The 114,866-nt window shown below is 54.0% G+C and overlaps 3 protein-coding genes across 4 annotated transcripts; all 3 read right to left on the bottom strand.

Moving 5' to 3' along the window:
• Positions 1 to 12,519: 12,519 nt before the first annotated feature.
• NKX6-3 (NK6 homeobox 3) lies at positions 12,520 to 16,354 on the bottom strand. The gene is made up of 3 exons (XM_072950615.1): positions 15,973 to 16,354; positions 14,073 to 14,242; positions 12,520 to 12,759 (listed from the first exon to the last, which is right to left on the bottom strand). Exons 1-3 carry the CDS (start codon positions 16,352 to 16,354, stop codon positions 12,520 to 12,522), a joined length of 792 nt encoding a protein of 263 aa, XP_072806716.1.
• Positions 16,355 to 20,878: 4,524 nt separating this feature from the next.
• LOC140685334 (ankyrin-1-like) lies at positions 20,879 to 29,555 on the bottom strand. 2 transcript variants are annotated; one of them, XM_006215155.4, is made up of 5 exons: positions 29,337 to 29,555; positions 28,606 to 28,689; positions 27,608 to 27,673; positions 27,186 to 27,320; positions 20,879 to 21,314 (listed from the first exon to the last, which is right to left on the bottom strand). In XM_006215155.4, exons 1-4 carry the CDS (start codon positions 29,553 to 29,555, stop codon positions 27,222 to 27,224), a joined length of 468 nt encoding a protein of 155 aa, XP_006215217.1. In that variant the 3' UTR covers positions 20,879 to 21,314; positions 27,186 to 27,221. The 2 variants fall into 2 exon arrangements, with proteins under 2 accessions (XP_006215217.1, XP_031547416.1); XM_031691556.2 differs by lacking the exon at positions 27,186 to 27,320 and having other exon boundaries at positions 27,533 to 27,673.
• A 3,159-nt stretch (positions 29,556 to 32,714) lies between these two features.
• Positions 32,715 to 109,166, bottom strand: LOC102533706 (ankyrin-1). Its single transcript, XM_072950113.1, is given in 40 exon segments — positions 32,715 to 33,099; positions 36,004 to 36,565; positions 46,393 to 46,539; positions 47,822 to 47,953; positions 49,323 to 49,397; positions 49,691 to 49,860; positions 50,584 to 50,779; positions 50,837 to 50,956; positions 51,067 to 51,192; positions 52,243 to 52,288; positions 52,291 to 52,471; positions 52,732 to 52,828; positions 53,131 to 53,335; positions 53,803 to 54,014; positions 54,308 to 54,462; positions 55,394 to 55,618; positions 55,702 to 55,799; positions 57,750 to 57,828; positions 58,860 to 58,956; positions 60,556 to 60,628; positions 61,084 to 61,176; positions 62,186 to 62,284; positions 62,512 to 62,610; positions 64,403 to 64,501; positions 66,575 to 66,772; positions 70,730 to 70,828; positions 71,264 to 71,362; positions 71,953 to 72,150; positions 74,057 to 74,155; positions 74,638 to 74,736; positions 75,137 to 75,235; positions 76,632 to 76,829; positions 79,547 to 79,645; positions 79,922 to 80,020; positions 80,446 to 80,544; positions 81,541 to 81,726; positions 82,702 to 82,800; positions 83,349 to 83,447; positions 87,393 to 87,491; positions 108,996 to 109,166. Coding segments are annotated over 40 exon segments (5,811 nt in total).
• Positions 109,167 to 114,866: the final 5,700 nt, after the last annotated feature.

Genomic DNA, 114,866 nt, shown 5'->3' with positions numbered 1-114,866 from the left:
ATTGAAGTGGAGGTTTTCATACATCTTCCTGACGCCGAGCAGTCACCACACACTCCGGAGAAAAACAATTGCATTTTAACAGAAACAAAACAGCCGAGTTTGGAACTTGGGCCCAAGGAAACTTTATCTCCGTCAGCCTGAGGCTCACTCTGCAGGGAGCAGCCACGGGTCTGGGGTCGCCCAGTCAAGAACTCTGTGTTTGCTCCCGAGAGTGGTGAGGTGCTGGGCTGGACCCCCGCGATTGCGTGCCGGGCAGCCCAGACCCCTGAGCTGCACACAGCCCGCCGGCCAGCCCTCCTCGGCTGAGAGGTGCCCCCTGGAGTGGGCAGCCCCAACAAACAGATGTCCGGAATCCTTGAGAAAAATTGGACGGCTGGGACCTCTTAGCTTCCTTCCCGGCCAAATCACCACAGTCACATCTGGTGGCAGAAAATGCCAAGAGATGGTTCATGTTTTATGTGGAGCTTTAGCTGTATGGATGACTTTAGAAAGTGGGCCAATAGCTGAAGATTGGAATCTTTTCTGTGAGATTGTCATTGGCAGAAAATTTGCTGTAAAGGATCTGATTTGCTGTAAAGGGTTTGACAAGTTTTCCTGGAGACTAACAGGGCCCCAAACCCTCTTGTATATAGAGAGACCCAACCACTGAGTACTGAACCAGAATTCCCAGCCTGGAGGGAAGTATAAGAATCAGAAATGTTCTCATTAAAACTGGTGGCTGGACTCCATCTCCCTGACCCCACTGTGGTCCAGGCCACCGCTGGTCCCATTTTCCAGTCACACCCAGTGTGACAGGTGTTAACAGAATGGGCTTCCGAAGCGGGACTGGCTAGTTCAGCCAGAGCTTTAATGTTTTTACGTGTTATCAAATATGTAAATCGCATTTTTAAAACCTTTTTTTTTTTACTGAAGTAGAGTCAGTTTACAATGTTGTGTTAATTTCTAGTGAACAGCACAGTGATTCAGTTACATTTATTCCTTTACACATTCTTTTCATTATAGGCTATTACAAGATGTTGAATATAGTTCCCTGTGCTAGACAATGTAAATCACGTTTTTAAATGTTTCTAAAATTTAATGTTTTAAACCTGCTGCAAGTCTTCTCTGTCTTGAGTTTCTCTTCTGTCCTGGTCTTGAGGGTGGCAGCTGGGGCCTCAGGGACCCTGAAGGTAGACGGGAAAAGGGAGCGTACTAAGTACAGAGGACACTGAGTATTAAGGCGGGTCTCCAAGTGCAGGAGGGTGGCCAAGGGGCCCAGCTGCCCTCTAAGGCTTGGCGCCACCCACCCCCAGGGTGGCATGGAGGTGAGCCCAGGCAGGGAAGAGGCAAACAGCTTTCTAGAACATGAGAAACAGTAAGCATACTGTGTACTTTACACCTTCACAGTTCAAGTTCATTTTCAAGGTGAAACGGGAGACATGAGACATGCTTCCCCCTGGGTTCACCTCTAGCCTTTGTTCATTCTCCCGCACATCCCTTCCCCTGTCCTTGTTCGTCCCACTCTGCCCTTAGGACTTTGATAGGGAAACTGGAGAAGACTCAGCGGAGGTTTTTCCACATCCCTTGAATCCACTTCCGGTGACTTGAGTACATGAACTACAGGAGAGGAGTGACTCCTGCTGTGTAGCTTGGTTACAGCTTGGGGGGGGGGGCAAGTTCCGCACAAGGAGTCAGAGGGCATCAGAGGGGCATCTTGGCCAGCCCCCTGCAGGCATCCGCACCACATGGAGATACAGACATGCAGGAGGAGGCAGGGGATGGAGGACGCTGGCAGACTGTCTCCCTTGGGAGGGAGGGTGGAGCCCCGAAGCCTCCAGATGAGGGACCCGGTGATCCCAGAGAACTGTGACCCGCCCCCCCCCCGGGGGTCCCAAACTGCGCTTTCATTGCACGTGACCCTCTACCTACTGCAGACTCAGCCCGAGTGGCGGGGATGGGGTCAGGAGGTGACTGGTGCCTTCCCATCTGATGCTGCCTAAAGCCTTAGGACAATCCGCTCCCTTTTGTCCCCTCTCGCCCTGTTTCCGGGGTCTGGACGGACACTGCTCATCCCTAGCGGAGGAGCGGCTCTGCAGGAGGGCCGGGGCGCCGCGCTCTTGGGGCGCCTGGTTCAGGCGGCGGCGGCGGCCCCGCGCGGGGCTCTGGCTGGGCTGCGAGCGCTCGGATTGATCCACCCGCCGTGATCCGTCATTTCTCCGAGGCAGGCGCTGTTTTCTCTGGCTTCAGGAGCCCCTTCGACACCTGCTTTATTTTTCTTCCTGCGCTGACGTGACGGGAGACAGGTGTTAAACTACTTAATCACTTTAAAATTGTTTTAATTTTCTGTTTTGTATTGATCTCTCCAGCACCAATTAATCAGCTCACTGGACCAGGCAGTTAGTACATTAAAAATTGTCAGGGAGGCCGTGCATCTTGCAAAATGTCTAAAAAATATTCGGCGAGCAAATTTCGTTCTTCTTGGGCGTGCAACAGTCCCGGGCCCAAAGAACTCCCAGTGGCAAGGAGCCTCTGCCTCGGGGGCTTGTGTCCAGGAGTATTTCGGGTGCAGGGGGGCTTCCTGTAAGAAAAATTGAAGCAGCTGCTCTTATCATCACCAGTTGGCATCTTTCCTTCTACTTTTATTCTCGGCTTCCCACACCATATCGGGTCTCTTCTCCCCAAGAGCACTGGGAATTTTCGTGGAAGGGGCACTGACTCTGGACAGCCCTCCCGACCCGCCATGGGCAGGACTTCACCATCTGTAACCGACCAGGCATCCAGCCCGCAGCCTAACTTCCTCTTCCCGGGGACGTCAGCCCTTTTAACTTGTCCTGAAGATGCCAAAGCCACCTCTCTGGGGCAGAGGGGCTGCTAAACTTGGTCAACTCTGTCTGTTGGCAGGTGGCTGCGTGTCACATTGTCCTGTCCCTGGCACCCCCGCGAGGTGCCTGAAGTCCGTCCATGGAATGTTCTGGACAAGCCCCACCCCCACAGTCACCAGGTCCGGTGCGGCAAACTCTTGCCACTGGACTTTTATCACCTCTCTTGAAAATTATTAACTGCTTGGCTGTACTTTCTGAATTAAATACAGCACAGACAGAATAACCAGGGGCATCAATATCACTTCTTCAGGGTAGAAATTGGTTTTCCGGTATTCCTTTTTTTTTTTTTTTGCCATTTTTTCCGATCACTTTCCAAAAGCAAGCCCTTTATTTTTCTGTGGCAAGTTAGCATCAAGCAGCCCGTCTGCGTGGTCTGACTGGTCAGTTCTCTTCCACTGGGGACCACCCTCTGGAGCATCTCTCGCCCACCCTGCCCTCCTCCCCCTGCTCCCAGCTGATGAGAAGCCCTTTTTATCCCCCTCTCCCTAAGCCTTACCGTTCACATGGGTGCCCCCCGGAGACCTCAGGCACAGCCTTCTAGAACTGGGGCCCGCAGTCCCCACCTGAGAGTAGGGGGCAGGCACGGTCAGCCCCTGCCTGCTGGCCGGTGGACTTACTTCCCCCAGCCTCCAGCCCCACCCGCTCTTATTAATTGGTATATGATTGGACTCGGGCATATAATCTCATATTGATTTTCTCTCTGGACGCCTGCAGCTTTATTTGCTCACATCTGCCTCGTGTTTAATTGGTGCTTTGCTCTGGCAACGAGAGATCTTATCGGCCTGTTTGGTTTCTTTTCCTGGGGCACACAGGTACTCAAGTTAGCAGCCAGCCTGGCCTCTCCCTGACCCTCCCTCAGTCAGGCATTCCTGGGGGGGTAGGGGGGTGGAAAATGGCCCAGAAGGGCCTTCTCAGAGCCTTCCTGTCTTTACACTTGACCTCACGTGCTGTGCTTGATCCTGCCTAATACAAAAGAGTGTGTGTGAGGTTTATGGGGGACAGACTGGCTTTGGAGTCAGACCTGGGTTCAAATCCACCTGCTCCTTGTGTGTGGCCTTGGGGCCAACCTATTGCATTTTTCTGCACTGTAGTGTCTTCTTTAGCTGAGAAAAAGGCAGAATGCCTGCTTTGTGGGATTCTCAGGGAATATCTGTCCATCACCACACACAGTGGCAAGGCCCACAGTGCCAGGAACATCTCTGACCCGAGGCCCTGCTGTCACCACCTGCCTTGTCTGAGGCCAGCACCTGGGCTGCGTGGTTTGGTTTTTCTCTTCTGACCACTGGTCCGCCCTGGGCTTTTTGGAGCAAAGGGAAGATGTCAAGGCCAGAGGTAAACACGAATTTCCTATTGACACAGCATTAATTCTCTTGCTTGGACAGGTGAATGCGCTTTCACTCACTTTACCAAGATTAATGGTGTGTGTTTGCCCACTAAGAGAGGCCTAATGAGGGGATCTGAATGTGAGCCTTCCGGGTTGGCTGTGGGGCTGCTCTCCATGGTGGGGGGGGAATCCAGCCCCCTCACCAGCACTTCCAATGGCCATGCCTTCCCCCTGGAAGAAGCAGGAGGAAAGAATTAGTGGGTAAAGAACGTGCCCTGCCCCAGGGGGTGATGACTGACAAGGAGAGCTTCTCACCAGACCTGCACCCTGGGGTCCGGAGGTCAGCCCGCCCCACCCTCGCCTGTCCCTGGAAGCTCGCTTCCCATCTGTGTGAACTGGGTCTTGGCCCCACCTGCACCCAAGGCTGTCGTCCAGGCTGGGGACAGTCTGCGGTTCACTGCTCTGAAAAGTGACAGGCAGTATCGGAGGGGTCAAGCAGAGGCTTCTGTGATGGGGCAGCTGGCAGAAAAGCATCAGGATGTCTGAGGATGTCCTGTGGCCTGAGGATAGGAGGCTCCAGGGCCTGTCAGTGACTCTGTAACAAGACTGGGTCCGAGCAGCCAATGTGCTGTGATTTTGCAGGTTAAGTACGGCTTAAACAGGGCAGGAAGGGGCTGACTGCTGACTTCTTGGCAAAACAGCCCAAGACAGATGTTAGAGAAGGCTGCCCAGGTGGAGTCCGTCCTCCAAGTCCGTGGACCGTCAGGGTACCCTGAGAAGTTCCTCAGTCTTCGGGGCGGGGTGGAGAGACCAAGCCAGCTCTTTCAAGGCTGCCTGAGCTGGCAGATCTCCCCCCAATCCCACTCTCTAGGACCTGAAGTGTCGCTTGTCATGCCCCACAAGAGCCAGGCACTGCTCTCATCAGGAATTTGTCAAAGGCTAGGAACTAATAAACGAGCGAGAGGTGGAGGGGAGGTTTAATCCAGTTTAACCCAGCCCCTTGGGGTCACTATTATGGTCCATTAGTGCCGGTCCAGAGCCCAGAAAGGAGAGCTGGGGGGAAGAGTGTGGGACCAGCTCTCAGAGAAGGGAGGCTGGGACATCCGAACCCAGGGCAGCTCCTGTTCGTCCATCTGTCCCCATGTCCCCATAGTATCCCTTACAGGGCCAGCCTGTAAGCAAACAACAAGGTTCAAAGAGAAAAAAAAAGTTCTTTCTATTAGTGTTCTTTCAACTATAAATTGCAGAAACCCGACTCAACCAGAGTTCAAGACGAAAGGTTGTGTCTTGTCTCCTGAAAAGGCTCAGGGGTGGGGGAAGCAGATGAGGCTTGGCTGAACCAACGTCAACTCAATCCCGCTCTCCCCGGCTCTCGGAGCTACCTTCCCCTGGGTTGGCTCCCTTCTAGGGCGGAGGGCCCCGCGCAGCAGCCCCAGGGGGCTCCAGGTAGAGAAGGAAGGGGGCGCTCCACAGAATAACCTGGTCCTTCGCTCATTGGCTGGGAGTGAGCCGCCGGCCCATCCCTGAGCCAATCCATCACATGACCGGGGTAGTGGCATTTGCTGATTGGCTTAGGATGGTGTCACTCATCTGTGCCCGGAAATGAGGGCGGGGTCAGTCCACCTTGTTATATCAATCAAACCTGGCAGGAGGGTTGTTCCCAGTGGAAAACCAGAGTGGCCTTATCAGAGGCCGCGAGGATCAGCGCCAGGTGAGAACAAACCACAGAGGCGGGCTGCGCCTCTTCACTCCTCGCAGGGAGGAGGCTGCCATTCACTGGGCACTGCGCTGGACTCTACAGTTTCTCCGCAGCTGGGCCGCAGAGCCTTCTGCCCTGTTTCCACCGTGGCACGTAGCGGCCCCAGGCAAAGCAGTACTGGACTGCAAGCCCAGCGCCGCTGCCTCTTCCGACATTCATTAGAGCAGGATCTCTCCCAAGGGCCTGCGGAGGTTTGAGTGTGTCAGACCTCCCCACAGGTGTCACAGCCACAGGGCTGATGCCAGTGACAGCTGGAAACCCGAAGCGTCCTGCCATTTCTTTCTTTGGAAAGATGATCCAGACCCTTTGCTCCTTTGCTCCTTTGCTCGCCCCCCTTCTGCCGTCCCTGACTGTGCGAACCTTTGTCACCTGGGCAGGACAGAGAAGCAGCAGAATACAACGTAGGTCACAGTGGACAACCCCGAAGCGGGCAAGGAGAGCCCACACGTGGGTTTAAATCGAGTTGAGATCCTAAGAGACGATCTGCCAAATCTGCCCAATCACAGTGTCCCGGGCCCTTGTTAACCAGGCACATTCGAATTGGATCCCCACTCGAATATCCCCACTGAGTTGGAATATCCTGGAAGGGCCCTGGGGAGGCGAGCTTGGGGAAATCTGTCTAAATGAACATCTTCCTTGGCTGTGGAGTATCTGCTCCATCCAGGGACACTGGCCAGCAAAGATAAAGCAGCAGAAACCACACCAAGAAAAATGATGTTCGTGCGCTGCAATGTACTTGGTGAGGGGACCTCACCCAGCCCTCTCGTGTCCTCTGTCACTCTCAGGTCTTCAACACTGGAAACTGACACAGCTCTGGACTTAGAGTGAGAGGACAAGGAGTTTTCACCTTGGGTAGGTCTTCTCAGCATCCCAAGCCTCAGTTTCCCCATGTGCAAATTGGGGATAAAACCTGATGGCCAGTCTATCAAATGAAATAATGTACAAGTGCCTAGAATTCCACCATGAGTACAGTATTATTGTTGAAAATAAGGATTTGGTCACTGCTTTTCATTCAAACTATATAAATCCTGAATTTTAGGTGGGACACACCATGATTCCCGCTGCTGGGAGCTCCCTTTATTCTAGTGTCCTTACATGTTAAAGGATGGGATGCTTTTGATGACACATGTTGTGTGGTTCAATTGTGAATTGCGCCTGTGTTTTTTTGTACATTGTCATTAATTAAATTCTCTTTTATTCTTAACCACTGCCTCCCATGGGTCCCTCTGGTCCCTGTGAAGACATTCCTCATAGCACTGAGAGCATGGCCTGCCCTGTCTTTCCTGGAAGCTCGCCTCCATCTTCTAGACTGTGAGCATCAGGAACCTAGAGGGCTTGTCTGTATCCTCAGCAACCAGCATAGCCCAGGCAAAAAGCAGACTTCACTTGCTCAGTACATGGATTTTAATTAATAACACATACAATTGTAAGTTTCTCTTTAAATAGTTCGAAGCTCAGACGTAATTCTAAGGGCCTTCTCTCTTTTCCTTTCATGGTGGTTAAGAGTGGGAGCTCCAAAGTCAGTCTGTCCGGGTTAAGCTGTGTGACCTAAGGTAAGTTACTTAACTTCTCTGTGCTCCAGTTATAAAATGGGTATAATAACAGTGCTTCATTTGTGTGGGTTTGTCGCAAATTAAATGAGATAGATAGAGCCCCTGAACAGTGCAGGACACTGACTATTTCATAAACATTAGCGGGTAGTTTCAGCAGGAGTGGTGATAGACGTGATCATTGCAGGAGCAGTGAGAAGACAAAGCACAGATGCTGGAGTTGAACACTGCTCGCCATGGACCTGAGGTACGTTGTTTCATTTGCTTGCTTCAACTTCCTCATCTGGGAAATGGGGATGCTACATCTTATATGGCTGTTGGAATACAAATGCGTGAATGCGAGTAACGCATTTAAAGGAGCCCCTTTCTGAGAAGGTGCTGGTGTCTTCCCTGCACCCTGGCCTCCTGCATTATAGGGAACAAAAAAATGCCTCTTTGGCATCCTGGCCTGGTGGGCAAGGTCCCTGGGACAAGGTGACCCCAGGGCATCCCTTTGCCTTGTTCCCATGGCTTCTGCCTCCTGGATAGTGCGAATCCTTCCCACCACAGTTACAGGTTCGTATCAGATCCCTCCATAAACTCCCACCCAACCTGAACCAGGTGGCGATGACCTGACCCAATGACCAGAGCAGCGGGATTTTTATTTGGTACCATTTTGTCCGAGCATCATCCAGGAGTGAATTGTTCGAAGCCAAACAGTTCCCAATGAAAAATCCCTTAGTGATATTCTGCTCTTCTAGCCACTGTCTACAGAAGACACAGGACACAGCGCAGTCTTCTGATGGCTCTGGGACATCATTAGAAACACAAGCCACAGTGATGACCTCAAAGACCGCTGACTGCATTTTTCTCTCTCATCACCCAACTCCCACAGGGGGCTGTACTGGTGAAATTTCTCCTTCTCCTTTGCTGGAAGTCCCTGCTCTTCGTCTCAGCTCTGGGCCTCTTTGAGTCTAATCTTGCCCCTAAGGTGGCTGTGGGCCTTGCCTGGGAGAGCAAGGTGTGCAGTGAGTTTCTGGTCCTCAGAGTGGTCTCTTATTTTGCTCTAGTTGGGTGCTGGCTGTGTTTTACGTGATCTCAAATGCTATGAATCTTCCTACACCTCTCTCCAGCTAGCCAACCTTTTTTTTTTTTTGTATTGCCCACCTGATTTGGACCAGGCTCTGTGCTGGGGAACCAGCTGGGGACCTTGTTAAAATGCAGATTCTGATTCGGGAGGGCGGAGCTGGGGCCTGAGAGTGTACCTTTCTACCAAGTTCCCAGGTGAGGCCACTGCAGCCGGTGCACGGACCATGTCTTAGAGGATCAGGCCTTCAGAGCGAGACATATAGACCCAGATGCCTTCAGGGGCCGCAAAGGTGATGGCTGGTGTGGGGCTCAGGTGTGTGGAAGCTCCAGGAAGTGGTGGGGAACGGGCTTCCCCAGCCCACGGGTCAGCTGAAGTTTCTATAAAAGCACTGTTCTGCCCCTGAAGAAACACATCTGCTGAATCCAGCCTCCAGTCCCAGAGCCCAGAATCTTAAGCATTTTGCAGGGAAACAAATCTGGTGACACACAAGCCCTTCTATAATCTCCTGATGGCGGTTGATCTGCCGGGGCTTGAGTATTTCCAGAAGTGGGTAGCTGTGACTTTGGACCTGTCTGTCCCTGTCCCACTGTGAAGACCTGTTTAGAACTGGCCCTGCCCCTCCTAGCAGCATGAAAGTGAGGAAGGAAGAGAGAGAGTGAACACACGAGTGTGTAAACGCCCACACTGTTGTACACAATGTACCTGATTTCAGTTCATCTTCTACTGGAACCCTGTCCCCTCTGCCAGGCTGCAGGCAAAGACTCAGGCTGGCTGATTTCTGGACTCAACTCCTAGGGGTGACTGAGAAGCAGGAGGGGTTGCCAGAAGTGTGATTTCAGGCCCTAATCTCCTCTTTTATTGCTGCCATCAGGAAATGGCCATTCAGAACCTTCACCCCTGTCCAACTCAGGACAGGTCCGTCCAACCCTGGAAGCCACAAATGGGAGGGCTGTGTCCGCCTGTTGGAGGCTTCTGGGCTGATAGGCAGAACACCGCGGCTCTCAAGAGTCCAGGTCTTAATTTCTTTCTCCTTGCTCATCCCTGGAAAGTTTGTGATTTGATAGGGGAGGAATTGCAAGTATCATGAATAGTCCCCCCGCAAAATTATAGTTCTGTTTCTTTGTTTAACTCAGCATATACAAGAAGGCCCTTGGTGACCAGGAATAAAAAGGGGAAGGGAGGGTCTATGTCTTATGATTTCTTTACGATGGAGGAAGCGAAATAGCCTTGAGATCTCCCCACCTAAACATACACACACACACACGCACGCATGCACATACACACTCGAGCACGCATGCGCATCTGCAGAGGGCAAGACGTAACACAAATTGCCCTCAGGAATCTGGGCCATTCACCTTCAGCCCTTCTCCTCCTTCAAACCCAAATCTCGTCTTTTGACGAGGCCTGAGCAGGATTTCGGGAAGAGCGGGAGGCAGTGCCTTCTCTCGCTGGGCGCCTGTGCGCAGGCACAGGGGTGAGGCAGGGGGACGGCTGGGAAGGCTGGTGTCCTTCATCCAGAGGTCCCAGAGGCAGGTGTCCCAGAACTTTGAGATTAGAAGGGGTTCTGTTTAGCTCAGCAAATGTTTCCCAGGGGTTGAGGGGGAAACAACTTTCCCCAGGCTTGATTGATTACTGTCTCCAAACAACGTGAATCAGACGTGCAAGCAGTTAGGATATTAATACGCTTATGAAGAAAGCAAAAGAGCATGGCTTTTCGGTCCGTGGCTTCTTCCTCCAAACCTGCTTCGTGACTTTGCACTTGGATTATGTCGACAGCCTCTGCTGGCTGGCAGGCCCCCAGCTCTCCTCAAAGTGCTCAGGAAGTAAGTCCTGGGCCCTGCCTGGTTCCCAGAGCTCAGAACACCCATGTCAAGCTTGTAGCCACGGGTCTGCAGAGAAGGTGTTTGTTTATTTCCTTCCCATATTACGTGGAGAGAGACCAAGTGTGGTCCTCATCACAGGAGGAGCATCCTTCATCTCGCTGCATCACTCCATCCTCTGGGTCCAGTAGGGTTATGATGAAGGTTGATTGATGCCTCTGTTTCCAAGAGGCTCCAAGCTGGGGTCTCCCTCCCACCCTCGTTCCCACTCCAGGCTGATTCCACAGGCCAGATTCTCTCTCCCTGGGGACCTCAGGGACTGGAGAAGGACTTGCTGGGACAGCAAGGTGGGCAGGCTGCTTATGGCTGAGAGGCCTTGCTGGTATTTGCATAGATGGTTAGGGTTGGAAGGGTCCTGAAAGCACACCTCGTCCCAGCCTCTGGTTTTACAGGAAAGGCTTTGAGGGGCTGCCCCTCGGGATAGACATAAGGGTCTGGGCATCAGCTCAAGTGGCCTTGGCCCACTTTTGGGACTTGGCTTAGGTCCTTTCTGAGCCTCAGTTTTCTCTTCCATGCAATGAGGGACAATCCCTACCTCCTAGGTTTCCGGCAGTGTTACGTGAGATACTCCGGGTCTTCCATGTAGGATGAGTTGGTAGGTGTTTGGTCAATGTTAGAGCTACTTTCTCTGCCCCAGGATCTTTTCCTTAAAGATACTGCCCCCCCCCCCCCGCTGCCCAGGCTATGAACTCCTGGAAGTCAAGAACCCAGTTAAACTCCTCTTGGGTTTCTCAGCACCTATGACAATGCCTGGCGTGTACCAAGAAGACCTCAGATTGACTGATGCCAAGCAGGTTTCTTGACTCCCAGAGCCCTGAACCCTGCTGGGAGCAGAGCCGCTGCCCTCTGGGAAGGCCCCCTGCAGCTGGCATGCTCAGGACCCCAGAGCCAGTTTCACAGAAGCACATAAGCCATAGGGAGCTTTCTGGAGCTTTTATTTTTACTCTTTATTTTTTTTAAAAGCCAGTGAAGATGGGTGAAAGCTTGGTCCCCTTTGGACGATGTTCCTCTGTGGTCACCCCCTCCCGCCTCCCCCCAGCCCCAGACCCTCCCACCAGCTGGGCAGCGCCCTCCTTCCGCAGCACCAGCTTCAGGGCCAGGCCATGGGACATCGCAGGAAAGGGAGGGTCATGGGTTCCATGCAAGCCCCTCCCCCAGCCCCTCCCTCAGGGCCTCTCCCCTCCTGCATGGGTACCCCCATGGGAGGAGCAGGGGTTTCTGAGGTCCCTTCCAGCCCCAGCCAGATGCTCCCTTCTCTCCAGGGGTCCTGTCTTTGCATCAACACCCAAGGAAGCCCAGGCAGGAGGCTCTGGGGGTACAATATGGGGCTAAGAGTCTCTCCTCTTCTCTATGCCTCCAACCTTGATCTTTCCCATCCAGTGGGGGCTTCTAATCTCTTCCTGTTTGGGGGGAGGGAAGTTCCCCTCAAAGGCAGAGAGGAGGAAGGATCACAGGAGGATAGCTCCCTCCAGGGGCCTAATCCTTAAGCTGGGGTGTCGGGGTGTTTCTTCCTCCCTAGGACCCATTTCCCCTCTCTGGGGTGGGTTTCCTCCAGCCTGGGTTAGATTTTGGGCTCTGGCCCCTTAAGTGGGATCCTTCCTGGGCCAAGGTCTGAGGGGAATACCTGGACATGCCAGCTCTTCTGCAGTCCGCTGGTAGCTGACCTGGACCCCGTACCCTGGTCTCTGGACTCCTAGAGCAGAAGGAGACCCCTGCCCCTGCAGCTACCATGGTGGCGTGTCTGGGACCCCAACGGCCTGTTTCCTGGTCTGGTCGTTTTTATCTACCTGTGCACTTCGGAATCTGCAGCGCTGGCAGGGCCAGGCCTGGGACCGCAGAGATGCAAGACGGCGGAGAGAGTGCTTGGTCTCAGGAAAAGTTCAGGTCTCCCTTTTTGCCCCCTCCTCCCCTAGCTAGACCAGGCTCCTCCTCCCCCTCCTCCTCCCTCCATCTCCTCCTCGCCCCCCCCCGTCCTCCATCCTCCCCCTCCCGCGCCCCTTCCTCCTCCTCCTTCGCAGCGCCCCATTAGCGCCCTGCGGGGACCGCGAGGCCGCGGAGGCGGGCGGGCGGCCGGGGTCAGACGCCGTGCGCCCCCAGGCTGAGCACCGAGAAGGCGGCGCGGTGCTTGCGGAGCAGCAGCCGGATCTTCTCGTCGTCCGAGTCGGGATCCAGCGGCTTGTTGTACTCGTCGTCCTCGTTCTCCGAGGCCGCGCGGTCCCCGCCCGCGCCCGTGCCGCCCGGGCCCCGGGGGGTGGAGGACGAGGGCTCCAGGGCGCTCTTCTTCCGCCACTTGGTCCTCCGGTTCTGGAACCACACCTGGGAGGAGAAGGGCTCTGAGGACCGCGCGCGCCGCGCAGGCAGGGCCCCCTTGGGGAGGGTGACCCCTCTCGCTGGCGGGTACCCTCCATCCTTGTGTTTACAGTAAAATAAATGGCTCAGCAATGAACTAAGCTATCACAGTCACACCATTTTTTTTTTTGGAAGCGGGGACAATAAAATAAAAATTAATGTGAGAGCAACAGCCCTTTGGGCTTGGCTGTAACCCTGCCTGCCTGGCATCTTCCTCTCCTTTGCCATCTGGGCACTTGGGTGGAAGAGGCTAAGATGCTTTTACCTTCACAGACCCTCACTGAACTTCAAGAATAAATTTCCTCCCTACTATAAAAATAACATATGCTCATTGCTGGAGACAGAAGAGTGCAGAAAGTACCCCCAAAATCAGAATAATAGGAAGAGGCTCTTAGACTCCGTGCTTCCTCTCCAGCAGAGTTAATATTGCGGGGAGGGGCTGCTGGGGTAGGGGACTGGCTGGGGATGCAGGGCCCTGAGGGAGCCCAGGCTGGGGTCCCAACCTGCTCCTGTATTTCTCTCTCCCCTAAGCCCGTCGTCTTGTAGCAAAGTCAGGCAGCTCCATCAAGGCTCAGAGATTTCTTCTTTGATGTCCGCACGGAATGCCCCTTGGGGCCTCCGAGTTGCCAAAGTGGCCCCCAGGAGCCTGAGGGGGGAGAAGCCGGCTTCCCCACCCAGTTTGGGCCAGAGACGTGCAGTTTGAAAGGGGGAGTCCTCCCTAAGCCTTGCCCCAGGCTGGGCAGTGAGGCTCAGACATCACGGGCAGGCGTGGAGAGGAGTTACCTTCCCTTTAAAGTTTGGTGAATCAAGGTCAGCTCGTTTGGCAGGCTGACGGAATAGCCTGAAGCCAGTTCTGATCTGGCCCAGAGGCTGCCATCGGCTCTTGAAATTTCTAGTGACCGTGCGGAGGAGGGGAAGGCGTGAGGCTGGTGTCATTTAATTCAAGTTTGACTCTCTGTGCTCACTTACCAGCCAGTGATCTGGAGCAAGAGGGTTCGGCTGAGTAATGAGACCCACCTCCAGCTTGCTGTGAGGTTTAAGCGGGTTGTTACACATAAGGCTCTCAGAACAGGGCTCAGTAGATGACGGCCATTTTGATGTTATGGTAATTATGACCATCTCCACGGTTAGGTGGGCAGGTGGTACCTAAACACCAGGATGACCTCCCACTGAGCTGGGAGTGGCCAAGAGAGGGGGCTGCCTCTCTCCCAAGCAGTGGCATCCTGTCATGGCCTGCTCCTCACTGCAAGGCAGATACCTTGCTTCTCCTGCAGACTCACCTTGACCTGCGACTCGGTCATCCCCAGCGAGTATGCCAGTCGCGCCCTCTCAGGGCCAGCCAAGTACTTGGTCTGCTCAAAGGTCTTCTCCAGGGCAAAGATCTGGTGTCCCGTGAAGGTGGGCCGGGTGTGCTTTTTCTTGTGGACGCTGTCGCTCAAGGGGTCTGGGGCTGGCGAAGGAAGTGTGTGGTTAGTGGAATGAATGGGGGTGACAGCTCTGCCCTGCCTCCCCCATAGGGTGAACTCCCTACAGAAGAGCCACTGAGGTGGCCAGGGCATCGTGGCACCTCTCGCCTGAACCCTGCCATGTCTGGGTGCCCCGGGACCCCAAGAGAAGCCTGCCCCAGGTTTTAGCTTATTAGGAGCAGAGGGTGCTTTGAACCAGGTCTCATGCCTCCCTGTGTAACACTCTCACTACTCAATGATGCTGCCATCCCCCGAGGGGGCAATGGAGTTTCCTCCAGGACTCAGGGATGTCCCTTCATGTCACCAAGAAATGGATTTGGTACCTGCCACCAACAATCAAGGCCCCGGGGGCATGGGAATTCCTCCCCACTCCAATCCCTGACTCTTGGGAGCCCATTTTCAGGTTCCTGGGAAAACCAGAGCCCTAAGTTCCAAGTTACTGCTCCCCCTTGTCACCAGGCCTGAAAGTCATGTGGCTTCGACAACACTGGAGAGTCAGGACGTGGAGGCTCAAGACCCGAGCTGGCCCGGCCGGCCAGGGCAGCCGCTCGGGGAGGTGGGGGGTGGGCGGCTCGGGGGAAGCACAAGGCCCAGGTGCTGGGCCCCGTTCAGTGCAGCCCACGACCCACGGCCCGTGTCCTCCTGTTACAGGAGGTGCAGAGAGGAGAAAAGACCTCTGGCGAGGCTGTCACCTCCAGTCCCCTCCCCTCGTGTTAATTCAGCCACTGACTCTCTCTGATATTTCCCTGTGTATGTACGTGCATTCGGGGTTGAAGAGCGGGGTGTGGAGATGGGGTGTGTGTGTTGGGGGGACATGGGGGTGAGAGAGAGAGAGCTTGAGGCCCAAAGCGCCCCCAGAACCAGCTGATAAAATAGGTTTAAGAGGGGTGCCAGGGCCCGGAGCTGTGTAGCGGACGCGAGGCAGGTGTGCTTCAGGATTTCCTCGTTTGGTCCAAGCCCCTGCTGCAGTGGGGGAGCCCGGAGGTCAGACAGGCCCTGCTTGATCTGGGCACAGGGATGGCTTCTGCAGCCACTGTCAATCCTCGTGGCTCCCAGGGACGTCAATGTGCATGTCCTGCCACCTCCTCCAGCCCCTGCCTGGGATCCTGGGGGACCCCGGATCAACTCTGAAAACCACACTTCAGGGATGAGTGAGGTGAGGAGCAACCACCCTCCCCCAACAGCTAGGGCCAAATGGGACTCGGCTCAGCGGCTGCCCCTGGAGGCTGGGCGGTGTGACTGCTACTGTTGACATAAACCCCAAGGACAGAAACAGTCCCCCACAGTGGCAGTGGAACAGCGATGCAGTCAGGGTACATTCTGTGTCCCTGATGTGGCCAGCGCCCGAGGGGGCTTTTTGGGAAGGTGATGCAGTGACCAATTCTTATTGGGGACAGCATTTGTCCCCTCAGATGATGGGGTGACATGGGCTCTGGGGGAGGGGAGAAGTAAGGTGAGTGGGACCCTATAGAGGATGGGGGTGGGCTGTGAGGTCTCCCCAGACTGCAGACCCCATGTTCCCCAGGAGGGCAGCTGGGGAGGGGTGGGACAGGGGTCAAGATGCCCGTCTAAGCCAGCTGGGGTGGGACGGGGAAGGGAGAACCCAGTACTGCCCCAGGAGGAGGGAAGGACCCAGGGGTCTGCCATAGGCTGTCCGATGGTGGCTGAGGCCCCCCTGAGTGTCCCCTCCCCTCCGCCGCCTCCCTGTACTCACTGTTGCCGCACTGCCGCCCGCCTCGCCAATTCTGGCCCGTGTCCGCCCAGCAGTTCCGGGTCCGGGTGGGGTACTCACTCCCCGCCTTGGAGAAATTCCCCACCTGGGGGCCGTAGTAGACCCCTTGGGAGCCGAGTCCACCAAAGCCTGCCACGTGGGGGTAGCTGGAGAGGAGGCTGCTGTTTGGCGTGGCCACAGGCCTGCTGAGGATGTCCGTGATCCCGTGGGGGGTCCCGGCGGGCAGCTGGGGGCCCAGCCCTGGGGGGCTGAGCTTGTAGAAGGAGTTCTGCATGGAGTACTGGCACACAGGGGCCTTCAGCTCCGAGAACTGAGCCAGCGGCGCATTGTTGAGCAGGAACGGGCCCTGCAGGTTGGACTCCATGGCACCCCTGATGGGGTGAGGGGAGGCGGGAAGCCCCAATCCAGGATCCTAGAGCCTGAGACCCCAAGCTCCAGCCCAGAACCCCATGGCAGCCTCGGAGGGTCAAAGCGGCCTGAGCCCCAGGCCGTCCTCCCACCCAGGCATCCGGCCCAGCCCTTGCCGGGAGACCAGCACCACGTCAGCCCGGGAAGTCAGGTGCTCCTGGGGCGGTGAGAGCCCTCTGTCCCTACCTGGCCCGGGGGTGGGGGTGGGGAGAGGCAGCTCCCCACTCCTCAGTGCAGGCCCCTTCTCTGCTTCGGAGTCTGGGGACCCTCCATGAGAAGTTTTAAGTTCAGAGAAGCAACATTTCCCTGATAAAGATGTGGCCCATTAGAATACAGACCCAAGACTGGCTGAGCCGCCCAGAGCCGCGTCGCCATTGGTGGGAACCCTCACGGGCCTCACATCGGCTTTTCCCAGACAAATTGCACTTTGAAAGATTGACTGTAAAATCAGCCAGTGTGTGTGTGTGTGTGTGTGTGTGTGTGAGAGAGAAAGAGAGAGAGAGAGAGAGAGAGAGAGAGAGAAAACGCTCTGGAGGCTCTGTTCATTCTCAGGGGGTCCACCTGCTCCTGGTCCCCCAAGTCCAGCATGCAGGAAAAAGAGGGTAACTGGAAGGGCCATGAGGCAGCTAAAGGGCACAGTTCCTAAAGAGTTGGGCTCAGGGTTGCTGTCTGGAGATGCCCAGATGCCCAAGCCTCCGGGGGAGTGTGCAGTCGGGACACGGATGCTCCCTTGCTGGGACAGGTAAGTGGGGAGGCTGGGCTTTGGGACCTGAACGTCTGGGAGCAGGGAGCCTGCTGGGCAGACTGGGGCAGCAGATGGCAGTGGGGCATCTCTGGGAGTGCTGACTGTGAGCGCTTCCTGGTTCTGCCTCTGCCTCCGCCTCCGGGCAGCCTTCTTTGATCCCGTCTGTCCTCCCTTCCTCCTCTTCCGAGGACTCATCTGAACCACGTTCTGCCTGGCTCGGCACCTGGGTTGGAAATCTTGGGTGGCTGAGATGGCCGTTGATTTCAGCGGCGGGTGCCTGTGCGGGGCTCTTGGTTGCCCCTCAGTGAATATTTGATGGATGAGACTAGACTGAATGGCAGAGCACCTCCATGTCTTTTTTTTTTTCTTTTCCTAATGAATTGTTACAGCATCCAAGGCTCTCCTGGGGTGGGGGTGGGGTGGGGCTTGCTCTCATTTTACAAACAAGGAAATTGTGGTAAATAACTTAGGTTATTTCTGCACGGGACAGCATCCTTCCCTGCAGCTTTTTTTTTTTTTTTATGGCAATCAGCATGTCACTGGTCCAGACCGAGGGACTGCTGTCCCTCCTCTGCCTGCCAGTCCCAAAGCCCTTCCTGATCAGGACGAAGGCTCCTCGGGAGAAGCTCTCCGTGGCTGCCGGCGGGAGGCCGAGTGCCCAGGCCATGATGAGGGCTCCCCTTTTCACAGAGCATGGCTCCCCGACTCCCTGCTGTTGCTGTTCAAGGTGGAACTGGCCATGCTCCCTGTGGCTCCGATAACATTGGTTAACGCAAGAAAGACCTCACAAAGGCTTTGGAGATTGTTTTCCTTGAAGTTTAGTTTAAAAGCAAGTAAAAAGGTTCTTCTCTGAGTTGGCTGTGCTCCCAAGCCAGCAACCTAATTCTGATCCCCAGTATTGCTGCTGGGCCCAACTCGGGCAGTTGTGTTTCTGAATCTGTGCTTTTAAAAGTCCTCTGGGCAATGCTTACACAACCACAGTGGGCCCCTAGGCCTGGGTGTCTTTTTCTGCTACTGAGAGAAAGCTTCAGAGTCAGACTGAGGGCTGGGATGGCTCCGACGACCCTGCCACCATGATTTGATCACCTCCCCTGCAAAGATGGGGACTTTGATTTGATTCTTACTTAACTCCAAGCTTGGCCAAAGCATTTGTGCTCAGGAATCCCAGGATGACAAACTGAAGAGACTTTAACAATCATTTAATCCCTTCCCCCATTTAACAGATGTGGAAACTGAGGCCAGTTTGGTGACCAGCCTTGCATGAAGGGTTAGGAGCTAGTTGGGAACAGAGTGATTTTCTTGTAAGTTCTTGAACTTTAAATGGTATTTTTAAACCATTTTTTTGTTGTTGTTGAGTTATAGTCATTTTACAATGTTGTGAACTTTAAATGGTATTGAGTAGAGGGCCCAGATGCCTTTGGAGGGAGTGCTGGGGGTAGGGGTCCTCCCTTAATGCATGCCCACTGTGGGCTCAGCCATGTACCCTGGTGCTTGTAGTGACCCCTTCCACCCATCTTGGAATTGCCCCCATCTCGTGCTAGTCATTAGGTGGGACAGAAATCTGCTCCAGCATCTGGGGGCAGGGGGACCTCTTGCAAAGTGGGTGGTCCTGATTAAAGGGTTGTCCAGGTTCCCAGAACCTGGGCATCTGGCTGGGCCACAGGCTTCCCTGGGGACAGATGCCACCCCCAGCCTCTTCCCGGCCCCTACTTGGGCTTCTGCCCTGCCCCGGCCCTTCAAACCCTCCAGAGACCAGCCAGGAAGGAGATGGAGGCCTGCGCCATGAGTCGATTTCTTTATTAACTTTGACATTTGTTCAGCTGGTGTAGGGAGAATGGTCTATACATCAGAGTGGGGGGTGGGGAGGACTCCCTCCCGAGAACAGAGCAGGTGGGAGAGTCAAGAAAAGAATCATTTTCATAACAATTTAAAAAATCAAGGTAATTCCAAAACTTCTAAAAAGCGTCTAAGGTGCAGACTGCAGCATTCTCTAGGCATCGTGTGGCGACCCCAAACCCCTCCCCTAAAAGCTCCTACCAGCAGCGGGACGCAGCGTGCCGCCGAGGGCCTGGGGCCGGCGGGCCAAGCAGCCATGCCAGACAGAGCGAGGAGCCAAAGCGCAGCCGGGGCCGGGGCCGCGGCTCTACAGGGGCTACTGGGTCGGCGGAGGCGAGGACAGATCGCAGCGGGAGGCGGCCCTGCGCCTGTCTTCCTTGGTCTTCACCAAGTCCGGCCCCGCCGAGGTCCCGGGGCGGGGCGGAGGGGCCGGCCGGCGGAGCTGCTCTGCGCCCGGACCCCGCGGGGATGCTGTGCGCCCGGACCCCCGCGGAGGCGGAGCTGGGGGCCCGCGGACCGATGCGCAAGGTCGGGCTCCCTCTCCCCGCCCGGACCCACCGGAACACGTGGCGGGGGGGCCCCCAGCCGCGCCACCTGTGAGCTGGTGACGCCACGGGGCCTCGGGGGCTCTGACATCGAGGGAGCTTCTGTGCTACTTGGAAGGTTCGGATGTGTTCTGAGGACACCTCGGAAGAGCGGCGGGGAGGCAGGTGACTGGACATCCGCAAACAGTGGCCCTTGGGAGGGCGAGAAGAGCCTGCAGTCTCTCTCCTGGCCTGGAGAGCGCCGCGCGCACGGGGCGGGCACATTGTGCTGATTCGGGCCTCCCTCTGCCGGGGGCTCTGGTGTAACTTTAAGGCTCTTCCCTGATGGCACCAAGGCGAGGAACAGCCAGCCGTCTGTCTCCTTCCTGCCCTGGCGGGACCCTGGCCTAGGAGGGTCTCCTTCCTGGCAGGGGGGCCACCTGGCGGTCAGCCGTCTCTCCTGCGCTCTCCTCCCCCTGGGCACGTGGTGGTCGGCAGAGGGCCCCTCCGCCGCCTCTCCAGGTGGTGGCAGAGGGGCTTGGTCCATCCCGCGGGCTGCCTTGACTGAGAGCACCAAATTCGCTCTGGGAGACCTCGGGGTGGTGGCTGACCTAAGACCTGGCAGGAGCACTCACTAGCCACCAGCTACAGGCTGTAGCTCCTTCTCCCGCAGCCTGGAGAAGTCCTCAGGAGCTGAGCTGTTAAGTGCTTCGTACATACTGCTAGTTTCTATTGATTTGCATAGTATTTATTGGTTTTCATATACACAAGGCTGATTACTGTACAGTTTACACTTGGAACACAGACTAGGATATAAGTGCTTAAAGATATAGAAAATCTCTTCTCTATTGAACATGCTGGTGCAATCCTGGGACAGCCACCGGCCCTCCCCCAGCTGAGAGAGAAGACCCTTTCAGATGGGGCATTGGCTTCCTCTGAGCCCTACAGCTAAGCGTGGGGGTCCTGGCCTCAGATTCTTAAGTCCCTAACATGAGGAACCCCGACCTCACTCTCAAGGCAATGAGTTTCCATTGGAAGAGGATTAATACTTGAGTTGGCAGAGAGAGAGAGAGAGAGAGACAACATAAAAGAAATTCCAGTTTATCCACCGGAGATTCTAGACAGCTTCGGATGTCACAGTAAAATCTGTGTGTATACTGAGCAGAGAGGAGAGGTGTGTGCACGTGCGTGCGTGTGTGTCCGTGTCCTGAATGCCGCACAGAATGCTCTGGAAGGTGCAGTCCACTGGGGAGCATGGGGTGGAGGGCGGTCACAAATGGAGCATGGAGGTGTGTGGGTGGCGGGGAGGCTGGCTGAGGACAAGGGATTAAGGTGAACTGATTTCACACCTAGTTTTCTTTTTTTTTTTTCCTTCCCTTTCCAGGAAGCCCACATGGATTTCTTATAGATGAGGCTGAAAAAAAAAGTACCCTGTAACAAGTCGAAATTGAAATGATTTTTAAAAAATCTCATCCCAGCCACAAAAGAGCCCTTGGTTACTGTTGCATTCACTCTCCTGCGTCTGTTTTGTGTCCCTCTCTCTCTCTCTCCCCACCCTCCTCTTGCTGCTTTCTGCCCGATTCCCAGTTTCCCACAGATCCACTGTCACCAGAGGCAGGATTGAGGACTGTAGGTCATGCGTCTACAGTCAGCCGTTCATGCGAATAGGTGACTAAAGGAAGTCCCTTACAGAGGTCATGCCGTTAGCCTAGAGGGACGTGTGTGCCGCTTCCGGGGCCTCTGCTCCAGCTCTCCTCTCGTGTGCGTGGCAGAGTGTGTGGAGTTCAAGGGTTAGGTGTCGAGGTATGAGCCTGAGGGACACAGAGAGAGAAGGAGTCACTTAGAATTTCAAGGCGCAACTCCCAGCAAAAGCCCACGATCCTGAGTTTTGTGCTGGCTCCCCTGGGCAGGATTGAGTCAAGATAAGCAGCCTCCCCAAGCAAGACAGGAGCTGAAAGGCGCTGAGCTCAGGTGCCCCTGACTTCCCTGGAATCCCAGCCTTCCTCCTCCCGCTCCCTGACCCAGAGGATGCCACCATGCCCAGTGGAAGAACCTCCCATGAGATGCTCCATGCCTGCGCAGCGATCTGGGGAGAGGTCCCCATGAGCACATCCTGGTACCCAGTACCTAGGAGACGGGCCACGTGTGCCAGCCACGGCTTGTGCCAAGAAAGGGGCCAGGCTGGGCAGCGCTGCCCTGGCTTGTTCACTTCAGTTCAGCCAACATGAACTGATGTCTGCTGTGTGCCAGCCTGGGGATCCAGGGATGGAGCAGACATGGCCTTGGGAGCTCGTGGCCTCAAGGGACCTCAGTGCCTCTTTGCCCCTGGTCCACAAGCTCTTGCTGTGAGGTGCCTCTGGCTGCACCCCCTCCCCCGTCCCATGGATAGACAACCTCTGTTGGGACAAAGAGATCTTTGAACATCCGATGCCTTCTCCCCGGGATATTATGTATCTTGGGCTGAAGACAGCAGCTTTGCCTGCAAAGTGAGGTCCAAATTCTGCGCCCTGGGATTCACAGCAGGACAGCGCTCCCGCCAACCCCTAGTGCCTGCCTCATCTTCCAACCCGGAGTGGAAGACCTGCCACCCGGGATGCTGTCTGCAGGGACTTAAGCTGACAGTCTCCTGGGTGGAACGGGAAGAGACACAGAAAGGCAGAAACTCATTTGAGGCACAGCTGTCCCCAGACAGGGAGCTGTCCTGGGTCTTGCAGGTGCCAGGGGTGAGGAAGAGGCTGGAGATAGCCAAGGTGAACTCAGCCCTGAGCGGTTCTCCAGGGGTGGAGACTGGTGCTACATTCCTCTCCAGAGCCAAAAGCCAGGCTTTCCACTGCTGTGGCTTGAATGAGCCGTCACCCTGGAGGGGACTTTTCCATCACTGCCCACGTCCCTGTCAGCCAAGCCACCTCCTCTGAGTCCTCAAACCCACCTGCCCGCTGATGCCTGCCTTTGTTCTCGGCTCCCCCGTCAAGGACGCCATCCAGTCTTCTCTTCACAGTTCTGCCTACCACCCTCAAGATGCCTCCTCCATGAAGCCTTCCTGAAAACTCCAGCTCCCTCTTATCTCTCCCCTCCCATCCCTGCCTTGCCTTCAGAGCGATCACAGAGTGTAGTTAAGAGCATGAACTCTGAAGCCAAATTGCTTGAGTTCATATCCTGTCTCTGCTGGGTTCCTGCTGTGTGGCCTCAGCTGAGTTACTTACACTCTCTGTGACTCAGTTTCCTCTGCTGTCAAATGAGGGCGGCGGTAGGACGTACCCTGTTAGATTGCTGGACGTGTGAGAGCTAACGATCTATAAGGTGTGCAGGACAGTCAGCAGTAGTGGATGCAGCCGGGACTGCTGGGCTCCTGAATGCTCTGGCCTGTCTGTCCTTTCTCTCGTCTCCTTATTTCCCTGTTAGAGTAGAAACACTCTGGGGGCGAGAACTGGACCTTATCTTCCCCTGTGGTCCCCACTGGAGTGCCTACCCCAGTGCGAAGCACGCCTTAAATAACAGAACTTATCAAATCTTGAGCCTGGAGAGGACAGGCTACAATCTCCCTCCTCCTTTTCTGCCTGGACACGGAGCAGAGGAGGACATCCAAGGGTTAGAGATTATTCTAGGGTAATGGCTCCTCCTCTCTCTGGGGAAGCGGGGGCTCCTGGAGGAGCAGGGACAGGTCCGGTGGGAGTGGCCTGACAGCAGCAGGGGCCCGAACAGAGTTCGAGTCTCCGGCTGGGTCCAGTCTGCCACCATCCCACCCTCTTTACTGCTTAAAAATAGCCCCTTGGTGTTCCTGGTGGCTGCACAATTGGGGGGGGGGGTGTTTCTTTCCCTCTGCTCATCTCGCTGTGCTCTGCCACCTGTCCCCAGCCCTGCCCAGCGTCTGTGGCTCTCTGACTCTGATACACCTGCAGGGGCTGGGGAGTGAGGGCGGACTCTAACTTAAAACAAGACAGCAAAGTTAAACACGCCCCCTGGCCTCCCTGCCCCCTTCCACTGAGATAACAGATTCATTTTCAAACTTACTAAAATATTTTGCTTCGTCAGAGCTAACACAAGTTTTGCAACTGCAGTGTCCGAATGGAAAGTATCTCTTAAAAAAGAAACCAAAAAAAAAAAAAAAAGCAGCTTTCTGAGGCCCAGAAAGCAGAGCTGTCAGGTGCCCGGCAGGTCCTCTCTAACCAGGGGGACACATGGCTGCCGGCTCCAGCCTGTCTTCTGGTGGCACCGGCCCCCTAATTCTTGACCTCTACACTGGGGCCCAGGGCAGAACCCACCAGCTGCTACTGCCCTTGATCAGGCCCAGCTACACAGCAATTTTCTAGCTTCTTGAATACGACCGGAAAGCACTCCTCCACCCATCGTGCCTCATGCAAAATCCTTCCCAAGGTTGGAAGTGACTGTGGGGGCATCAGAACAGGCGACTAGGATTGGGGTGTTCTGTTCTTTGGGGTGCTCCACAGCTTTGGGCAAACTGTAACCATCACTCACTCATCTCAGCTCCCCTTCGTTTAGGGGCAAGTCTACACTCTTGCCCCGTCACCTCTGGGAGGTTTGGGAAGGAAAACTGGAACCCACCCTAACAACCCACTCTTGAGTATTCATCCAGATCGCTCAAGCTTGACGCAGAGTCCCGAGTTCCAGAGATTTAATTCAGTAGGTCTGGGGCAGGGACCAGTCACCTGCATTTTAACCAGCCTCTCGGATGCCTGGATGACATTTTGAGAATCAGTGGATTAGTACTGGACGATTTAGAAATCCCTTTCACACATGAACCCATTGGTCACTGTGGCCACACTACAAGGGAAATACCGGCATTATTGCCACTTCACAGCTAGGACCCCGAGGCTGAAAGAGGTCTAGGGACCCACCCCGGGTGAGACGTGCAGATAGCTGAGCACCAGGAAGCACCTGTTCACCTTACTCTGCACAACCGCTCTCACGGTTACCATGGTTACTTGTAAGCCTTTTGGCAGGAGTGAGACACACATTCAAAGGGACTAGTTCATCCTCCCTCAAGGAGACGGGAGCTCAGGCAGTTAAATGATGTGCAAGGGAACACAACCTGGAAACCGGGGGAGCCAGGCCTCAACCCTGGACCCCAGCCCAGCTTTCACTGTCTCCAAAGCAGTCAGTTCTATTGTTCCCGGTAGTCACGTTCAAAGAAGTCACCAGGAACCTTGAATTAGCCAACCCTGGACCATTGCTCCCAAGGGAAGCACCATACTGGGGTCCTGCCAGCCTCTGGTCACAACATTTTTGTCAACCAGTGAAGCCATAACCTTGTGTTACGTGTGTTTCTGTTCAAAGACAACGTATTTAACGTGCAGCTGACCCTTGAACAACACGGGCTTGAATTGTGCGGGTCCACTCCTACGGGGACTTTTTTCAGTACGTATAGTACCCAAATTTTCATTTTATGGGTCTTTAACTCAGGGTGGGGGAAGGTTTGTGACGGACTAGAGATCAAACACGTAGGATCAAAAGAATTGGGGTTTGAGCCCCGGATTCTGTCCCAACGGTTTTAGCTTCATTAGTTCCTTCATTTCTGAGACAGAGAGAGCAGTGCTCAGACTTTCAACTGCGTCCCAACCCTCTGTTCAAGGGTCAGCTGCCGCTTGTTGCTTTATTAATGCTGAACTCACATCCAACGGTGCCGTAACGAACCCAGGCCTGAACGAAGCTTTTCTAACACACGCATTTCCTGCATCCAGCCCGCACTTGAAGCCTCCACGCTCTTAGCAACCCTGGACGGCACTTCAGCACTAGGCTCGGGGGCTGCTTCAAAGACCAAAATCACCAACGAAATGTGCAAACATGCACAAAACACGGCACTAAGTAGACTGACAATGACGCTTGTTTAGTGCGGGAGCTGAAATGGGGGACAGAGAGGAGGTTGCCTGGTTTGACCTCAGCCAGGAACAAGCCTGCACGGCGATTCAACACTGCTCACCCCTGTGCGCATCCGGGAAGCGTGCTGAGTGCTGGTTTGGGGGTTACGATAAATTTCAGCTAGTAGGCGAATTTGCAAGTTTGCAATTATTTGGAATCCATGAACACAGAGAACTGGCCGTGCCATGCCTGTGAGTGGCAGGTGGTTAGTATGAACGATCAGTGAACGCTCAGCCCTTTCCCTGGCTTGTCTGGTTTTTGTCTTGCTCGGAGGGTAGAGGATTGCAGGCCACCCCTGGGGCTCTGCGGACCAGGGAGGAGCCTCCTCCCCACTGTCACCACTGCACACTTCCCTGGCTTCTTCCCTCCTGGCAGAGGCCCTGTGCTACAGCCCGGCCGCTCTGCTCCGTGTTCCTGACACCCACGCTGGGTGGTCTGGACCCACATCCCCTGTTGGTGGGGGGCGAGGAGGGGGGTAGGTTCAGCCACACTGCAGATCTATAGAAAAAAATTTTTTTAATTCTAGATTCTGTCCTTCCCCTCTGCTTGGCTTCTGGGCTGCCAGGAACATCAGCAGAACACAAGCCAAATAACGTGAAGCCTCTGCTGCTGCCCTAAGGAAAATAAGGCCCAAGAGTGTACTTTTCCTTGCCCTCTCTGCTTTTTCAAATTACTTGCACACCTTTGGATTATTCCCAGGACCGATCTCAGCTGATGTCCTGAACCAGCCACCCAGCGGGCCCCCAGCAGTGCGGGGGTTAAAACGGTGACCTCCTTAAGCTGCTGAGAAGTCAGGTCTAATTTTATCCTCTAACTAGATCGGCCAGACCTCTTTTTGCCCCAGTGCTGAGGGATGTCGGGAAGCCCAGAGTCAGCACTTCTGGGAGCTCGGGAGGCGGCGGCCCTGCTCTTGCCGATCACAGAAAGCGAGCCTGCTGGCCGCCGGGCCCAGAGCCAGGCCCTGGGGGTGTAAACGGCAACAACCGGGTGCGTGCGCCGCGCTGGGGCCACCTGCTTCCTGCTTCCGGCCGACTCCCACCCCGATGCGCCCGGTACTGAGCTGGCCCGAGCTGGGCACAGCAAAGGGCCTCGGGGCAGCTCAGTACAGGACCCCTCAGGGAGGACGGAGGTCCGAGCTGGCCCCGAAGCCCCCAGCACTGCTCAGCCCGCTGGAAAGCCTTCGACGCCCATTATCCCGGCCTCCCTCCCTCCCTGCACATCACACCCCGGCCCCTTAGCCGTGCCGCCCCCCAGCCTCCTGTCAACTTTGTCTCTTCCTAGAAAGCAAAGGAGCCACATGCTTCGAGAAACACCAGGGAGAATGGAAACCTTGGGCTGCCAGGACTTCCGCAACTTCAAGACACAGCGGGGCTCCAGGTGTCCCACCGTTGGGCTCTTTCTGGGCTGAAACAGCACAGCCTAGACAGATTGTCCTGCACTATCCTGGGCCCTGTCCCGCCATCCCCAGACCCCGCTTGCTGGGTTTCCAGGATGATGTTACTACTGAGATGTACGAAGTGCTTGTCACTCGCGGAAGCACTTTTTAAAAAATCTGTATTTTGCATCCCCGCGAGGGGCAGGTCAGCTGATACTGGTGACTGTTTTCTTGACGAGGAGGCGGAGCTCAGAGGCACAGTTAGTAGGCAGGGTCTAGGCTGGGGGACCAGAGCAGTGCCTGTTCCTCTGGCGGCATGCTGGGGGTGGAGGAGAGGCAGGGAGCAGTGCAAGTTGCCGGGAGGGGGCGGAAGTGAGCAGCCACTCAGAGGACCAGGCCAGGCGGAAAAGATGGAGAAGGATGGCATTACCTCCAAAGAGGCCATTTGACAGGGAGGGGCTCGAGATCACTGTTTCCCCCTTTTGAGGCTGGCCCGCTTCACTATCTGAGCCCCCTTCCTGCCCTCTATCAGGTCCGGCTGCAGGCCACTCCCTCTCAGCTCCACCTGGAGACAGCAGGACAGACAGAAGGCGGGACAGATCATACAGAGAGACAGGTGGAAACAGCAAGAGAATAGAGGGCATCCTATGGAGGCGGCAGGAGCACTGCCACCAGGGGAAGGAGGCTCTAGGGGGAGCCTGGAGAGAGGCGAGCAGGTGCAGAGGACAGCAGAGGTCACGGAGCCGGCCACTCGGAAGAGCGAGGACCTGGGAGTACCTTGGTGTGCGGCATAAAGAAATCAATATCAGCCTCCATCTCACTAGGGTCCTCCAGGGGCCCCTCAGAAATCACCTCCCCGTGCTCCTGGGTGTCATCGGCTCCGGATGGCTCTATCTGGCGGACCACTTTGCGAATGATCTGGAAAAGAGAGGGAGGGGAGAAGGGGCTGGGAAAGCCGGCAAGACAGAGCTTGAAAAGGGCAGGTCCTGGAATGAGGTTAGGGGAGAGTCAGCCTTTGTGCCCAGGAGCCCTGCCCTGTGTGGCCAAGATCAGAGATGGTCTCTCACCCCATCGCTGGGTGGGGAGTTCGTACCTCCAGCCTCAGAGGGGCTAGAATTTGCAGGGGGCCTTGGGGGCTCACTGATGATCAGGGTCTGATCCCCACGTGACTTCTCTCTCTAGCCCATAGCGTTCCATACTGCCTCCTGGCGCGATGGGAGTTTATGCCATCTGTCCTTCCCCTTACGACTATGAGCTCCTGGTGGGGAGCGCATTTCTGTCCCATCAATCCACTCATTCCCTTATTCATGCAACCAGATCTTCCAGGACTATTCGCTCTGCACCAACCAATGTGCGAAGAGCGGGAGGTGAGAGCGTAAAGATGGGGCCTCCGCCCCCACGGAGCTCCGGGTGCAGGAGGAAAGACAGGACGTGCGGGGTCCTGCTCTGACTTAGCCGTGAACAGAGGGGCCGCACAAGGTCATCCCTTCGCCCCTTTTTCTCCCGTCTCCCTTCTGCCCACACAGAGCACGATGCGCAACGCTTTTCATCTTAGGAGGCATGGTCATCGGGGGGACCCCCGTACTGCTGTCCTATGGCTGTTTGCGGGGCCAGGCATCACAGGACGAGGCTTGTGCCCGGTCCTTCTGGGACACAGTAGCAGGAGCTGTATTCAAGCTGAATCAGGCACAGTGGCTGCGGGGAATGGCATGTCCAGCCCGCGGAAGGTTCCTGGACCGTCCAGTCCAAGCTGTGTTTGCCCCTCTGTCAGAGCAGCAGCGAGAAGCTGAGTCTGCCAGCCTCTTTCAGCCCACCTGCCCCTGCCCAGCTCAGGGGGTCTCTGCACCCACCTTCTTGGTGACGACGTTGCCCTGCTCATCTGTGAAATGCTCCTCTGTCACCTGCTCTCCTGGAATATTCTGAAGCTCATTCTCCTGGAATTAGAGGAACGGAGAACATGCAGGATTGATAAGTGGGAATTAGGGGGAAGGATGGAGGAGGAGGAGGAAATAAAGCAGTAGCAGTTGCTGCCCCAGTCTGACAAGCCCCCACCGTGGCAGGGAATGCCGACTCAGCAAGTAGCGGCCGCCAAACCAAGGGCTCTCAGAGCCGGAGCACCCGGTGGGGCCCTGCACTGGAGGACAGGACGGAGCCTCGAGTGTGTAGGAAGGTGTGGGCTCGATCCCCGCCTGAGCCCCGGGAGTGGGCAAAGTCGGGGTGATGGTGCAGGTGGTACAAGGAGGTCCTGAGAGGCAGCGAGGCGCCTGATTTATAGTCCTACAGCACTTTACAGGGAAGAACACCCGTCTGCCATTGCCCCGAGGGTGACCTGCCCGCTTCACTGAGCTGGTTGGGACAGCAGCAGGAGGAGGGCCGGCCTCCTAAGTCCCAAAGGCGAGCTTTCCCTGCCATCGCGTGGGGTGGGGGGTCCGAGTGAGTGCCACACAGCTCTGGCTCCCAGCGCCTCCCACCCCCGAGGCCCACCTGGCCCTCCTCTTCCAGCGGGCGTCCCGACTGCGCATCCACGGCCCCACACACCGGGCACGGCGCACTCGCCCCGGCCCGCCCCCGCCTGGGTTACCTTCAGGAGGACCCGGCGCCGGACCACCCTGGTGGAGAAGGTCTCCTCGTCGTCACTCAGGCCCTCGCTCTCCCCCAGCTCCTTGTCCAGCTCCTGGTGGATGCGCTTCAGCACAAAGCACAAGGAGCCCCGCACGATGTGCATGACGTTCTGACAGCTGACCAGGAAGAAGCCCAGGAGCACCAGGGTGACCAGGAGCTGGGTGACGAACGTCCACATCCTCACCTCCTCACCAGCCCGGCCCTCTGGGGCCAGGGGGGGCAGGGGTCCGGCCTCTCATTCTCCTCTGGGACTCCGGAGGCCCCCCGGGACCCCTTGCATTCTCCCCCCGGGGCGGGCAGCTGCAGGGTCCCCACTGGAACTGCTGCCCGAGTGCCCTCCTGCTCAGAGCCCCGGCTCTGCCCTGGCTGAGTGACGTCAGGCTCCAGTAATTTTAGCTTGGAGACCAGCTGCTGGGCTGTCCGACGGCGCCAGAAGGAAGCCGGCAGGTGTGCGTGTCCTGGGCCCCAGAGGCGTGTGTTAAAGTCACTGTGTGACACCCGCCCCCAAGAGCTTGCAGGAGGCCTGCGCGCCCCCGTGCCAACCAGAGGCAGGAAAACTGTCTTGCTTAGGACTCAAGACAGTAAGACGCCTGGAGGACATGGCTACATGTGTGTTCCCTGGGCTGCCACCGCTATGATCAGAATAATGTCACCCGCTCGTGGGGTGGTACCGGCTAACACCCTGGAGGGTTCAGAGTTTGTTTCAAAAATAGCCCCGGGTGAGTGATTTGCTCGGGTCCAGCCAAACGAGCTCCATGGCGTCCAGCACAGGTGGTGAGACCCCTGGACGCCCGTGCAATTCCAACAGCCCCACAGCCCTCGGTCCCCCTCACCCAGCACAGCAACCTTGAACATAACCACGGCACTGGTGTGTCTAGTTAAGGTCTGTCCTTAAAGGCTCTTCTCATGCCCGGCCGTCAACGCCAGGGGCAGGAACCACGGGCATTAAACTCGCCTTTGCAGGGCTGACTCACTAATGCAGCCGCAGCCGCTGCGGCCAAAAGGAATTCCTCTGTTGGGATCAGGCTGTTCCTCTCTGGGCCGCCACCCACGTGGCAGAAAGATCGAGGATCTGGACCCGGCACGCCGACCCTGCAGCCTGCTCGCTGTGCCACTCAGGGAAGTGAGGCACCTTCTCTGGGCCTCGGTTTCTCCATTCATCAAATGGGGGTGGGTTCAGGAGCTGTCCTCCGGTTCCCGAGAGGGCTGGGAGGGTCGCAGGGCTGGTGACCCACCGTTATGGTGGTGACAGCCAATTCCTCCCAGGGGAGGCTCTGTGTGTGTTTCACACAGTTACGCCTGCAGCGACCCAGCCATTGGGTCAACTGTTTTCCCCTTTCCCACAAAGGAAACAGAGGCACAGAGAGGTTGAGACACCTGTCTATGTGAAACAGTAAGGGAGCGAGAGTCACGTTTCCAACTCTGATCACGGCGCAGTTCCACCTCTTCTCAACGAGGTAACACAGAAGCCGCTCATGCAAGGGGGGGCAGGAGAGCATCCCAGCTCAGACACGCCCCACTGGGGCCACACAGAGGGACTGGCCGCCTGGCAGGTTCGGGCCTGCCCCCCAGACCTCAGTCACAAGGCGCCCGCACTTCTCTCTCTGTGTGGTTTTTGAGACTCACTGGAAACACTAGTAAACAGGTGCTTTGCAAACTGTCACCTTAAACAGGCCTCATTATCATCCCCGGGGGGCCGACAGATGGTTAAGAAACGGCTCACCCGCCCTCCCATCCGCTCCTGGACCAGGAGGGTGCGGCGGCCCTGCACACGCACTGGGACTGGGAATCAGAGGTCCTGGACTCCCCCGGCCCTGACGTTGGCCTCCTTGGGCCTCAGTTTCCTCATCTGTAAACAAGGCAGCCAGACCGAACGACCTGCATGGTTTCTCTTGGGATCCCCTGGGGTGATCCTGCGTCCTCTCCCATCCTCCCTGGACCAGAGTTGCCCCCAGAGTCCCTGTCCTTCCCTAGGACTCGGGGCACCGGCCCTGGGGAGGGCATCTGTGTTCTGGGACAAGCGTTGGCTATTGGAATTACCAGAATTGGGTGCCACAGAGAAGCCCGCTGGCCAAGAACATATGGGGTGGCCTGGGGTTAAAAATGGACATGGTCGCCTGGCCGCCCGAGGCACATATTTGGCAGGGAACCTTTCTAAATAAAACCCTGTTTAATTCCTGGCGGCTCTTGTCAGCCAGTAGTGCAGGATCAGCCTGGTCCTGGGGTCTCAGAGGTGCCTGGAGTCTCAGGCTCAGACGGGAGCCTGGGAGGAGGAGAAGGTGGCGGCTGAGGATGAGGGGTGGGGGGAATCGGGGGTGACGGAGGAGAAGAAAGCAGGGATTCACGGAACATGTCGTTATGTCCACGTTAAACCCACCCGCGCACAGGGCAGCAACTCCAACTTTATAAAAACGCACAAATTAAAAAGATGCATTCACAAGATGCCTGGGATTAGCTTCAAGATAATGTGGGGCAGGGTATAGCTCAGTGGTAGAGTGCGTGCTTAGCACGCACGAGGTCCTGGGTTCAATCCCCAGACCCTCCCTTAAAATCAATCAATCGATCAACCTAATTGCCTCCCTCACAAAATTTAAAAAATTTCTTTTAATTCTAAAAGAAAAAAAAGATAATATGGGGAGTAACAGGGGATGGGAGGAGGCAGATGAAACCAGATGGGTGGTGAGTGGGCAGTGGTGGAGGCTGGTCTGTTTTGGTATCTATTTGTAATTTTTCATCATTAAAAAATTTCAAAAAACACATTAAAATGATGTCTATGGGAACAGAGAGTGAGGATAAAAGCGAATAAATAAAATCAGTAAAGTAGAGAGAACTGAAGGGTGGCCGGCGCCAGTGCAGGGATGTGCCCTGTACCTCAGCCTGCGGGAAGCCCCCCCACATGGGCAAGGGGTTCCCGGGCGAGCCCTGGCCAGAACCCATTATCTACCTCGTTTACAAGAGGAAGCCCAGAGGCCAAGAGGACAGTGGCCCATCCTCAGCCCCACAGACCCGGTGGGACCCGAGTGAGCCCAATGCCCAGGTCTGTGCGTTCTAAGCCCTTCTTCCTAAAACACGGTGGAGAAAGAAACAAACAAAACTACGGCTTTGGAGTCGGCCACGCCGAACGCCAAGCCCACCTCCGACCCTGTGACCTTGGACAAGCTGGAGTACCAGCTGAGGGCCGGTCGTGGGGGGTGGGTCGGGGGTGCAGCCTGGAAGTGTCTGGACTCCATCAGTGGGAGCCCCTCCCCTCCATCCGCGGGCATCAAGGAGGCAGATGAGTGGACAGAGAGAAAGAGAAGCCACGGCCACAGTTTTTAAGGATGGAAAACAAGCCCGCTCAGGGCTTGAGTGAGGCAGCGGCTGCCCCGGGCCTGGACCCCGCAGGCTGCAGCCGGCTCAGCGGGGCCTCCCTGCGGCCTCTCACCTGCGCCACGTGGGAGGAGGCGCTGTCAGCCTCCTGCAGCCGCTCTCTGGGGCTCTGTCGGCTCTGTTCCCTGCCAGCCCGGGGGCTGTCGGCCTGGGGCTGCTTCACCCGCACGTGCTCGGTTGCAGACGCCAGGTCCTCCTCGTCCTCCTGGGACCTGCTGGGCTCCAGGCCTCCGACGGCGCTGACCCTTCTCTGGAATGAGTGCGGGCCTCGCGGGACCTCCTCTGGCCAGGAGCCTTGGGTGGCCTCTTGTAGGTAGGAGACGATGGAGCCTTCGGCATCCCAGTCCTGCAGCCTGGGACGCAGGAGGGGAGAAAGGACACCAGTCATTCCCAGCCTCCGCTCTCAGAGTCCTGGCCCATCCACGATGTGGCCTCTACGGCCCACCAGAGGGACAGGAGACTGAGTGACCACACAGTGCCCTGTCCAGAGAGGCACACGTGGGCCTTCCCAGCTGTCCCGGTGAGAGAGCCACGGACACTAGTGCCACTGGTCCCGCCCTTCGAGTGGACAGCTTTGCACTCCGGGCTCCCAATGCACGTGGCTCACACTGATGGTCCAGCCATCCAGGTGCCCACACCATCGCCTCACCCACCTTCCTCCATCCCTCCAGGTCATTCCCACCCAGCAGTCTGCATCCCAGGGCTCAGCTGGGAAGATGATCACCCCGCACACACCGGGAAGCGGCTCTCCCACAGCCACCAGGACACGTCTGCCCGCTTCCCCTCCCTCTCTGGCCACTCCTCCTCAAGGTTCTTTGTGGGCTTCTCCTAATTTCCCTGGCATCTGACACTGGCTCAGTTCTCAGACCTCGTCTCTGTCTGCACCCACTTCCTACGTGAGCTCATTCAATCCAATCCATGGCTTTAACCCATCTACGTGCTCCTCACGCCCAGCTGTGGGCTCCAGCATCTCCTCCTTGAGCTGTCAAGCTCGACCCCAGCTGCATCCTCGACACCTCTACTTGGGATTTCTGATGGGCATCTCAGGGCCAGCACGGTCAAGTCCACACGCAGGGTCTTCTCCCCACACCTGATCCACCCATCTTCCCACTGTAGGACACGGCATCCTCATCAGGTCAAGGGTACCAGGGTCCCCCGGGACTCCTCCATTTCTCTCACCCTCTTATTTGTCAGCAAACCCTTTTGGTTCAACTCTCAAAGATACATCCTGGACAGGAAGGACCACATCTTGCCACCAAACTGCCACCATCTTGGTCCACATTATCATCAACTCCTGCCTCCAGCTCACCTCCCCGCCTCTCCCCCGGGCCAAGCCCGGCAGTGTCCAGATCACCCCGCTCCTCTGCTCAAAACCCTCCAGTGGCCTCTCTGCCCAACCCAGGAAATGCGGAAGTCTTCCTGGGACCCACGGCCTGACCTGTCCAGCCCCATCACCTCCCTGACCATGTCTCCCATGATCACTCTGCTCCAGGCAGAGACCTTCTCGCTGCTCCTCGAATGTGCCCGGCACACTCTGCTTCAAAGCCTTTGCAGTGGGGGGCCTCCTGTTGGCATGTCCCCGCAGGTGCTCGCATAGCCCATCGCCTGAATGCCTTTAAATCTTTCCTCCACAGCACTCTGGCAGGTGCCCCTGGCCACCCACCCCCGTATAATTTCAACCACCCCCTTCCCTGTTTTATTTTTCTATTTAGTACTTATTAATTAGCATTTCTCTTTTAGTTACTTTTAATTCCATTGGTTTTACCTGTTTAATGTCAGTTTCCCCACAAGAACATAAACTTCTCATAGTAGAGACTTGTCCATTGTGCTCAAAGCCACGTCCCCAGCACCGAGGGACCTTATACAGTGGCCTGGAACACAGCATGTGCTCAACATCCACTGCTGAGTGAATAAAATTCGTCTGTCCCCACTGGAGGGCTGACCCAGGTCCCTGAGCGAGCCTGTTCCATCCCCAGGCCCAGCACCCAGGCCTCGGGTACCCATCTAGTGACCTTGCTGTCCCAGTGGTGCAGTGGCCAGCACGCAGAAGCATCCAACCCGTGCCTGGTGCATGAACGGCCATCACAGGTGGTTGGAAGACTCTCCCAGGAAGGCCGGCACTTCACTTTCAATCCTCACAGGCTCAGTCTGCCCAGCTTCCCCTGCCCATCAAAGGGACAGGAAAGGGATCCTGGCTGTCTCGTCTCCCAAGCGACTTCCTTCTCCCTCGTGCTATGGGATTCAGGCCACACTGAGCAGAGCCTGGGGGAGGGCCGGTCTGCCCGGGGTTCTGGGAGGACGACTCGGGTGGGAAGAGGTAATGAGGACAGACTTCCCACGGCCTGGCCTGAGCTCCACGGGTGGCCACGGCCTTCTGGGAGTCCGGAAACTAACCCCTTGCTTTAGGGAACCTGAGGCAGCAAAGCCACACAGAGGAAAGAGCCTGTCATTCACTTCCTGTGCCAGTCCCAGAGGCCAAAGTGATACGTGTCACACGTCTGTCTGTCTGCCTGACCCCAAGCCCTCCTCTGCACTCACAGCGACGGGGCATGGCGGGCGTCCACTGCACGGACGTGTGTCGGGCCTGTGGCCTGGGGGCTCTGTGTCTACAGAGGGGCGTAAGGCCCTTCTGTCTCCCTGCTGCTGGCAGTCCCAGGCCCTCTCGTCCCCGGGAGCATGGGGACGAGCTAGCCGGGAAACAACCACCTTTCACAGCTGAAGTTCTGTGCTGCCCCAGATAAGCCCACCAGCCTCACTCTTGCAAAGACGTATTAGCAGAAAGGACACCCTTATCAGCTCTGTCACACGCGGGTCGTGTGACCGCTTGCCTGAGACCTGAGGCTTCCAGGTTTCCAAATTCAGTCTTCAACACTCAACACACAACAGCCACGAGGCCCAGGGCACCGGGCTCGGGTGCCCTTGAGAGACATGGTTTCCCCCGGCTTTAGAATCTCTCTCCCAAAGATGCTCTCGCCCGTCCCACGCCCTCAGCCTCTCTCCTGCTGGCCGCACCCGGGGAGGGGAGTCCAGCGGAGGGACTCGCCTTTGCAGACACAGCTCTAATCTCACAAGACAGAGGCCTGAGTGCTGGCTGGGCAGAACTACTGAATTTATTTGCTCCTAGGCATTTAGAACGCAGAGTGGACGGGGCGGGGGGCAGCAGCTCCCAGGGGGTCCCGCTGCCCTCCCACTGCCAGGCACAGTCTCACCCGGAGGCCCAGGATGCAAGGCCTCCCGCACGGCAGCCCCGCCCTTACCTGTCCTGGCTCGAGTCCGTCACCCGACTCACGGTGGGGGATTCTGTGATGCGGGCTTGTACCCTCTGCTGCCCTGAAACAAGAGACACTTCATTCTCTGAATCCTGCCCTGCACCTGTCGAGTCCTCCTGCCTCTCATGACTCGGCAGCTTCTCCTCTGACCTCTGACCTTCCTCTTGCTCAAGCAAATCGATAAGGCCATTTGTGGCATCTGAATCCACCGTGTCGTCCTCCACGAGGTCCAGAGAGCCCAGCGCGGGGCCCTGGGGTCCCTCGGAGAGCGCCCCCTCCAGCTTCCACTCGTGGCCAGTGGCGTCCGAGTCCTCGGCCTTGCTGCACTCCAGAGAGGAGTCCTCAGCAGTGACCAGGGAGGGCGTGAGGCCCGCGGACCACACCTGGATGTCAGACATCTCCAGCATGGCGTCATGCTCCGTGGCCGCCAAGGGGATGGCGTCTATGACGGCGGCCACCTCGCTCCAGTACTGGTCTGCGCGCAGCGGAGAGGGAAGCGCGTAGTGCAGGGAGGCGGGGGACAGCAGCTCGTCCTGCAGCGAGGAGTAACCTGGAGGGGCAGACAGAGGGCGACATGCTCCGGCGGCAAGTTCCATCGCACACGCGGACGTGCAGGGCCCCGCAGGCGTGGCCACGGACGGGCATGCACATTCCGGGCCAGGGGCTCCCCAAGCCTTGTGGCTGCTGCCCAGGCACCTGAGCAAGAGAACAAGGCTCTGGGGGTGGGTGGGAGGAAGGTGGGGGGCAGCCAGGGATGGGGGTAGGGAGGGTGTGCCTTGGCTGGACGCCAAGAGAAGAGGTTGGAACGCTTTCTCTTCCAGTCCAGAGCACAGATCAAGGAGCCTTGATCCGAGGGCTTGAGTTCCACCCGTCCACAACCAGGGGAGCGCCCACTGCTGGCGGCCCGGCAGAAGGCAGGCCTGCTCCTTCTTTGCTCTGACATCCCTTAGGCACAGCCCTGGCGGGCTCTGTTAGGGATACACTGCCAAGGAGGGAGCAGCCCCAGAACCGGGGTCGGTGACCAAGCCCTGGGAGGTCTGGCAAGCACACCGCGCATCCGCGGACCTCGGGGCGGCGGTCAAACGGGAAACCGCTAGGTTGCATGAATTTACTTTTCTGCAGGTGGCGTATGGGTTCCAGGAACTGTATGATCTGAAATGGCAGGAGGGAGGGCTCTCAGGGCTCCTAACAGGAGGGAGGCCAGGTCAGAGGGCACGCGAGGACCCAGGCACAACTGCTGTGGCCCATAACTCTGCCTGGACCTCCTGACCCACCGCTCACCCAGCGCCAGGTCAGCCGTGAGGCGGGCGGGGTGGGCTCAGGCCCCTAATGCACAGCCCTGTGGTGGGCACAGCCGGCCCCCACGCCTGTTCCGTGTAGGTGGGCTCGGATGCGAGTCCCTGATGGTTTCCTGGTCGGCTCTGGTGTGCAGACGGGATGAGGGAGCTAAGGGAAGGGCAGGTGTAAGTGCGCGGATCTCTGTGTTACGGGGGGTTCCTCTCCTCCAGAGGCCGGGGTGGGGAGGTGCCTTGCAACAAGGGAAGAGGGCCTCTGCCTCCCCTTCGGAGCAGGTGCCAATCTGTGGGCAGGGGAAGGCCTAGAAGGTCCTCCACTCAGCCCAGCTGCTCTGGGGATCTGGGGCAGGTGCGTGCTCACAACCTCTGAAGACCCAGCAGAGCCCACAGGGCCCCAGGCGTGGGCATGGCTGCCCCTGCAGGGTCCTGAGGGACCTTCCTGCTGTCCAGTGAGGCCCCAGCCCAGCGTCCAGACTTCACCTCTCACTGCCACCCCACCTCCTGGTCCAGACTTCACCTCTCTCCCAGCTGGGCCTCCGCTCCTGCCCTCCCACCTCCTCCACCTTCGACAGGACTCAGCTCTCCTCATGCACGCAGTTCTTCAACCACAAAGTATTCACCGAGGCCCGCTTCTGTGCCAGGTACCGTATGTGCTAAAGGGTGGGGATTACAAACACACACAAATACACACAGACACACAAACACACAAACTCACACAAAACACAAACACAGACATACACAGACACACACAAACTCACACAAACATAGACACTGACACAGACACACGCAGGACAGGTCTCTCCGTCCTTTCACGATGTTTCCCATGACTGCAGCTCGCCTGCGCTCCCCCATCTTTGAGCCTGTCCTATACCCTGAGCTGGTTCACGTGACTATAAAGTCCTAGGACCGGGGTCACGTCTGCCTTCAGGCGTGCAGGGGACACGGAGCCAGATGACCGCCCCTCTGGGTAGTAAGCCCACAGCTGCTAACGATGACCCGCCTTCAGTGTGCCAAGGCACAGGCTGCGTGCTTGACACGCATTCTCCCTCGTAATCTTCCGGGAGAGCTGTCCTCCCGGTGGGTCTCTGCAAGTCCCACAATTAGGGAAAGGAGGAAGAGACCATGGACCCCTTCAGCTCTGGCCAAAGGAGGAGGTACAAAGAGGAGGAGGGAGGGTAGGGAATTGGGTGGATCAGATCTCCGCATGACAGTCACACCAAGTCACTGCGTGTGAAACTGCCCCAACCGGGACCCAGGGCAATGGCTTTCCCACCCTCCACAGAGATCTCTCCAGGTACACGTGAGCAGAGCAGTTTAGAGACACGTAGATCTCCTTCTTTTTGCTAGTATTCTTCAAAGCTTTGGTCTCCGATTTCCATTACTAATTGAGCTCTCTTTTGTATAAAATGTATCCTGCCGGTTGTGTTTAATTGTCACAACGACGTTATTCCTACTTCATACACTAGGAAACTAGAGATTCTGCAGCTCACTCCAGGCACACAGTAAGAGTGGTTCCTTCACTAGATTTTGCCACCAATATCTTTTAAAGGCAGCTTCAGGGAGGTATAGCTGGCGAACAGTGAGTTGCATATATTGAAGGAAGATGATTCGATCAGCTCGGATACAGGTATACACCCGTGAAACCACCACCGCCGTGAAAAAAAGAAGGTCTCTCATCATCCCTGACAGGTTTCCTCACGCTGCTTTGTACTCTGTCTGTCTGACATCCTTATAACTACTCCTGCTTCCTTCTGATTGGTGTCAGCGTGATGTCTGTGTTTCCCGTCCACTTACTTCTCATCTGTATGTGTCTTCATGGTTAAAGTGGGTTTCTTGTAGACAACAGATGGTGGGGTTGTGACTTTTCCATCCACTCTGACGCTCTCTCCACTGGTGCCTTTAGACCATTGATAGAGTTGGATCCATGCCTACCATCCTTGTTACTGTTTTATATTCATTGCCCTGATGCTTTTTTTCCCCCTAAATTCATCTTCCACTCTTTTTCTGCCTTTCGCAGTTTTCACTGAGCATTTTATACGACCGGATGTTTTCTTATTTCTAAGCGTATCAGTTTTGCTTCTTCTTCTCCTTTTTTTAGTGGTTATCCTAGAATTTGCAGTGTACCTGTACAACGAACACAATTCCACTTTTAAATGATACAATGCCACTTGGCAGGTAGTATGAGACCTTATAATAACAGAACAGTCTTAGTTCTTCCCTTCTGTCCCTTCTATCATTATGGTTTGGGGTAGGGCTGGGTGGTGGCTTATATGCCTAAGAATATTTACGCACAGATCCGTAAACATCAGTAACTGAATATATTGTTACTGTTATTCTGGACAAACGCTTATCTGCTGGATCAACTACAGTAAGAAAAATGAAAGTTTTTACTTCACTTAATCCTTCTTCGACACTTCATTTCTTTCTACAGGTTTGACGCTCTGGCCTCCATTATTTTCCCTTCTCTCCGAAGAATTTCTTTCAACACTTCTTGCGAGGTAGGTCTACAAGAAACCGGTGCCCCCAGCTTTTGTTTTTCTGAGAAAGTCTTTATTTCTCCTTCACTTCTGAAGGGTAATTTCACAGGGTACAGAATTCTAGGTTGGTGGGGTTTTTTGGTTTCTTTGTTTGGCACTTTACCTCTTTCATTCCATTTTCTTCTTGCTTGCAGGGTTTCTGAAGTCAGGCATAATTCTTGTTTTTGTTTTTCTACAGGTGAAAAAGCCTCTGGCATTTTTCAGAATGTTTCTCTTTATCTTTGATTTTATGTAATTTGAAAATAATACACGTAGGTATAGGTCAGGTGTTTGTTTTTTACAGGTGTTGGGTATGTTCACTATCTTGGTTGTGGTTACAATCTTTTAAAATATATTTTTGTTGAAATTTTGTCGGTTTACAATGTTGTGTCAATTTCTGGTGTAGGTTTTGTTTGTTTTGCATTTATTCTATTTATCCTACAAGAGTCCCCTGAGTTTTCTGGATCTATGGTTTGGTGTCTGACATTAATTTGGGAGCGATTCTCAGAAGAAAATATTTCTTCTGTTCCTGTAGTTAGAGATTCTTTCCTCAGCCATGTCCAGTCTACTAATGAGTCCATCAAAGGCATTCTTCATTTCTGTCACAGTGTTTCTGATCCCTGGAATCTCTTCCTGGGTCTTAGGGTTTCCATCACTCTGCTTTCTCGCCCACCTATTCTTATATGCTGCCTACTTTATTCATTAGAGATCTCAGCATATGAATTGTTTCAAATTCCTGCTCTGATCATTCCAACATCTCTGCCATGTCTGGTTCTGATGCTTGCTCTGTCTCTTCAAATAGTGTTTTTTACCTTTTGGTGTGCGTTGTAATTTTTTCTTGATACCCAAGACACGATGACCTGGGTAAAAAGAACTGCTGTAAACAGGCCACGATGTGGCACTGAGGCATGCGGGGAGGGGATGCCTTCTGCAGTCCTTCGATCAGGTCTTGGTCTTTCAGTGAGTCTATGTCTCTAGACTGTGAATTTCACAAGTGTTTTAAATTCCCTCCTCCTCTACCTTAGATGGGAGAAGATGATTAGACCAGACTGGAGTTCCCTTCCCCAGGTCAACTGGGCTCTGATAAAACCTCCAGCATTAAGCTCTGGTTAACTAGTTTCTCCAGAGAGCAGGCCTTGGTTAAGAAGAACAGAGTGTTCCAGCACCTTTGTAAATGGTCCTTTTCCTCCTCCGCCTGCCAGAAGCACAAGGAAGTTTTACGCTGATATTTACTGTGGGAACCAGGCTGGGCTCCTGGAAGTAAAGCTCACAAACCTGTGCCCCTCCCCATGACTGGGTCCCCCTGGAACCATTAACTCTCAGATTCGTCCACACTGAGCCTCTAGAAATTTGTCAATTACACATCTGGCTTTTTTACCCCAGCACTGGTTCCTGATACGGTTTCTACGTGTGGGTCTCTGCTCCGGTAAGTTGTTATTCTCTGTATTTACCTCTCGGACTCTCTAACTTGGGGGACAACAGTTTGCCCTGTGTCCTCATTTCTCTTACAGATCCTAGAAGAGTTGTTGATTTTTCTATCTGTTGGGCTTTTTACAACCTGGAGTGGTGACATCCAAGCTCATTTCCTTGCAGAACCAGATGTTGATTTATTTGAGAATATTCAACCATCCTTGCATTCCTTGAACAAACCCCGCTTGATCATGATCCTTTTATACAGTGCTGGATTTGATTTTCTAAAATTTAACTTAGATATTTTTTGGCATAACTTCTCATGAAGGATATGCATCTGTATTTTTCCTGTAATGGCTTTTTTTTTTTTAACCAAAAAGGTAATGCTGGCTTTACAGAATGAATTGGGAAGGATCATGCCTCTAAATGAGTTACTTTTTCCCCCGATGTTCAGTACCATTCACCAGTTAAAACTTTTAGGCTTGGAGTTTTCTTGGTAGGAATGTTTTTAATGATACATTTAATTTCATTAATATATATATAGGTTTATTCAGAGTATCTACTTCTTCCTATGAGGCTGATGGCATTTGTTTTCCAAGGAATTTGTCAATTTCACCTATGCTTTCAAATTTATATGAATAAAAATGTCAGAATGTTCTCTTTAGTGATTCTGTAGATTCTGTGTTCCCTATGCCTTGTTCCTATGAATGATCAGTCTGACTGGTGGGAATAGATGATTAATATTCAACCAAAACTTGTGGGGGACCCTCTGAAGGTCTCTGGAGTCCTCTCTCTGTCCAAATGTCTCTCTAGGGAACTCTGGCTGCCCTGGTCTCCTTTGACTCCCAATGACTTCTTCTTAAACCTGGGAGTCTTCTTGGATTTCTCTTTGTTTTGCCACGACCTAGAAACTCTTTCAAGGCAGTGAGCTAGGCAATTGTGGGGTGCACACTGTTTATTTTCCATGTCTCATAGATCACTGTCCTTTGCTGCCTGATGCCCCATGTCTTGAAAACTGCAGTTTCATATACTTTTGTTCATTTTTTGGTTATTTCAAGTAGGAAGGTATATTCAGTCCCTGTTGCCTCGTCTTGGCCAGAAGTGAAAGGCATGTTAAACAGCCCCTTAGATATGGCCAGGTGAACAGTCTGTCACTCCTGGGAGTTTCAGTAAGACTTGATAAAGACTGGGAGTGGGTACCTCTGCTGGTCACAGAACATCTGAGGCTCATTCTTAGTGACTTTTCTGCCTTGAAACTTCACGGTGTTCATTTTAATGGAATTTCATCCAAATGAAAACGTGTCCACGAAGAGAACCCATGAACACTCTCTCCCAGGACTCCCGTCTTGTGTTTATCCTGGAGCCCCTCTCCTGGTCAGAGTGTTTAGGGGCTATACTTCCCTGTTCCCTCTCAGTCTCCAGAACACCCCACCGATCCACCCACACCCCTACACGTGTGGGTCTGAGGCTGTAGGTGGCCATACTCAGTGGGGTGGGGGTTACTATTGGAGAGGAGGAATGCTCAGCAAGGAATATCTCACAAAGTCTGGCGTGGACTGCTGAGTCTTCTGGGCTGAGTTCCAGAAGTGTCTCTCTAGTGGCCTCGTGTACCCTGCCATACCTGGGCCACCAGCCCATCCCTTATCTAGAGGTTTCCCCTCTGGGGTTGCATTTTTGGGGAAATCAGGTAAAAGGTAATCAAGCACACAGCCCTGGGGCAGAGCACAGTCCAGCAGTGCCTGCCCAGACCTCCCCTCATCTTGGACTATCGCCCTAGTCTCTAACCCAGACACGATGCCGACTCGACTAGTTTAATGTCAGTAGCAAACCGGACAAGGGGTGAACAGACAACCTGACCTCAGACAGGGGCCACACTTCACTGTATTCATTAAGAGCTGATAGAAAGGAAATATATTATGTTTCCAAGTAGACCTACTCATTAAACCAAATGGAGCAGACAGAATGGGATGTGAGATCCATTTTTCCCTCTCATATGAGAAATCCATTTCATCTTTAGGAACGTGTTTCATTTTTGTTCTATGACAACTTTTTCCTTCATGTTTATTCCAAGGGCTTGGGGTGGTTCCCTCCTGTGCAGGAGAATCAAACTGGCCTTTTGACTTAAAGCCCCTTCTGCTCTGGCCAGTCCAGGTATGCTCAGCAAGAAGAGCCAGGAAGGAAGGAAGAGACCTCAGGTTCCTGCCCTGAGGTCCTGCCCTGTTCATGGAGCAACTGATCACTGCCCTTCATCCCCACGGCCCCACAGGGAGGCTCACACAGCAGAGAACGAGAGAAAGCACTAAGGAAGCGTGTACCGCTGGGCCATCAGCGCAGAGGGCTGGGCTGGCCCAGGACAGAAGCCAGAGGAAGCGGAGAAAGGCTGCTCCCCCTACCCACACCGTTCCGCCTCTGACGCCTCCTGCTCCTTCTCTCCAGGCCAGAAGGGCATCCCGGTGTGGGATGGTCTTCCTGGGACAGAGAAGAGGGCAGGAAAAATACACAGAAGCCAACTCTGATGCCCAGAATTGGACCAAGCAGGTGTCTGTTTCTGAGCATCTGCTCGGGCCTGGGGGGAGCATGTACACAGGGCTCACAGCCTGCATCTGCCAGGAGACCTGCTGGAGGATGGGGTTCAGAAGGGCCAGCAGGCGACAGAGCAGCCAAGAAGCATAGCTGAGTTCAGTGTGTGACCGTCTGCAATCCAAGCAGGGGAGGAATCCCTTGTAAACTTGTTAGATCTCGTTACTCTTTCTGCTGCCAACCCACTGCGGCTCTCCACCTCCCTCCCAGTAAAACCAGCGTCCTTAAGATGGCCTGGAAGGGCTGCCCTCCCCTCCTCCCCTCTGGCCCCTCGCTGTTCTGTGGACGCACCCCGCCGGCCTGCTCAGGGCCACTGCCTGGAATGCTCGTCTGGATGCTCCTTCCCCAGTTTACACACCCACCACACCATCTCCCTCCAGCCTTTGTTCAAATGCCACCCACTCCCACCCACTATTTAATCCCCATCCCCAGTGTTCTGAGCCCTTTGCTTGAATCTCTTTTTTTTTTCCCACCACACAGCTGCTAGCATCCTATGTAATTCACCGACACCCTCTATTTTTGTTTGACTCTCCAAATAGATGGTACACTCCAGGAAGGAAGAATCTGGGGGCTTTTCTCTCTTTTTTGTCTGTTTGAGAACTGATTTATCTCCCCTTCCTAGAACAGCCCCCGACATATGGTAGGTGTTTGAAAAACATTTGCCCAGTGAGCTGACCAACTGGACAGCCTTTCCACAGTCACGGAGCACAGAGACCCCGGCCTACAGGGGTGAGAATCCTGCTCAGGCATTAGATTAGAGTCTCTTGGCCCAACTGATCCTGTGGCCAGCGGAGATGTTCACAGATACCTGGGTCCGTAACTGCCTTTTAAAAATTTTTATTGTGATAAGAATTCCTGACATGGGATCTATCTTCTCGACAGGTTTTTAATTGTTGTAAGCCTTGTTAAATTCATGTAATCTACTAGCCTGATGTCCACGGAATTGGGGCACAACCCCCCTCCCAAACTTGCTGATTTGACTTGACCCCAACCAAGTGACCGGTTATCACCTAAAACAGGGAGAAGTGTTTTGTCACGATATCTCGCGGTTTGCAGCACTCCTCACCTGCCCTCCCTCTGTTCCCGTTAAAGGGAGTCGGTCACTGAGCAGTCCCTGCCTGGTCAAGCCAGCACCACTCCCAGCAGGGGCGGGGAGGGGGCGGGCTGGGAGCTCCCTCTGCTGGGTCTGCGGAGTGAGCCTCGTCCGCGGGGGACAGCCGCGAGCGCGCACACACATGCCCCGGCAGGCAGCGCGGACACGCCAGGGGAAGGCCCGGGAGCCCTTGGGGACATGCATCTGCCGGGGCGGACGGGCCCCGAACACCCCGCGGCGCAGGTGAGACAGTGCAGACAGGCAGCGGGAGGCAGTGAGCGGACTAGCGGTCCAGGCGAGGTCAGAGGCAGAAGAGAAAGACCACAGGACGCGATCAACTGACGAGCCCTGCACCCAGGGGCGCCGGACGGCGTGTTCCAGGAGCCACGGGATGCGGGAGAGAGAACCGGGTGAGGGGCGTGGCATCTGCGGGCTGACCCGGCGGGAGGCCCCGCCCAACCTCCACTTGCCACTCGCCGCTCGTGTCCCGGCCACAGGGGCCCACAGGGCGCGCGCACGTGCGCGCGGCCCGGACAGCTGGGGAATTGGGAGCCGGGAGAGGACAGCGGGCGATGAAGCCTGGGGGTGGTGGTCACACCACGCACCAGGGATGCCGGTTCACAGAATCAGATTTTTTCAGGGTCTGTAAGAAAGCTTAGGTCTCTAATTCAACTTGCTGGTTTTTTTTTTTTTTGGGTGGAGGGACTTGAACCCAGGACCTCATGCGTGTTAAGCATGCACTCTACCACCGAGTTATACCCTCCCCACCCGCAACTTGCTGATTTTAAAGAGGTGATGGCTCAGCTGCAGGTGGAGTCAGGAGGAAAGAAGGGTCTAGAACCCTGGCCTCTGCGGATTTCTGTGCCTCCTGGTTAGAGACAGAGGGAGGGGAAGTGGGGGCCCTGGCCCTGCTGCTCACACAGCTGGCTCTCACTGTTGGAAGGAAAAGTGTCCTCAAAGGCCACAAAGGGAGGTTTGGGGGCAAAGGTCAGGGACCCCAGGGGCCTGGTCACACACACCTGGAGGCTCTGGCCAGGCTGAACCACTTCAAGATAAGTGAGGGGAAGGAGATGGGCGAGGAGAAAGGGAGAGAGAGGAAAGGAGAGACCAGCTTGAAGAAGAGAACCCGCTTAGCCTCAGAGAAGGGGTGGCGAGGAGACCTTAAGACAAACCTGCTGGTCCACACCAGATCCCAGGCCGGCACCTCTGAGCCCTTGCTTGGCTTCTCCCCCACTGACTATTTTACAAATGGGCCTGCGCTGGCGCAGAGATGGAGGGCGTCTGCCGCGCGAGGGGGCAGGGGTCCCCCGGCCCCAGCGTCTCCTGTCCCGCACCAGCCCTCTACTCACCAGGCACCTTTCTGAACAGAGCATCCCCTCCCGCCTGGAGGGAGCTGTCCGGACAGACCTCGGGCACCGCCGCCAGGAGAAGAGGCTCTGGGGAAAGAGGTGGCCAGCTCAGCCCTCCTTCCAGAGACACTCACCATTCATCTGGGAGGGAGAGGATGAGTAGTCCCGCTCCGCGTGCCTCCGCTCTGGTTTCAGATTGCGGCTCTGTCGGCTCGAATTCTCCAGCATGTTCACGAGCTCACTGCGGTCGATGCTCCGCAGGGCAGCGTACAGGTTCTCCACTGTGGGGAGAAGGAGGGGGGCATGCTTGTGGAGGGGGGACCTTTAACTACCACGGGGCATGCAGGGCGCTGCCTGGCTCTGAATGGAATGGGGACGATGTATTTCTTCAGCATGTGCTGGCTGGCTCCCCTTTTGTCAGAACCAAAACAAACCACCCCTTTGGAGAATACAGGCAGACCTCAAAGGTATTGCGGGTTTGGTTCCCAACCGCACAATAAATATTGCAATAAAGCAAACATCACAATGAAGCAAATCTAGCAATAAAGCAAGGCATATAAAATTTTTTTTGTTTCCTTGTGCATATAAGAGTTACGTCTGCACTATAGTCTGTTAAGTGTGCAACAGCATTCTGTCTAGAAAAGCAATGCACATATCTTAATTTTAAGACATTGCTAAAAAATGTTACCATCTGAGCCTTCAATGAGTCTTAGCAGTAACATAAGGAGAACTGATCACAGATCACCGTAACAAATACAGTCACAATGAGAAAGTCTGAAATGTTGAAAGAACTACCAAAATGTGACAGACACAAAGTGAGCAGATGTGGTTGGAAATTGGCCTCAATGGACTTGCTCAGTTTGATCTGTAAAAAAAAAGCAATCTTTGCAAAATGCAATAAAGCCAGATATGCCTGTATTTTGTTACCCTTGAAGAGATCTTTTCCAAATCCTAGTGGTCAATTGCAAAGCACAGAAAGACTGATGGGTTTTTGGGGGGGGGTTTCTTTGTAAATTTAGAAAAATACTATAAAAAATGACAGTGAGAGTGACTGGATTCTGTCCTTTGGAAGTCCTTGGTCCTGGCCAGTTGACTGGAGATGCAAATATAAACCCTCAGTTTCCTCTTAGTATTTGTGGGGATGGGAATGGGCTGAGAAGGAGCTGAAAGAGTGAGACAAATCTTCCTTCCAGGCTGGAGAAGGTCCTGGAAGAACAAGAACTTTATCAGAGGGGACTCCTCACCGGCTCTGTCCGTGGGGACAGTCCTCATTTGTCTGAGAAATTCAACAGGGAGGCACACTGTTGAATTCTCACTGTCATCTCATTCTGAGGCTGGGAAGAGATCGCAGCCACGATTCTCTGACACTCTCTCCCGGAAGGCTTCCCCAGGAGACCCAGGGGCCCTGAGAGGCACGTGTGGGACAGACACAGAGACAGAGCATGAGAGACTGAATCCAGAGACCGAGGCCACACGTGGAATGTGGAGGGGGAGCTGGCTGGTGAGAGTAGGTCCTGGCACAGGCTTTGGAAAGAGAAGGTTCCCCAGCTGATGGGTACTGACTCTTTGCGTTCTGGCCTTCACGGACGACCCAGAGGTTCAGCAAGGCTGCGCTCTGCTCCAGCAAGGAGTTGGGGTTCTCCACACGGATCCTGTTAATGTCTTCCACGCTGAACTGCAGCTCCCGGGCCAACTCTGCATGCAAAGGACCAAGAGCAGGTGTGAGGCGGACCCGAGCCCAGCCCCGGCCCGCTTGGCTGGTGTGCAGAGCGGGGCGCCCGGCGGTAGGGATCGGAGGTTGAAGAACGGTCTCCCCTTTATTTCTTCTTCCCAAGAAATACCTAGTGAAATGTCTCCCCATAAAATAGGCCGGGAGTACCAGTGCGTACAGGAGGAAACGGGTATTGATGAAGGAATGAATGAATGCCCTTCCCTTCTTTCATCACTTCAAACACGAGGTGACAAGAAGGAGCCACTTATCCGAGGTCACAGAACCAGCTGGTACCACAGCCAGAGAGTGGCCGAGCCAGGACTTCCTTTCCAGCAAGAAGCTGGAAATCTCCATCCTAATGGAAACGCATCTCTGCATTTACATTTCTTCAGGGAAAGGCGTTACTCACATTTAAGATGAAAATACAAGTTCCCATCTCAGTGCAAGGGAGTAACACAGAATGGCAGCCTTTCCCCTCCTGTTATTTTAATCGTTGTCTCTCAAAGGCTCTTTAGACGGGATCGGAGTCTCATCTCAAGGATGAGGAAGCCCAGAGGGGAGAGTGTGGGGGAGAAGCAGACCTTGTGTGCACCACACCCCACACACCACACACTCACCATGCACACCTCGCAGCACACTCACACACTCCCCCTGTCCCCCCTTCCCGCTCACACACAAGGAGCAACAGCAGACGTGCTTTTTTGGCTTAAAGAATGAAGGGTGTCTGAACTCCGCTGTGAGCCTGTGGCGCTGCCTTTCACAGCTACTGCTGAAGGTCCGGGTGTGTGCACAGCCCTCTCTGCAGGTGCCGAGCTGGGCGCACAGGAAAGGGGGCTCAGGGACGGCTCGATGGGGCTTCAGGGAGGCCTCAGCCATGGCCAGAGACTAGAGAATGAACGCGGTTGAGATGCGCCCTTTCTCCCTGCCTTTCCCTCAACCCAGCGCAGGGGGCCGTGGATGGGGCAGGATGCACACTGTATGTGCTTTGCTCTGGTTTCAGGGCCATTACTAACTCACTACATAACTAAAGCCATTCTAGGTAGCTGGTCTCAGTTTCCCATCTGTAAAATGGGGCGGATGGGGTCCAGTCTAAGGTCTCTTGTGATGTCAGAAGTTGATTCTTTCCAAGAAGGAAAACCAGCAGAAGTGGAGAAGGGGCGGAGCCCCCCATCGGTGCCCACGGGGGTTGGGGGTGGTGCCACAGCTTCACCCATGACAATCCCAAATCAGATGCACAGTGGACAGTGGAAAGAGGTTTCGACAGGCTCTCATCAGCCGTTCTTTAGAGGGGAGGTGGTGTCGAAGCAGGTGGAGACAGGAAAGGTGCTTTTCTGCCCCAATTCTGTGACTCACCTGCCCAGCTGAGGCCCAGGTGTTCTGATATGATTGCCATCTTCATGTCTGCTCGGTCCATGCCACTGAGGACACCTGGGGGAGGCACTGCATGTCACTTCGCGGCCCTGGCGGGACACCTACCCGACCGGCGTGCGTGGGTGACCTCAGAGGGTGTTCAGGTCAGGCTCCATGTCCCCTCGATCAACCTGAAGCCAGTGAGGGTCAGAGGGGGACCCGGGCCGAGGGCTCCCCGTGCAGTGTTCATCCCAGACTGAGCGGATCGTGTGAACGCAGGGCTCTTGGTGGGGCGAGGGGGCCCCATCTCACTCACCGCCCCCACCCCTCCAGAAAGGGAGTGAGTGCGTAGCTCACAAAGAGGTTTGTACCCAGTGTGGACTCGCTGAAAATGCTGTACTTCAGGCCCAGCGGCGTCAGGGTCCTCCTCCGCTCGTCAGCTCCGCTCCCCTGCAGCCGAGAGACCAGGAAAGGGGCTGTGGGTGCAGGTTGGGGGACACCCGTCTCGCGGACGGTGAGCACCTCCACTCTCTGGGGGAGCCTCCACAGGCAGGGTGGGAGAGTGGGAAGAGGGGGTGTGAGGCTGTTGATGGGGTTCACGCACTATAATAATAATAAGAACAACAACAACTGATCGCCAGCCAGGCCCTGCTTGACGGTCACAGCATCCCAGGAGGTAGTACTAACATTGCTCCCATCTCACGGATGCGGAAACTGAGGCACAGACGGTGGAATGACCAGCCCAGGTCACCCAGCTTGGAAGTGGTGGAGCTGGGGTTTGAACTGAAAAGAACCAGCTTTTCCTTCTGGATTCCCTTCTGCTCAAAAGACCTGCTTTTGAGGCCCCGGGCTTCACCCGCCGGGCCTGTGACAGAGCGCCCGGGTGCTTGCTCGCTGGAGGCTGTGGACAATGATCCTCTTGTGAGAGAGAAGTCAGTTCTCCCTCATCCTCGGACAGGAAAGAGAAATCAAGCTTCAAGTGCACGGACGTGACCTTGCTTTTCTCTTTTCTGGTCTGGCGTGAAAGGCTGATGATTAAAACAGGGGAGACGCGATGCCTCCCTGGCCTGGTGCGGCAGAGGCTCCGAGGCTCCCAGGCCCCGGGGAACGGATGTGCATGGTCACCACAGCTCTGCTGAGCTCAGGGCCCCGGGTGTGTGCAGGGCTGAGACGCCAGCTTCCCTTCTCTGAGGGTCTGGCCCCCGGGGGAGCCAAGCAAGTACATGCAAGAGGCTCCGAAAAAGCCAGGATGTGGCTGGGACACCTTGAGCCACTGGCCGCCCAGTTCTCACCCTCAGGCCTCAGCAAGAGATGCCGGGTGCCCTCCAGGCTCCTTCCAAGCTCCTGGAAGGACAGTCGTGGGGAGCTCAGGGCCATGGTGTGAACCCTGATGTAGGTTCCTGAGCTTTGCAGGAAGGGCCGAGCCCAGCCCATGTCAGCAGAGAGCCGAGGGCCCTTCTCTGCTCTCCGACAGGAGGGAGCCACGGTTTCGGCCAAGGGTCCTGACGGGCACTCACCTTGGTGCAGGGTGGCATGGTGATGTTCAGGTGACAAAGAATGTGCTGGGTGTCCTCATATTTCATCGCCTTGCGCAGGAATGACAAGGACCCTCCTGGTTCTCGACTGCTGTCCCTTACCTACACGTGTCACCCGCAAGGAGGAGTCAGGGGCCGCCTCACAGGCCGCCGGCACCTCCTACCTCCCCAGCTTCCAGACCCCGGGCGGAGGTGGGCGGGGAGTCCCGCACCTTGACGGGGATGACCAAACGGTTCTCCCGAAACGACTGGAAGAGGAAACTCCGCTGTTGGGCGGCCTTTTTGACGGGCACCAGGTTCCCAGACAGCTCCGCAAAGAGGGGCATTCCTTCCAAAACCTGCAGGCACGGGGCAGCCAAGGCAGCTGGTCAGGATCCACCTGGCCCGCCTCTCAGCTCCAGGCTCTCCCCATTGACAGCCCCGGGGCTGTGCTCTAAAAAACCCCACCTTGTGCTTTGGAAAGGTTATCAGAATTCTCTAGAACTCCGCTGGGCTAGCATCCTGTGGCTTCCAAAAAAAAAACAAAACAAAAAAAAAAAAAACTTGATCCCTTTTAACAGTTGTCCAAAAATGTTTAGTTTATCTGAAGGACCATGTTGTATTTGAATCTCCCCTATAAGACAGTGATTCCTACTGTGGATGCAATGTTTTCCACTGAGAAGTTATCACGAACCCATTTGACAGATGAGGAAATTGAGGCCCAGAGAGACAAAATGCTTTGCTTAGGGCCCCAAACCGCAGGAGAGGCAGGTCCCAGCCTTGTGCTTCTTCTTCTGGGCCCTCAGCACCCACCAGAGGCACAGAACAGGCTCTGAGGCCAGGCCTTCGGAAAGGTCTTGGCTCATCACACACCATAACGGGAGTGAGGCCCCTGGGACCAGTAACAGGTTCAAGGCTAATTCCCGTTCTTTACTCTTCCCTGAACCTGTCTGGCCCTCTCCCCTGCGTCCTCATCTGGGCATGGCCAAAACCCTGGTGTAGCAGGTGACAAGATGGACTCCACGGTCTGACTCCTGGGACAATTGTGTATTTAGTTCTGCGAACCTGGGCAGGTTACCTGACCTCTCTCAGCCTTGCTTTCCTCAAATCTGAGTAAGAAAAGTACACCCGGTTATGAGAATTGGGTGGGACGATGCTGGCTGAGCACTTTTAATAGCCCCTGGTACCTGAGAACTTTAACAAACGCCAGCTCTTAGCACCACAAACCACTGGGCTGACAGCCTGCTGCCTGCCTAGGGGACCCCAGTGGTGTCCCTCAGCTCTGGGGATGCTTCTGGAAGATGCTTCTCCAGAGGGGAGTCACAGCCACGCAGCCCGGGAGCCCCCCTGCAGAGGCCCCAGGTCCCAGCGCCTGGCCCCACGCCGGGGTGGGGGCTGCGGCCCCGCACCTCGATGTCCCTGCTCCGGGCCACCTCCACGAAGTTCTCGTGCTGCTCCAGCGTCTTGTCCACCTTGTCGTCCGTCATGCAGTAGCAGCGCAGACGCCCCTCCCGGGGGTCGGTCATCTTGGCGAAGATGACAAACCTGGCCGTGTAGGGCACCGCGGTGAGCTCCTTGTACAGGAGGGAGGCGAAGTTCACGGCCTCGGCCGTCCGAGGACAGTCCGACAGCCAGAATCTGGAGAGAGGACAGCTGTGAGCCTGGTCCTGAATGCCCGATGGGCCGCGTCCCCTCCATGCGACAGGACCCCCTGGGTGCCGGGGCAGTGGCCGCTCTGACACCCCCGGTGGTCGGGTGAGGCTTCCAGGTGGAGAGGAGGACCCTTGGGTGCAAGCCTGGGCCGGGCAGGTGGTGGTGTGGGCGTGGCTACCTGCGGGGACAGCCCTGCCCCCTCATGCGGGCCCGGGACCGTGGGGCTGGGCTGGGCGGCATCTCACCTGGCGGAGACGTTGGTGGTGAAGGTGGCGCACTCGTTGGCGTACACGAGTTTGGTGGTTCCTGTTATATCTTCCCACTGGGCCTGGTCCGTTCCTCCTGCACCAGGAGCAGAACCGGGCTGGGGGACAGTCGCCGCAAGGCAGACACGGGGCGCAGCAGGATGGTAAGGGCTGCGCGGGCATCCCCGGCTGTGGCCCCAGTGCACCCACTCCCCATGCCCTCCTCCTGCTCTGGTACCCCCTCCTCTGGGCTCAGAGGGCCCTTCAAGCGACAGGGAGGCTCTGCTCAGACGCACCACCCCTCATCCCCCAGAAGAGCACATCACTTGCTCACCCCACCTTCTCCTGTCCCCAGGTGTGGCCACCAGAGGGCAGATCAGGGCGGGGGGCGCCTCTCACCAATGACGCTGCAGAGCAGCCGCAGGCTGGTGGTGTCTCCCTCCCCACTGTCCCTCGGATTGTCCGTCCAGGAGGGAGGGAGCGGGATCCGAAGCCCTATGGGCCGGTGGAACTTCCGGCGCCGCGGCTCCACAGTGACGATGGGGCTGAACGTGGCCTGGTTGCCCAGGAGTTTGGTGACCAGCTCATCCGGTACAGGCTGGGCCTGCAGGGTGCCAAAGGGGGACCCTCAGCCCTGGAGCGGCAGAGGGGCTCGTGGACGGAGGAAGAGAGAGGCTGTCCATGCAGGTGCAAAGGCTCCCGGGGGCGGGGGTCCCACTACCGTCCTCTCTGAGCCCCGTTTCCCCCAGTTCCCTCTCATTCCCGGGTGCCATGTTTGGCATCAAGTAGCTCTCCAGGAAGCCACGTGGCTTCCCCTCACGCTGAGCATAACGGCCTGTAATGTAACACGGTATCCGGGGCTTTCTGCAACTTAACAGAGCATCTGCCTGATCCCACCCACCCAGCTTTCTTCTGAGCTTTAAGGCCAGGGTCCTAACTGGACTTTCCAGGCCCTTACCACCATGTGGGGTGTCCTGGGGAGAAGGGACGTCTCCCAGGGCCTTCACACCTTCCACCCTTGAACCCGGGCCCGGTGATGGGGCCCTGGCAGGCGAGGAGGGGCTGTGTCACCTGCAGGGCCAGCTTCACCCTCTTGGTGACGGCATTTTCGGGGAAGGTGGCCTGCACCAGGGGGACCAGCTGGCTCTTCAGGGAGCCCCCCTCAGGGCCGATCGTGTCGTAGTCCTGGCAGAGCCGTGACATGACCACGAAGTACAGGGGGAAGTCGGTGGTGATGATGCGGCAGACCCTCCGCTTCTCCAGCTCCTCCAGACTCTCCAGCTCTGTGACCACACATGCACGGTGCCGCCGTCAGCACCGCGGAGTCCCAGCCTCTCATCCCCGCTCCCACCGGCCCCCACCGGCCCCCACCTCTCCAGGAGGCTGAGCCACCTGGAGGGAGCAAGGTCCTGGCCCAGAGGGTCCAGCAGATGGAGACCAGGCTGCAGGGGTCCGGGGAGCCAGAGCTGGACCATCTCCAGACTCTCGGGGCGTCCCACGCTCCAGGAGGCCCCGATGGCCCACCCAGAAACGCAACCTCACCCCCCACCCTCCGGGATCGCAGGGGCTCGGGCACCTTCATCCATCCCGTTGAGGAGCTGATCCAGGTAGCTTTCTCCGTAGCGGCTCTTGTGTTCCTTCCAGACGGAGCCGTTTTCACTCCGCAGCACCACGAGCTCACGGTCCCCGCGGCCGGGGGAAGCAAAGTGGGGGATCTCCACGATCACAGGGCTGAGGGGACCGAGCGGACAGTGGGGAGGTGCATGGAGGCAGGTGTGCGAGCCGTGCGGGCGGGGGGCCGGGGGCTCGGCAGGGAAGGGCAGGCAGGCAGGGGAGCCAGTTCCCGCCTGGAGGGAGACGGTCCCCACTTGCTGGCTGGTCCTGCCAGCTGAACAGACCTGGCTCAGGCTCCTGAGATGCCCCGAGGCCCGCCTCGCTCTCCCCAACCCCCCCTCTCCTCCCACAGCCATGTGGCTGAGACGCAGCAGAAAAGCCTGCCCTTGGACCTGATCCCCAGAACCTGCCTGACGTCCTGAGCCAGGGGACCCCTCTGAGCCTCAGCTCCATCCTTTGCCAATCGGCAACAATGACGTCTCCTTGGGAGGACAACTTTAGGTCCACATTTAAAGGGGAAACCAACATGAAAGTGGTTTGCAGCTGCCTTATAATCAGTGGATGAAAGCTCGGTGGTGGGGGTGGGGGGACGGGCCATGGACAGAGACAGGAGGGCAGGGCCTCTGGGGTAAGGCCTGTCCCAGAACACAGCCCAAGGTGCCTGAAGGCTGCAGGGCTCAAAGGAGAAGCCCAGGTACTGCAGGAAATGTGAGGAGCCGGCCCCTGACCAGCAATCTTGACCTCGGGGGCAGTGCTGCAGGGCTGTCTAATAAGACTGTTTCAGAGCGTAAATAATTAAACCCCGGGGGCCCCCAAAGTTGCTGTCCCCACCCCCCCTCCAGTGTCACACAAGCTCTGAGGGTGTTAAGCCCCATCTGAACAACGCACTCCTTCATGTATCTAGAAAAGGCGGTGGAAGGAACACAGTGGACACAGAGAGAGAGGATGGGGGCTCCAGGCTGGCCTCCTGTCTGCCCTGGGCTGGGCGGGGGCCGGGTGGGCACGGTGGGGCAGGGACAGCTCAGGGACACGGGGAGTGGCCTCTCACCTCAAGAACTGGACCCCCGTGGGCCCCAGCGCGATGACCCTGCTGGCCAGGCCCTCCTCCTCAGCCAGCGGGGGCGGCGTGGGCAGCTTCTGAGGCTTCACGAGGCGGCAGGTGATGCGGGTGGGCGCCGCGCACGTCCGCGGCGGGACCACCACCCGCAGGCCGTTGTGCCGGCTGCCCCGCATGGAGCCCCCGCGGGCGTCCACCATGAAGCTCACCAAGAACCTAGGGCACAGCGGGTCTGTGTCGGCATCTCCCGGGCGAGTGGGGCAGGAGCCACCAGCCCATCCCGGTCCCCGGCCGCTCACCCTGTGTGCACGGGGCTGGCCACCGGGCTGATGTTGTCCGAGGTCTCTGTGGCTGGGCTGCTGGGGATGAGTGAGTCTTCGTCATACTCCTTAGATGCCTGCAGAGGGGAGAAAGGCCGGCTGTCCCACTGTCCCCAGGCCACAGCCGCTGGTCTCAGCCAACAGACATGGAGCAGGGGAGGGAGGCTGGGAGGCTCAATACCAGAAACCAACAGCTCAGAGGCAGTACTCCTGCACTCATCACCAGCCCACTGGGCCAAGGCACACCTGGACCCTAATAGGAGACCCCAGGACAGAGCTTCGGACGATGGAGCAAGTCCTCACTCCCGTCCAGCTTCAGTCTCCTGCATCCCCAGTGCAGCCCCGACAGGCCCACGCACTTCAGCATCCCCTCAACGTGGAACCTGGGCTCCATGCAGCCTGGTTTCACACTAGAGTTGGCGCTGGACCCCCATCCCTCCCCTACGAGCTGTCTGGCACTAGTCCTGGGGTACCGAGGTGCACAAGAGGAACAGAACTGACCCTCGTCCTGGGGGCTCCCTGTTTCCTCATCTCCAATGGGACCGACCCCCACTTGCCGTGATGCTGTAACTTTGGGGCCACGGGACTGCCTTGCCCCAGTCCTCATCCATCACAAGGACTCACGAAGCTAGCAGTTCTGGATCCGGCCCTGGTCCCCTCTGGGTCGATGCTCAACTCTGCTCTCGCCCCTGCTCCCACACCAGTCTAGACGCCCAGGTCCCTCTCCTTCACTGGCTGACCCTACTTGTATTTCACATCTCACCTCCTCTGTGAACCTTTCCCGTTGACTCTGATCTGGAAGAGCTTCCACCACACAGCTGAGCCCTTCTGCATTCACTCTCCCTGCATCCTGGGTTTACTATGTTCACAGGCCCAAGCCCCCTCCCCAGCTGGACCATCTGCTCCCACATCCTCCCACATAAGGCCCCCAGCAGGGTGCACAGCGGGATCCAGGAAACACCTCCTGACTCAAGGGCATGACTTAAGCAAAGGGTCAGAGAGCCAGTGGATCAGGGAGCCAGTGGATCCAGGACTACTCAGTTCATTTCATCACCAGCTCCAGCAGCATCGAGGTGGGGGGATGGGTCACAGCAATCCCAGGGCCATAACTGACCAGATCCCCCAAATGCTGCCCGGGGTGAGACACCTGCATCACACCATTCTGATGTGCCCTGGGGACGGCGTCACAGCCACCTTTTCCCTGCGCCACCTTTGGGCCCAGGGCTACGGCCGCTGCTTTCAGACAAGTGCCCTTCAGTGGCGAGGAGGAGACCAGCTTCAGCTGGAAAACCGACAACCCGGGCTCAGTTATCAGGCCCCCGGGCTGTCATCTGCAACCTCCAAACACCGCATGGCTTTCTTTTCTGTCCTACGAAATCCCTTTGCCTGAAGAAAATAAAAGTACCAAGTGGCATAAAATTAAACCTAGAGAAATTCAGTTGTTTTAAACTATCCTGCCCATGTGGGGGGCAAATTCAGGTGACACCCAGCGAAGCCACAAAATAGGCCACTATAATGAGTCACAGCCCACGCTGGGAAGAGCTCTCTGACACCCCTGTCTTGTCTGTGTGGGTATTTTAAGCTCCCAGTGATCCCTAGATGAAGGTGAGTCAGAAACTGTCCTCTTTTTCCTGGATGGGAAAGAAAAGGAGTTCAGAGTTCCAGGCTTGCCCTCAGCTCCTTTTCTGGCACCGAGGCCCCCATGGGTGCAGACGGCATGTGGTGGTGACAACGTGGGCTTTGGAGCCAGAATGTCTGGCATCAGGTCTCAGCCTCAGTCGTGGCTGGACTCGCGTCAGAGCGTTTCCCACGCCCTCTGAGACACGGACCATTAACAGCTGGAATAATAAGGCCACGGGCAGCGCAGACGCCACAAACAACACGTGGAATCCTGCTCCGCAGGGCTTGGTAAATGCTACACGCTTCCATCCGTTAGGTCCTGTCCTACTGCAGGGCATCCCAGAGCATCACAGTCCCCGGGCACCTGCTCACTGCAAAGAGGAAGTCACAGAAAGGACGCTTCCTACCTGTTCTGGCTCCTCGGGTCTGATCACCACCGTCTCGGGTGTGACGCATGGGATCCGCGGGATGGCTGGGGATTCCACCCTGTGCGCCCGGAACATTGGGAAATCAAGGGGATGCGCCTTCGGAGAAGCCCCCTCATCTTCCACGGGAGGTCTAAGCGAAACACTTCTGTACCCCCAGAATCACCTATCCAGTCCGACCCCCTCACCATCGCCGGAAGCCCCACCGGCAAGCATGGTGCATCTTGGCCTCCATACACTGACCAGCCTCCTCCCTTGGCCTCCATGCCTTTCCCCAGAGCCTGACTGTCCTTCCCAACCTCGCTGAGCAGAAGGACTCGCCTCCTCCAGGAAGTCTTCCCGAGCTCACCACCCCAGTTCTGCAGACTTGGACCCCCTTGTTGAGGGAACCCTCACTCTGACCATAACATCTTATCCTCCATCACAACATGACCGCTTTTGGTGTGTATTTTGATCCTACCTAATGGGTGCTTCGTGGTCAGGGTCTGAGTCTCTGATGTTCAGTAAATACTAATTGTAGTTTCACTTGCCCTTGTCCCACTGCCCTGCTTTGGACAAGCCATGGGACCAGGCTGGCACGTGTCTGTCTTTTCAGAGACCACCGAGGGCTCAGGGTTTCTACAAAGTTGTTGCTTTTAGATTTATGCACAAAATATCCATGAGTGCCATGGACCCGGGTTCGAAGAGCTCAGAGCATCATAGGGAGGAATGAGAAACATGTTCCGGGCAGACCCAAATCCTTCGTGGGTTTTCCCTAATGGATCGGCCAATGGAGGGATGTGGTTGGCATTTGAGCTCAGCCTGGCAACGGTTTCTAGTGGGAACCTCCCTTCATAGATTTTTCTGGTGAGAAGCTGAGAGGGGGAGGGGCGTGGATAGGAGACTGTGAACAAGGAGGGGGAGGAACATGGGAAGCAGGGATGCTGGAGAGGACAGCGTGCCGGAGGGGAGGCCTCTGTCCCCACCTGGCGCTCCGGGTACAGAGCCAGCTTAGCCTAACGTGGCCTTCGTGGGACCTCCCTGGCTCTGAAATCCTTCTGCAATGAGTCCCAGGGGTGGACCTCGGCCTCCCACACCATAAACGCTTCTTACACTTGGTCCAGCTTCGGCACGAAGTCCAGCAGCTCTTTCTCTTCATCTACTTCCCTGGAATCCTGCTTCTCAGCCTTGGAGCTGACAAGTTCTTCCCCTGAAACCACACAAGTTTCCGTAAGTGAGCGGATGGAGATCCCCTCTTTCTTTTGGAAAACGTGCTTTCCCCGCGCCTCCTCTCAATGCTCGTCCCTGAGGAGCGGAGGCAGGTCTCTGGTGCTCGGAGGTGGGACCATGAACAAGGTCTTCCACCAGCCCCGTTCCTCCAGCCCTGGCACCTGGAGCCGGGCAGCCAGCCCTGACATCTCAGTCTGCACCAGGCTTTGTAGGAGAAAAAAAGTAACAACAAAAAAACCAACCAGGAAGCACTTTCTTTGCCTGACAAGTTCCACTTCAAAACACCCTTGTAGGGTGTGCAGTGACACCAAAGAAAGAGGTGTTTCTGTTCTTGCCCACACCACACGCTCCAGAAGAAGAAACCACCGTGGAACGGAACCCATCTATTCTGAAAGGCTCTAGGGACTTCTGTCACCACGGTGGCGGGAAACCTCATGATTTCCTGAACCCATCACAAGGAGGCTCAAACTATGTCTGCAGCCCAGACCTCTGCCTCTCCGTTTCCCTCTCCTTTTCTGAACTGGGGTTGGAGCCCTCGACCTGGCAGGGCTGTTTACTGTCACTCGGCAGGGCGTGTCCCGGGGTGTGATCTGGCGCCGACAGGATGGAATCACGACAGCTCATGCAGCTATGGTCACAGACACGGTGGCAGGGGTACAGACACACACATGGACCCGCGGGAGCTGCCTGCCAGGGCATGGATCTTATGGGTGGACATTTCCTGTTTTAGTCAAGCTCCGATTGTTAGCGGTCAGAGCAGGGTGGAAAGCATGGATGGATTAGTGAGAGCCTGGATCGCTCGGGGTGAAATGCACTCATGAGAAAGGAAGGATCACAGGGAACAGAAAGTGTCTCATACCCATTATAGTTATATGAGCGGTTCCTGGAAAGCAAAGAAGAGTCACGTTTAAGGAAGGACAGGATTGAACTCAGTTCAAGCGAGACACATCTCTAACACAGGAGAGCGCTCACCATCTAGGTGACAAAGCTCTACAGCCACCGAATTACCAGGACGGAAGGGACATAATCCAGTCCAGCTCCCCCTTTTATATGATAAGGCTTCTCTTCCAAGAGGAGACACGCTCACTTGGGGCAGGAAAAATGCTACAAGGACTCGGCGGCTCATGGATGGAGAAACTGTAGCAATTTCATAATGGATTCCTCCCCAAACTTACTGACCCGCTAGGTGGTCAGAACAGCAGCCTATTATTAAAAGGAATTCTTAACAGATTTTAAATATAACAGCACAGGGAACGCATCAGGTGGAATTTTATCACAGTTCCTCATGGCTCTGAGAGCTGATCTGAGTAGAACTGCACTCCACATATGATATATGCAGACACACGTGTCTTTATGAAAATTTGTGGGATTTTATATTTTAACCTCTGAGATGCAGGGTTCCTTCTCCTAAAATTACACTTCAGGGGCATTTCTGATAATGGACCACATCTTTAGAAAGAGGTTCTGTCCGGCTGCACCTCAGATGGCAGGACGTGGGTTACGTGGCAGCGGGGGGAGGTACCCCAGGGTTTTCGGAGCCCTGACTTTACCCCGACGTGACGCTCATCCCAGACTGTACCTTCATCTTCAGAGACATCCAGGATCTCATCCACCGTCTCAGGGAAGCTCATCCGGTGCTTGTCACTGACAGACTAAAATGAGAAAAAGCAGAGAATTCAACCCAGAGTAGTGGGCCCTTCCATGGAAGTAGCACTTAGCTGGCTATGACTATGGAGACAGGAAGGAGATGGGAAAGGAGGTTTGTCCCAAATGAAGAAAATCACAGGGAGGCTGGGGTCCGGAAGGAACCAGAGAGGGACACAGGAACCGCCAGCCTCCAGTTCCCTGTCCCTGCCCCCAACCCCATCTGCTGCGGCCACAACTCCTCCGGCCACTAGGTGGCAGTATAGCTCCGCCTGAGGGAGGAGGACCACCCCTACTCCCCTCCCCCCACACCCCCCTTCCGCCCATCTTTTGGCGACGAGCTCCCTGCAGGAGTCCCAGAACCCCAGAAGGCGCTCGGCTTCCCGGGGTATCTCACGGGGCTCCCTGGCTGTCAGGCTGTGTGTCCCCGATGGGGGGCTGTTCAGGGGAGGAGCGGACGTACCACGACACTGGTTTCATCGGTGACAACCTTGAGCACGTCTGTTACGGAGATGTAGCCCAGGCGCCGGGCTATGGCCAGAGGTGTGGTTCCATTCTGGGGACAACAGCAGACGGAGGGCGCGATCAGACCTACCCCCTGATACAGGCCAACCTCACCTTAATTCCAAAGGGCCTGCATGCAGCCCAGAGCACGACCCCTGCACACATGTGTGAGCCCAGACGTGTGGAGCAATGCTGCCCCCAAAGGCGGGGTGCGGCAGTGAGGAGGTGGCGGTACTTCCCTCTGCAGCGCTGGGTGCGGGGGGGCCTTGACCGAGAGCAGGGGATCTTTCCACCACAAGCCAAGAGCAGCCGGGGGTGGGGGGCAGCAGGAAGGTCGGGGGTCAGGAAGGCACCAGGGGCGCTTGTCGGAACAGGAGGGTCCGAGGGAGTACAGCTCACGGCCCCAGTGCCACTTCTCTGGGTGTCAGTTACTGAGTGTTAAAATCCTTAAAATAATCCACACACTTCGTGACTCTTTTCAGGCCAATCGGGGATCCCAAATCACCAAAAATAGAGGTGGGGCATGTTTCTACCCTGATTTTAAGAGGAAGCGCTAAGTGAAACTAAATTGACGATGAGGCTTTAAGTTCCCCAGATCCAGGATGTGCCCCACGCAGATTCAGCCCCATCCACGGTTAGTTTCAGCAACCACACCGACAGTCAAAGGTCCACGCACTTTCCAAGCGGCCATGGAGAGAACTTAGCAAATCTGACAATCACATCGGCAGGTGAGGAAAGTCACACTCAGCAGTGATCACCGACCCCACTGAAGACCCCAAGTTCCCCCCAACATCATGAACCCCCACCGAAGACATTTGGTTTTGTCCACTCACACCGTACTGAGAGCAGCTTCACAAATTTTAAAAAGGGTTTTGACATCTAACTTTCAGTCTTCCAGAAAGACAGACTGATCACAGCACCCCACGCCCTGGGGAGCCGGGGGCGGCTGGTGCTGCAGCCCGTCCAGGCCCCAGACCCGCAGTAGGATGGGCGGTGCCTCCATCATTCAGGGCTGCCCATGAGAGCCATTCTCCGAAATCAGGAACCAGGTGGGTACTCACCGAGCTGACCTCGTTTGGGGAAGCACCGTTTTTGAGAAGCAGTGTCACGATGTCTGTATGTCCTTGCTGAGCTGCCTGGTGCAAGGGGCTGTATCCTAGCTGTAAAGCGGGGTGAACATCGGTCAGCATCAGTGAGCTGGGAGAGAAAACCCTGCCCACCTGCTGCAGAGCCTGTCCGTCTTCTCCGTGTAACGTAAAAAAAAAAAAAAGGCATTTCCCCATTTCTTCCTCCAGGCTTAAAGTGTGGCCAAGTCCCCAGTGTGCCCAGAGTAACCCCAGCTGACTCCGACTTTGGCCCTCGGGTCAGGTCTCAGGCGTTCCAATACCTTGGTCTTGGCATTGACGTCTGCCTGGTGCTGGAGCAGAAACTTCACCAGCTTGATGTTTCCATAGTGACTGGCCACGTGGAGCGGGGTGTAGCCCATCTGGAAAGGAAGAGATGCGAGTCGGTGACCAGCAGGGCGCCCGCTGGGGACACTGGGAGCCACTCTGAGCTGCACGCGAGTGAAACCCTCATGATCACGGTGGTCAGGGGAGAACGGATGAGGGGGCGCACTGGGAGGTCGGCAGCAGCTGTAAGGATCTGTCACCAGCCAGATCCCCCGGGGGCGGGGAGGGAACAGAGCCGGTGTCGGACAAGCCAAGTATGAAATGATGTGAGAGTTCCCAGGGGAGAGGTCAAGTGGGTGATTGCAAAACTGATCCTGTGTCCCAGAAGGAGGTCAAAGCGAGGCGGCGCCTGTGGGGAGTTTGAAGTCTTGGGGCTGAGCGAGGTCACTTAGGATAAATGCAGAGAGAAAAATGTGGGGCCCACGGACTGAGGCAATACTCTGAGGGAGCAGCAGAGAGGTGGGAGGAGAACCAGGAGAGACCCATGTTCCAGAAGCCGAGAGAGGTGATTCCAAGAAGAGAGAGGCCCGGTGCTGGGCAGGGGCTCCGATGAGGACAGACAGTGGCCCAGAGAGCACTGCCGACCAGGACAAGAGCAGAGACGCAGACTTATTTCCACGGGAGAGGTGAAATCCTATAGGAAACAGCCCCAAAGGCCATCCGGGTTACTGAGCTGTAGCCTAGATGGGATTTATAGGAACTGGTCATTGCCTGGAATGAGTGGACTTTGAGTATCTGTTCGTTTGAGCTCTGGCTGCAAGAGGGTCATTTTCAAGGAAGGGTCATGTTCCGCTGAATAGTTTGATGCTCCCTCTAAAGGCTGACAAGCCAAGGTTCTCAGGCTCCTGAGTGTCCCCGGGGAGCTGGCGCCCGATCCCAGATGCCGTCTTGACCCCAACCCTGCAGGCTGGACCTGGAGTGATGGGGTGGCTTCGGGACCCCCAAGTTCTAACCCACAGCATAGGGTCTCTCAGGGCAGGACCCCAAAAGATGACACCTGGCCCACAAAGAAGCCTCCAAGATCCAGAACATTCTTGGGTTTTAAGCAGATCCCTGTTGAAGCTGCAGGCAGCTGGGGATAAAATATGTCTCTAGGTTTTTCTCAGGGAGGCTTCAACTTCACATTGTTGGCCGATGCTCCTGTGGGACTGTGGAGGCGGCTGGAGCTGGGGCTGGTCACTCTGTCCCTTCTTTTTACCACAGTTGCCTTGCGGTGAAAAGGAACACAATGTCGCTTCTTCCAGGAAGCCTCCTCCTTCCAATGGAAACACCCTCTCCTCTCTCTGTGCTCCGCATGGTTCACCAGTGTCTCCCTAACACCGGACATCACACCCACTCTCCCTTCCTGACTCTTACCTCACCTGCAGGTGCCCGAGACAGATTCCAGTGTGTGCTGTGCACTGGGTTTTCCTCAACCACCCCCCAAGAGCTCCCCGCACACAGAGGGTGCAAAGACCAGCATTTATTTAGCCAAATGCTGGAATAAAAGCAGCTAACCTTTCGAGAGCATCCAGGGAGGCCTGACACTTTAACACCTTGCTCACGTACAACAGGTCTTGGAATCACAATTAAACACGCCTCTGGGTTTCTCACTACAGAGGCTCACAGGTCTGGCCGTCTTTTCAAACTCCCCACTAGGAAGTGGGACCATTGGATTAGCATCTTCCAACGCCCCTGCTACCCCTAGGAAGTGGCAGATAGGAACATGCCCTGTGTCCCCGGGTCCTGGGGGACGAGTGGGGGAGGCCGGCCCCAGGCAGGACTGTGGGTACGGGGGTGGGGTAGGGGGAAGCCCACAGGGACAGACATGCAGGCTGCCCGCCTTACCCGGGTAGTGGCATCCACCGTAACGCCATGTTTGATCAGCACGTCTGCCACTGGAACGTGGCCTTCCTGTGCGACCAGATGGAGGGGAGTGAGTCCACTCTGGAAAGGAAAAGAAGTTCATCGATGTGGAGCCAGGAAAGGGTTCCAGGCCACACGGGAAAAGCAAACCAGCCGTGGGACCTTGGGCAAGCTCTTCCAGCTCTGGGCCTCCATCCCTCTCTAGAACAGGTGGCTGTGAGACTGAATCAGAGGTCAGTGATGGTTTCCGGGAAGGCCCAGACTCAATATTTTAGGCATATATCTCTGTTGCAACTACCCAGCTCTGCCGGTTGTAGTGAGAAAGCAGCTCAGCCAATAGGAAAACGAATGGGCATGACTGCTTTCCAATAAAACTTTATTGACACAAACAAGCGTTGGGCCAGATCTGGCCCGCAGGCCGTAGCTGGCTGACCTCTGAACCAGCTGGACCTTCTGGTACTTCCCAATGATAGAATTTACTATTTCCATGATTTGAGGTGAGCTTCCAAGCTGTGGTTTGTTTATCAAGGAAACAGGGACTATCACTGACCTATCTCAAGGGCAAAGTCAGGCTCTCTTGGGAAAACACCTTATAAAGCGCGCGATGTCCCATTTAAATGCAGGGTGTGGTTAGCACATCACAGCCAGTGCTGGCCTGTGAAGAGGATGGAGAATTCTGCTGGGACTGAAAACACCATGTTCTTGGAGTTCTCATCACAGCTTTCTCATGAGGGACGTTTAGACTGTGTTTGGTATGTGCGCACTCACTCAAAAACGCCAGGAGAGTCTGCTTTCCCCTGCTCCCTACTCAAGACAACTTACTAACCATGGGGGCAAACACGGCTGAGGTCCTTCTGCAGTTGGAGGCAGTGGGCAGGACCTGTCCCCTCCCCAGACACTCCACTCACCCTCCTCTGCCTTCTGCACTTGCCCCCAGGGTTAAGGGGAAGCCAAACCCCTTCCCCGCTGATGCCTGTGCAGGTGGGTGGGCGAGGCTGCCCGTATAAGGACAGGAGGTCCTAGGTCGGTCACAAGCCTCCAGGCACCTGTCTGGGTTGTCTTGTGTGTGGGTCAGTGGAATGTCCCCAGGACAGGGCACCACCGTCCTCGTGGCTCCATACAGAGCTCACTTGAAATGGTACCAGGAAGGAAGCAAGCATCCCACCCAATACAGAGAAGTTCCCTCCCGGGGCCACCTGTCCCAGCTCGTACCAAAAAAGCCAACGCATCCACAGGTTTTCAAGCAATCTTCAGTCACCCTTAAAATGCTTGCCTTTCTGAAACGTATTATGTTCACTTATCACCTGGAGAAGTGGTTCCTCCTGTCATATGATTCCATTCATATAAAATGCCCAGAATAGGCAAATCCATGGTGACAGAGTGTGGATTAGTGTTGCCAGGGGCTGGGGGTTTGCGGGAAGCGGGATATGGCAGCTAATGGAGATAAGCTTTCCTTTCTGGGCAGCGGGGACGGAAATGTTCTGAAGTTAGACAGCCATGGTGTTGGTCTGATTCTGCAAATACACCAACACCATTGATGAAGAGCCCAGTTCAAGAGGGTGAATGTTACGGGATATGAGTTATATTTCGATAAAACTGTTATTTAACCAAAGAAGTGACTCTTCATCTTGCCTGGGTCAGGCATCCCTTTGGAGAAGCTGATGAAAACCATGAGGTCCTCAGCCGGAAGACCACTCAGGCACCCACCCTCACACGCGTGGTGTGCACCGCAGGAGGCTCCCCCGCACACGCCAACAGTCCCTGGATGGAGAACTCCTGGTTTAGTGGATAGGCCGGCATTTTAAAAAAATGCCTTCCCCCCAGAAAAAAATATTTAGTCCCAACTTACTTAATACATTCTGAATGCAGACCTTGGCTTATGTTTCAGAAAGCATGCTGTGGGTTTTAATTTTTGCAGACTCTTGAGTCATTCCAGTAGTCATTTTGGTATCAGGTCTGCTTGGGGCCCATGTGATCTTGGAATAACCTTCCTGAACCTGTTTATTCATTTGCAAAACTCAGATAAAACCTACACTGGGCTCTTGTGAGGTTCACACACGTGCACACACACACACACACACGCATCCCCCCAATTCAGAACCCGGGCGCACAGCAGGACTGAGTCACCAGCACACCTGCAGACACCGAGTTTACCTTGTTACCCAGGTTCCCGTTGGCCTGTCTGGAGAGCAGCAGGGCCACCATCTCCGCGTGGCCCTCCTGGGCAGCCAGGTGGAGGGGTGTCACTCCCTGCACCGACTCTGCGTTCGCCAAGGCCCCGTACTGCAGCAGGCTGCGGGCCACCTCCGTCTGGTTCTGCTTGGCGGCGATGTGCAGAGGGGTGTAGCCGTTCTGAAACAGAAGGAGCCGCCCGGGGCCTGGTCACGGGAGTGCTGTGTTGACAGTCTGGGTGCGCGCCTTACCTTTTAGGTCCTCCTTTGAGGGGAGGGCCAAGCCTGGCTCTTGGGCTGCTGGACACCCACTGAGCAGGGCTGGTGTCACCAGGGATGGCCGCTTAATTAAACCAACCACCCACCTGAGTCCCTCTGCCCTGGAGAGAGCCAGCAAGCGCCATGTACCCATTCTGTCCACCTATGTTCTGTTATCTTGCTCTGCCAACTGCTCTGCCCGAGGTGCTCTGTCCCCAGCAGACGCTAGGATTCAGCGAGGCAGCCGCCGGAACAACCAGCAGGCTGGATGCGTAAGTCAGGCTAGATTCGTAAGTAAATGAAAGGCTCCCACGTCCTCTTTCCTCCAATAAGAAACAGCACCTCCAGGCAGTTCACAGAAGAAAAGGAACAGAGCCAGACTTCTTTCCCTGTGTGGCTGGGCCAATGGCCTCTCCCTCGCCCCGGATCTTGCCGGCTTCCAGCAGGTGGTGTAAAAGGGTGTGGAGTCAGTCTTGGATCCACTGAAACCGGTCGTGTAACTGGGGGCAGGACAGTCAGTGACCTCTAGGCTTCCTTTCATATTTTTTTAAGCCATTAGAAGTGGACAGTCACACCTACTTGCTCTTAAACTTGCTGAATGGATCAAACATGATACGACATGTGAAGGTGCTTTCCAGAGTTAAGATATAAAAGCCACAAGCCTGCGTGTGGCTTTGCACTGGCTCATGAGATGGGCTGAGCCCATGGTGAGGTGACGGGGCTTGGCCCCCGGGTGAACCAGCTCTGTCACACGTGCCGTCCGCCCAGCTGGCTTTCCTTTCCCCGTCGTTTCGGTCAGAAGACTTTCTCGATGAAGGAAGCAGGGTCCGCGTTTGCCTTCGGGAGCGAGCCCCGTATCCCGCTGCGGGCAGGTGACCGTCTACCTTGGTCATCACTGTTGGGAACCACTTCCAGCTACATTATCCCTCTCAAGTTCCACCACAACCACGTATGCGAGAAAGGCAGGCATCTTTATTACTCCCCCCCCCCACCTTGGGGGTAAAGAAGCCAATTCTCTGCAAGGCTTACTGTCTTTTCTAGTGTCAGACAGTCAGTGAAACAGCAGAAAACCCAAGCCTGACCTCGTGCCCCAGATTCCAGGTTCCTTCCTCTGGAGCAGGGCTCCTCGAGTTTCAGTGTGCCTAAAGCCACTCGGGATCTTGTTAAAACGCAGATTCTGACTCAGGAGGCCCAGGACCCTGCATTTCTAGCAAGTGCCCAGGTAATGTTGATGCTGCCAGCTACCCTTTGGGTAACAAGGCCCCAGAGCATTCAGGGCCAAGGGGGATGCCAGGCCTGAGGACCTCTGGGCGGGACTCAGGACTGTCACTGGCCCACCCGGTCCCAGAGCAGATGGCGTAAGACATATGGTGTCCCCACCTTGGCCAGCATTCTTCTGGCCATCCCAGAGAATCGAATCTCCCCTGCCACCAACTGCCTTCCTGTGGAAACCATTCTGATTCTGCCAGGATCCACCGATCAGCAAAAGGAAACAGAAAAAAGGTGGCCAATCCATGCAGTAAATTCCCAGTTTTATAGTATTTGGGGTGCAGGGTGAGATCCAGCCACAAAGTGGATCTTACAGGGAAGCAGAAAGTTACAATTTACCCAAGAATTAAACTGAGTAATAAAAATCATTCTCTTTGAACAATTAGGTTAAGACCATTCATTCCGGTACATCTCCTTTTGAGTTTGCTTTTGTTACGAGAAAACGTTAACCCAACGTGGGTTGTGTTCCCATCACAAGATTGGCATTTCACTGATTATAAAATTAACTCAACACAGTAAGTTTCGTTATTGTATCAAAAGGGAGCAAAGAACAGAGGTGCGGTTCAGTTGATCAAGCCTGAGATCTGGACTCATCTCCAAAGGGAGATGATTTCTGAGTATCAGAGAATCTTCTGACGTCAGAGTCGAGCTTCTTTTTGCCTGAGCAGCACTTTTCAAACTTAAATGTGTGTGAAACCATGTGGGATCCTGTTAAAGTACAAATTCTGATTCGGAAGGTCTAGGGAGGCCCTGGACGCTGCATTTCTAACAAGCTCCAAGTCAGGATGAAATGGGTGGAAGCAGGTGCCCACCTCAGTGCCCAGTGCCTGGCCAATGGAAGCGAGGACTGTTAGGACTTCTTTTCCTGCACAAAGTACAGTACCTTGAGCAATCTGAAGCCTACTCATGTCAGTATAATTGGAAGTCCAGGCCACGTGGGCATGTCCGCGCTGGCAAGGACAGCATCCTGTCTGGGTACCCAGCAAGCTCGCCCTGGAGGTGGCACAGGCTGCCCAGCGAACCCCCAGTTAAAACTTGAGATGCAAGAGCAACTGTCAGTCTCAGAACTGGCGCTGCCCCTCTGAGCTTCCCCGAAACCAGGACTACAGGGAATGAACCACCCTCTGCAGGTGACAAGGGGCAGCTAAGCAGGAGAGTCAGGGAGAGGCTAGGGCAGGACGGAGAGGGACGTGTGCCAGTAAAAGGCTCCTCCTCCCCAAGGAAATGAGCTCACCCAGAGGAACGCACCCGCTGGAGAGAGATCTGCCTAAATGTTAAAACAACATTAGCATCAAAATTAGAAAGGGGCGGGTTTGGTTTGGGTGCAGAGAGATTTGCATGTGAAATTCTACAAAATTGCCAGACGACTTCGGAAACTATTTTTTGCCATGGAAACAAAACCCATCTGTACAGGGTTTGTGCTTGGATAAAGCTCTCTTTAAATACCATGCGCCTGGCTCCGGTCTCTTTTATATAAGGAGGGGGGCGAGGAGGAGGGGAGTCCAGCTTTTTATTTTTAGAGGCAGGAGTAAGTCACGTCCTTAGCAGGGCTACGTGCTGTCTACACAGTGATGTGGGCTCTGGTACAACAGCGCGGGGACTGGAGCCTGGGGAGACAGGGTGTCTGGGAGATGCTGTGTCTGCAGGAAAGTGATGCTGTAAAATTCAGATGAGCATCCGTTCTGGGAAGGGAAGGCAAACTGAAGCCGGCACTGACTCTTCCCTGACTCTGCTGCGTCCCCACTGAAGTCGGCAGGTGCTGGCTGGAATCACACACGGACCCCCTCCCACTGTATGGCTGAGCACTGGGGTTCGCTCTCCCAGAAACTGGTAAATTAGCCTCTGTTTTTTCTGCATCTTGGCTGATCATCTAAAGGTGAGCTCAGGGACCACGTGTGTCCTTTGCATCTCCCCACCCCTCCTCTGCGCAGCCACCAGCCCCCCATGCTCCCCTCCCCTCACAGACCCTGCAGACCCTCTCATCCCACAGGGGGCAGCCTGTCCCAGAAGTGATCCTCGCGACCAGCTTTATCCCCTCCTCCCCCACCCTCCACTCTTACATAAGCCCCATCAACGAGCCCACAGCTCTGAGCACCGCATCCCAGGGGCTGGCGTGAGGCTGGCACTTGGACACACCTCACCGCGTAACGAACGTATGTCAGAAATATCACCATCCCAGAACCTGAGCTCATGAGAGAAACAGATCTGGGGGGAGATTATTCTTGTTTGAGATAAGTTCCTTGTTTTCAGGTTCTGGCAAGCTCACCCCCAGCCCCGAATGTATGTTCTCGAAGTGTGGCCCCTGTCCCGGGATCCACCAACATGTTGCACGTGACATGCTGACACAGCCTAGGGGACACATTCGTGGTGCGAGATGAGGTCCACCTCTGTGAGGTGACCTGTTCAGAAGAAGCGTCCCCCCCTTCCCGCCCGACTCCCCCAGGAGAGGCCCGCACACTGCAGGTCGTGTCTGCAGAAGGGAGGTGAGACTGCCAAGGAGGAAGAAAAATGGAACACAAAACCCTTCGACTGCTTCTGAAACAGCCCTCCCTGCGCAGTGGTGGGCGGCTGGGGGCACGGGGGTCCTGGCGTGGGGACCGGGGAGGCTTACCCAGGCCGGGCTGTGCGGGGAGCCACCCCGGGGCAGCAGCAGCTTAACGATGTCCAGGTGGTTGTGATGCACGGCCACGTGCAGGGGCGTCAGGCCACTCTGCGGGGAAGACGGACAGGAGGCTGGCCATCAATCAGGGGATGTCACCAGACGTCCCCCTGGCTACAGGCAGCACCACTTGGGGACCCGGATCACTCCTTTTACACAACTCAGATCTAGTTAACAGTCATCCCAGGGCCAGCTGTCATCTGAACTCACTGAAGAACACGACAGCCAGACCCGGGGCCACCTCCTCAGTCCGGGGGGCCTGGTGGGGCAGCGTAATCAGTACCCCCATTCAGGGGCCACTGGGTCATTCTAGAAGGGCAAGCTTTCTGTCAGTAAGATCAGTCTTCCCAAAGGCCATTCTCCCTAGGCGGCCGGCAGCTCAAAAGACTGACAAAGTCAGCTGAGGCAAGAGATGCCACCCACTGGTCTACAGGGGACCTTCTGTCCGCGCCTCCCTTCTGAGCGGGGAGGGACAGTCAAACTCACTTTTCCAGCTGCATTTGGATGTGCGTCGTGCTCCAGGAGCAGCTCAGCCACCCGCACCTTCCCGTACTTTGCCGCCACGTGGAGAGGGGTAAATCCTTTCTGAGGAGAAACACAGGCTGTCAGAACCATGGGGAGCCCCAGCTGTCCTCCCCCAAGAAAAGGCCGTGACACAGGAGGTGTCCCACCTCGTCTGGTGTGGGGACACCGGTGGAACAGAGGGGACGAAACCTCTGATCCCTCCAAGGGGCCCAGACCCCAGGAATCAGCAGGCTTCCTCCACCGCTTGCCCCCCACCCCCGCCCCTCTGGTGATGGAGTTAAAACCAACGTGTGTTGCTTTCTGACTGCCAGCTGGCTGAGAGCAGGGGTTGGGTCATAATCCTTCTGTATTCCAGAGCCTGTCTGGTCTGTCCAGAGCAGGTACGGAACAAACAGCTGTTCGGCGGTAAATGGATGAAGGGTGGGGGGCGGGGGGGTGGAGGAGAAATGACAGCCACCACCTTTCTGGGGAAGGACCGGACACACCAGGCTCACAGATGGTGGCCAGTCCTGTGGGTACATCCTCTCACCTGCCGGCAGTGCAGTGCAGTCAAGACAACACAGAGGACCAGGCGGGAGGCCCCTCCCCTGCCCCAGGCCCAGTGGGGACCAGCCCGCTGCTCCAGGAGAACCCAACGAGGAAGGCTGTACCTTGGTCATGCACGCCTGGGATGCGTCCTTTTCCAGAAGGGCCAGCGCCGCTTCCACGTGGCCCTCTCGGGCCGCGATGTGCAGAGGGGTGTGCCCGGCCGTGGTGGCCAGGTTGGGGTTGGCATTATTCTCCAGCAGGAGTTTCACCATGTTCGTGTGGCCGATGCGAGCAGCACAGTGGAGCGGGGTCTGGTCGTCCTGGACCCCGTAGCAAAAACAAAGAACCGGGAACACTGAGGTTACCCGACCCCGCTCTTCATTTTACAAAGAAGGCAGGTGAGGCTCAGAGAGGTTAAGCGACTTTCTCAAAGCCACACAGCTAGTAAGAGGAACAGCTGAGATTCAAAGCAAGTCTCTGAGTTACGGAAACCAACATGTTCTCTCTTATTTAATCCTATAACAAACCCTTCAAGTTAGTTATTATTTCTACTGAATTACCCGAAGGCTCAGGTTTCCCATCTATAAACTGGGAATATGATATTGACTTAACAGGGCTCTCGTTAGGATCAAGCAGATAGCGTAATAAGATGTTTCACACGTGTCTGGCACAAACTACACGTTGTGGTCGCTCTTACAGGCAGACCTTGGAGATACTGAAGGTTCGATTCCAGACAGATCACCACAATAGAGTGAGTATCGCAATAAAGCGAGTCAAACTTTTTTGTTTCCCGGTTTATATAAATGTTACGATTACACAATATTATACTCTATTACGAGTGCAATCACATTACGTCTAAAACATACATACCTTAATTAAAAAATACTTTATTGCTAGAAAATGCTAACCATCTAATGATGCAGGGTCGCCCCAAACCTTTGAATTGTAAAAAACACACTGCAAAGTGCAATAAAACAGGCAGGCTGGACTGTCTCCTGAGTCCTGCCGGAGCGTCCGCCCGTCTCTCTGTCTGAACGTCACTGTGGTTTTCTCTACTCCAGAGGTGGCGGGGAAGTCAGAACTTGGGGAGGGGAACTGAGAGACTTTTCTCCCCACCCCTGCCCTTCCCAGTTTCTGCTGGAAGCTGGTGGCTGTCAGAGGATGGGGTCTCTGTGTTACTGGGCTCTGGTGGGGCCTCCCTCATGTGGCTCAAACACAAAGCCTATCAATTGGCAAACTCGGCAGCTATTCTTTTTAAATTTTTTAAAATTAAAGTATATTTGCTTTACAATGTTGTGTTAGTTTCTGGTGTCCAGAATAGTGATTCAGTTATACATAACATATATACATATATATTTCTTTTCATATTCTTTTCCATTATAGGTTATTACAAGATATTGACTACAGTTCCCTGTGCTACATGGTAGGACCTTGTTGTTTATCTGTTTTATATATAGCAGTGTGTATCTGCAAATCCCAGACTTCTACTTTATTGCTCCAACCCACCTTACCCTACTGGTAACCATAAGTTTGTTTTCTATGTCTGTGAACCTTAAGTTTGTTCTCTATGTCTGTGACTCTGTTTCTATTTTGTAAATAAATTCATTTGTGTCATTTTTTTAGATTCTACATATAACTGATATCATGATATCTATCTTTCTCTATCTGGCTTACTTCACTTGGTATGATAATCTCTAGGTCCATCCATGTTGCTGCAAATGACATTATTTTATTCTTTTTCATGACTGAGTAATATTCCATTGTGTATATACACCACAATTTCTTTATCCAATCATCTATCAACAGACATTTAGGTTGCTTCCATATCTGGGCTGTTGTAAATTGTTTCTATTCTTACACTTTCACTCATCCAGCCCCTCAGAATCACCTTTTACAACGAGGGGGAATCTTCTGTATTTAGAGCAAGTAATTCCTGACTGATTTCACTGGCAACGCTTTCTTCAAAGAGTCATTTCTCTTCTTACACTGTGATTGTACCAACAAGCAACATTTCAGTCCCTAAACACTGCTTCTTGGCCTTTCATTATCCTAAAGACACACAGCTTTAGGATGTAAGTATATCTCTGGCCTCCTCAGAGCCCTGCAAACCAAAAGCTGAGCACCTAGCACAACCACAGGGAGGGGTTATGAGGAATCTTGGCATCACCTGCACTGCAGCCCGGCCTTGGTCGGGATGGATTGCTCCTTCCCGCCTCTGGAACTCACCTTGGCCCTGGCATTGACTTTGGCTTTGTTCTGGAGCAAATATTTGGCCACTTCTGTGTGCCCTGCTCTGGCAGCCATGTGTAGCGGAGTCTCCACTTTCTGTAAAATAACATAATTGGAGAAGTGTTAAGCCACTCTGGGTTTCCAAAAGGGCACTCACAGAGCCCCACAGTGCCAGCCTGGAGTCGCTTGGCAGGTTTTGGTCCAATAGGCGGAGTTGCCCCAGCAAGCAGTGACTTCAGCCTTTAGTCTGCTGATACCTCTGTGTGTGTGTGTGTGTGAGATACACTTAAAAGTAAACCCCAGAGCTAATGAATGCTTAAAGATGTAAATGTTTTCCCAGAGAATGCGTACAGAAGTTCCCAAATCACCGTCCAAGATAAAAACCCCAGGACTTTCAGATGTGTGACAAGTTGAACTGTGAAAGCATCAGAATCTACAGACATTCTCCCCAAGTCTGAAGCCTCGTCTAGTCTGAGAATTCTACCTCTCTCCCCAGAAAGGGAGCTTGGAATCATGGGCTAAAGCTCACCTCTGAGCTCAGTCCCCGGAGGGCCCTGCTCTACCCCCCCGAGGCTTACCACATTGGAGACATTGGGGGACGCCTCCCGCTGCAGCAAGTTCTTCACGATGGGCAGGTGCCCCATGAAGGAGGCCACGTGGAGCGGCGTCAGGCCGGACTGGAAGAGACCAGAGAGGAGTGAGAGAGAGGAGCCTTCCCTGCTCCTCCAAAGACACAGCCAGACGGGTCCCAGGCTTTCCTGCCTCTAGGTGCTCCAGCACAATTTTCCAAGAAGAGGGGGTGAAATGAAACGGATCTGCTTCCAAGAGAACGGCAGGAGGGGGAAAAAGAAAACAACCCACTGCAGGGTGGATTCTGGCCACTTTGACAACTCAAAATATTGCACCTGACCTTGGACAGCTCCGTGAGACCCGACACACGCTCCCAGTCTTATTCACCCTGATTTATGCCCTCGAGTGTTCCAGGCTAGTGCGCACACGTGCACACACACACACACACAGCCACAGAGAACAGCTCTGAAAGTGGCTGAGGGAAGATACCTGCGCAGTCCCTCCTACCTCGGTGACGGCGTCAATGGAGGCTCCGGTCTTGAGCAGCAGCTCCATGACTCGGATGTGGTTCTTCTTGCAGGCGATGTGCAAGGGGGTAAAGCCATTCTGCAGCCCCACACAGCGGGAGACAGACAGGCAGGGGCTTACACGCGAGCCCAAGGAACCCCAGACCACCACCCCGCGCTTAAAAAGGCAGCCTCCGCCCCCGCCTATCAGCAGGTCCCACCGGAACTGTCAGTTGCTACAAATCACAGAACAGGCAGGTGGTTCTCACTGGGCACCAGGCACCGTCCCGAGCATCTTGTCTGTAACCAGTGCTCCCCCACCCCTTTTTTTTTAATGTAGTCATATTTTTGGATGCACTGAAGGAGCCTGCTGTTTAAAGATTCCTTAAGGGGAAATTTACAATAAAGAGAACTTCGGTGAAGCAAATTCTGTGCCTGCTTCCCTGAAGCTGCTGATTGTTTTTAGTGAAATGGATTTCTGCACCTCAGCTCTGCTCTGAAGTGACACACCAGAAAGTTAACTCCACAAGGGCAGGGATTTCTGTCCGATTGCTGGGTTTTGTCTACTTGTTTTTTTCAGTGCTTTCGCCCCTTACGGCAGTGGTTCTCAGAGCTGGGGGAGGGGTTTGTCCCACCCCTTCCTCCCCACACCCATCCCTGGGGGGACATGTGGCAACATCTAGAGGCATTTTTGATTGTCACAACTAGGGGAGACGTGCTATTAGCAGGTGGAGGCCAGGCACGCTGCTAACTTCCCACAACGCACAGGCCAGCCCCCCACAACCAAGAATACTGGGCCCCAAATGTCAGTGGTGCTAAGGGTGAGGATCCCCAACTCCCCCAGACAGTGCCCGGCATGTGGGGCTTGCCCAGCGAAGGCCTTCTGAACGAATGAATGAATGAATGAGCTGCCCTTGCGGCCTTGGAGGCTGTCCTGCCTCCTAAATTCTCCTCCTCTGAGAATGGGCAAGAGGGGGTGGGGTCACGGGCTGGCTTCATATGGTCACACCAGAGCCCCAAAACTTCCCCTGGAGCCCCCGGCCTGGGGCAGGGAGAGGAACCACAGTCCCAGGATGGAACTGACTGTGGGCCTGAACTCACCTTTGCTCCAGCCCCATGACCACTGCCAGCCCCTCTGCAGAGGGACAAGGCTTAGCTGAGCCCATCTCACTTGTCCCTAAAGCACACTGAAAAGCCAGGCACTCTCTAGAAATCATGGTCCCCCAGGGCTGGGCTGGGCTCTGCGTGGCCCCACCAAGCCGTGGACACCCTGGGGCACTGTTTGCAAATCAGATCTCCTGGGCTCAAACCCACCTGGACCTCAGCCTGTTACCGGGGGCCTGGGCATTAGGTTCTGGGATGCGGTGGGAGAGCGAGGTTACGTCTGCCTGTGCGCGGCCACACCCCGTGGACCCCCACAGCACCGAGGCTCTCCCCGCCCTGAACCGCCACGCAGCGCCGGCCCTCGGCGCCTTCTCCAACGGCCTCCCACTCACCAGGGCTCTGGAGTTGGGTTTGGCCCCTTTATCCAGAAGGACCTTGGCCACCCTGTGGTGGCCGCAGTGGGCTGCCACGTGGAGCGGGGTCAGGTGGTCCAGGGTGATGTCGTCTATCTCTGCGTTGTACTGCAGGAGGAGTCGGACACAGTCGAGGTGGTCTCCCTGAGCCGCCATGTGGATTGGGGACAGGCCATTCTGGTGAGGAGGGGAACACAGCAATGGCAGAGGAGATGAACATGGAAATTCAGGCCAACGATCCAACCTCACGTCCCGCCTCCTCCCTACGCGGGCCTTCCGCGGGAGCTCGGTTCATTCTGGCCCCTGACTGCAAACCTCCTTTCATCTCACCACATCCTGCAGGCCAGCTCCAGCCAGGCCCACCTCTTCCACGAAGTCCTCCCTGGCCACCCTCGACTTCTGGGGGCCTCTCTCGTCTGTACCACTCACTCAGACCTCATTCATCTAGTTGCTGAATTGTTTCCATAATTCACATCTCAGGTGCGCGCCTCTTCTCTCTTCCCTTAGAAGCTTCTTAAGAGCAGTGACAGTGCTTAGTAACTCTTAACTCCCTCCCAGTGCCCCACGCCTGCGTGTAACACACACAGTGGTCCTTCATCCATGTGGTTTTGAATGAATGAGAGACAGTAAAATGGAACTTGGATCTAAATCCCTCTGTTCTTTGCCCCTAGTAAGTGCCCATCACTTTAAAAAATTCTGTTAAGGATCCTCACTGTTTCTTAGACAGCAATTTATTTATTTTTTAAATGAAAGACAGAGGAGACTCATGCACTCATTTGTTCAGACATTAATTTAGCAAATATTAAGTGATTCAAGTGCATCTGGTGTTAGGTTAAGGTCTGGGGAAACAGAGGAACAGACATAATCCCGGGCCAAGGAAGGTACCAGTGGATACAAGACAAAGAAACAGATCTGCTGTTGCCATCCTATGTGGTGACGTCAGGAAGGCGTGATACAGCACAGAGGAGCAGGGAGGGTGGAGTCACGATGGGAGGATGTGGGGAGAGAAGGCTTCCCGGGGAGGGGATCCTTGAGCTAGGACCTCACTAGAAAGATGAAACAGAAGAGGATCCCACAAAGGGGACGGCATGTGCGGTGCCGTGGAGGCAGCCACCCCAGGACCCAGGGAGCTCTGAGCAGGTAAACATGTGAGAGGAACGGGTGATGGGGCGTGGAGGTGGGCTGGAGGGGCAGGCGGGAGCTGCATGGTGAAATCCATGAGCTAGGAAACTGGGACCTGAGCTTTCAGGAAGTGACCGCTGAAAGGACTGTCACTGAAGGAGAAGCAGAATCAGGCAGTGTGGCAACTATTGTCAGTGCCTGGATTGAACTAGGTCCCCTCAAAATTCACATGGTGAAGTCCTGACACCTGGGACCTTGGGATGTGAGCGTATTTGGAAATAGTATAAGATGAGGTCGTTGATGTGGACCTTAATCCCATACAACTGCTGTCTTTATAGAAAGGGGGAATTTGAACACACACAGACACACACACAGACACACAGACACACACACACAGACACACACACACACACGGAGAACACAGCACCCCCTCGCAGATCCAGGAATAGCCAACTCTGCCAACACTGATCCAGGACTTCCAGCCTCCCGAGCAGCTGGACAAGACATTTCTGTTGCCGAAGCCACCTGGAGCATGGTACTTCATTACAGCTGCCCCAGACCTGACACCGTCACCAATGACTGCATTTTAGAAAGGTCACACCAGACTTCCCAATTGAAAAATCAGAAGTTTTCCATAAAGAATTTTCATAATCATCCTTTTTAGCCTTATTCTAATAATCTGGATAATATAAAATCCTTAACAACTTAGGACCATTTTTATGTTTAAATATGGAGCCTCTGCGGGAAAATGTTGAGAATGTCCTGACCTAACGGTCTAATTGGGAGGATTCTGCCTTCGCTTATCTGAGGATTTTCACTTTTATACGTACTTTCAAAGATATCATCTCCTGCCTCATGATCATCTCAGCCGTGGATGGAGGACTGAATATGTCCACTCGACACACACACACACGCAGGGCAGCCTGTGCCGTGAATGTGACCCCGATTTCCAAGAGCTCTGTCCGACCTTAACGTGATCATCGGTCAGGGAATAAACCGGCTTTAAGGTGTGGACTGTGCTGCAATTTTATGACAGGGAAGTGCTCACAGGGAACCCCGGGAGTGGCGGCGAGTGGGTCTGGTTTCTGCCTTGCTCTGTTTGATGCACCTGCTAAATTCACCCCAAAGAACGAGGGCCTGGAGGTGGGGTGCAGGCAGCACCAGGCGTTCTGAGCGCTTTAGTCCTGGGAAGACTCAAACCTCACACCAGATCTGAGGGACGGGCTTTTGCTCTAGCCCCCAAAGGACTTTGAAAAGAACCGTTTTTTTTTTTTTTTAACTTCCTCCAGTCCAGCTCGGGGTCTGAAGACTCCCTGAGTGCTTAGTTCCTGTGTTTTCCGGAGCCAAGGGAAAAGAGACAAGGCTTGACGTAGCACCATGTAGACAAATGACAGCCCACGGGCCAAATCTGGCCCACTGCCTGTGTGTGTCAATGAAGTTTTATTAGAACAGGGCCGACAGCCTGAATATTCTCCACGGCTGCTTTCCCGCTACAGTGGCCAAGTTGAATCACTGTGACATTGACCACAGCCTGCAAAGCCTAAAAATATTTAATATCTGGTCCTTTAGAGGGAATGTTTGCTGACCTTGATCTAGATAGTAATTAGAGCTGACTGCCTCCCATGGGACAGACACCGGGTCAACAGCGCACATGCCGGCTGAGTTAGGACCATTAGCATCTCTGTTTCTCAGAAACAGAATGCGACCCCGGGTGGGCCTGCCCTGGAGCCCCGGCTGAAAGATGCTTCTGCAAACAGGAAGCACGAACACACCTTGGTTTTGGCTTGGATGGGCGCTCCGTGGTCCAGCAGGATCTCTGAGATGCGCACGTGCCCATTCCGAGCCGCACAGTGGAGAGGTGTCAATTCATCCTTCAAAAGACAGAGTCAGAAAGAGAAAGCCCCAAAGGGACCCATCAGAGGCCGCTGGAGAGAAGACGGCCCTGCGGCAACGCTCTGGCTGCAGAGGCACGAGCCTTTCTTAAGGACCAGCTCGACACGAGCCCTCTTGTCTCCAGCTGCCCCTGTGGGCTGCTCTGGAGGCAGGACGCCCATCCCTAGCTGGTCATAGAGACCCCACCCCGGTGTGGGGGCCCTGGAAGGTGGCCCTCCCTCCCCTGGCCCTGCCGAGAGCTCGCCAGCACCCACCTTGGTCCTCGTTTCTATCTGGGCTCCGCGGTCCAGCAGGAGCCGCACCATGATCACGTTTCCCCTGCGGGAGGCGATGTGCAGTGGCGTGATGCCGTTCTGGAGGGGAGGAACAGGACCAGTCAGGGCTTGGCAGCCTCCCCTGGGGTGCAGCTGCCCTGCCCCCTGCTCCCCTGTGCCCCAGCCCCAGCCCTGCTCCAGAAGCAGCGTAGGCAGCCGCTCTTAGCCCTTCGTTAGGACATTTCTCACCCCAGAGAGACTTCAAAGCCCCTAAGGACAGGCCAGCATCGTGGTTCATCACGGCAAGCCAGCCAAACCCAGGTCTCCCAGAGTCAACGACACAGGCCAGAAGAAAGCCAGTCCCCGGCCTTCCGGGCTTCCCACCTCCAGAAACCCACCAGCCGGGAGCCTTCATGGACACCAGAGCTGTCTGCAGAGAGGACGTGCCACAGAGACGTGGGAGCACCGGGGTCTGGCCCCCCTGACCCGGCTCCGTGTGGGGGGGGCCTGCCAGAGAGCCTCACCTGGGGCGTGAAGTTGACACTGGCCCCCCGGTTGAGGAGGAGCTGGGCCACGTTGAGGTTCTCGTAGTGAGCTGCGATGTGGAGGGGGGTGAATCCCGTCTGGGGCACAACAGAGGGGGACAACGTGTCACATGCCATGTACCGTCATTTCTACCTCTGAATCAGCCCAGGGACTCTGAAGAAGCCGGCAGGGCCAGAGGACCCCACACGTAAGGCAGATTTGGACTGAGGGGACAGCCGGTGGCAAGTTATACCCAAGCAAGGGGCTAACTCTGGGGGACGCCCAGTCTGTCTGCGGTTCACAAGGACAAACCCTGGACTAGAGTCACCTCAGATGCCGCAGGGAGGGCCCGATCTTCTGCACGGTTACTTGGGAAGAGATTTTATGTAAAGAGTGAGTGTTGTTATGGGGTCCATGACCTTAATTCTCGGGACTGTTTCAGTCCCTAAAGGGGTACAATGACTCAGCCAGGTGGCCAAGGCAGCCCTGTGACCCCTTGGAGGGTCCCTTGTCATCACTCTGTTCCTAACCTCCCGCCACACCTAATCCAGTCAGCAGTTTTCCAGACAAAACCCCATGACCACGGGTTGGGGGACCGTGTGACTGACTCAGTGCAAATCCTCTCCCAGTATAAGAGAGGACATTAATGGTCTAAATTTACAGGTAGTGGACTGGCAGAGTGCTCAGACAGAGGGCCCATCTACACATGGGGACAGCTCCCTCCCTCCCTCCCTCCCTCCACCAGGGGGGCGGCTGGGGGAAGAGATGGAATGAAATTCTAGAAGACCACCCCGGGGGATTCCAAATCCCATTCCGGCCAGAGACCCCTCCCACCCTGCCCGGACACCTTTCTGGATGACAGGAGCAAGGGGCACCTTCCTGCTCCACGCCTGTTCACCGGGGACTTAAAGCGGGGCACCCACGGTGGCTCTCGCGTAGCTGGTGGGGACAGGGGGCCCGGTGGGGCTGGTGCTTGGGGTACACGCAGGGCATCTCTGGTCTAAGCTGGTTCTGGGGAAGTTCCCGGAATTGGTGGAGACCCTGAAGTTCCCGGGCCGGGGCCCCAGGACGCTCCGGCCCCGCCGCTGCCTCACCTTGGAAAGCACGTCGGGGTTGGGGTCATTCTGCAGCAGCACCGCGGCCGTCCGCGTGTCGTCATTGCGGGCCGCGATGTGCAGGGCCGGCAGGCGCACCTTCCCCTTCGTCCCATAGTTGATGAGGTGTGCCACCACGTTCTCGTGGCCCTGCTGCAGAGCCACGGCCAGAGGGGTGAAGCCGTCCTGGCCAGGGGGAGAGGACAGACCCGTCTGCTCTGACCGGACTGACCGCTCCAGTCCTCAGGGCTCTTGCTCGCACCAGGCCCTCCGCCCGAAATGACCTCCCTCCGATTCAAGGTCCCCTTCATCCCGCAGGCTCAGCTTAGGTGCCACCTCCTTTCTTGGCATCCTTTCTTTCTCTGCCATCTCACAGAGCTTACAGTAATTTTCTTTCAGTATTTATTTAACTTTCCTTTATGACTTGCCCCTAATCTCAGGTCTACGAGAGCTTTTTACTCCCTGTCTCTCTGCCTACCCTCCCCCGCCATCACCTGGTGCCAGGGCAGTGCTGTGAACTGACGGCTGACATTCATTCCTTTACTCATTCCACAAATATTACTGAACACCCACCAAATGCTAGCAGCCACGCCAGGCACTGAGGTTTCACTCGTGAGCTACTAAATGTCCTCGGTGCATACTGAGGGGCACAGGACCCGTGAACTGGTGAAGCAATTGACAACAGAGTCATCTAATCATTGGGTCTCAGGATGTTAAGACTCAGGAGACATCTTGGCTCTGACCAGTCCAGTGTCATCATTTCACCAATGACAAAACTCAGGATCAAGTGACTTGTCCAAGGGTGAACAGGGGTTCATGGCAAGAGCCTTTCTCATTAAGGTCCAAGGCATCTGTGAGGTCCCCCATACAGATGTGCGCACGCGCACACACACACACGCCCCCCACCCCTGCCCGGACTTCAGTGCTGGTCGCAGCGGGGATGTCGCGCGGCCCCTGCTGGCATTCCTCACGCATGTGTCTAGGGGTCCCTGGGCCGTGACCTTGTCTCTTTGCCCCCCACCCCGTGGGGGTCTGACGGCACCCAGGACACGGATCACGACAGAGGATGCATCTCAAGCCATGTCCCAGGACGCACGCCCCCACGACCGTGTCCTACCCTGGAAGCTTCCAGCCACGGGGCCATGTTCCCAAGGTACTTACTTCCGTGGCTACATTCTGATTGGCTCCATTTTCCAGCAAAAACTTAACCACCTCCAGGTGATTCTCTTGTGCTGCCATGTACAGGGGGGTAAAGCCTTTCTGTAAACCAAGAGAAAAGGCCACTGGAGTTCACGCATGTCAGGGAGAGATGCTAGAACCCGTGCAAACCCCTCTGAACTCGAGGACAGCTCCCCCTTCATCCTGTGTCCACCCTGTCCTTGGGGCCACACCCCCACCTGTACCTCCAGCTGTAAAAACCTACTGACACTTTGCAAGGGCAGCAGGGTTATTGCAAAAAGCCACCAGGTGGAGGCAATGCGCCCATCCATGTTAGTCTGCTCTGCCCCTCCCAGTATGGTCTGCACAGACACACCTTGCACTATTTCCACCCGCTTCATCATCAACCCCCCACATTCGGCACAGCCCCCCGACACACACAGGAGACACAACCAAACATATTATTTGGCTGGTTTACTAAACAGAGAGGGGTCCACAGTGACCAACCCCATTGTGCTTAAGAATGTCACTGGAGCGTGAGAAAGCAGGAACGTGCTGGAGACATTGCTAGCACACCTGGGCTCGACTGCACCGTGTGTACAGGGGGCAGGGGATGGCAGACCACCCCCCGCCCCACCCCAGAGCATCACCTGTGACTGGGCATTGACGTTGGCGCCATAGTTGACGAGCTCCCGCACCACCTCGTCCTGACCCGCGAGGGCGGCGATGTGCAGCGCCGTGTTCCCCTTCTGAAAGACACGGGGAGGGAAGGGAGGAGGTTCCCAGGGGCCAGCGCAAGGGGTGTCACAGGTACGGGGACAGAGGTGCCGGCCCCAGGGCGCAGACCACACGCACGTGTGTACCGGACCCATCACAAATCCTGAACAGTGCGGACAGCCCAGACAGGGAAATCCTTCCTTTTCTCCTGAAATAATAATGCCCCAGAATAAGACAGCCAACAACACTGATCTGTGGCATGCAGGCCATCTTCAGCGGACAGGCAGTCGGTTTTCCTCGGGACACGTGCTGAAGGTCTGCCAGGCAAGCCGGCTTCCTGGATGTCCAGCCTTTAGGTCTGCAGGACGGTGCAGAGCCTCCGGGAGGCCCCAAGCTCCTGGGAAAAGGAGGCACAGCATCCTTGTGCCATTATGGTAACACTCACTGACGAAAGGCTGGACCACAGGGGACAGCGGGGGATGGGGAGGGGTGGTCAAGCATCCGACAGAAGAGGGAGGTAGAAATCGTGCAGGAGCTGAAGTGGGTAATAAAACCAACCATATAATGGATGTCGGGAAGAGAAGAAAAATATGAGGGGAAGTGGAGGTGGGGGAAGAAACAGAATAACATCTGGCAAGGGAAAAAATACAAAGAAGGAATATTAATAAGTAAAATAGAGTCAGAGTTCACTCATTAAGAGAGGAGAGGAAAGCCAGAGGGAATAAACACGAGAAGAAAATGAGGTTCACGGTGGTTCTGAAGCAAGTTTTTTTAAAGCTGGGAACTGGTAACAGACTGGGAAGCCAGGCAGGCTCTGAGAAGGTGGGGGAAGGTGCAGCGGTCCTGGTCCGGGTCCGTCCTGGTGTTTCGCAGCACTCGTGGGACCAGCTCAGCTCCAGCAGGCTCCTTCCTGCCTCCGGGGGGTCGTCCCCCCGCCCACGTGACCCCACGGGCACCCCTGCTCCGGGAGGGGCAGGCAGGACCGGCCCACTTGACAACGTCGATCAAATAGGAGCCACAGCTGGACCCGTCTGCTCCTCTGCTCCTTCACAGGCAGGGATCTCAAATCACCTCTTTTTTTTTTTTTTCCTAATTCAGATGGCATAGAGTTTTTAACTAAACTGCATGGACACTTGCTAATCCATCTCAGGGCCCTCAAGGCCTGACAAGCAGGGACCTCAAATCCAGTCCATGTGCTGGGATGTCTGTCACCCGGGGCAAAGTGCCTTCCCCGGGGGGGTCTGCACATCACAAGCCTGGGTCCAAGCTCTGGAGCCACCCGGCACCCCGCCCCGCCATCGCCGCCCCAGCGCCCCAGGGCTCAGTCTTTGTTAAAGCGTGACCAGATTCAGGCCGGAGTGTCCTCTCGTTGCCTCCTGGCCTTGTCTTCCTAACCTTTCCTTAAGTCCCATTTGATAAACAAAAGATTTCCTTCTCAAATATCATCAGAGAATCAGTACCAGAAATGAGAATATAGATGTTAATTAATCATTCTTCTTAGAAGACCGAAGAACCTATACTTAGAGGTCTTGGCACCCGGGCCCAACTCACTCGCTGTACCAAAAGGAACAGGGCTGCTGGCACCAGAACCTCCTCTAGGAATCAGGGCCCAGACCTGCATGTCTCCCCACCTAGAAGGAGGCGGGCTGGGACCATCCATCCCTTCATCACACGCTGAGCTGAGTGCGTATGTGTCAGGTACTGGGCCAGCTCAAGAGGTGATGTCACATGTTTCCTTCCATGTGCCCCTTCCTGCCTGAAATCCCACTACAGCAGCTCACCCCATAAACCCACGTGGGGGTGGGAAGCTGGCCAGGGAGGGCTGGGGGTGTCGGCCCGTGACGTCCTAGGGATCTGGGCCAAGGGCACCACAAGCGAGGGAAGGTCCCCTGTCCACACACACATACACCTGCTGCAGGGCTCGGGAAGGACACCCCCGGCCTGGGGGCGGGACTGCCAGAGAGGTGGGCCATGAGCCTCTGTCTTCCCTGCCTCTCTCTCAGCATGAAGGAACATGGCCTCAAAGAAGTAGGAAGAATTACTTAGCTATATTTGGATTCACAAAGACCCAGTTTCTTCATTTCCAGGGAGTCCCAGAGCTCACGGGAGGGAGGGGGCTGCAGTGGGTGCTGAGCGTGAGCTGGGTTGTGGGGGGGATGGGGGAGGGTGGGTACCGCTGCTCTGTTCTCCACTGGCTTGGATGCTGAGCTGGCCTCCGAGGGTGGCGGGTGGGGGAGGCTAGAGAGAGAATACATTTGTCTCACGCTTTTCACATTTCTCTGCACAGTTTTGGAATCTATATTGGTTTTGGCTTTTTCTTCTTCTCTTTTTTTAATCTCGCTCCTGCTTGTGGGAGACCCATCACAGCTCCCCAATCTGTTGTGACTCTTGCTTGGCCCACGTTTTCAGTTTCATCCTTTTTTTCCCCTCCCTCTGTACGGCGCTCAGAAACCACGCTGGCTTATAAAATTGCCTGTAAATCACAAAGACACGCCAAGTGTTCACTTACAAGACAACAATCAAAGGGGGAAATTCAGAGCGAGTAAAAGTGCTGAAGCGTCGTGTTTCTGCAGCTCTTGGGAGGATGCCAGGGGACTGGGGGGTGGACGGCCGCTCTGGCCCCCACGGCCCGTCAGGTGGCACCATGCCTGCGGCCAGGTAGGCAAGAGCATCGGAAGAGAAATAACCGCATTCTCAGAAGAAGCACGGTGGAGACAACCGGTATTTGTGGTGGGGTTAGAAAAAAAAAACGCCCTGCGCATGTTCAGAACCTTCTCTAGGAATCTGTCACTTCACCTGTGAGCTCTTCCCACCTTCGGTAAATGGCATGTAAATTACAGAATATTACCTCCAGAGATGATTCTAACCTCATAATATTTGGGGAGTTCACTTCACAACCATAAATTACATCTGTTCTCTACACCTTGTTCTTCTGGTTCTCTGCTTGCAAGGAGGCAAAAAAAAAAATTTTTTTTGCTGCATGGAACTGAGGTCGAGGCTGTGCCTGAGACCACGTTGCGTCAACAGTAAGCGGAAAATAAGAAGCTGGTGTGTGTGTGGGGTGGGGACCAGCCCAGGAAGAAAACCACAGGACGTGATAAAGGCAGGGAGGGAAGAGGAAACTGTGCTCGTAGTAAGCAGAGGTGATTTGGGGCTTCAGTTTGGTTTGTTTTTAAATGCAGCTGCATGGTGCTTAATAAACAAATCAGACGCATAAGAAAGGAAACTGATTTTGCAACATGCAGATGCCATCAGTTTCGTGACTGCAGATTCTGGACTTAAGTCACTGGTGTTTATAATCTATTGCTGTGGGGAGGAAGTCCCGCTGTGAGATGTGTACCATCAGTCAGCCTCCACCTGGAGTGAGAGAGGACCCTGTGCAAGGGAACCAGGGAGGAGAGGAAGTGGGTTCAGGGCAAACAAGGAAGACCTGCAGGGAAAGGATACACGAGAGAGATCTGGACCCTTCCAGAGCCCTTGGTAGGACAAAGTCACCATTATTCATCGATTTCTTCCTTTATAGGCATTTTATATACACGCCCACGTTTAATTTCCACATGAATCCTGCCACTGACTATTATAATCCCCATTTTGAGGAAGAGTCAGCGGAGGCTTCTCCCTGGCTAGAAACCTGCTTAAGGTCCCAGAGCAGGAAGCATCTCCGCTGGGATTTGGACCCAAGGCACGGACCTGCAGTGTGCTTAGGCTGGGAAGGCACGAAGCCACCAGGAAAAGAGTTTTCGTTCCAGATTTACAGTCTAGTGATGAGGATAAAGTAAAGGCCCCCTGAATCCTTGTGGAAATGGGGGTCTTGTGTTTTTCAGGTGACCCCAGGCACTCACAGAACTAGGTGCCCGGAAGGACCAGAGAAATTCGGAAGCAGGCTTGCATTTCTGTCGTGAAGGGTCAGTTTCTGTGCCCTTGAGGGTTTGGGACAACACGTGAACTTCTGATGGAAAGCTCCCAGAGAGACGTACCTTGGTTGTGGTTTCTAGGATGATCTCTTTGTGCAGAAGTTCCACCACCATCTTCACGTGGCCTTCTTTAGAGGCCAGATGCAATCCATTCAACCCATTCTGTGAAGAGCAGAGAGGCAGGGAGAGCGTGGTCAGAGGGGCTGTGCGCTGGGCGGCTGCGGAGACCCGAGGGGGCCCTGGGTGGGGTCTGCGCAGCAGAGCCAGCCGGGCTCGGGAGCAGCGTTTGTACCGGGGCGTCAGCGAACAGGAGAGCAGGGAGAGGAGGAGGTGGGTGACAAGACCACCACCGCTCCAGGATGTGAACGGAGCACGGGAAGCTCTCGCAAAAGTAATGGGTGACCTTGACATTCAGATCCCGCCTTCAGCCACCACTTAGTTGAAATGGTGTAGCTTCCACCCCCTGGTTAATTTCCACAGCAGCGACTGACAAAAAGCAAATCAGTTTCTTAAAATTTTAAAATGCAACTCCAGTGCATCCTAAACATTTGCAGAGATAGATGTATTTTTAGTAAAATAATACATTTTGAACTAAATACCACCAACTACCCAGCAGTAAGATTTCCTCAACAGAAGAGCCAGTGTTAAAATCATCCCTTGGACCTAGGGCATATCAAATTTAGTAAGTCAGAGAAAAACAAGTATCATATGATATCACTTACATGTGGGGTCTAAAAAAAGTAATACCAATGAATTGATTTACGAAATAGAAACAGACTCGCAGACGTGAAAACAAACTTATGGTTACCGAAGGGGAAGGGGGTGGGGAGGGATAAATTAGGAGTATGGGATTAACAGACACACACTACTACATACAGGACAGATGAACAACAAGGATTTACTGTAGCGCACAGGGACTGTATTCAATATCTTATAATAACGGAAAAGAATCTGAAAAAAATATAAACGTGTATATATCTTTGAATCACTTTGCTGCACACGTGAAACTAACATAATGTTGTAAATCAACTATACTTCAATGAAATAGAATAAAATACCCCATGACACTTTGGTATTTCAAATGTGACCAAAGCGTGTCTAACAGCTAAACTTCAGGGAAAAGAAGACCAAGCGAACATTTCCCACTCCCAGTCACCAGTCCATAAAAGCAGAACTCTCACTAACGGGTTCCTGTTCCAGCCGTGCCTGGTGGAGCCCCTACTGAGCTCTCCATAAAGCAGCCAGGGCAAGTCTCACTTGTGCCGCCCATGCTGCCTGGCCCTCTGACCCTTGTACTTAGATGTCTTGGAACTTCCTGGCAAAAGGCAACTTTCAAGAGGGCTGCTCACTTTCAGTTCCAACAGAGGAGTGGATCTTGGCTCCACACAAAGGATGATTTTCATCAGTCGGTCATCTCCATTCCCTCCTCCTTCCCCCGAAGCAAGTCTCCCCTCTTCCCCTGCTCCTCCCTCCTGTTGCCTCTGCTGGTCAACTCTGTTCTAGCATGTCCCCTTTCAAGGGGTGCCCCAGGGCCACTGCGGGCTTTGGCTGATTAGAAAGACCCTCACCACCAAGATGGAGGAGCTTGACCCCTGATGGGGTGAATGGAAGAGGTCTCCGGCTCATCCATCCCCAAATATCTCTGCAGCCCCACCATGGGGTCTTGAAATCTCCCTCTGTAGCAGGCCATCATTTTCAGGAGATTCCAATTAAAACACAAAGTTTCTACCTGGGAGTGGTAGCGCATTGACCCATTAACGGATTAGTCTTACTGCTTTGCTAAAACCAGCAGAAGAAAGTAAAAAGTAATTACTTGATGAAAGCAACACAGGATGGTGCCTCTTGATGGGAGAATGCGAGGTGTGGGGGCCTTGGAAGGGGCGAATGTGGGTACCAGGCACCTTGGGTATCAGAGAGCAGCCAAGAGTAGGCTTAAAGGGATATGTACCGAATTCTTGTTTCGATCAGACCCGCCCTGCACTCCAAACACAGAGTGCAATTGGCCACATCTTTGTCCATCAGGACAGCCAGCCTGGCCAGGGTGTGTGTGTGGAGGGGGTGGGAGGCGGGTGATGGGGGAGCCTATTGCAACATAACCCTATGCAAATGCCTGAAAATCTCCATTAGATTTCCTCCTCTTGCAGATTCTGAACACCATGAAATGTAGGCTCCAAAGCGGTGTGAATTATCCACATCACAGCATGATGAGTTTATCAGATAAAGGCTAGGTCTTAGCCAGTTTTGATACCAAAAAGGGAGAAAGTGGCAAGACGGCAAGACAGCAGCCTGTTACAGCGGGGATCTGGGGGAGAGGGAAGAGCAGGGGGCTGAAATAAACCAGCTCCCCTCAAATCAGGCTGCAAAACACAAAGTCACAGAAAAGCAATGTGTCAGAAGAACGATCCCCAGAGGTCTGTGTCCTAACACCACCCCGGGGGCGGGTCTACGAGGGAGTTCCCAGCACTGGGATCTGCAAATTCTCTCTTCACACCCAGCAGCCGACTTGTCTGGAAGGTTCTGGGCGCTGAGCGCTGGCATCCTGTGACTACAGGGGAATCCAGGGTGGCGCGTGTGGCTGTCTGCTCACCGCAGGGGACTCAGCTGTGGCTGCTGGATTGTGCATGGTGCTGACTGCTGAGGTCTTGGTGCCTACGTGGGTACCAGTCATGCTCCAGGAGCCTTCATGAGTCCTGAAAATCTCAAAGCTGGGGAAGTGGCAAGTTGACTAACAAAACATCTATTGTTTGCTGCAAATGCCCCAGGGTGGCTGTTCCAGCTCTTTGGAGCCAGAGCCAGGATCTCAGTCCAGAGGGATTCCAGACACACCACCTGCCCAGAGAATGCTGGAGTCCAGAGGGATATCAGAGAGCCCTGAATGCTGAGGAAACCGAAGCCCAGAGAAGTCAAACGATTCGCTCAGGCCACGCTGCCTTTCTAGGGTACAGCCACATATAGAACCAACCTGGATTTCCCAGGAAGAAAAGGTTTTGGGTTTTTTTTTAACCTGAGGAACTAGTACGTTTCTTTTTATCAGACGATGAAAGCACAGTTCCCCTTTTTTGATTATCAGGCAGCACAGAGGAAACCCTCGGTCACAATAAGCACCCACGTGGGTTGAGACAGCTGTAGTTGGTCTCCAGGATTTTACTCACTGCCCTGGTCCCTAGAAAGCCCCTCTTCTTCCGTTTCTGTGTCACATGCTCCTTCCTGGCAGAAGGCGACGCTCTTTGGCATAAAGGGATCCGCTGAATAAATCTGTGTCTCTGACAAGTTTTTTTTTAAACTGAAGTACAGTCAATTACAATGTGTCGATTTCTACGTGGGTACCAGTAGAAACTGAATGCACAGCACAATGTCCCATTTTTGCCTGTACATACATATTTTTTCCGTTAAAGGTTATTACAGGATATTGAGCATAGTTCCCTGTGCTATACAAAAGAAACTTTTAAAAAATCTATTTTTATGTATAGTGCCTAACATTTGTAAATATCAAACTCTCAATTTTATTCTGCTTTTATCCCAGATCCTAGTTCCGTGAGCTCTTTCTTCTTTACAACTTTTCATTTTTCTCACTTTATTTTTAATTCACTCGTTGCCACCACAGTCACCCTAAGTTACTTCCAAGTCCATTGCTGTGATGCCACAGAAAAAGCCCCACGTGGCACAGCTACGACAGGTGTACGAGAAGGCGCAGGAATCTGGTGCAGAGCAGAGTGACACGGGAGTGGGGTGATCGCAAACTCTTGTTCCAACCACACCAAGCATGTGCTTAATCTGTTTCAGCAAACATTTATTGAGAACCTATTCTGTGCCAGGCACCATGCTAGGGACAATAAAACACAAACCCTGACCCTTGAAGAACTCAATTTAGGAGAGAAAATTTGTTTCGCAGAAAAATAAATGCAAAAGCATGTGAAAAACGCCTCAAATGGCACATACAGAACTAGAATCAGCACAGAAGAGAAAGGAGCTGCTTGCTTGGTCCAGGGGGATCAGGAAAGCTTCATGGAGGCCTCTCCCAGGCAGCCCGCACACAGCTGGGGTGCAAGTCCATGACCAATGGCAACGTGAGTTTAAACATGTCTGAGTTTAAATTCTAAACCCATGAGCTAAAATTTTAGAAATGAGGCTCCCAGCCATTCTCATCAAGTGCACTCTTCTTCCTTCCCTGAAGCATCTGAATTCAAGGAACAAAGATCCAGACCCACTGCAGCAAGTTTTCTCCAGTAATTGGCCGCAGCAGGTGGACGGCTGGTTACCTCCAGCAGCTGAAGTCGCCAAATGCCTGAAAACGAGTTTACTGCTCAAGTGCACTACGGGGCTTGGACAACTGCCGCACGAGGAGCAGAACTAGTCTATATAGGAGACCACTTCTGGTATTTCAGAAGTGGTTCATGGATCAATATTGTATTTAGTACTTTCTTTTTCTTTAAGCAGATTTGTTATTGTGCAAATCTGAAGCGGGAGGGGTACCGATTCTGTGAGCCACTTGTTCTTAGCTATGTCGATGGCCAGAGGTGAACTGTAATCTATCTCCTCTTTATAACCACGATCCATGTGTTTTATTTGAGTGAGATCAAATTTAAGTTGTTTGCTGAGAGTAAATGGCAGGCTGTTGAATCTCCCTTGCCTCTTTTCGGCCATCCAGCTAACTTCACAGCCATCCCTCTCCATGCTGAATGGCAGACAGACTGCTGAGGGGCATTATGGGGAGAAATCACAGATTTCTTCCCCCAGAGAACTGGGTGTAGAAGATAAACTAGAAGGACGTGGAGGAATATTAGAGTAAATGTTTCCACTAACTTAAAGCCAGGTAGCAAAAGCAAGAGCTACTTGTGGCCATTTTTAAACCATATGTCTTTCTTAGGAAAACATCAGCTTGCCAGATTCCTCATCCTTTTGGGGGGTCGGGGTGGTAATTAGGTTTATTTATTTAAATGGAGGTACTGGGCCTTGAACCCAGGACCTCGTGCATGCTAAACATGCACTCTACCACTGAGCTATACCCTCCCCCAGATTCTTCCTAAAGATGTCTCCTTCTGGGTCTCCAATTACACGCATGTTAGACTAGCTAATACTGTCCCAGGGCTGCTCTGTTCTGTTGTTTTTGTTGTTGTTGTTTTGTTTTGCTACTCTTTTTTCTCTCTCATTTCACTTTTGATCATTTCTATGGACTTATCTTCAAGTTCTTTGATTCTTTCCCAGCTGTGTCCAGTCTGCTGTTGTCTGTGGAAGAAATTCCTCATCACCAATAAAGTTTTTTTTTTTTCCCTTTGCATTTCATTGGACTCTTTCTCACAGTTTCCACCTTTTGGCTGAAATTCCCCATCCATTCAAGAATGTTTTCCATTTTTCCTACTAGATCCCTGAACATATTAATCATAGTTATTTTCAAATCCATCTGATAGTTCTGACATCCAGGTCATCTCTGAGTCTGGTTCTGTTGATTGCTTTGTCTATTGACAATGCTTTGTTTTTTCTTACTTTCATGTGTGTGTATTGTCATTTTTAACTGAATATCAGACATTATCTGTTGAAGAGCAGCAGAGACTGAAGTAAATAGCATTTGTGCCTGGAAATGGATGTGCCTCTTCTTCTATGAAGCTGTTGGCATGAGGATGGGAGAAGCTAAGTCAGTCTGGTCAGAAGGTAACCTGGTCTGGGTTTTGTTGTTACCATCAGTGGACCACGGCCTTCAAATTATTCTAGAGGTAGGCTGCTGTCACCTTGAGCTCAGAGGAGGGGCTGGGGTGCTGGAGGGTTGTTCTGTGTTCCTGATCTCCCCCTCAGCTTCCAGCCATCCCTGCATGCCTGTGGCTCGACTGGGGTCTTCCTCCAAGCTCTCACCCCTCTCCCAGCAGCTGTATGCTCTTCCTTGTCACAAGTTAGGAGCACAGAGGTTCTTTCCTGTCCTGGCCCAGCTTCCGTCCTACACAGGCTATGCTCCTGGACTTAAAGGTGGGAATTTTTCCCCCCAGCATTCCTTTCCCCTCTTCTCTGTAGCAGCAAAACCTACCTTGTCTCTTTAAGTTGGTCTCAGGCGGGAGTCCCTTGCTCTTCCCTCAGAGGAAGCAGACCTCTGCATTTTATTGATATAAGACAGTTATTGGCCCAAGGCAATTTCCTGCCCACCCCAGGAGTATGGGTGTGGTGCCTCTCCCTCTCCTGCGGGTCTCTGCCTGAGTCCTGGGCTGGAAGGTTTCCTACTGTCCCCCGGGGGAGAGCAGAGTGTCTTGACCCCTCCCAGGGAGAATGGATTTGGCCTGTGGCTTGAAGAAGAGAGGGTCTGTTTTTGCTTCACTGTGAGGGAAGGCTTTGCCTGCCTCTACAGTCGTGGGCACCACCTGCTCTCCTGGGCTGCGCGGGGACGCTCTCTAGCCTCCTGATTTACCCTTTTATTTCTCATAAGCACCAGGTGGAAGAGGTTCCAGACACACTGTAGCCACACCAACCTTCATCTGTTAAGATTTTAGGCCTGGCCGGTGGCTGCTTCTCTCTCCTGAATCTGCCAAAGCTGAAGCAGTAGCCCTTTCCTTGGGGAGCTCGTCCCTTTCTGGAATTCAGTTAACTCCTTCTGATGGGCTCAGGGAAAAACTGTAATTTTGTCGATTATCCAGGCTTTTCCCACTGTTAGGATGGGAGCAATGTTCTTCGAAGCTTTTCCTACCCTGGATACTCCCCACACAGAGCCTCTGAGGCTGCCTGGCCCCATCTGATCTCACCCCACATGGTCTTAACACTGCAGACAAACCAGTTTGGGATCTTTTTGGCAAAAATTTCATGCCAAGCACACACACCCAGAGTTTTTTAATCTGCCTTTGCTCTTTTTTTTTTCCTCAGGTAAAATGTCAATTTAGAGGAATCTTCTGAAAACAATCTGTCTGATGAGGACAGGGAAGAGAGCTCAGCCAGCCTGTGTTCCTTTTAACATTTTTAAGAAGCAGATGAAAAAAAAAAAAGTCACATTCAGCCTGAATGATTTAATTTGGAGCATTTTCTTGTACCAACTGTGAGAAATTCCATTGGCAAAACAGACAATTCCAGACATTTGTTCTCAGTAAATTATTCCTCTGTTTAGCGTCTCTGATTGCCCCAATTACACTAATTGATTTCTAAATGTACAAATACAGTAGACGTGTCACAGGAGATTTAACTCCTGTCCTGTCCAGAGGAGAGGACGGTTTCAAACAGAGACACCGCAGTGTCTGGAGATCCTCCGTCTCTCTGAAACCGCCAAGAACACCTCCAAGGCTGCTGCTGACATTCTTGTGCGGACACGGGGCATTCCTGTCCTTTTCCCACAGCTGTTTATTTCGCCCACACACACAGCTGGCCCTGCCCCCACGGAGCGGGCGGCCTCAAGTGGTGTCCCAGGGACCTCGTGCCCACCTGCCCCTCCCACCCCACAGCCCCCAGCTCTCATGATGTCAGCCCCACCCGCTTTCTCTGAGCTAGGCAGCCAGGAAGCATGGCCCTTTAACTCATAAGCACCTACTATGATGTCATCAGTTCTGCTTATCAGCTTAGTTGGCTGCCCTGTTGCCAGAGGCGACGGAGCCCCAGCCAGGGGGGAAAATGTGATGAAGGAAAGGGGTGGAGTCCTGGGAAGAATAAGCCAAAGCAGTGGCAGAGGAGGCCAAGAAGCCGAGGACCCCAGAGTGGACAAGAGGAGAGGCAGGGGAGAGGCTTCTGGGTAACCTGCCTTCACGCCCCGCCCACTTTACCCAGGTGGGCAGCAAGGAGTGAAGCCCTCGCCCATGAAGGACAAGGATGCACACGAAGGGGATCGCGCACCTAGCTCTTATATTTTATATCCCACATTCCCATTCAGTCGAGCCTCTATTAGCTTTTTGTCTGCCCAGAGAAGATAAGTATTAAACACTATGTTACAGGAGCTTAATTCCCCAGATAGCAGCCCTCCTGTACGTTCGTGACCTTGAGCTTGCTCTATTATTGGTCCCTATTTGTGAGGCAAGATCACACTATATATTTGCAGGTCTGTAGCCCCGAAACAGAGTAGGAAATAAGAAATCTAAACAGGGCTATGGAGAGAAAAAAGGATTGAAATGGTTGCCATCCCTTCCCCGAATCTTGAAATTGATGGGAAAGGGAGAAAGAGGAAGAGGAGAAAGAAAGGCAGAGATCATGGAAACCAGAGGGAAAGGAAAGAGGGACTGGAAAGGAAAAGGAAAGGAAAGAGGGACTGCCCATCGCTATAAGCTCACTAGACAAGGGTGTGAATTAAGCTGCTAGCAAAGAAACTGCTACAATATAAATCTTGAGTCCTCTCCTCAAATTGCTTGTATTAAGTTCTCTGCCCAAACAGAAACAAAATCCAAAGGGAATGGGGGTTTTCCCATCATCCCTTCTCCTCCTTTTCCCAGCCCTCACTTCCCAGCTGGAAGAAGTCAGCACCAGCGGAAGCAGGACAGGGAACCACAGGTGCCCTGCAGGGGCATCTCAGGAAGTGGAGGGGGCCATGGAGTGCTTGGGACTGTGGTACATCAAGTGGAGGAACAGACACCTCGAGGACGATGCGACTCAGTGTCTCAAGATCTGCGGGAATTTAAAACCTGGAAAGAGGGAAGGCCAGACAGAGCCCTGAGGTGATGGGCCAGGCTTGGGAGTATCTGCACGATCTCACAGATTTTAAAAACACATTACAAAGAGAGATGTCACAATACTTAGAGACATGTGTATACACACATGACAACCAGCAGCCCTGGGCACATCAAGTGAACAGATTTTGGTGTCTACATACCACCCTCCCTTAAAAGGAACCAGAGGGCCTTGGAAAAGTGGCTGATCCAGGGCTGGGGCAGGGAAAGTACAAAATGACCCTGGGACAACCTGGGCCGGAAAGTAAGGAAATCAAAGAATCATGTGGACACATCAAAGAACACAGAAGCCAGCTTAGTCAAAGGGCTCCTACTGACCTGGTTTAGATTTTATCATCAAAATAAGCCACGAGAGAATCAGATTACAGTCCATCGAATAAAAGAGGAACCCACGAGTCTGAACACGTATAAATAAACAATGAGAAAACCAAATCAATGAGGGACAAGGGAAAGCTCAGCCTTCAGTGGGACGCCAGCTAATCAATGCAGAGGAAATGATGGAGATGGAGCGCACTCCCTGGTACTGTCATGTTGGTAGCCGATGCAGGCAGAAGTCACCAGTGTATGCCAAGAATGGTGGATGGAACTTTGAGGAGGAACAGGATGTCGGCATTATATGGGAATAGTCCCCACGCCCCCCAAGAAAATACTGATCAACTACAAAGGGGAAAATCGATGACTGTACAGTAGAAAAACTTGGCAGACATCAGCTTCACCAGGTGATCAAGGTTACCATCACCAGGGGCAGGAAGGGAGCACGATTTCAATGGGATCCTGCCAAGGGCACGCTGCCTCAGCCCGGTCACAAGCAAACATCAGCAGCTGCAGCTGAGGTTCAAACCACAGACTGGAAGACGGTCAAAAAGATGAGAGAAGGGCCAGAGACTGAGAAGCATCCTCCACTGAAGGAAGCTGACAAGATAGGAGCAGTCGATGCCAAGTGTGTTCCTGGAGAGACTCTGTATTACGTGGGAAAATGTCAGACTTCTGGGGGCGGGGGCTCACCGAGACGTTCAGGGGTGATGGGGATGACGTCACCTGCGGTACACATCACAGATCCACAGACAGGGACGGTCACAGAGAGTCAGGGTGAGGAGGCTGTGGGGTCTTGGCCACTTTTCTGTTGATTCGAAACTATTTAAAATTTCAAGAAAGACAGTGGGAGGTGGGAAGGAGTGTGGGAGAGTAGAAGAGGCTGGTGGAGAAGCAGAGGGAGAGCTGTGGGCCACTCCGGGCTCTGGCGCTGGTGGGAGAGGAGGGGCAGCCCATTGGGGTCCCCACACATCTAGGACCAGAGCCAGCGTGAGGAGCGGAACACACACATCCCTCCTATCTCTAGGCCCCGTGAGGTGCAGCCTTTAACCGGAGCTGAGAGATGATTCCAGGCTGGAAATCCCGGAGTGCCATGAAACCACGACAGGCAAGCCGCCCACAGCCCTGCGTGGGAACCAGCGTATGGGACAGCCGGTCTCAGGTTCCGTCCCCAGGGCCACCCACCCGCAGCCTCCTTCTGACCCAGATATCGCATGGCTCCCCAGAGACCGCTTGGTGGGAAAGGTCCGCTAAAAATATATGATCCTGAAATCTAACACATCGGAAGCCAGAAAGAGCTGAAGCGATTACCGTAACCCTGACAGAAAATCACCCATCATCTCGTGTGCCAACCTGTCTCTGGTCCAGGGTTGGGGAAGGTGAAATCAGTGCAGAAACTGAGAGGAAGGCGCAAACCCCGAGGGAAAGGAACAGGACCGGCTCTGAGCACGCCCCTCCCCTGCTTTATTGCAATCTAAATTTAGCTCCTTCCCCAGGTAGCGCTGCAGATTCAGTTTACTGTATGCTCACGAGGAGGAAAACACTCAAATGCTTTTCATTATCTGAAGGAAAAGAAAACAAGAAAAACCCAGAAACCCACACCTCTTTTGGAGCTCTGGGACGAGGTGAATCCATCCGATCACCTGCCCTTTACTCTCCGGACATCCCTTGGTGGCCTCCCCGGGCTCAGCAGTCCAGCAGCTGCAGGGATCGGAGGCCCTTCGGGGATGGAGGAGGGAGCATGAGCTCAAGTTAATGAGAGAACAAAGACTCTGAAATTCAGCTCAGCAGCTAAGAATATCTCCTATGGACTAGAAAGAGTGTCCACGTCCAGGATCTCGGCATTCCTTTAAAACGATAAAAAGAGCCAGCTCTTCAGAAGCAGGGCAGTGGAGTTTAGAGAAAAGATCACTGGATACTGGACCGGGGACTCTAAACTGTCCTCCTGACCTGTCACTTCCCCTGCAGGGCCTCAATCTGTGAAACTTCAAAATGACAAGACGCCTCTGATCTCTCAGCTTCCTCTTCATGCCACAATTCCAGAACCAAGAGCGCTCAGAAAGTAGTTAAAATATGTGTTTTTGCGGGCAGAGATGCAGAAAAAGGTGTGACAAGACTCACGCCAAGCTGTTCAGTGACTTTGGGGAGTGGGGGCACAGGGGGGACTTACAGATCTTTCATATTTCCATAAAGCGTAATTTTTTCTTTTTGAATATTTATTAACAAAGATAAAACTAACTTTATTTATTTTTAGAGGAGGGACTGGGGATTGAACCCAGGACCTTGCACATGCTTTACCACTGAGCATACTCTCCCCTCTAAAGTGTGAATTTTAAAACAACTACCCTTTATTCACTTTGTTGTTAAATTAAAAATCTCGAAACACTTAAAATCAGGAACACAGTTGTCAGAAGTGACAAAAACCAGTTCTAGCAAAGAATTCAGAAACCATCAAATGTCAATAACCTCAGGCAAATTCACACGCATTGTCTATTTCCAATCAGAAAGAAAAGGAATTGCATGTACGTTTCCTCTCCTAAGGAGAGGGGCAGATCTTCCTTCAAGGCCCAAATCGAATGTCATTTTTCTCCATGACTTTCCCTGTCTTTCTGTCATCGTCACTCCACACTCTATTTCTAGTCCCCAAAAGTGAACCACTCTCCCAGCCGTGTTCCCACCTCACTCAGTGACTATACTGAGGCCCTTCTCATGTGGAACTGCCTTTACTGGCTCTTGTGACGGTGTCTCTCCAAGTACGACTCTTTTTCTTGTTGTTGTTATTAAAGTATAGTTGATTTACAATGTCGTGTTAGTTTCAAGTGTACAGCAAAGTGATTCAATTATACATATATATTCTTTTTCAGATTCTTTTCCATTATAGGCTATTATAAGATACTGAACATAGTTCCCTGCGCTATACAGTAGACCTTGTTGTTTATCTCTTTTATACATATAGTGCATATAAGTTCATCCTAAACGTTGAAGTAGGACTCTTTGAGGTCCCATGCTTTCCCCTGTACCTCCAGTCCCAGCATGGAGCCTGGCACTTGGTGTGTTCCCTAAGAGTTGGCAGAACTGAACCCACGTTCATGCAACCTGACACATACACAGGGCTATCTTTCTTCTTAGTCTCTTAGGACTGAGAATGTCATGTCTAGTCTTCACGCTGTAAATTCACAGCAATCAAGCCATAGACTAGGGGAATTTGGAGGGTGTGCTTTCCTTGCAATATGTTCCAGATCGTTCCTGACGATGCCATCACCCTTTCCTAGTTTCTAGGATCCCAGAGATGTCCAGATGTTGCTACAAGTGGACACAATGATGAACCAAAACTCTTCCTTCACTGAGGGGAAAGGGGAAAGGGAAGGCTGCCCAGAGGAGGGGTCCCCACCACACAGTCAGCCCGTCTGTGGAGTTCGGTGCACAGACCTGGGCTGGGAGCTGGGAGCCCCTGGCTCCAGTTCAGGAAGACTCTGCCTCTTCGCTAGCCTCACTTGTCAAGCACATGGCTCCATCCACCCCACATCTGGGGTGATGTGAACACTCCAAGTGGCGGTGCCTGGAAGGGCTTGGGAAAGCAGGGACACCAGAGAACTGGCATTTGTGATTCTTAAACACCATGGGTCTCTCTGACTCATGTCAAGTAATCAACGTCACTTAAAACTAAAAATCAGTCACGTAATTAGCAAGAGGAACATCAAATAGCTCATTTCTGCCACAACGCAGGAGTCATTCACCTATTTAAAAGATTTCAGGGGATGGAGGTGTTCAGGTTCTGTCTTTTTCACTATTACCCTTTCTAGTAGGAACGAGATCTTGCAGAAGAGTCCCTGGTGGCAGCGTAGGGCGTCGAGCACTCCTCATCACGCAGACCACTCTCCCAGGTGGGGGCTGAATAACACATTCTTCCCTCTCCCCCATCACTATTCCAGAGCTGCACCAAGGCAGCATGTTTCAAGAAGGCTTAATATGATGGTATTGTCATAGCGGGTTTGCAGCGTGAGTTGGGGGTGCCGGTGGAATTAGGGGATGACGTCATTGAACATGACCTCTGTGCCCTTCAGTGGTTCGTAAGCAAAAGGTGATGCCAGAAAATGGTAACAGGTAATAGTAATAGTACTAGTAACCGTATCGACACTGATCTAGACGCACCATCCTCAGATCTAGATGGACCCTCCTCACCTGATGGACCACATCCTCCTCTCTCGCATCTCATTCGCCCCAGCCTCACCCATCTCCCCGATGCCTGTGCCTTTCGCCTGCCTCTGCACAGCCTGCTCCTTCTCGCCGCAGTCCCCCGTTCCCAACCCCCTATCTGGCAAACTCCCACTCTTCCTGCAAAAAGCCTCTCTGTGACTCACTGGCATTCCAGCCGCCACCCCCGGACGGAGGAGGAGAGCGACGGGGACTCACTTTGAGTGGCCAGCACGTGGCGTCATAGAGCAGCTCCGTAAATATGTGTGGAGTGAATGAGCAAGTGAATGAAAACGGCTGGCACTGGATCCGCAGCCTTCTATTTCCAAGCTGGGCTTCTGCACCGACCTCCGAGTTCTTCGAAGCAGAGGCTGCAGGAATATAGCATCTACCACAGTGCCGGGGGGCGTGGTCAGCGCTCCATACATGTTTGTAGAACAAATGAACGAGCAGAGAAACTGCAAGTGGTCTTTGTAAGCTCATGTCTCCAAATCCAGAGTCATAAGGCTCAGGAGATGCTCAGAACTCACCTCCTGACCTTAGCTGCCTGAGCCGTAAAGAGAGAGGTGAATGCCGCAATGTCCTCTAAAGCTCTAAGACTATAATTTGGAAAGGAAGCAATTATTACGATCACCAGAGCCCAACAAATCCTGAACGGAAGACGTGGCCTTTGGCTGCTGTAGAAAAGATTACTCTGTAGCTCTTGCTACAGGTGCGCCTTTTATTTGAAACGCCGAAAACCCTTCACTTTCAAGATAAACAAGTACCTAACAGTGGTGGGGTGCAGGTGGACGGCACGTGTGGAAACTTTGAGAACACCACTGGTACTAGCATGGTCTCACAGGCCCTCGTGGGCTCTATATTAGTGTTGGGAACTGTTAATGTTTTTGTCTCTGTTCAGATGGTCGAGCTGCTGGAAACGGCAGCAAATACTGCCATGTATTTGACGAGGGCGACTGGTGCCAGACTCTGAACCATCATCACCACACAGGAGAAACATTATCCCAAGAGCGACTGTTTCGCGATGCTCTTAAAGTGACAGTGCTTAGAACTGAAAGCCTTCCTCAGGTTTAACTGGAACCCACCAGATCCACTGGAACCCAAGGGATGACGATGTTGATCCTTTCTGATGCTTCAATCAACTAAAGCCCGGACTCCATTGATCACTGCCCTGCCCACGCCCCTCCATGAATATGCATGCATCCTTGGCTTAAAACTTTCCCAATTTTGCTGTTTGGGGAGACACGGCTTTGGGAAAGGTCCCTGGCGTTCTCCTTACTTGCTGCCAGTGACAAATCCTTTCTTCTCCCAGAAAAAAAAAAAAAATTTGACAGTGCTTAGCTGGACATCCTATCTGGGCTAAACTTCAAATACGTAAGCTTTAATCATTAGTGGTTACAGACTGAACAGCTACCAACTGAATTTATGAGCACCTACTGTGTGCTGTGCAGAATCCTGACATGGAGCACTGAATAAAGCAAAGTCCTCTCCCTTTGAGGTGTCTCCATTTTAGCGGAGAAGACAGAGCGTAATGAAGAGACACATGGTGAGTCAGGCAGGAGTAAGTACCATGGAGAAGATCAGACAGACTACGGGGACAGAGGATGCTCTAAGATAGAGGATGCCCCAGGACACCTCCCTTCTAACTCTATGCTTTAAGCCAGTGCTGCTGACCACAAGGCTTCTCTGGTTGAAGTGAAATTTTCTCCGAGGGTCTTAAGTAACTTTATTCCTACCAGGAAGGCCAATGAGCCTGGGTTTGTCAGCATCACAAGAACAGAGCAGAAACCTAAAACAGCGAGGCTTTCCGCCCCCCGGACTTAACAGCTGGCACCTCCCAGTGGAGTATCCATGGTGACCCCACAATTCTAGGAATTCGGGAGAACAGAGGTTCTGACTCTCTCTCCTCTTGTTCTCTGTTTATTTGGCTAACTGCTAACCGTGTGAGGTCAATTAGCTCACCCCAGAAAGTATTGTTTTCTTTCTATCATTATGACCACCATAATAAAATATCTTGATTTGATACAAGAATCTAGCAGTAATTCTGGAAATTGGAGATATGACGCTGATATTAGTATCTGCCTCATCACGGATACTTTATTCAATCCAGTATTGACCATCGACTCTAGGACACATCGGATGCTGGGCACTGCGGGGCAGAAGCAGCCATGGACTTCGCCCCCAGGTCACTTAGCACCTTATCCATCCTAGGACAGCTAAGGCGTGCTTGATGCCATCACGCTGTACGGTTGGACGTGGCTGAGCTGTGAGAGCGTCTGAGTGACTGCAGGGAGGAGGCCACTCAGGGTCTGGGGATCACTGTGTCTTCACGATGACTTTTGATACAACTCAGTAACAAACAACCCAAACAACCCAATCCAAAAACGGGCAGAAGACCTAAACAAACATTTCTCCAATGAAAACATACAAATGGCCAACAGGCACAGAGAAAAATGCTCGATATTGCTAATTATCAGAGAAATCCAAATCAAAACTACAAGGAGGTATTCCCTCACACCCATCAGAATGGCCATCGTTAAAAAGTCCACAAACAATAAATGCTGGAGAAGATGTGGAGAAAAGGGAGCCCTCCTACATTGTTGGTGGGAATGCAGTCTGGTGCAGCCATTATGGAAAACGGTATGGAGATTCCACAAAAAACTACAAACAGACTTACCCTATGATCTAGCAATCCCACTCCTGGGCATATATCCAGAAATAGAGAAACTCTAATCCAAAAAGACACATGCCCCCCAATGTTCACAGCAGCACTATTTACCATAGCCAAGACATGGGAGCAACCTAAGTGCCCAACAACAGATGACTGGAGAAAGAAGCTGCGGTAAATACACACAATGAAATACTACTCAGCCACACAAAAGAATAAAATAATGCCATTTGCAGCAACATGGATGGAATGGCAGATTGTCATACTAAGTAAGCCAGAAAGAGGAAAAAAAAATACCAAATGACATTACTTACATGTGGAATCTAAAAAAATGACACAAATGAACTTATTTACAAACAGAAACAGACTCACAGACATAGAAAACAAACTTACAGTTACCAGGGGGTAGGTAGGGGTGGAGGGGTTAAATTAGGGGTTCCAGGTTTTGCAGATACTAATTACTATACATAAAATAGAGAAACCAGAAGGCCCTGCTGTACAGCACAGGGAACTATATTCAATACCTTATAATAGCCTATAATGAAAAAATATGAAAAGGAATGTATATATACGTATAACTGAATCAGTAGGCTGTACACCAGAACTTAACACAGCTCTATAAACCAACTATACTTCAGTTAAAAAAAATTTTTAAAAAGAATGGCTTTTGAGCGAAGACATGAATCAATCAGCCCACTGCCATGTGGTGGCTGCAGTGACAATAATGGCATGGTCTTGGGCTGAGGGAAGGCCCCTGGCTCCCATGTGCCCTGTGTCATGTGTGCTGAGACCACCACAGCCACAACAACACACTGCAAGCCTGGCTTCACCGCGTCCACTATCTCCCCTTTATTCAGGGCTCCCTCCCAAATCTACGTGGTCCACTGCCTCATCCTCCTCACCAGTCTTCCTGCTCCTGTCCCTGTGCCCCAAACCAATTCTCCATACAGCAGGCAGAGTGATCACTTAAAAAACTAACTTAGATTGAGTACCTTCCAATGGCTTCCCATCACCCCTGGAGCAAAATCCAGGTCCTTGCCATGGCCTGAAAGCCCATCAAGATATGGCCCCAGCAATCTCTCCCACCTCCCTGCCTACCACTCCTCTGGTCCATCCTTCCACTGCAGCTATGCTGTTCCTCTTGCTCTTCCCCAAACAAACCAAGCCCGGTACAGCCCCAGGGCCTTTGCACATCCCCCTCCTCCAGGAATGCTCATCTCCAGAAACCACATGATTCTCCCTTACTTCTTTCTAAGTCATCCCCTTAGAGAGGCCTTCCTGAACTACCCTCTAAAGCAGGCTCCTTTCCCTCTCTCCATGAGATGTCTCATTAGCTGGCATTATACATTTGCTCATCTTCTTGCTCATTGTCTGTCTTCTTCACCAGCTATCAGTGTCACGAGGGCACAGACTTTGTCTCTTTTGTGTGCCTTGCTCAGGGCCTAGAATAGCACCTGGCACAGGCAAGGTGTTTCATACATAATGTGTGGAATGGCCCCCGTGAAGACACCCAGGGATTAGATTCAACACGCCTCTCGGCCCTGTTCTCATCAGCTAGCATTTGCCTTCCTCGAGTGCTGAATGACTTCCAAATATCTGTCTTTGGATTGGACCTCTTATCTGAGTTCCAGGCTCAAATATCCGATTGCTTACTATATACCTTCACTGGATTCCTCGGACACACAGCTCTGCTCCGGCCTCCTCACATACTGACCACGCCCCCTCCCAGGTCATGTCCCGGCGACTGGTGCCGCCCTCCGCCCCTGCACAAGCCAGGCATCTGAGGTCCTTCCTGAAGTCCCCTTTCCTGCCGCACCCCCCCACCCCCAACCATCTCCACAGCCACGACCTTTATCCAAGCGACCAAGTGTCTCTCCTGGACTATGGCCAGCATCTCATAACCGGCCCTTCCACCTGTCCTGTCCACACTGGGCAGTGTGACCCTTTAAAGCACACCTGTGGCCACATCACTCCGGTGCTTGATGCTGTGGTCAGCTCCTCTCGGCTCAGTTTAAAGATCAGAATCCTTAACACGGCCTCTGCAAGCAGGGTGGATGCTCTCCCAGGACGCGCTGATACAGCTGGGCAGGTTGTCAAATGCTGAGATACCTCCGTTCCTCGGGGTCAGTACCCCCAACCCCTGCCTCCCTGGACCCTCCCCCAGACCCTTCTCCCCCATCGGCAACCGCGGGGTTAACGCCTGCGCAGCCGGAATCACAAGCTGGCGCGCACATGCGCACATGCGTACATGCGTGCGCACATCGCGCAGCCTTGGGGCAGGATGATCCACTTGTGACCATCGTCCCTGCCTCTAAGGTCCAGCACAGACCCAAGGTCACCTCTCTGGCCTCATCTGGTCTCTCTTCCCTCCGCCTGCAGCCACTCTGGCCTCCCCTAAACTCTCAGGGCTTTTCTCTGCCTCGGGGACCTGACACAGACTGTTCTGTACTTCCAGAATGTTCCCTCCATACCCCAACCCCAACCTCATTAAACCCCAACGCATCCCTTAGCTCAGCATCTCTCCCTCTTGGTAGCTGTCTCTGACCTCTAACCCTATGTCACGTCCCTCTTTTATTTTCTCATAAAACTGTGTGCCGTCTACTCTGCATGTTTTTGTGTGATTTTTTTTTTTTGGCGGGGGGTGGGGGGCTAAGTAATTAGGTTTATTTATTTATTTTTAGAGGAGGGACTGAGGATTGAACCCAGGACCTCGTGCATGCTAAGCTGTGCGCTACCGCTTGAGCTATACCCTACCCCCACCATCTGTATGATTATTTGACTACTTGTTCTCGCAGTCCGTAGACTACAGTTCACAGAGGATGAGGACGACGACTTTCTTTTTTAACTATTACATCCCTAAAGCGCAGCTCTACGCCTCGAGGAGGTGTACACGAAGACATCAGCTACACGAGCCTGAAGCTTGAAAAATGCTAGCATAAATTTAAAAAGCGGGCGTCCACCTAGAGATGCTGGCATTTGCATGTGTCTTTGTGTGTCCTTACGTGTGGATTTGTTCTTAAAGATTCTCTAAATGTAATAATGATGATCGAAATCAGCACACACGTCTATGCAATAAGGAAGCTGCCCTGATTATTCAGATGTCGCTTATATAAGCCTCTTCTCCCACCACTTAGAGTAATTACTTCCTATGATGGCAAACGGCTCCAATTCTTGCCTCAAAACATACTATCTGAAAGTGTGTTACTTACATAAGGAGCAGCATTTGCTGTTTTACTGCTATCACAGTCCACTGGCTCCAAAGCAAATTCTCAAGCCATGACCCCAGGACAAGAGCCTGTTTTTAGCTTCTTAAAACAATGAGCGCGTGTTTTAAAGAGAAACAGTTCTCATCCAGGAAGGAAGACGGCTGTGCGCATCACAGAGCAAGGGCATCATCCTGCGGTGCTCGGGTTAACTGAGGGTAAGCTTGCCCACCCCCTGGAGTCCTCCCCCAGTACTCTCCACCCAGGGCCAAAGCCGAACCGCCTCACTGCCTCGTAAAACCAGAAGGAGGCCCCCGGTGATGCAGGGAGTCCTGGGGCGGTGTCCGCAGCTCTGGCCCCACAGCAGGCACACAGCACAGGATAGAGACCAGCAGGGCCCTGATCTGGGGCAGGAGCTGGGGAAGGAGCCTTGGCACCGAACCAGCAGGAGGGGCTTTGCACCGTGTGATCCTTTCCTCCTCTTGAAGTTACCTCCTCGCCTGCAGCAGTGAGTGGTTTCCTCTGGCATTAAGCCCATTGGAAACGGTGTCAGTGGAGCGCAAATACCACCTTGGTGCTTGTGGACCCCAGGATGAACGGAGGCGGTGCCCTGGGAGGGACGGCAGAGGGGCAGGCTAGTTGTACGCAGGGCCTCACCACCAGCAGGCCAATTAGAGCCAGTCCCAGTGTCCTCGGAATCTTCCAGTTTCACACAGGAGACCAGCTCTAGCTCAGGGCTTAAGATCGTGCAGTAGCCCCCATTTCTGCTAAATGGACTTGAGAGCTGGCATCTTGACCCTGGGAAGGCCTCGGAGAGGCTGGTTTTTCTCAAGTGGGAGCTGCACAGCAGAGAGATGCTCAGCTGTGCCTCTGATGCCACGGCCTGAACAGAGGAAGCCGGGCTCGCATCCCTCCCGCCCAGGACTGCATCAGCAGGTGCCCTCCGGGGGGCCGGGGACAACAGGACAGCTCACACAGCTGTTCCTAGGCATGTCGTTCACACCGAGCCCCTCTCCCCAGCCCTCTGAACCCTCACTTGACCCTCAGACTTTGCTCCTACTGTCTCTTCCCAGGAAAGAAGTGGATTCAGAGTCTCAATCTCTCCAAAGGCGACCTCTACCTCTGTGTGTTTCCTTAGCCTCACCGTGAACATCCTTAGGTCTGTGGACGCATGCGCACTGGAATATTTGGGGGGGTGAAAAAAGGGAGGGGGATTGCTCCTCCTCATCTCGTTTGCATCCCCAGGTCCATCCACACGCTTGTCTCCCCACCGAAGTTCACTGCCATGGCGTCTGCGGGTATCACACACCTACTTCTGTTTCCCATCACACACCTCTCCGCTTCATCCTCTCTGATCTTTCAGCTGTGGATTTACACAAAAGACCAACTGAATCCAAAAGGGGGTCTTGGCAAGTGATTCTGTGCATCTTAAGCAGAGTGGAGGGGCAGGGAAAAGAGGCCAAGGGGCTAGGGGACACTAAACTGCATTGCAGGTATTTCCCCTGCTGGCTTGTAAAAGTCTTCCAGTCCAGTGCAACGTGGCTGGATGGTGAGGATGTCGTCCTGCGCAAACTAAGACAAATGCTGTATGAGCCCACTGATTTGAAGTACCTGGAGCTGTCAGATTCCTAGAGACAGAAAGTCAAAGGGTGGCGGCCAGCGGCTGGGGGAGGCAGGAAGGGGGAGTTACGGTTTAACGGGTATAGAGTTTCAGTTCTACAAGATGAAAAGAGTTCCGGGCATGGATGGTGGTGATACACACTGAACTGTACACTTACAAATGCTTTAGATGGAGAAACTGACACAAGGTTGTAAATTGACTACGCTTCAATACAAATCTATTTCTAAAAATGCTTAAGATGGTTAATGCTATATTACGTGCTTTTCACCCCAATTAAAAACCGTTTTTCAAGGGTTAAAATGGTTTTGTCAAAAGGCACAATTGGGGAATGTATTCTAAATTGGAAACGGAATCAGCTGGGTACCTGAACAATTTAACTGACGGGCCAAAACAAACAAACAAAACAAGTCATTCCATCCCAGCCCCAGCCCGACCCCATCCTCTTTCTGGGGAGTGAGTTCCTCCCTGTTCAGTCAGCTCCTCGATCCTGGGCCCTGAACCCGACTCTCTGTCCTCCACTCTGTCCTGCACACATTCAGCTTCCTCCCCACCCTCTCCCCAAACCAAGCCCTGTCACTTAGAACCAAAAACATCCAGAGGCCGTTTCGGCCGCGCTGTTCTCAGCCTCCGTCAGCACCCGACAGAGCATCCTCGGCGCTATTTCCTTCTCAGCCCAGCGGCAAACCCACAAAGGCCGCTGGTGGACAAAGGAGATGAATGTCACCGCTGACACAGCCTCCTTCAAAGGCCCTTCCTCCCGCCCACTCTCAAAGGCCACACATTCTGAGACCACAGCAGGGACCAGCTCGACTTCTAAGGGGAGAGGCCGCAGGGGATGGAGCCAGGCGTGGCCCATGCTCCTCAGGCACCGGCCCTTCTCCATTGGGCCCTGGGCTACAAACACTAGGGTCGTGCCTTTAGCAGGTGGAAGCCCTGGGGGATTTTTGTGGTCACTGGGAAAGGTTAATAGAGGCAGATGAAAGCTTTCAGAAGTGGCATCAAGCAAGAGCCACTCTTCAGAGACCGTGTGCCCGTCCGCCTCCCACTTACCTGGTTACAGGTGTTAATGTCTACCCCATTCCGCAGGTGGTCCAGCGCTTTGTCCAAGTTACCTGATCTTGCTGCTCTCAGAAAGCTGGTAGCAGCATCGGCCTGTGAGAAGGAAGAGCAGCTGTGAGTGTGTCTCGATCTCGCACGATCTCGCACGATCTCGCGGTCCATTCCAGCCCAGGGCTGCGGGGAAGGGCCAGGGTTGCGGCCACAGCCCTCCCGTTAGGGTGCCCACCATGGGAGCTGGGTGTGTAGGGGCCTGGAGCCCCTGGCAGGATGGCTGTCGGCCCACGTGGAGGGGCTGCCTTCAGAGCCCAGCCTCCTTTCCTTTGGGTGTTTTTAATGAGCCAGCGTTCTTGGCTAGGACCCGGGCGGGACCAGCCTTCGAGAGAGATCCTGTTCCATAGTGATGCTCAGCAGGCCTGGCGTCTCTCTGCCTGGATGTTTCCCAGGGCTCTGCCTTCCTGAGGAGCCCAAATCACAGCGCCTGGCCCCACTGAGTCACAGAGGAGGCGCCATGGGAGCCAAACACGCGTTCTTCGCTGCTCTTTTGTGGTTTTGTTTTTAAGTAAACAGCACAGAGCACTTACTGAGTGCTGAGAGCCATTATCTCTCTCTCTCTCTCTCACACACAGATGCATTTAGTCCCCATTAAAAAAATCCCCAAGAGGCGAGCACAATTGCGGTCCCCATTTTATAGATGTGGGAAGTGAGGCACAGAGAGCCCAAGTGACTTGCGCAGGGTCACACAGCAGGGAAGAGGCACAGCCGGGCTCAAGCACAGGCAGTCTGGCTCTGAAATTGTGAACCTGACCTCCATGCCCTGTTGCTTTACCTGGCCGGTGACCCTCGTCAGCTTTCCTGAATGAGAGTAAAGAACCTGCAGCCGTAGCTCAGACTTACATAGGCACATCCAGACTCCGCCCAGGACCCTGGTTTGTGTTAGAGGCAGTGGGAGCTGGGGATGAAACCAGGTCCCCCAGGACAGACCAATGCAGGGGGCTCTGAGCAGCTCCCCTGCATCTGGGGGACCCTTCGGTCCACAGGCACCTTAGCTCCCCCAGATAAGGTGTCCTTATCTGTAAGCCAGGGAGGGCAAGGCCTTTCTCATTCCCTGGCTATGAGGCTGAAGGGAAATATCATACATTGTTGCAATGATCACATCGGCACAAGCGCCGAGAGCCATGCTTGCACGTGGTGTGCACTCAGGGTGAGTTTCACAGGTGACAGTGGTCACGTGACAGGCCACGTGGGAAGCGGGCAGTGCCATTCCTCCAAAGATCCACCTGAGGCAACATCTCCTTCCTTTGTGGTCCCTCCTTGGAGAACACGCTGCAGGGTGCTGAATGGTGGTCCCCAAAGACCTGTCTGCACCCTCATTCCTGGGACCTGCGACTGGGACCTTATTTGGAAAGAGCCTTTGCAGTTGTAATTGTGTCATGGGTCTTGAGATGAGATTGTCCTAGATTACCTAGGTTGGCCCTAAATCCAATGACAAGTGTCCTTATGAAAAGCAGAAGAACACACACACACACACACACACACACACACATGCACACGAGACAGAGATCAGAGTGATGCGGCCACAAGCCAAGGAAGCCGGCCACCAGCAGAAGCTGGAAAAGGCAAAGAACAGATTCTCCCCCAGGGCCACCCGAGGGAGCTCAGCTCTGCCAACACCTCGACTTCAGACCTCTGGCCTCCAGACAATGGGAGAAGAAATTTCTCTTATTTTAAGCCACCATATTTGTGGTCATTTGTTACAGCAGCCACAAAGAACTAATATACATGTTAAGGATGACTGTTCCTAAACACAAAGGACTCAAAATCTACAGCCAGTGACCTCCAACAACATTCTACAATTAAACCCTGACCTCCTCTCCCCAAAGCGGGGCTGCATGCCCTTGCCAATTGAACAGTTAATCCAGGACAGAAAAGATTCTCCAGCTTCGGAGACCTTCACACCAGAGGGCCACCCCGGCCCCAGCTCCCCGGCCGCCTCAGGCCCCCACCACTGCTCCAGAACGCCCTGCCGACCCCACACCTTGGGGATGTCCCACCCTGGCTCCAGGCCCACACGGTCCCTGCTACATCCGCTCAAACCAAAGCTCTGAGTCTCCCAGTTCATGACACCCGTGGATCTCCAGGCTCCCCGGCACGGCAGGAGGGCTTTTTCCTCTTCCCTCCTCCCTCTGGGTCCCCCCAGGCATCCCCATGCTCTGTCTCCCTCCAGGCCCACACCCTGACTATTCCGGGGCCCTGAAGCCCCCTTGTTCATCACGTCTAATCTCGCCTTGCTTCAATGCCCCCTCAGCTCTTATCACCTCTATAATGCTGCTCCTGGACACTCATTATTTACCATCTTTAAAACTAGGACCAAGAGGCTGATTTGTCACATGCCTTTTAAATACATCTTTCTCTACTTATTTGATTTTTGCAAGTCTTATCTCCCTGGCCAAATTGTTTGTTTTGGGGGCAGGGAACCACATCTCCTGTCTCTTTTGAATCCTTCAAAGCATGAAGTCTCTGCTAAGCCAAGACCTCTCTTGGCCTAAAACACAGGGCACCAAATGTCCCCAGGCTCCTTGGGGAGGCAGCCGTGGGAGAGGAGATATTTCAGGAATGAGGATCAATCTGTTGGTTCCCTATGAGCTGGGTTCCCAAAGAAATCAGACTCAAAGATGAGTTCCTCTGAAAATATCTGTTTGTGCTTGCTGATTCAGAAAGTCTGCCTGGATTCAGCTGTTGGGAAAAATAGTATATTCTTCCCCAAGAATGAAGAATATGAGAGAGAGAGAGAGAGACCCATCTCCCATTTATCCAAGCTATCTTCTGCAGCACAGTAATAGGACTGGGGATGAAAACCTAAGAATGGTGGATAAAAATAGATGCCATACCAATTAGTGACACTGTCACTGTTCAAAGCACCGAATCTAGGGAGCAAAGGGGACTATTTACGACAGACAGACAAGCAAATACGTAAAGGGCAAGGAAGCCTCATCTTGACGAGGCTAAAGAAGGCTACATAATCTCCGTCGTGTGGATAACAGAATCGTGAAATTATAACAGTAACATCAATCAATGAGCAAGTGTATCACCAACATTCTATCTTTTAATCCTGATCATGACCCACGTGGTTGGTATAATTATTTTCATCCCCATTTTAGGGGTGACAAAAGCAAGGTTTGGAGAGGTTAATAACTTGCCCAAGTTTTGCATCACGTCACACTCAGGGATTCAGCCCAGGACTCCCTGAATCAAGCTGACGCCTTTTTACCGCCCTTGACCCCAAGGTGCGTTCTCAGCAAATTCAAACCTGACAGATGTAGGGGCTGGGAGGGGCCCCATGCCTTTTCCAATGAAACAGTGAATCCACAGCAGAGAACCGGTCCCTAGACAGGTCCTGGCTCTGACCCTGAGCACTGCATAGAGGCCAAGACAGGAGTCCAGAAAGGAGTCATGGAGTCCCCATCCTTCCCTTCCCTGATGAGAAAACTGATGGTAAAAATAAACTTAGAGATGAAGTTCAATTGCTAAGGCCTTGTCATTTTCTTTTGAGTCTTCTCTGGGCATAAAGTAGTCAGGACGGAAGCAGGATCCTGGGGATATCGTACAGATGGATTGCAGATAATAATGGAGTCACTCTATTCAGTTTAACTCTACAGCATATTTCCAGAGGTCCTAGTTCAAGTCCAGGATCCTGCTGGGGCAAAGACAGAATAAAAATTCTGAATACAGGTTCCCTACCCCCTTATTTGAAAAACAAAGTGACAGAGTTATAATGCACATACCTACTGTCCATTCCACAAGCACACAGTGAGCAGCTTCTAGGTGCCGGGGGACACTTAAACTACGGGGCAAATGGCCCTCTTTGGAACGTGAGACCCACTCTTGTTCTTCCGAGCCCCAGCTGCTCATCCCTCTAACTCAGTTACCTCCAGCTCAATGACCTGTCCTAGGTACTGCTTCCTGGCATGTCTAGGAACAGTCTGTAACCCAGCAGGGCAGAAAGAGAGTCAAAAGAATCCAATATGTTCCAGTAAGAATATTTATCTGAATAAATGCCAATCAGAAAATCAACACTAATGACAAAATACTAAGCAGACTCTTTCTGGGCTCAGATAATTTGGAGCAGAGTCCCTGGCCCTCCCTGAGTGCCCGTCCCTGTGGGGCAGCCTCAGAGAGGCCTCCCTGTGAAAGGACTGAGGACCAGCTAGAGAAGGCTGCTCGCTGCACCCACAAAACAGTCCACAATGGCTCTAAACCCCGTGCTGTCACCAAAAGCTGTCACCACTCTAAGCGCCCCACCAGGCCTGCCCACTTGTGTCTTGGCCCCCACCTCATCTTGAGCTTCATTTTAATCTAATTTTACCCATGAGAAAATTGTGAATGCCAGCAGTGAGCAGAGGAGGGGGTGCACGCATTTCGCTGGATCCCTGGTCCACATCCCGGCAGGCTAACCCATGCGACGTCCCTGAACTTCCTCTCAGAACAAAATAAGTTACCTTTCAAAAACCCTTCCTATGTTTTAAGCTCTGCGTAAACTAATCCATTGGCTTCTCTCAATAATCTCCGGAGGCAGGGACTTTTACTGTCTCTTCTGCACAGATGAGGTCATGAGTCACAGAGAAGTTAAGCATCCTGTCCAAGGTCACACAGCTAATCCTGGTGTGGCCAGGATTTGAATCTAAGTAGCCTGTCTCTGGGGTCTTGCTCTTTACCCCTGAGCTGTGCTGCCCCACCGGTCAAGTTCTAGTGCCCAGAGACTCCTCTCCAGGTCAGCTCTGGCCGGAGAGAGCCTTCTGCCCGTGCTCAGAGGCTGAGCCCGCTACAGCTGGCATCGCGGGAGGAAGTAAGTGGAAGGGAATGGAATTCCTCCTGAGACTCAAGTTCTCATCAGGGCTGCTCGTCCGAAAAGGGAGGTGAGTCCTTGGTTACCTGAGACTCCCAGACTATTATTAAACTTGCCCTTCCTGAGCGAGGCCATACGGATGTAGAAGTAGACACGCAGCCGAGGGGGCTCCAGTGTCCGGGGAGGGAGAGGCTGGAAGCCCGCTGCTCAGTGTCGGCAGGCCTGCACACAGGAGCAGGGCAAATTCTGCTTCCAGGCCGGGTGGGAGATTGCGGGGCCTCTTCGCACCTCCTCTGGGGCTTGGGATGGCCTGAGTTTTCCCAGGACAAATCGTGGCTGACTTTCAAGGTCTTTCAGTGCAAAATTCTCTCATCTAAAAAGATGAATGGAAACTGAGCTATTGTCAATTTCTGTAAAAAGTGGTAAGATAGTATCTCTCTCCCAAAGGGTCTTGTTCGGGGCAAAGGTAGTTTCTGTGACAGAATCCCTGTCAGAACGCCCAGGGGAGGGTCTAGATCCTTTCCTGAGGACGGGGCAGCCCATCCAGAAGACCAAGAACAGCAGGCCGCCCTCTGCCTGGACGTTGAGGGGCTGCCCGCCACTTCTGAAACTTCCTGTAAACTCAGAGCCTGGCTGTTCCTCGGAGCCCAGGACAGGCCTGGAAAAAAGAACAGGCAGAGCCAGCCCGCACACACCTGTGTGGCCCCTGCCTTACCCCCTTGACTACAGAGAAACAGAAGGGAACCCTGAGCCCCAGTGTGGGTCTTCAGCGGACTTTCATTTTTCTTTCTGCAAAGTTGTGCTGTTAAGAGTTTCACACACAGTCTCCAGGTGCCCCCATCAGACTCCCACTGGCAGAGATGAAATGAACCAATTAAAGGTGTCACCCAGGAAACACGATGTGTAAGCCAGAGGCCCGAGTCCTCTTACAACCTCGCTGCGCAGCTGCCAGGCCTCGGGCGTCGAGCGTGGAGGCCGGGCGATGCCGGGCTGCGGGGGAAGCCGGCGTGGACCCTGAC

This window comes from Vicugna pacos, chromosome 26 (genome assembly GCF_048564905.1).
Source record: "Vicugna pacos chromosome 26, VicPac4, whole genome shotgun sequence".
Classification (NCBI taxonomy): Eukaryota; Metazoa; Chordata; class Mammalia; order Artiodactyla; family Camelidae; genus Vicugna; species Vicugna pacos.
The sequence above is the reverse complement of the archived record's forward strand: the minus strand, read 5'-3'. Positions and strand labels throughout refer to the sequence as shown.

What these genes read in the sequence shown, in the direction of transcription:
- NKX6-3 (XM_072950615.1), bottom strand. Translation starts at nt 16,354, where the DNA reads ATGGAGTCCAACCTGCAGGGCCCGTTCCTGCTCAACAATGCGCCGCTG. An exon ending in CGGGCGGCAGTGCGGCAACA is followed by an intron (nt 14,243 to 15,972) that starts GTGAGTACAGGG and finishes TTCCTTCGCCAG; the next exon opens with CCCCAGACCCCTTGAGCGAC. An exon ending in TGACCGAGTCGCAGGTCAAG is followed by an intron (nt 12,760 to 14,072) that starts GTGAGTCTGCAG and finishes TTCTCCTCCCAG; the next exon opens with GTGTGGTTCCAGAACCGGAG.
- LOC140685334 (XM_031691556.2), bottom strand. Translation starts at nt 29,555, where the DNA reads ATGTGGACGTTCGTCACCCAGCTCCTGGTCACCCTGGTGCTCCTGGGC. An exon ending in GGCGCCGGGTCCTCCTGAAG is followed by an intron (nt 28,690 to 29,336) that starts GTAACCCAGGCG and finishes CTCTAATTCCAG; the next exon opens with GAGAATGAGCTTCAGAATAT. An exon ending in TCTTTATGCCGCACACCAAG is followed by an intron (nt 21,315 to 27,532) that starts GTACTCCCAGGT and finishes TGTGTCCCTCAG; the next exon opens with GCTCATACCTCGACACCTAA.